The following is a 135087-nucleotide window of genomic DNA, read 5'->3' on the forward strand; positions in this document are numbered from 1 at the left end:
TGCAAAGAGATAGGCATTGGAAAATTCAGGGCTATTACGTGTAGATGAAGCACTAACAGGAGGCTTTACATTTTTCATTCTAGTGTCTTTCGTTTGGGAGAAAAATGCAAAAGTACAATGCAGCTTTTCCTTGCCGATATCTCTCTTTTGCAAAGAGATAGGCATTGGAAAATGCAGCGCTATAACGTGTAGATGAAGCACTAACAGGAGGCTTTAAAATTTTCATTCTAGTGTCTTTCGTTTGGGAGAAAAATGCAAAGTTACAATACAGCTTTTCCTTGCCGATATCTCTCTTTTGCAAAGAGATAGGCATTGGAAAATTCAGGGCTATAACGTGTAGATGAAGCACTAATAGGAGGCTTTAAAATTTTCATTCTAGTGTCCTTCGTTTGGGAGAAAAATGCAAAGGTACAATACAGCTTTTCCTTGCCGATATCTCTCTTTTGCAAAGAGATAGGCATTGGAAAATTCAGGGCTATAACGTGTAGATGAAGCACTAACAGGAGGCTTTAAAATTTTCATTCTAGTGTCTTTCGTTTGGGAGAAAAATGCAAAGGTACAATACAGCTTTTCCTTGCCGATATCTCTCTTTTGCAAAGAGCTAGGCATTGGAAAATTCAGAGCTATAACGTGTAGATGAAGCACTAACAGTAGGCTTTAAAATTTTCATTCTAGTGTCTTTCGTTTGGGAGAAAAATGCAAAGGTACGATACAGCTTTTCCTTGCCAATATCTCTCTTTTGCAAAGAGATAGGCATTGGAAAATGCAGGGCTATAACGTGTAGATGAAGGACTAACAGGAGGCTTTAAAATTTTCATTCTAGTGTCTTTCGTTTGGGAGAAAAATGCAAAGGTACAATACAGCTTTTCCTTGCCGATATCTCTCTTTTGCAAAGAACTAGGCATTGGAAAATTCAGGGCTATAACGTGTAGATGAAGCACTAACAGGAGGCTTTAAAATTTTCATTCTAGTGTCTTTCGTTTGGGAGAAAAATGCAAAGGTACAATACAGCTTTTCCTTGCCGATATCTCTCTTTTGCAAAGAGCTAGGCATTGGAAAATTCAGGGCTATAACGTGTAGATGAAGCACTAACAGTAGGCTTTAAAATTTTCATTCTAGTGTCTTTCGTTTGGGAGAAAAATGCAAAGGTACAATACAGTTTTTCCTTGCCGATATCTCTCTTTTGCAAAGAGATAGGCATTGGAAAATTCAGGGCTATAACGTGTAGATGAAGCACTAACAGGAGGCTTTAAAATTTTCATTCTAGTTTCCTTCGTTTGGGAGAAAAATGCAAAGGTACAATACAGCTTTTCCTTGCCAATATCTCTCTTTTGCAAAGAGCTAGGCATTGGAAAATTCAGGGCTATACCGTGTAGATGAAGCACTAACAGGAGGCTTTTAAATTTTCATTCTAGTGTCCTTCGTTTGGGAGAAAAATGCAAAGGTACAATACAGCTTTTCCTTGCCGATATCTCTCTTTTGCAAAGAGATAGGCATTGGAAAATTCAGGGCTATAACGTGTAGATGAAGCACTAACAGGAGGCTTTAAAATTTTCATTCTAGTGTCTTTCGTTTGGGAGAAAAATGCAAAGGTACAATACAGTTTTTCCTTGCCGATATCTCTCTTTGGCAAAGAGATAGGCATTGGAAAATTCAGGGCTATAACGTGTAGATGAAGCACTAACAGGAGGCTTTAAAATTTTCATTCTAGTGTCTTTCGTTTGGGAGAAAAATGCAAAGGTACAATACAGCTTTTCCTTGCCAATATCTCTCTTTTGCAAAGAGCTAGGAATTGGAAAATTCAGGGCTATAACGTGTAGATGAAGCACTAACAGGAGGCTTTAAAATTTTCATTCTAGTGTCTTTCGTTTGGGAGAAAAATGCAAAAGTACAATGCAGCTTTTCCTTGCCGATATCTCTCTTTTGCAAAGAGATAGGCATTGGAAAATGCAGGGCTATAACGTGTAAATGAAGCACTAACAGGAGGCTTTAAAATTTTCATTCTAGTGTCTTTCGTTTGGGAGAAAAATGCAAAGGTACAATACAGCATTTCCTTGCCGATATCTCTCTTTTGTAAAGAGATAGGCATTGGAAAATTCAGGGCTATTACATGTAGATGAAGCACTAACAGGAGGCTTTAAAATTTTCATTCTAGTGTCTTTCGTTTGGGAGAAAAATGCAAAAGTACAATGCAGCTTTTCCTTGCCGATATCTCTCTTTTGCAAAGAGATAGGCATTGGAAAATGCAGGGCTATAACGTGTAGATGAAGCACTAACAGGAGGCTTTAAAATTTTCATTCTAGTGTCTTTCGTTTGGGAGAAAAATGCAAAAGTACAATGCAGCTTTTCCTTGCCGATATCTCTCTTTTGCAAAGAGATAGGCATTGGAAAATGCAGGGCTATAACGTGTAAATGAAGCACTAACAGGAGGCTTTAAAATTTTCATTCTAGTGTCTTTCGTTTGGGAGAAAAATGCAAAGGTACAATACAGCATTTCCTTGCCGATATCTCTCTTTTGTAAAGAGATAGGCATTGGAAAATTCAGGGCTATTACATGTAGATGAAGCACTAACAGGAGGCTTTAAAATTTTCATTCTAGTGTCTTTCGTTTGGGAGAAAAATGCAAAAGTACAATGCAGCTTTTCCTTGCCGATATCTCTCTTTTGCAAAGAGATAGGCATTGGAAAATGCAGGGCTATAACGTGTAGATGAAGCACTAACAGGAGGCTTTAAAATTTTCATTCTAGTGTCTTTCGTTTGGGAGAAAAATGCAAAAGTACAATGCAGCTTTTCCTTGCCGATATCTCTCTTTTGCAAAGAGATAGGCATTGGAAAATGCAGGGCTATAACGTGTAGATGAAGCACTAACAGGAGGCTTTAAAATTTTCATTCTAGTGTCTTTCGTTTGGGAGAAAAATGCAAAGGTACAATACAGCATTTCCTTGCCGATATCTCTCTTTTGCAAAGAGATAGGCATTGGAAAATTCAGGGCTATAACGTGTAGATTAAGCACTAACAGGAGGCTTTAAAATTTTCATTCTAGTGTCCTTCGTTTGGGAGAAAAATGCAAAGGTACAATACAGCTTTTCCTTGCCGATATCTCTCTTTTGCAAAGAGATAGGCATTGGAAAATTCAGGGCTATAACGTGTAGATGAAGCACTAATAGGAGGCTTTAAAATTTTCATTCTAGTGTCTTTCGTTTGGGAGAAAAAGGCAAAGGTACAATACAGCTTTTCCTTGCCGATATCTCTCTTTTGCAAAGATATAGGCATTGGAAAATTCAGGGCTATAACGTGTAGATGAAGCACTAACAGGAGGCTTTAAAATTTTCATTCTAGTGTCTTTCGTTTGGGAGAAAAATGCAAAAGTACAATGCAGCTTTTCCTTGCCGATATCTCTCTTTTGCAAAGAGATAAGCATTGGAAAATGCAGGGCTATAACGTGTAGATGAAGCACTAACAGGAGGCTTTAAAATTTTCATTCTAGTGTCTTTCGTTTGGGAGAAAAATGCAAAGGTACAATACAGCATTTCCTTGCCGATATCTCTCTTTTGCAAAGAGATAGGCATTGGAAAATTCAGGGCTATTACGTGTAGATGAAGCACTAACAGGAGGCTTTAAAATTTTCATTCTAGTGTCTTTCGTTTGGGAGAAAAATGCAAAAGTACAATGCAGCTTTTCCTTGCCGATATCTCTCTTTTGCAAAGAGATAGGCATTGGAAAATGCAGCGCTATAACGTGTAGATGAAGCACTAACAGGAGGCTTTAAAATTTTCATTCTAGTGTCTTTCGTTTGGGAGAAAAATGCAAAGGTACAATACAGCTTTTCCTTGCCGATATCTCTCTTTTGCAAAGAGATAGGCATTGGAAAATTCAGGGCTATAACGTGTAGATGAAGCACTAATAGGAGGCTTTAAAATTTTCATTCTAGTGTCCTTCGTTTGGGAGAAAAATGCAAAGGTACAATACAGCTTTTCCTTGCCGATATCTCTCTTTTGCAAAGAGATAGGCATTGGAAAATTCAGGGCTATAACGTGTAGATGAAGCACTAACAGGAGGCTTTAAAATTTTCATTCTAGTGTCTTTCGTTTGGGAGAAAAATGCAAAGGTACAATACAGCTTTTCCTTGCCGATATCTCTCTTTTGCAAAGAGCTAGGCATTGGAAAATTCAGAGCTATAACGTGTAGATGAAGCACTAACAGTAGGCTTTAAAATTTTCATTCTAGTGTCTTTCGTTTGGGAGAAAAATGCAAAGGTACAATACAGCTTTTCCTTGCCAATATCTCTCTTTTGCAAAGAGATAGGCATTGGAAAATGCAGGGCTATAACGTGTAGATGAAGCACTAACAGGAGGCTTTAAAATTTTCATTCTAGTGTCTTTCGTTTGGGAGAAAAATGCAAAGGTACAATACAGCTTTTCCTTGCCGATATCTCTCTTTTGCAAAGAGCTAGGCATTGGAAAATTCAGGGCTATAACGTGTAGATGAAGCACTAACAGGAGGCTTTAAAATTTTCATTCTAGTGTCCTTCGTTTGGGAGAAAAATGCAAAGGTACAATACAGTTTTTCCTTGCCGATATCTCTCTTTTGCAAAGAGATAGGCATTGGAAAATTCAGGGCTATAACGTGTAGATGAAGCACTAACAGGAGGCTTTAAAATTTTCATTCTAGTTTCCTTCGTTTGGGAGAAAAATGCAAAGGTACAATACAGCTTTTCCTTGCCAATATCTCTCTTTTGCAAAGAGCTAGGCATTGGAAAATTCAGGGCTATACCGTGTAGATGAAGCACTAACAGGAGGCTTTTAAATTTTCATTCTAGTGTCCTTCGTTTGGGAGAAAAATGCAAAGGTACAATACAGCTTTTCCTTGCCGATATCTCTCTTTTGCAAAGAGATAGGCATTGGAAAATTCAGGGCTATAACGTGTAGATGAAGCACTAACAGGAGGCTTTAAAATTTTCATTCTAGTGTCTTTCGTTTGGGAGAAAAATGCAAAGGTACAATACAGTTTTTCCTTGCCGATATCTCTCTTTGGCAAAGAGATAGGCATTGGAAAATTCAGGGCTATAACGTGTAGATGAAGCACTAACAGGAGGCTTTAAAATTTTCATTCTAGTGTCTTTCGTTTGGGAGAAAAATGCAAAGGTACAATACAGCTTTTCCTTGCCAATATCTCTCTTTTGCAAAGAGCTAGGCATTGGAAAATTCAGGGCTATAACGTGTAGATGAAGCACTAATAGGAGGCTTTAAAATTTTCATTCTAGTGTCCTTCGTTTGGGAGAAAAAGGCAAAGGTACAATACAGCTTTTCCTTGCCGATATCTCTCTTTTGCAAAGAGATAGGCATTGGAAAATTCAGGGCTATAACGTGTAGATTAAGCACTAACAGGAGGCTTTAAAATTTTCATTCTAGTGTCCTTCGTTTGGGAGAAAAATGCAAAGGTACAATACAGCTTTTCCTTGCCGATATCTCTCTTTTGCAAAGAGATAGGCATTGGAAAATTCAGGGCTATAACGTGTAGATGAAGCACTAATAGGAGGCTTTAAAATTTTCATTCTAGTGTCCTTCGTTTGGGAGAAAAAGGCAAAGGTACAATACAGCTTTTCCTTGCCGATATCTCTCTTTTGCAAAGAGATAGGCATTGGAAAATTCAGGGCTATAACGTGTAGATGAAGCACTAACAGGAGGCTTTAAAATTTTCATTCTAGTGTCTTTCGTTTGGGAGAAAAATGCAAAAGTACAATGCAGCTTTTCCTTGCCGATATCTCTCTTTTGCAAAGAGATAGGCATTGGAAAATGCAGGGCTATAACGTGTAGATGAAGCACTAACAGGAGGCTTTAAAATTTTCATTCTAGTGTCTTTCGTTTGGGAGAAAAATGCAAAGGTACAATACAGCATTTCCTTGCCGATATCTCTCTTTTGCAAAGAGATAGGCATTGGAAAATTCAGGGCTATTACGTGTAGATGAAGCACTAACAGGAGGCTTTACATTTTTCATTCTAGTGTCTTTCGTTTGGGAGAAAAATGCAAAAGTACAATGCAGCTTTTCCTTGCCGATATCTCTCTTTTGCAAAGAGATAGGCATTGGAAAATGCAGCGCTATAACGTGTAGATGAAGCACTAACAGGAGGCTTTAAAATTTTCATTCTAGTGTCTTTCGTTTGGGAGAAAAATGCAAAGTTACAATACAGCTTTTCCTTGCCGATATCTCTCTTTTGCAAAGAGATAGGCATTGGAAAATTCAGGGCTATAACGTGTAGATGAATCACTAATAGGAGGCTTTAAAATTTTCATTCTAGTGTCCTTCGTTTGGGAGAAAAATGCAAAGGTACAATACAGCTTTTCCTTGCCGATATCTCTCTTTTGCAAAGAGATAGGCATTGGAAAATTCAGGGCTATAACGTGTAGATGAAGCACTAACAGGAGGCTTTAAAATTTTCATTCTAGTGTCTTTCGTTTGGGAGAAAAATGCAAAGGTACAATACAGCTTTTCCTTGCCGATATCTCTCTTTTGCAAAGAGCTAGGCATTGGAAAATTCAGAGCTATAACGTGTAGATGAAGCACTAACAGTAGGCTTTAAAATTTTCATTCTAGTGTCTTTCGTTTGGGAGAAAAATGCAAAGGTACAATACAGCTTTTCCTTGCCAATATCTCTCTTTTGCAAAGAGATAGGCATTGGAAAATGCAGGGCTATAACGTGTAGATGAAGCACTAACAGGAGGCTTTAAAATTTTCATTCTAGTGTCTTTCGTTTGGGAGAAAAATGCAAAGGTACAATACAGCTTTTCCTTGCCGATATCTCTCTTTTGCAAAGAACTAGGCATTGGAAAATTCAGGGCTATAACGTGTAGATGAAGCACTAACAGGAGGCTTTAAAATTTTCATTCTAGTGTCCTTCGTTTGGGAGAAAAATGCAAAGGTACAATACAGCTTTTCCTTGCCAATATCTCTCTTTTGCAAAGAGCTAGGCATTGGAAAATTCAGGGCTATACCGTGTAGATGAAGCACTAACAGGAGGCTTTTAAATTTTCATTCTAGTGTCCTTCGTTTGGGAGAAAAATGCAAAGGTACAATACAGCTTTTCCTTGCCGATATCTCTCTTTTGCAAAGAGATAGGCATTGGAAAATTCAGGGCTATAACGTGTAGATGAAGCACTAACAGGAGGCTTTAAAATTTTCATTCTAGTGTCTTTCGTTTGGGAGAAAAATGCAAAGGTACAATACAGCTTTTCCTTGCCGATATCTCTCTTTTGCAAAGAGCTAGGCATTGGAAAATTCAGGGCTATAACGTGTAGATGAAGCACTAACAGTAGGCTTTAAAATTTTCATTCTAGTGTCTTTCGTTTGGGAGAAAAATGCAAAGGTACAATACAGTTTTTCCTTGCCGATATCTCTCTTTTGCAAAGAGATAGGCATTGGAAAATTCAGGGCTATAACGTGTAGATGAAGCACTAACAGGAGGCTTTAAAATTTTCATTCTAGTTTCCTTCGTTTGGGAGAAAAATGCAAAGGTACAATACAGCTTTTCCTTGCCAATATCTCTCTTTTGCAAAGAGCTAGGCATTGGAAAATTCAGGGCTATACCGTGTAGATGAAGCACTAACAGGAGGCTTTTAAATTTTCATTCTAGTGTCCTTCGTTTGGGAGAAAAATGCAAAGGTACAATACAGCTTTTCCTTGCCGATATCTCTCTTTTGCAAAGAGATAGGCATTGGAAAATTCAGGGCTATAACGTGTAGATGAAGCACTAACAGGAGGCTTTAAAATTTTCATTCTAGTGTCTTTCGTTTGGGAGAAAAATGCAAAGGTACAATACAGTTTTTCCTTGCCGATATCTCTCTTTGGCAAAGAGATAGGCATTGGAAAATTCAGGGCTATAACGTGTAGATGAAGCACTAACAGGAGGCTTTAAAATTTTCATTCTAGTGTCTTTCGTTTGGGAGAAAAATGCAAAGGTACAATACAGCTTTTCCTTGCCAATATCTCTCTTTTGCAAAGAGCTAGGAATTGGAAAATTCAGGGCTATAACGTGTAGATGAAGCACTAACAGGAGGCTTTAAAATTTTCATTCTAGTGTCTTTCGTTTGGGAGAAACATGCAAAAGTACAATGCAGCTTTTCCTTGCCGATATCTCTCTTTTGCAAAGAGATAGGCATTGGAAAATGCAGGGCTATAACGTGTAAATGAAGCACTAACAGGAGGCTTTAAAATTTTCATTCTAGTGTCTTTCGTTTGGGAGAAAAATGCAAAGGTACAATACAGCATTTCCTTGCCGATATCTCTCTTTTGTAAAGAGATAGGCATTGGAAAATTCAGGGCTATTACATGTAGATGAAGCACTAACAGGAGGCTTTAAAATTTTCATTCTAGTGTCTTTCGTTTGGGAGAAAAATGCAAAAGTACAATGCAGCTTTTCCTTGCCGATATCTCTCTTTTGCAAAGAGGTAGGCATTGGAAAATGCAGGGCTATGACGTGTAGATGAAGCACTAACAGGAGGCTTTAAAATTTTCATTCTAGTGTCTTTCGTTTGGGAGAAAAATGCAAAGGTACAATACAGCATTTCCTTGCCGATATCTCTCTTTTGCAAAGAGATAGGCATTGGAAAATTCAGGGCTATAACGTGTAGATGAAGCACTAACAGGAGGCTTTAAAATTTTCATTCTAGTGTCTTTCGTTTGGGAGAAAAATGCAAAGGTACAATACAGCTTTTCCTTGCCGATATCTCTCTTTTGCAAAGAGATAGGCATTGGAAAATTCAGGGCTATAACGTGTAGATGAAGCACTAACAGGAGGCTTTAAAATTTTAATTCTAGAGTCCTTCGTTTGGGAGAAAAATGCAAAGGTACAATACAGCTTTTCCTTGCCGATATCTCTCTTTTGCAAAGAGATAGGCATTGGAAAATTCAGGGCTATAACGTGTAGATGAAGCACTAATAGGAGGCTTTAAAATTTTCATTCTAGTGTCCTTCGTTTGGGAGAAAAATGCAAAGGTACAATACAGCTTTTCCTTGCCGATATCTCTCTTTTGCAAAGAGATAGGCATTGGAAAATTCAGGGCTATAACGTGTAGATGAAGCACTAACAGGAGGCTTTAAAATTTTCATTCTAGTGTCTTTCGTTTGGGAGAAAAATGCAAAGGTACAATACAGCTTTTCCTTGCCGATATCTCTCTTTTGCAAAGAGCTAGGCATTGGAAAATTCAGGGCTATAACGTGTAGATGAAGCATTAACAGTAGGCTTTAAAATTTTCATTCTAGTGTCTTTCGTTTGGGAGAAAAATGCAAAGGTACAATACAGCTTTTCCTTGCCAATATCTCTCTTTTGCAAAGAGCTAGGCATTGGAAAATTCAGGGCTATAACGTGTAGATGAAGCACTAACAGGAGGCTTTAAAATTTTCATTCTAGTGTCTTTCGTTTAGGAGAAAAATGCAAAGGTACAATACAGTTTTTCCTTGCCAATATATCTCTTTTGCAAAGAGATAGGCATTGGAAAATTCAGGGCTATAACGTGCAGATGAAGCACTAACAGGAGGCTTTAAAATTTTAATTCTAGTGTCCTTCGTTTGGGAGAAAAATGCAAAGGTACAATACAGCTTTTCCTTGCCAATATCTCTCTTTTGCAAAGAGCTAGGCATTGGAAAATTCAGGGCTATACCGTGTAGATGAAGCACTAACAGGAGGCTTTTAATTTTCATTCTAGAGTCCTTCGTTTGGGAGAAAAATGCAAAGGTACAATACAGCTTTTCCTTGCCGATATCTCTCTTTTGCAAAGAGATAGGCATTGGAAAATTCAGGGCTATAACGTGTAGATGAAGCACTAATAGGAGGCTTTAAAATTTTCATTCTAGTGTCCTTCGTTTGGGAGAAAAATGCAAAGGTACAATACAGCTTTTCCTTGCCGATATCTCTCTTTTGCAAAGAGATAGGCATTGGAAAATTCAGGGCTATAACGTGTAGATGAAGCACTAACAGGAGGCTTTAAAATTTTCATTCTAGTGTCTTTCGTTTGGGAGAAAAATGCAAAGGTACAATACAGCTTTTCCTTGCCTATATCTCTCTTTTGCAAAGAGCTAGGCATTGGAAAATTCAGGGCTATAACGTGTAGATGAAGCATTAACAGAAGGCTTTAAAATTTTCATTCTAGTGTCTTTCGTTTGGGAGAAAAATGCAAAGGTACAATACAGCTTTTCCTTGCCAATATCTCTCTTTTGCAAAGAGCTAGGCATTGGAAAATTCAGGGCTATAACGTGTAGATGAAGCACTAACAGGAGGCTTTAAAATTTTCATTCTAGTGTCTTTCGTTTAGGAGAAAAATGCAAAGGTACAATACAGTTTTTCCTTGCCAATATATCTCTTTTGCAAAGAGATAGGCATTGGAAAATTCAGGGCTATAACGTGCAGATGAAGCACTAACAGGAGGCTTTAAAATTTTCATTCTAGTGTCCTTCGTTTGGGAGAAAAATGCAAAGGTACAATACAGCTTTTCCTTGCCAATATCTCTCTTTTGCAAAGAGCTAGGCATTGGAAAATTCAGGGCTATACCGTGTAGATGAAGCACTAACAGGAGGCTTTTAATTTTTCATTCTAGTGTCCTTCGTTTGGGAGAAAAATGCAAAAGTACAATACAGCTTTTCCTTGCCGATATCTCTCTTTTGCAAAGAGATAGGCATTGGAAAATTCAGGGCTATAACGTGTAGATGAAGCCCTAACAGGAGGCTTTAAAATTTTCATTCTAGTGTCTTTCGTTTGGGAGAAAAATGCAAAGGTACAATACAGCTTTTCCTTGCCGATATCTCTCTTTTGCAAAGAGATAGGCATTGGAAAATTCAGGGCTATAACGTGTAGATGAAGCACTAACAGGAGGCTTTAAAATTTTCATTCTAGTGTCCTTCGTTTGGGAGAAAAATGCAAAGGTACAATACAGCTTTTCCTTGCCGATATCTCTCTTTTGCAAAGAGATAGGCATTGGAAAATTCAGGGCTATAACGTGTAGATGAAGCACTAACAGGAGGCTTTAAAATTTTCATTCTAGTGTCTTTCGTTTGGGAGAAAAATGCAAAGGTACAATACAGTTTTTCCTTGCCAATATATCTCTTTTGCAAAGAGATAGGCATTGGAAAATTCAGGGCTATAACGTGCAGATGAAGCACTAACAGGAGGCTTTAAAATTTTCATTCTAGTGTCCTTCGTTTGGGAGAAAAATGCAAAGGTACAATACAGCTTTTCCTTGCCAATATCTCTCTTTTGCAAAGAGCTAGGCATTGGAAAATTCAGGGCTATACCGTGAAGATGAAGCACTAACAGGAGGCTTTTAAATTTTCATTCTAGTGTCCTTCGTTTGGGAGAAAAATGCAAAGGTACAATACAGCTTTTCCTTGCCGATATCTCTCTTTTGCAAAGAGATAGGCATTGGAAAATTCAGGGCTATAACGTGTAGATGAAGCACTAACAGGAGGCTTTAAAATTTTCATTCTAGTGTCTTTCGTTTGGGAGAAAAATGCAAAGGTACAATACAGCTTTTCCTTGCCGATATCTCTCTTTTGCAAAGAGATAGGCATTGGAAAATTCAGGGCTATAACGTGTAGATGAAGCACTAACAGGAGGCTTTAAAATTTTCATTCTAGTGTCCTTCGTTTGGGAGAAAAATGCAAAGGTACAATACAGCTTTTCCTTTCCAATATCTCTCTTTTGCAAAGAGATAGGCATTGGAAAATTCAGGGCTATAACGTGTAGATGAAGCACTAATAGGAGGCTTTAAAATTTTCAATCTAGTGTCCTTCGTTTGGGAGAAAAATGCAAAGGTACAATACAGCTTTTCCTTGCCGATATTTCTCTTTTGCAAAGAGATAGGCATTGGAAAATTCAGGGTTATAACGTGTAGATGAAGCACTAACAGGAGGCTTTAAAATTTTCATTCTAGTGTCTTTCGTTTGGGAGAAAAATGCAAAAGTACAATGCTGCTTTTCCTTGCCGATATCTCTCTTTTGCAAAGAGATAGGCATTGGAAAATGCAGGGCTATAACGTGTAGATGAAGCACTAACAGGAGGCTTTAAAATTTTCATTCTAGTGTCTTTCGTTTGAGAGAAAAATGCAAAGGTACAATACAGCTTTTCCTTGCCAATATCTCTCTTTTGCAAAGAGCTAGGCATTGGAAAATTCAGGGCTATAACGTGCAGATGAAGCACTAACAGGAGGCTTTTAAATTTTCATTCTAGTGTCCTTCGTTTGGGAGAAAAATGCAAAGGTACAATACAGCTTTTCCTTGCCGATATCTCTCTTTTGCAAAGAGATAGGCATTGGAAAATTCAGGGCTATAACGTGTAGATGAAGCACTAACAGGAGGCTTTTAAATTTTTATTCTAGTGTCCTTCGTTTGGGAGAAAAGTGCAAAGGTACAATACAGCTTTTCCTTGCCGATATCTCTCTTTTGCAAAGAGATAGGCATTGGAAAATTCAGGGCTATAACGTGTAGATGAAGCACTAACAGGAGGCTTTAAAATTTTCATTCTAGTGTCTTTCGTTTGGGAGAAAAATGCAAAAGTACAATGCAGCTTTTCCTTGCCGATATCTCTCTTTTGCAAAGAGATAGGCATTGGTAAATGCAGGGCTATAACGTGTAGATGAAGCACTAACAGGAGGCTTTAAAATTTTCATTCTAGTGTCTTTCGTTTGGGAGAAAAATGCAAAAGTACAATGCACCTTTTCCTTGCCGATATCTCTCTTTTGCAAAGAGATAGGCATTGGAAAATGCAGGGCTATAACGTGTAGATGAAGCACTAACAGGAGGCTTTAAAATTTTCATTCTAGTGTCTTTCGTTTGGGAGAAAAATGCAAAGGTACAATACAGCATTTCCTTGCCGATATCTCTCTTTTGCAAAGAGATAGGCATTGGAAAATTCAGGGCTATAACGTGTAGATTAAGCACTAACAGGAGGCTTTAAAATTTTCATTCTAGTGTCCTTCGTTTGGGAGAAAAATGCAAAGGTACAATACAGCTTTTCCTTGCCGATATCTCTCTTTTGCAAAGAGATAGGCATTGGAAAATGCAGGGCTATAACGTGTAGATGAAGCACTAATAGGAGGCTTTCAAATTTTCATTCTAGTGTCCTTCGTTTGGGAGAAAAAGGCAAAGGTACAATACAGCTTTTCCTTGCCGATATCTCTCTTTTGCAAAGAGATAGGCATTGGAAAATTCAGGGCTATAACGTGTAGATGAAGCACTAACAGGAGGCTTTAAAATTTTCATTCTAGTATCTTTCGTTTGGGAGAAAAATGCAAAAGTACTATGCAGCTTTTCCTTGCCGATATCTCTCTTTTGCAAAGAGATAGGCATTGGAAAATGCAGGGCTATAACGTGTAGATGAAGCACTAACAGGAGGCTTTAAAATGTTCATTCTAGTGTCTTTCGTTTGGGAGAAAAATGCAAAGGTACAATACAGCATTTCCTTGCCGATATCTCTCTTTTGCAAAGAGATAGGCATTGGAAAATTCAGGGCTATTACGTGTAGATGAAGCACTAACAGGAGGCTTTAAAATTTTCATTCTAGTGTCTTTCGTTTGGGAGAAAAATGCAAAAGTACAATGCAGCTTTTCCTTGCCGATATCTCTCTTTTGCAAAGAGATAGGCATTGGAAAATGCAGCGCTATAACGTGTAGATGAAGCACTAACAGGAGGCTTTAAAATTTTCATTCTAGTGTCTTTCGTTTGGGAGAAAAATGCAAAGGTACAATACAGCTTTTCCTTGCCGATATCTCTCTTTTGCAAAGAGATAGGCATTGGAAAACTCAGGGCTATAACGTGTAGATGAAGCACTAATAGGAGGCTTTAAAATTTTCATTCTAGTGTCCTTCGTTTGGTAGAAAAATGCAAAGGTACAATACAGCTTTTCCTTGCCGATATCTCTCTTTTGCAAAGAGATAGGCATTGGAAAATTCAGGGCTATAACGTGTAGATGAAGCACTAACAGGAGGCTTTAAAATTTTCATTCTAGTGTCTTTCGTTTGGGAGAAAAATGCAAAGGTACAATACAGCTTTTCCTTGCCGATATCTCTCTTTTGCAAAGAGCTAGGCATTGGAAAATTCAGAGCTATAACGTGTAGATGAAGCACTAACAGGAGGCTTTAAAATTTTCATTCTAGTGTCTTTCGTTTGGGAGAAAAATGCAAAAGTACAATGCAGCTTTTCCTTGCCGATATCTCTCTTTTGCAAAGAGATAGGCATTGGAAAATGCAGGGCTATAACGTGTAGATGAAGCACTAACAGGAGGCTTTAAAATTTTCATTCTAGTGTCTTTCGTTTGGGAGAAAAATGCAAAGGTACAATACAGCTTTTCCTTGCCAATATCTCTCTTTTGCAAAGAGATAGGCATTGGAAAATGCAGGGCTATAACGTGTAGATGAAGCACTAACAGGAGGCTTTAAAATTTTCATTCTAGTGTCTTTCGTTTGGGAGAAAAATGCAAAGGTACAATACAGCTTTTCCTTGCCGATATCTCTCTTTTGCAAAGAGCTAGGCATTGGAAAATTCAGGGCTATAACGTGTAGATGAAGCACTAACAGGAGGCTTTAAAATTTTTATTCTAGTGTCCTTCGTTTGGGAGAAAAATGCAAAGGTACAATACAGCTTTTCCTTGCCAATATCTCTCTTTTGCAAAGAGCTAGGCATTGGAAAATTCAGGGCTATACCGTGTAGATGAAGCACTAACAGGAGGCTTTTAAATTTTCATTCTAGTGTCCTTCGTTTGGGAGAAAAATGCAAAGGTACAATACAGCTTTTCCTTGCCGATATCTCTCTTTTGCAAAGAGATAGGCATTGGAAAATTCAGGGCTATAACGTGTAGATGAAGCACTAACAGGAGGCTTTAAAATTTTCATTCTAGTGTCTTTCGTTTGGGAGAAAAATGCAAAGGTACAATACAGCTTTTCCTTGCCGATATCTCTCTTTTGCAAAGAGCTAGGCATTGGAAAATTCAGGGCTATAACGTGTAGATGAAGCACTAACAGTAGGCTTTAAAATTTTCATTCTAGTGTCTTTCGTTTGGGAGAAAAATGCAAAGGTACAATACAGTTTTTCCTTGCCGATATCTCTCTTTTGCAAAGAGATAGGCATTGGAAAATTCAGGGCTATAACGTGTAGATGAAGCACTAACAGGAGGCTTTAAAATTTTCATTCTAGTGTCCTTCGTTTGGGAGAAAAATGCAAAGGTACAATACAGCTTTTCCTTGCCAATATCTCTCTTTTGCAAAGAGCTAGGCATTGGAAAATTCAGGGCTATACCGTGTAGATGAAGCACTAACAGGAGGCTTTTAAATTTTCATTCTAGTGTCCTTCGTTTGGGAGAAAAATGCAAAGGTACAATACAGCTTTTCCTTGCCGATATCTCTCTTTTGCAAAGAGATAGGCATTGGAAAATTCAGGGCTATAACGTGTAGATGAAGCACTAACAGGAGGCTTTAAAATTTTCATTCTAGTGTCTTTCGTTTGGGAGAAAAATGCAAAGGTACAATACAGCTTTTCCTTGCCAATATCTCTCTTTTGCAAAGAGCTAGGAATTGGAAAATTCAGGGCTATAACGTGTAGATGAAGCACTAACAGGAGGCTTTAAAATTTTCATTCTAGTGTCTTTCGTTTGGGAGAAAAATGCAAAAGTACAATGCAGCTTTTCCTTGCCGATATCTCTCTTTTGCAAAGAGATAGGCATTGGAAAATGCAGGGCTATAACATGTAGATGAAGCACTAACAGGAGGCTTTAAAATTTTCATTCTAGTGTCTTTCGTTTGGGAGAAAAATGCAAAGGTACAATACAGCTTTTCCTTGCCGATATCTCTCTTTTGCAAAGAGATAGGCATTGGAAAATTCAGGGCTATAACGTGTAGATGAAGCACTAACCAGGAGGCTTTAAAATTTTCATTCTAGTGTCTTTCGTTTGGGAGAAAAATGCAAAGGTACAATACAGCTTTTCCTTGCCGATATCTCTCTTTTGCAAAGAGATAGGCATTGGAAAATTCAGGGCTATAACGTGTAGATGAAGCACTAACAGGAGGCTTTTAAATTTTTATTCTAGTGTCCTTCGTTTGGGAGAAAAGTGCAAAGGTACAATACAGCTTTTCCTTGCCGATATCTCTCTTTTGCAAAGAGATAGGCATTGGAAAATTCAGGGCTATAACGTGTAGATGAAGCACTAACAGGAGGCTTTAAAATTTTCATTCTAGTGTCTTTCGTTTGGGAGAAAAATGCAAAAGTACAATGCAGCTTTTCCTTGCCGATATCTCTCTTTTGCAAAGAGATAGGCATTGGTAAATGCAGGGCTATAACGTGTAGATGAAGCACTAACAGGAGGCTTTAAAATTTTCATGGAACGCAATGAATGAACCTAACCCTGGGAGAACAATCTTCATGACCATGGTATCTCCTATGCAAAATAAGTATGATTTGGGATAGGGCTGGGGAGGGCCGCTGCTCAGGCACATCTCTGTCAAGTAAAGGAGATTCAACTGAGGCAGCACAAGGGAACTCTCATCTGGGGACAACAACTGCAGGGAGAACACATATTTTCAGATGAACATGGGAGGGCAGAAGGCTGCCTAATACTGAAGCACCCCCAAACAACAAACCAAATGCAACAACTAGTGCAAGCATTCCTGGGGGAAGGCCTGCCGCAGATGGATTTGCATATGGTGATGTCATCCAAGCAGTGGGTCAAAGTTGGCTTCAACCCTCGTCTGCATATGAAAAGAGAAAAGGGGCATGCAGGGCATGGCGGCCTTTTGCGGCGCTTGGCTGACCCCTAGTTTGCATTAAACACCTCCACCCTCCGTCGGTGTGGGGCTCATGTTGGCTATGCCCCAGCCCCTGAAGCATTCAAGCTGATTTCTTGCTGCAGCTGGGCACTGTAACAGCTCCAGAGCTGCTCTGTAAGGCAAGTAAAAGGGTGTGGGCCCTGCAGCACTACCTGTAGTTTGCATTGTGCGTTGGAAGGCACAAAGTAAGCAGATAGGAGAAGTCTGGAGAGTGCACAAGGGCATAGAAGGCAGCGGCTCAAGAAAAGAGAAGTGGAAACAGACAGCAAACTAGGCTGGAGAGAGACCTGAGACAAAGAGATCTGAATTATACGAGAGCCGACCAGGGGAAACACAAATTATGCAGTCAAGTTTCCCACAGGAGTATATAGGATACGACCCAGTGGTACCTGACGACATAGATACTAACAGCTATTTAATAACATTACGCTAGAAAGTGATTATTTGCAACATATATATCTATATAAACAACCCCGCCAGGGTTGTGCCTTCAAAAATAATCACACACGGACACGCTTTTTAAACCTTTTTTTCACATCTCTTTATTCTTCTTATGCACATGTATGTTAGTTCTGTGATTTTAACCTTTATGTTTCACTGCAGTTTGGGATAATAATATTAATATTTATCCAATTTTAATACATACTTAATAAAGGTTATATTTTATGATTCATTCATTCTGTCCAGTGCGTCAACAGTGCAGATTTCTTCTTGTTTTTTCTCCCAAATTCTATAACAATGACAGTAAATGTTGTTTCTTTTCAAACAGAACTTTCTTGACCATGCTTCTTGCTTGAAAGATCTGGGAGCACATGGAAAACAGTACAAACCATGCAGTATCACAAGAGCCTTTATTTGATATTTCATGAAGATAGAGCAGAATTGAGGACACGTCAACTATTTCTGCCGAAGGTGGTTCATCTTTCCACATGGTGCCTTTGGCCACTGACACCTTCGTTGAGTCAAAGTCTCTGGCTGTGGTCAGAACTTTGAAAATTTATGTCACCAGAACGGTTCAGATTAGGAAAACAGAGGCTCTGTTTGTCCTGTATGCTCCCAACAGGATTGGGTGTCCTGCTTCCATGTAGACAATTATGCGCTGGATCTGTGGTAAGATTCAGCATGCTCATTCCACGGCAGGATTGCCGTTACTGAATTAGGTGAAGACCCATTCTACTAGAAAGGTGGGTTCATCCTGGGCAGCTGGTCGGGGAGTCTCGGCATTGCAACTTTGCCGAGCAGCTATTTAGTAAACACTTTTGCTAAGTTTTACAAGTTTTAGAGTAAAGGAGATTCAACTGAGGCAGCACAAGGGAACTCTCATCTGGGGACAACAACTGCAGTGAGAACACATATTTTCAGATGAACATGGGAGGGCAGAAGGCTGCCTAATACTGAAGCACCCCCAAACAACAAACCAAATGCAACAACTAGTACAAGCATTCCTGGGGGAAGGTCTGCAGAAGACGGATATGCATATAGTGATGTCATCCAAGCAGTGGGCCAAAGTTGGCTGGAACCCTCATCTGCATATGAAAAGAGAAAAGGGGTATGCAGGGCATGGCGGCCTTTTGCGGCGCTTGGATGACCCTTAGTTCGCATTAAACACCCCCACCCTCCTTCGGTGTGGGGCTCATGTTGGCCATGCCCCAGCCCCTGAAGCATTCAAGCTGATTTCTTGCAGCAGCTTGGCACTGTAACAGCTCCAGAGCTGCTCTGTAAGGCAAGTAAAAGGGTGTGGGCCCTGCAGCACTACCTGTAGTTTGCATTGTGCATTGGAAGGCACAAAGTAAGCAGACAGGAGGAGAAGTCAGGATAGTCCACAAGGGTATAGAAGGGAGGGGCTCAAGAAAAAAGAAGTGGAAACAGACAGCAAACTAGGCTGGAGATAGACCTGAGACAAAGAGATCTGAATTATATGAGAGCCGACCAGGGGAAACACAAATTATGCAGTCAAGTTTCCCACATTTGGGGAAATCGCAGGGGCAGCACACCCAGGTGAGATACTATAATCAGGAAGGTGCTTCTATACCCTTGTGCACTATCCTGACTTCTATACCCTTGTGCACTATCCTGACTTCTCCTCCCGTCTGCTTACTTTGTGCCTTCCAATGCACAATGCAAACTACAGGTAGTGCTGCAGGGCCCACACCCTTTTACTTGCCTTACAGAGCAGCTCTGGAGCTGTTACAGTGCCCAGCTGCTGCAAGAAATCAGCTTGAATGCTTCATGGGATGGGGCATGGCCAACATGAGCCCCACACCAAAGGAGGGTGGGGGTGTTTAATGCGATCTAGGGGTCATCCAAGCACCGCAAAAGGCCGCCATGCCCTGCACGCCCCTTTTCTCTTTTCATATGCAGATGAGGGTTGAAGCCAACTTTGACCCACTGCTTGGATAACATCACCATATGCAAATCCATCTGCTGCAGGCCTTCCCCCAGGAATGCTTGCACTAGTTGTTGCATTTGGTTTGTTGTTTGGGGGTGCTTCAGTATTAGGCAGCCTTCTGCCCTCCCATGTTCATCTGAAAATATGTGTTCTCCCTGCAGTTGTTGTCCCCATATGAGAGTTCCCTTGTGCTGCCTCAGTTGAATCTCCTTTACTTGACAGAGATGTGCCTGAGCAGCGGCCCTCCCCAGCCCTATCCCAAATCATACTTATTTTGCATAGGAGACACCATGGTCATGAAAATTGTTCACCCAGGGTGAGGTTCATTCATTGCATTCTGGGTATGCTGACCCCTGTGATTTACCCAAATGTGGGAAACTCGCCTGCATTATTTGTGGTAGTTGGGGACTGTGTTTGTGTTTTCCGCTGGTCAGCTCTGGTAAAAGTCAGATTTCTTTGTCTCAGATCTTCCTCTAGCCTTGTTCTTCTTTCGAGAGTTCCATTGTGCTGCCTCAGTTGGATCTCCTTCACTTGACAGGGGGGTGCCCGAGCAGCGACCCTCCCCAGCTCTAGCCCAACTCCTACTTACCTGCCAGGTGAGATACTATGATCTTGAAGGTGCTTCTCCCAGGGCAAGGCTCAACCATTGCACTCTGGGTGTGCTGCCCCTGCGATTTCCCCAAATATGGGAAACTTGACTGCATAATTTGTGTTTCCCCTGGTCGGCTCTCGTATAATTCAGATCTCTTTGTCTCAGGTCTCTCTCCAGCCTAGTTTGCTGTCTGTTTCCACTTCTCTTTTCTTGAGCCGCTCCCTTCTATGCCCTTGCGCACTATCCTGACTTCTCCCGTCTGCTTACTTTGTGCCTTCCAACGCACAATGCGAACTACAGGTAGTGCTGCAGGGCCCACACCCTTTTATTTGCCTTACAGAGCAGCTCTGGAGCTGTTACAGTGCCCAGCTGCTGCAAGAAATCAGCTTGAATGCTTCAGGGGCTGGGGCATAGCCAACATGAGCCCCACACCGAAGGAGGGTGGAGGTGTTTAATGCGAACTAGGGGTCATCCAAGCGCCGCAAAAGGCCGCCATGCCCTGCATAACCCTTTTCTCTTTTCATATGCAGATGAGGGTTCCAGCCAACTTTGGCCCACTGCTTGGATGACATCACCGTATGCAAATTCGTCTCCTGCAGACCTTCCCCCAGGAATGCTTGTACTAGTTATTGCATATGGTTTGATATTTGATGGTGCTTCAGTATTAGGCAGCCTTCCGCCCTCCCATGTTCATCTGAAAAAATGTGGTCTCCCTGCAGTTGTTGTCCCCAGACGAGAGTTCCCTTGTGCTTCCTCAGTTGAATCTCCTTAACTTGACGGGGGAGGGGCTTGCCCGAGCAGCCACCCTCCCCAGCCCTATCCCAACTCATACTTATTTTGCATATGAGATCTCTATATCATGAAGATTGTTATCACAGGGTGAAGTTCATCCATTATATTTTAAAATAGGAAGGTTCAAATTACATATTTGAATTGCATCTATGTGCTGGATTCAAATGTCCCCCCCCCCTTCCTTTCTCAATTGTGCCCGTCAGCAGCTATTCTAAGGTTGCTGCCAATGGGTGTGACACATTAATTTCTTCTGTGGGGTACACTGGACTCCACAAGGATTCACATTGGGGTGTAGAGTAGGATCTTGATCTGAGGCACCAACCGACTCAAAGCTTTTGACTGTTCCCAAGATGCTCAGCGCATTCTCCTCTATAACCCCGCTTCCATGAACAGGGAGCTCAGTTTGTAGTTGGTGCCTTCAGTAGCAGGCCACTTAACAGGGGCCTGCCTCAGGCAGCCTATTCTTAGCTATTAATTTTGACAAGAAAATAAGAACTTTTTTTATGAGAATCTACAAGGGCTGCAGCAGGCTAGGTCTAATAGACATCTTTACTGTGCAGCTTCATCACTCCCAGCGGCGCTGTATACTCCCGTGCCCTGGTTGCTGGGTCACTGCAGCGGAGGCTCCGGTTTCTTCCTAAGGTCAGTCACACACGCACCGCCCTTCCGGATCACGAGGCCGCTGATGAAGGGGAGCGTGGCCGTAGGGGGTGGACCGTGTGCGCACTGGCGTGGACACTGATTACTGGGCTGCCGCTCCACGAGCCACCAGGTACAGTTAAGGAGCACAGGTCTGGGGTTTTTTCTCCCATATTAAACCAATTTTGTACTGCCCGCAGCGCATTGTGATAGGTAATAGGGCCTGATTCAGGTTGGATTGCAATCACAGTAAGCGATCCAACTGCAAAAATTGCTAAGAGCATACGCATGTGCCTGCATTTTCTGCGGCACCCCGCAGAGAATGCGATCGCCTCTGCCTGTCAATCGGGGCAGGGGGGGAGAGGGGGGTCAGCAACACTCCATTTCCAAGTCAGGGATGGAGCGGTGCGGGGGCAAGGCTTCAAAATGGGGTCTGCAACGGAGGAGACACAGGGGGCGTGGTCACAGCGGCTGTATGACATCACATTCAGCCGCTGTGATCACAAAAATGGTGGCGGCTTCCTGCGCGCACATACAGTCTGCACCAGCAGGAGGCTACACCATTTTTTATGATCACGCTGAACTGCAGTGCGACTGCAATTACAGATTGGTCAAGAAGGGAGGCGTCATGCTGGGTGGCCATGTCCTGTCACTGTGCAGGAGCCAGCACCGCTCACACACTAGTCCCCGGGTGCAGCCCCCAACCCCCGGGACACCCGGAGCAACAAAATGTAGATTCAGGCCACCAGGCCACGCCCCTACCTATGAAACCATGCCTCCTTTTTACCATTGCGCTGCTTATCTGCGCGCACTGCATTACAATCTCCTTCGCCACCTCTCTGGGTGTCACCAGTGATAGTGACACCTCTGCCATGCTTGTAGCAGCTGGTCCTAAGATCTACGCCTCAAGCCCTGAGTGTTTGCCCTTGTGACTTGTTGATCATCATAGCGAAGCAGATGCTTACAGAAAACTGCAGGGGCTTAGATTGAAAATAAAAAAATATATGGGTATAAGGTAGAGAGGAGCGGGTTCGGTTCTCCGAGAACCGAATTCCCCACGAACTCCACGTGGTTTACACTGGTCCGAGGCAGGCTCGGTTGTTCCCGCCTGACTCGGAAAACCTGAACAAGGGAAAATGTCATCATCCCGCTGTCGGATTCTCGCGAGATTCGGATTTCATATAAAGAGCTGCGCGTTGCCGCCATTTTTACTCGTGCATTGAAGAGGGAGCGGAGAGGACGTGGCTATGTTCTCTCAGTGGAAATCTCAATATCAGTGCTCAGTATCAGTGGTTACTTATTGCTGCTCAGTAATACTATTAGTGTGTCTCTCCTGCTCAGTGTCAGTTCTCAGTAGTATCCTCATCAGTGCTCAGTATCACTGCTCATTGTCTTGTGCTGCATTGTGGTGCTCAGCATACTACAGTACATTACTAATAGTCCAGTGCTGCATCTTGCTGCTCAGTGTCAGTTCTAGTATCCTCATCAGTGCTCACTATCACTGCTCATTACATTGTGGTGTTCTGTATACTACAGTAACATAGTAATATAGTAACATATAGTAATATAGTTTTTGAGGTTGAAAAGAGGCAAATTGCCCATCGTGTTCAACCTGTTTTAAGTTGTGATGATTCTACATACTTGCTGAATAATGTTTTATGACTAGTTAACTACTACAACTCATGTTACCCCCGGATTAACCATGTTGATATTTTAAGTATTATAACCTTGGATAGCTTTTTCATTCAGAAATGTATCCATTCCTTTTTTAAATCCAATTACAGAGTCCGCCATTACCACCTTCCCTGGCAGGGAATTCCACATCCTGATTGCCCTAACAGTGAAGATCATAGTATCTCACCTGGCAGGTAAGTAGGAGTTGGGCTAGAGCTGTGGAGGATTGCTGCTTGGGCACCCCCTGTCAAGTGAAGGAGATCCAACTGAGGCAGCACAAGGGAACTCTCGAAAGAAGAACAAGGCTAGAGGAAGATCTGAGACAAAGAAATCTGACTTTTACCAGAGCTGACCAGAGGAAAGCACAAACACAGTCCCCCACTACCACAAATAATGCAGTCGAGTTTCCCACATTTGGGGAAATCACAGGGGTCAGCATACCCAGAATGCAATGAATGAACCTCACCCTGGGAGAACAATCTTCATGACCAAGGTATCTCCTATGCAAAATAAGTATGATTTGGGATAGGGCTGGGGAGGGCCGCTGCTCAGGCACATCTCTGTCAAGTAAAGGAGATTCAACTGAGGCAGCACAAGGGAACTCTCATCTGGGGACAACAACTGCAGGGAGAACACATATTTTCAGATGAACATGGGAGGGCAGAAGGCTGCCTAAAACTGAAGCACCCCCAAACAACGAACCAAATGCAACTACTAGTGCAAGCATTCCTGGGGGAAGGCCTGCAGCAGATGGATTTGCATATGGTGATGTCATCCAAGCAGTGGGTCAAAGTTGGCTTCAACCCTCGTCTGCATATGAAAAGAAAAAAGGGGTGTGCAGGGCATGGCGGCCTTTTGCGGCGCTTGGATGACCCCTAGTTCGCATTAAACACCTCCACCCTCCTTCGGTGTGGGGCTCATGTTGGCTATGCCCCAGCCCCTGAAGCATTCAAGCTGATTTCTTGCAGCAGCTGGGCACTGTAACAGCTCCAGAGCTGCTCTGTAAAGCAAGTAAAAGGGTGTGGGCCCTGCAGCACTACCTGTAGTTTGCATTGTGCGTTGGAAGGCACAAAGCAAGCAGATGGGAGAAGTCAGGATAGTGCACAAGGGTATAGAAGGGAGGGGCTCAAGAAAAAAGAAGTGGAAACAGACAGCAAACTAGGCTGGAGAGAGACCTGAGACAAAGAGATCTGAATTATATGAGAGCCGACCAGGGGAAACACAAATTATGCAGTCAAGTTTCCCACATTTGGGGAAATCGCAGGGGCAGCACACCCAGAGTGCAATGGGTGAGCCTTGCCCTGGGAGAAGCATCTTCATGATCATAGTATCTCACCTGGCAGGTAAGTAGGAGTTGGGCTAGAGCTGGGGAGGGTCGCTGCTCGGGCACCCCCCTGTCAAGTGAAGGAGATCCAACTGAGGCAGCACAAGGGAACTCTCGAAAGAAGAACAAGGCTAGAGGAAGATCTGAGACAAAGAAATCTGACATTTACCAGAGCTGACCAGAGGAAAGCACAAACACAGTCCCCCACTACCACAAATAATGCAGTTGAGTTTCCCACATTTGGGGAAATCACAGGGGTCAGCATACCCAGAATGCAAAGAATGAACCTAACCCTGGGAGAACAATCTTCATGACCATGGTATCTCCTATGCAAAATAAGTATGATTTGGGATAGGGCTGGGGAGGGCCGCTGCTCAGGCACATCTCTGTCAAGTAAAGGAGATTCAACTGAGGCAGCACAAGGGAACTCTCATCTGGGGACAACAACTGCAGGGAGAACACATATTTTCAGATGAACATGGGAGGGCAGAAGGCTGCCTAATACTGAAGCACCCCCAAACAACAAACCAAATGCAACAACTAGTGCAAGCATTCCTGGGGGAAGGCCTGCAGCAGATGGATTTGAATATGGTGATGTCATCCAAGCAGTGGGTCAAAGTTGGCTTCAACCCTCGTCTGCATATGAAAAGAATAAAGGGGTGTGCAGGGCATGGCGGCCTTTTGCGGCGCTTGGATGACCCCTAGTTCGCATTAAACACCTCCACCCTCCTTCGGTGTGGGGCTCATGTTGGCTATGCCCCAGCCCCTGAAGCATTCAAGCTGATTTCTTGCAGCAGCTGGGCACTGTAACAGCTCCAGAGCTGCTCTGTAAAGCAAGTAAAAGGGTGTGGGCCCTGCAGCACTACCTGTAGTTTGTATTGTGCGTTGGAAGGCACAAAGTAAGCAGACGGGAGAAGTCAGGATAGTGCACAAGGGTATAGAAGGGAGGGGCTCAAGAAAAAAGAAGTGGAAACAGACAGCAAACTAGGCTGGAGAGAGACCTGAGACAAAGAGATCTGAATTATATGAGAGCCGACCAGGGGAAACACAAATTATGCAGTCAAGTTTCCCACATTTGGGGAAATCGCAGGGGCAGCACACCCAGAGTGCAATGGGTGAGCCTTGCCCTGGGAGAAGCATCTTCATGATCATAGTATCTCACCTGGCAGGTAAGTAGGAGTTGGGCTAGAGCTGGGGAGGGTCGCTGCTCGGGCACCCCCCTGTCAAGTGAAGGAGATCCAACTGAGGCAGCACAAGGGAACTCTCGAAAGAAGAACAAGGCTAGAGGAAGATCTGAGACAAAGAAATCTGACTTTTACCAGAGCTGACCAGAGGAAAGCACAAACACAGTCCCCCACTACCACAAATAATGCAGTTGAGTTTCCCACATTTGGGGAAATCACAGGGGTCAGCATACCCAGAATGCAATGAATTAACCTAACCCTGGGAGAACAATCTTCATGACCATGGTATCTCCTATGCAAAATAAGTATGATTTGGGATAGGGCTGGGGAGGGCCGCTGCTCAGGCACATCTCTGTCAAGTAAAGGAGATTCAACTGAGGCAGCACAAGGGAACTCTCATCTGGGGACAACAACTGCAGGGAGAACACATATTTTCAGATGAACATGGGAGGGCAGAAGGCTGCCTAATACTGAAGCACCCCCAAACAACAAACCAAATGCAACAACTAGTGCAAGCATTCCTGGGGGAAGGCCTGCCGCAGATGGATTTGCATATGGTGATGTCATCCAAGCAGTGGGTCAAAGTTGGTTCAAACACCTTTGCAAAGTTCTATAAGTTTGATACCCTGGCTGAGGAGGACCTCCTGTTTGCTCAATCGGTGCTGCAAAGTCATCCGCACTCTCCTGCCCGTTTGGGAGCTTTGGTATAATCCCCATGGTCCTTACGGAGTCCCCAGCATCCTCTAGGACGTAAGAGAAAATAAGATTTTAAACCTACCGGTAAATCTTTTTCTCGTAGTCCGTAGAGGATGCTGGGTGCCCGTCCCAAGTGCGGTCTACTTCTGCAAGACTTGTATATAGTTATTGCTTACATAAGGGTTATATGTTAGTTTTCATCGGTCTTGGACTGATGCTATGTTGTTTTCATACTGTTAACTGGGTAGTATATCACAAGTTATACGGTGTGATTGGTGTGGCTGGTATGAATCTTGACCTTGGATTAACAAAAATCCTTTCCTCGTACTGTCCGTCTCCTCTGGGCACAGTTTCTCTAACTGAGGTATGGAGGAGGGGCATAGAGGGAGGAGCCAGTGCACACCCAGATCTAAAGTCTTTCTTAAAGTGCCCATGTCTGCTGCGGGGCCCGTCTATCCCCCATGGTCCTTACGGAGTCCCCATCATCCTCTACGGACTACGAGAGAAAAAAATTACCGGTAGGTTTAAAATGTTATTTTTTTCTCTGCAACCCACTGCTAAATTGTGCTTCCTAGCTGTTTTTTATAAAATCACTTAATTAAATCTAACTCTGATTACGTCAGAGAAGGCCAGGTACCCTACACCATAAGAGGGGGTTTGAAATTTTGACTTGTCTACTTAAAGATCACCAAAATCTGATGACAAGGTCAATTACATCCCTGGGTGGGATTGAACCACCAACCTTTTGGTTAATAGCCCATGTAAGTGCAAGAAATCCTGAAGCACTCACTCATCATGGGAAAGTACCAATGTGTTTCTTACAAAAATTCTCCAGATTATTGACTTTTTAAAGTTTTTCTAGGAAACGTTCTAGATGAATGCTTATTAGCCTTTGTCAGTATTGACTTTCGCAAGGTGTCTCTGTGGCGCAATCGGTTAGCATGTTTGGCTATTAACCAAAAGGTTGGTGGTTCAATCCCACCCAGGGATGTAATTGACCTTGTAATCAGATTTTGGTGATCTTTAAGTAGACAAGTCAAAATTTCAAAAACCCCCCTTATGGTGTAGGGTACCTGGCCTTCTCTGATGTAATCAGAGTTAGATTTGATTAAGTGATTTTATAAAAAAACAGCTAGGAAGCACAATTTAGCAGTGAGTTGCAGAGAAAAAAAATTATGCTGGCAGAAAAGTCCAATTGAGTGATTAAACAGCTCTTCATTTTCTGATTTTATGTTTATGCTAACAAATTTGCTCTCTGAAAAGTGTCCACAAAGCCAAGTCTCTGATTAACACCTTTGTAGGAATGGTTTTTCACCTATTACTGAATTAAACTTGCTTCATTGGAAAGGCATCAAAGATGCATCCTCATTTCAATGTCTACTGAAATAATACAGGTTGACACCAGGAAACGTCACTGCATCCTTGCTGCTTCCTCATGGGGAAGTCTGTTTAATGTGAAAACAAGGTGATATCTAATCAGCACACAGGTAAGGAATTAAGAAAATCTTTCTTTATGGGTGAAGATGTTTCTCACAAATTGTTGTCCCAATGCATCATTGAAATTCAAGATGGAAGATGATTTTCATATATCACTTGTACATTTTGCATTGCTCTTCTGGTGACAATGTAGTTTGTTTTTGTCAATTACCATTTCAGTAATAGGGTAAAGAAAATTAAGTGGATTTTTTAAAGAAAACAATGCTGTCAATATACTATTAAAACAAATTAAAATTATAAAAGTTATTGTACTTTAAGTAAAAATAAAAGTGCCAAAATATCAATCCCAGTTTTTGATTACTTTAATTATAAAAAAAAAAATGCACATAACAGAGGATAGTTTCGATCAATCGACCTCTGGGTTATGGGCCCAGCATGCTTCCATTGCACTACTCTGCTGCTCATGGAAGTGTCAGAGATCCTGAAGACTAAATTGATTAAAGGCCTTAAAGTACTGGACTATAAGGAAAGACTTACTAGGCTGAATATTTATACACTAGAAAAGAGGTGCCTAAGAGGAGATATTATTAATATCTTCAAATATGTAAAGATACATAACAAAGAGTTATCAGAGGAATTATTTATTAAAAGAACACGTGGTCACTCGCTGCGACTGGAGGAAAGTTCAGAACGCAATGGAGGAAAGGTTTCTTCACTGTTAGGGCAATCAGGATGTGGAATTCCCTGCCAGGGAAGGTGGTAATGGCGGACTCTGTAATTGGATTTAAAAAAGGAATGGATACATTTCTGAATGAAAAAGCTATCCAAGGTTATAATACTTAAAATATCAACATGGTTAATCCGGGGGTAACATGAGTTATAGTAGCTAACTAGTCATAAAACATTATTCAGCAAGTATGTAGAATCATCACAACTTAAAACAGGTTGAACACGATGGGCAATTTGCCTCTATTCAACCTCAAAAACTATGTTACTATATTACTATGTTATTGTAGTATACAGAACACCACAATGCAATGAGCAGTGATAGTGAGCACTGATGAGGATACTAGAACTGACACTGAGCAGCAAGATGCAGCACTGGACTATTAGTAATGTACTGTATTATGCTGAGCAACACAATGCAGCACAAGACAATGAACAGTGATACTGAGCACTGATGAGGATACTACTGAGAACTGACACTGAGCAGGAGAGACACACTACTAGTATTACTGAGCAGCAATAAGTAACCACTGATACTGAGCACTGATATTGAGATTTCCACTGAGAGAACATAGCCACGTCCTCTCCGCTCTCTCTTCAATGCACGAGTAAAAATGGCAGCAACGCGCAGCTCTTTATATGGAATCCGAATCTCGCGAGAATCCGACAGCGGGATGATGACATTTTCCCTTGTTCAGGTTTTCCGAGTCAGGCGGGAACAACCGAGCCTGCCTCGGACCAGTGTAAACCAAGTGGAGTTCGTGGGGAATTCGGTTCTCGGAGAACCGAACCCGCTCCTCTCTACCTTATACCCTATCAATTTTTTTATTTTCAATCTAAGCCCCTGCAGTTTTCTGTAAGCATCTGCTTCGCTATGATGATCAACAAGTCACAAGGGCAAACACTCAGGGTTTGAGGCGTAGATCTTAGGACCAGCTGCTACAAGCATGGCAGAGGTGTCACTATCACTGGTGACACCCAGAGAGGTGGCGAGGGAGATTGTAATGCAGTGCGCGCAGATAAGCAGTGCAATGGTAAAAAGGAGGCATGGTTTCATAGGTAGGGGCGTGGCCTGGTGGCCTGAATCTACATTTTGTTGCTCCGGGTGTCCCGGGGGTTGGGGGCTGCACCCGGGGACTAGTGTGTGAGCGGTGCTGGCTCCTGCAAAGTGACAGGGCATGGCCACCCAGCATGACGCCTCCCTTCTTGACCATGCTGTAATTGCAGTCGCACTGCAGTTCAGCGTGATCATAAAAAATGGTGTAGGCTCCTGCTGGTGCAGACTGTATGTGCGCGCAGGAAGCCGCCACCATTTTTGTGATCACAGCGGCTGAATGTGATGTCATACAGTCGCTGTGACCACGCCCCCTGTGTCTCCTCCGTTGCAGACCCCATTTTGAAGCCTTGCCCCCGCACCGCTCCATCCCTGACTTGGAAATGGAGTGTTGCTGACCCACCTCTCCCCCCTTCCCCGCCCCGATTGACAGGCAGAGGCGATCACATTCTCTGCGGGGTGCCGCAGAAAATGCAGGCACATGCGTATGCTCTTAGCAATTTTTGCAGTTGGATCGCTTATTGTGATTGCAATCCAACCTGAATCAGGCCCTATTACCTATCACAATGCGCTGCGGGCAGTACAAAATTGGGTTAATATAGGAGAAAAACCCCCAGACCTGTGCTCCTTAACTGTACCTGGTGGCTAGTGGAGCGGCTGCCCAGTAATCAGTGTCCACCGCAGTGCGCACACGGCCCACCCCCTACGGCCTCGCTCCCCTTCAGCAGCGGCCTCGTGATCCGGAAGGGTGGTGTGTGTGTGACTGACCTTAGGATGAAACCGGAGCCTCCGCTGCAGTGACCCAGCAACCAGGGCACGGGAGTATACAGCGCCGCTGGGAGTGATGAAGCTGCAGTAAAGATGTCTATTAGACCTAGCCTGCTGCAGCCCTTGTAGATTCTCATAAAACAAGTTCTTCTTTTCTTGTCAAAATTAATAGCTAAGAATAGGCTGCCTGAGGCAGGCCCCTGTTAATTGGCCTGCTACTGAAGGCACCAACTACAAACTGAGCTCCCTGTTCATGGAAGCGGGGTTATAGAGGAGAATGCACTGAGCTTCTTGGGAACAGTCAAAAGCTTTGAGCCGGTTGGTGCCTCAGATCAAGATCCTACTCTACACCCCAATGTGAATCCTTGTGGAGTCCAGTGTACCCCACAGAAGAAATTAATGTGTCACACCCATTGGCAGCAACCTTAGAATAGCTGCTGACGGGCACAATTGAGAAAGGAAGGGGGGGGGGACATTTGAATCCAGCACATAGATGCAATTCAAATATGTAATTCGTACCTTCCTATTTTAAAATATAATGGATGAACCTCACCCTGTGAGAACAATCTTCATGATCAAGAGATCTCATATGCAAAATAAATATGAGTTGGGATAGGGCTGGGGAGGGCTGCTCGGGCAGCACCTCCCCCGTCAAGTTAAGGAGATTCAACTGAGGAAGCACAAGGGAACTCTCGTCTGGGGACAACAACTGCAGGGAGACCACATCTTTTCAGATGAACATGGGAGGGCGGAAGGCTGCCTAATACTGAAGCACCATATGCAACAACTAGTACAAGCATTCCTGGGGGAAGGTCTGCAGCAGTCGGATTTGCATACGGTGATGTTATCCAAGCAGTGGGCCAAAGTTGACTGGAACCCTCATCTGCATATGAAAAGAGAAAAGGGGCATGCAGGGCATGGCGGCCTTTTGCAGTGCTTGGATGACCCCTAGTTCACATTAAACACCCCCACCCTCCTTTGGTGTGGGGCTCATGTTGGCCATGCCCCATCCCCTGAAGCATTCAAGCTGATTTCTTGCAGCAGCTGGGCACTGTAACAGCTCCAGAGCTGTTCTGTAAGGCAAGTAAAAGGGTGTGGGCCCTGCAGCACCACCTGTAGTTCGCATTGTGCGTTGGAAGGCACAAAGTAAGCAGACGGGAGGAGAAGTCAGGATAGTGCGCAAGGGCATTCTTTTCTCTTAGTCCGTAGAGGATGCTGGGATCACATTAAGAACCATGGGGTATAGACGGGATCCGCAAGAGACATGGGCACTTTAAGACTTTCAAAGGGTGTGAACTGGCTCCTCCCTCTATGCCCCTCCTCCAGACTCCAGTTATAGGAACTGTGCCCAGGGAGACGGACATTTCGAGGAAAGGATTTATTGTTAAACTAAGGTGAGCATCTTACCAGCTCACACCTTAAACATGCCGCAGAACGTGGCATTCAACAGAACACAAGCCAACGGCATGAACAATTGCAGCAAAAAGCTGACCAGAACCATAACACAACATGTGTATAACCACAAGTAATAACTGCAGACACAGTATGGACTGGGACGGGTGCCCAGCATCCTCTACAGACTAAGAGAAAAGGATTTACCGGTAGGTATTAAAATCCTATTTTCTCATACGACCTAGAGGATGCTGGGGTCACATTAAGAACCATGGGGTTATACCAAAGCCCTTGAACGGGTGGGAGAGTGCGTACGACTCTGCAGCACCGAATGACCCAACTTAAGGTTATCATCAGCCAAGGTATCAAACTTGTAAAACTTAGCAAAAGTGTTTACTAAATAGCTGCTCGGCAAAGTTGCAATGCCGAGACTCCCCGACCAGCTGCCAAGGATGAACCCACCTTTCTAGTAGAATGGGTCTTCACCTACTTCAGTAACGGCAATCCTGCCGTGGAACGAGCATGCTGAATCTTACCACAGATCCAGCGCATAATGGTCTGCATGGAAGCAGGACACCAAATCCTGTTGGGAGCATACAGGACAAACAGAGCCTCTGTTTTCCTAATCTGAACCGTTCTGGTGACATACATTTTCAAAGTTCTGACCACAGCCAGAGACTTTGACTCAACGAAGGTGTCAGTGGCCAAAGGCACCATGTGGAAAGATGAACCACCTTCGGCAGAAATTGTTGACGTGTCCTCAATTCTGCTCTATCTTCATGAAAGATCAAATAAAGGCTCTTGTGATACTGCATGGTTTGTACTGTTTTCCATGTGCTCCCAGACCTTTAAGCAAGTAGCATGGTCAAGAAAGTTCTGTTTGAAAAGAAACAACATTTACTGTCATTGTTATGCAAATAAACTTACATTAAAGCTAACAAGAAAGCACACTCGTTCTGTCTTTAAACTGATAAAAGAAACCCCAATAATATGGGGCATGCAAAAATTGAGATAAAACTCAGTTTTGCTCCTCTCCACGGAAATCTTTAATAAAAGGCGAAATATTTGTTAGTTCTGAAGAGAAACCAGAGCATGACCAAGATTCCACCTGTCGCCTGAGTGCCATGCCAGCAGTTCTCATTCAGCTGAAAGTGAGCACCCAATTTGAATGAAAGAAAGCAGATTTCTCACCAGGCTTCCCCTTGCTATAAACATGGTTTGTACTCTTTTCCATGTGCTCCCAGATCTTTCAAGCAATTAGTGTGGTCAAGAAAGTTCTGTTTGAAAAGAAACAAACATTTACTGTCATTTCTATGCAAATGAGCTTACATTAAAGCACACTCGTTCTATCTTTAAACCGATAAAATAAAACCCCAATAAGATGGGGCATGCAAAAATTGAGATAAAACTCAGTTTTGCTCCTCTCCACGGAAATCTTTAGTAAAAGGCGAAAGATTTGTTCGTTCTGAACAGAAACCAGAACATGACCAAGATTCCACCTGTCGCCTGAGTGCCATGCCAGCAGTCCTCATTCAGCTCAAAGTGAGCACCCAATTTGAAAGAAAGAAAGCAGATTTCTCACCAGGCTTCCCCTTGCTATAAACATGGTTTGTACTCTTTTCCATGTGCTCCCAGATCTTTCAAGCAATTAGTGTGGTCAAGAAAGTTCTGTTTGAAAAGAAACAAACATTTACTGTCATTTCTATGCAAATGAGCTTACATTAAAGCACACTCGTTCTATCTTTAAACCGATAAAAGAAACCCCAATAAGACGGAGCATGCAAAAATTGAGATAAAACTCAGTTTTGCTCCTCTCCACGGAAATCTTTAGTAAAAGGCGAAAGATCTGTTCGTTTTGAAGAGAAACCAGAGCATGACCAAGATTCCACCTGTCGCCTGAGTGCCATGCCAGCAATCCTCATTCAGCTCAAAGTGAGCACCCAATTTGAAAGAAAGAAAGCAGATTTCTCACCAGGCTTCCCCTTGCTATAAACATGGTTTGTACTCTTTTCCATGTGCTCCCAGATCTTTCAAGCAATTAGTGTGGTCAAGAAAGTTCTGTTTGAAAAGAAACAAACATTTACTGTCATTTCTATGCAAATGAGCTTACATTAAAGCACACTCGTTCTATCTTTAAACCGATAAAATAAAATCCCAATAAGATGGGGCATGCAAAAATTGAGATAAAACTCAGTTTTGCTCCTCTCCACGGAAATCTTTAGTAAAAGGCGAAAGATTTGTTCGTTCTGAAGAGAAACCAGAACATGACCAAGATTCCACCTGTCGCCTGAGTGCCATGCCAGCAGTCCTCATTCAGCTCAAAGTGAGCACCCAATTTGAAAGAAAGAAAGCAGATTTCTCACCAGGCTTCCCCTTGCTATAAACATGGTTTGTACTCTTTTCCATGTGCTCCCAGATCTTTCAAGCATTTAGTATAGTCAAGAAAGTTCTGTTTGAAAAGAAACAAACATTTACTGTCATTTCTATGCAAATGAGCTTACATTAAAGCACACTCGTTCTATCTTTAAACCGATAAAAGAAACCCCAATAAGACAGAGCATGCAAAAATTGAGATAAAACTCAGTTTTGCTCCTCTCCACGGAAATCTTTAGTAAAAGGCGAAAGATCTGTTCGTTTTGAAGAGAAACCAGAGTATGACTAAGATTCCACCTGTCGCCTGAGTGCCATGCCAGCAGTCCTCATTCAGCGCAAAGTGAGCACCCAATTTGAAAGAAAGAAAGCAGATTTCTCACCAGGCTTCCCCTTGCTATAAGCATGGTTTGTACTCTTTTCCATGTGCTCCCAGATCTTTCAAGCAATTAGAATGGTCAAGAAAGTTCTGCTTGAAAAGAAACAGACATTTATAGTCATTGTTATGCAAATAAACTTACATTAAAGCTAACAAGAAACTGATAAAAGAAACACCAATAATATGGGGCATGCAAAAATTGAGATAAAACTCAGTTTTGCTCCTCTCCACAGAAATCTTTAATAAAAGGCGAAAGATTTGTTCGTTCTGAAGAGAAACCAGAGCATGACCAAGATTCCACCTGTCGCCTAAATGCTGTGCCAGCAGTCCTCATTCAGATCAAAGTGAGCGCCCAACTTGAAAGTAAGCAGATTTCTCACCTGGCTTCTCCTTGCTATAAGCATGGTTTGTACTGTATTCCATGTGCTCCCAGATCTTTCAAGCAAGTAGCATGGTCAAGAAAGTTCTGTTTGAAAAGAAACAAACATTTACTGTCATTTCTATGCAAATGAGCTTACATTAAAGCACACTCATTCTATCTTTAAACCGATAAAAGAAACCCCAAAAAGATGGGGCATGCAAAAATTGAGATAAAACTCGGTTTTGCTCCTCTCCACGGAAATCTTTAATAAAAGGCGAAAGATTTGTTCGTTCTGAAGAGAAACCAGAGCATGACCAAGATTTTTATCTGAAAATATGTGTTCTCCCTGCAGTTGTTGTCCCCAGATGAGAGTTCCCTTGTGCTGCCTCAGTTGAATCTCCTTTACTTGACAGAGATGTGCCTGAGCAGCGGCCCTCCCCAGCCCTATCCCAAATCATACTTATTTTGCATAGGAGATACCATGGTCATGAAGATTGTTCTCCCAGGGTGAGGTTCATTCATTGCATTCTGGGTATGCTGACCCCTGTGATTTTCCCAAATGTGGGAAACTCGCTTTTATACCCTTGTGCACTATCCTGACTTCTCCTCCTGTCTGCTTACTTTGTGCCTTCCAATGCACAATGCAAACTACAGGTAGTGCTGCAGGGCCCACACCCTTTTACTTGCCTTACAGAGCAGCTCTGGAGCTGATACAGTGCCAAGCTGCTGCAAGAAATCAGCTTGAATGCTTCAGGGGATGGGGCATGGCCAACATGAGCCCCACACCGAAGGAGGGTGGGGGTGTTTAATGCGAACTAAGGGTCATCCAAGCGCCGCAAAAGGCCGCCATGCCCTGCATACCCCTTTTCTCTTTTCATATGCAGATGAGGGTTCCAGCCAACTTTGGCCCACTGCTTGGATGACATCACCGTATGCAAATCCGTCTTCTGCAGAACTTCCCCCAGGAATGCTTGCACTAGTTGTTGCATTTGGTTTGTTGTTTGGGGGTGCTTCAGTATTAGGCAGCCTTCTGCCCTCCCATGTTCATCTGAAAATATGTGTTCTCCCTGCAGTTGTTGTCCCCAGATGAGAGTTCCCTTGTGCTGCCTCAGTTGAATCTCCTTTACTTGACAGAGATGTGCATGAGCAGCGGCCCTCCCCAGCCCTATCCCAAATCATACTTATTTTGCATAGGAGATACCATGGTCATGAAGATTGTTCTCCCAGGGTGAGGTTCATTCATTGCATTTTGGGTATGCTGACCCCTGTGATTTACCCAAATGTGGGAAACTCGACTGCATTATTTGTGGTAGTGGGGGACTGTGTTTGTGCTTTCCTCTGGTCAGCTCTGTTAAAACTCAGATTTCTTTGTCTCAGATTTTCCTCTAGCCTTGTTCTTCTTTCGAGAGTTCCCTTGTGCTGCCTCAGGTGGATCTCCTTCACTTGACAGGGGGGTGCCCGAGCAGCGACCCTCCCCAGCTCTAGCCCAACTCCTACTTACCTGCCAGGTGAGATACTATGATCAGGAAGGTGCTTCACCCAGGGCAAGGCTCACCCATTGCACTCTGGGTGTGCTGCTCCTACGATTTCCCCAAATGTGGGACACTTGACTGCATAATTTGTGTTTCCTCTGGTCGGCTCTCGTATAATTCAGATCTCTTTGTCTCAGGTCTTTCTCCAGCCTAGTTTGCTGTCTGTTTCCACTTCTTTTATCTTGAGCCCCTCCCTTCTATACCCTTGTGCACTATCCTGACTTTTCCTCCCGTCTGCTTACTTTGTGCCTTCCAATGCACAATGCAAACTACAGGTAGTGCTGCAGGGCCCACACAATCTTTTACTTGCCTTAAAGAGCAGCTCTGGAGCTGTTACAGTGCCCAGCTGCTGCAAGAAATCAGCTTGAATGCTTCAGGAGATGGGGCATGGCCAACATGAGCCCCACACCAAAGGTGGGTGGGGGTGTTTAATGCGAACTAGGGGTAATCCAAGCACCGCAAAAGGCCGCCATGCCCTGCACGCCCCTTTTCTCTTTTCATATGCAGATGAGGGTTGAAGCCAACTTTGACCCACTGCTTGGATGACATCACCATATGCAAATCCATCTGCTGCAGGCCTTGCCCCAGGAATGCTTGCACTAGTTGTTGCATTTGGTTTGTTGTTTGGGGGTGCTTCAGTATTAGGCAGCCTTCTGCCCTCCCATGTTCATCTGAAAATATGTGTTCTCCCTGCAGTTGTTGTCCCCAGATGAGAGTTCCCTTGTGCTGCCTCAGTTGAATCTCCTTTACTTGACAGAGATGTGCCTGAGCAGCGGCCCTCCCAGCCCTATCCCAAATCATACTTATTTTGCATAGGAGACACCATGGTCATGAAGATTGTTCACCCAGGGTGAGGTTCATTCATTGCATTCTGGGTATGCTGACCCCTGTGATTTCCCCAAATGTGGGAAACTCGCCTGCATTTTTTGTGGTAGTGGGGGACTGTGTTTGTGTTTTCCTCTGGTCAGCTCTGGTAAAAGTCAGATTTCTTTGTCTCATATATTCCTCTAGCCTTGTTCTTCTTTCGAGAGTTCCCTTGTGCTGCCTCAGTTGGATCTCCTTCACTTGACAGGGGGGTGCCCGAGCAGTGACCCTCCCCAGCTCTAGCCCAACTCCTACTTACCTGCCAGGTGAGATACTATGATCATGAAGGTGCTTCTCCCAGGGCAAGGCTCACCCATTGCACTCTGGGTGTGCTGCTCCTGTGATTTCCCCAAATGTGGGAAACTTGATTGCATAATTTGTGTTTCCCCTGGTCGGCTCTCGTATAATTCAGATCTCTTTGTCTCAGGTCTCTCTCCAGCCTAGTTTGCTGTCTGTTTCCACTTCTCTTTTCTGGAGCCACTCCCTTCTATGCCCTTGCGCACTATCCTGACTTCTCCCGTCTGCTTACTTTGTGCCTTCCAACGCACAATGCGAACTACAGGTAGTGCTGCAGGGCCCACACCCTTTTAGTTGCCTTACAGAGCAGCTCTGGAGCTGTTACAGTGCCCAGCTGCTGCAAGAAATCAGCTTGAATGCTTCAGGGGCTGGGGCATAGCCAACATGAGCCCCACACCAAAGGAGGGTGGGGGTGTTTAATGCGAACTAGGGGTCATCCAAGCACCGCAAAAGGCCGCCATGCCCTGCATGCCCCTTTTCTCTTTTCATATGTAGATGAGGGTTCCAGCCAACTTTGGCCCACTGCTTGGATGACATCACCGTATGCAAATCCGTCTGCTGCAGACCTTCCCCCAGGAATGCTTGTACTAGTTGTTGCATATGGTTTGATATTTGATGGTGCTTCAGTATTAGGCAGCCTTCCGCCCTCCCATGTTCATCTGAAAAGATGTGGTCTCCCTGCAGTTGTTGTCCCCAGACGAGAGTTCCCTTGTGCTTCCTCAGTTGAATCTCCTTAACTTGATGGGGGAGGGGCTGCCCGAGCAGCCACCCTCCCCAGCCCTATCCCAACTCATACTTATTTTGCATATGAGATCTCTTGATCATGAAGATTGTTCTCACAGGGTGAAGTTCATCCATTATATTTTAAAATAGGAAGGTACAAATTACATATTTGAATTGCATCTATGTGCTGGATTCAAATGTCCCCCCCCCCTTCCTTTCTCAATTGTGCCCATCAGCAGCTATTCTAAGGTTGCTGCCAATGGGTGTGACACATTAATTTCTTCTGTGGGGTACACAGGACTCCACAAGGATTCACATTGGGGTGTAGAGTAGGATCTTGATCTGAGGCACCAACCGACTCAAAGCTTTTGACTGTTCCCAAGATGCTCAGCGCATCCTCCTCTATAACCCCGCTTCCATGAACAGGGAGCTCAGTTTGTAGTTGGTGCCTTCAGTAGCAGGCCACTTAACAGGGGCCTGCCTCAGGAAGCCAATTCTTAGCTATTCATTTTGACAAGAAAAGAAGAACTTGTTTTATGAGAATCTACAAGGGCTGCAGCAGGCTAGGTCTAATAGACATCTTTACTGCAGCTTCATCACTCCCAGCGGCGCTGTATACTCCCGTGCCCTGGTTGCTGGGTCACTGCAGCGGAGGCTCCGGTTTCTTCCTAAGGTCAGTCACACACACACCGCCCTTCCGGATCACGAGGCCGCTGATGAAGGGGAGCGTGGCCGTAGGGGGTGGACCGTGTGCGCACTGGCGTGGACACTGATTACTGGGCAGCCGCTCCACTAGCCACCAGGTACAGTTAAGGAGCACAGGTCTGGGGGTTTTTCTCCTATATTAAACCAATTTTGTACTGCCCGCAGCGCATTGTGATAGGTAATAGGGCCTGATTCAGGTTGGATTGCAATCACAATAAGTGATCCAACTGCAAAAATTGCTAAGAGCATACGCATGTGCCTGCATTTTCTGCGGCACCCCGCAGAGAATGCGATCGCCTCTGCCTGTCAATCGGGGCAGGGGGGGAGAGGGGGGTCAGCAACACTCCATTTCCAAGTCAGGGATGGAGCGGTGCGGGGGCAAGGCTTCAAAATGGGGTCTGCAATGGAGGAGACACAGGGGGCGTGGTCACAGCAGCTGTATGACATCACATTCAGCCGCTGTGATCACAAAAATGGTGGCGGCTTCCTGCGCGCACATACAGTCTGCACCAGCAGGAGGCTACACCATTTTTTATGATCACGCTGAACTGCAGTGCGACTGCAATTACAGCATGGTCAAGAAGGGAGGCGTCATGCTGGGTGGCCATAAGAGATGAGCGGGTTCGGTTCCTCGGAATCCGAACCCGCCCGAACTTCACCCTTTTTTGCTCGGGTCCGAGCAGACTCGGATCCTCTCGCCTTGCTCGGTTAACCCGAGCGCGCCCGAACGTCATCATCCCGCTGTCGGATTCTCACGAGACTTGGATTCTATATAAGGAGCCGCGCGTCGCCGCCATTTTCACACGTGCATTGAGATTGATAGGGAGAGGACGTGGCTGGCGTCCTCTCCGTTTAGATTAGAAGATAGAGACGAGTGACATTTGATTTACTACTAATTTGGGGAGCAGTTGAACTTGTCAGGAGTACTCAGTAGTGCAGAGTTTTGCTGATAGTGACCACCAGTTTTATTATTTATAATCCGTTCTCTGCCTGAAAAAAAACGATACACATACCATATCTGTGCTCAGCCTCAGTGTGCTGCATGATATATCATCTATGTATATCTGACTGTGCTGAGTGCTCACTGCTCACACAGCTTAATTGTGGGGGAGACTGGGGAGCAGTTACAGCAGGAGTACAGTGCACACTTTTGCTGCCAGTGTGACCACCAGTATATTGTCTGCCTGAAAAAGTTAAACACTCCTGTGGTGTTTTTTTTTTATTCTATAAATGCATTCTGCTGACAGTGTCCAGCAGGTCCGTCATACATATATTATATAAATATTTACCTGCAGTAGTGTTATATTTTTTTTTCATCTTTATCATCTCTATATTAGCAGACGCAGTACGGTAGTCCACGGCTGTGGCTATCTCTGTGTCGTCAGTGCTCGTCCATAATTGTATACCTACCTACCTGTGGTGGTTTTTTTTTTTTCTATCTTCTTCATACTAGTAGTTTAGGAGTCTACTGACAGTGTCCACCAGGTCCATCATTATATTATATACCTACAGTAGTAATATATTTATTATATTATCTATACTAGCAGACGCAGTACGGTAGTCCACGGCTGTGGCTATCTCTGTGTCGTCAGTGCTCGTCCATAATTGTATACCTACCTACCTGTGGTGGGTTTTTTTTTTTATCTTCTTCATACTAGTAGTTTAGCAGTCTGCTGACAGTGTCCACCAGGTCCGTCATTATATTATATACCTACAGTAGTAATATATTTATTATATTATCTATACTAGCAGATGCAGTACGGTAGTCCACGGCTGTACCTACCTCTGTGTCGTCAGTGCTCGTCCATAATTGTATACCTACCTGTGGTGGGGTTTTTTTTTCTATCTTCTTCATACTAGTAGTTTAGGAGTCTGCTGACAGTGTCCACCAGGTCCGTCATTATATTATATACCTACAGTAGTAATATATTTAGTATATTATCTATACTAGCAGACGCAGTACGGTAGTCCACGGCTGTACCTACCTCTGTGTCGTCACTCGTCCATAATTGTATACCTAACTGTGGTGGGTTTTTTTTTCTATCTTCTTCATACTAGTAGTTTAGCAGTCTGCTGACAGTGTCCACCAGGTCCGTCATTATATTATATATACCTACAGTAGTTATATATATTTTTTTTTTTATATCATTAATTATCATCTCTATACTAGCAGACGCAGTACGGTAGGCCACGGCTGTGGCTATCTCTGTGTCGTCAGTGCTCGTCCATAATTGTATACCTACCTACCTGTGGTGGAAGTTTTTTTCTATCTTCTTCATACTAGTAGTTTAGCAGTCTGCTGACAGTGTCCACCAGGTCCGTCATTATATTATATATACCTACAGTAGTTATATATATATTTTTTTTTATATCATTAATTATCATCTCTATACTAGCAGACGCAGTACGGTAGTCCACGGCTGTAGCTACCTCTGTGTCGTCAGTCACTCGTCATCCATAAGTATACTAGTATCCATCCATCTCCATTGTTTACCTGAGGTGCCTTTTAGTTGTGCCTATTAAAATATGGAGAACAAAAATGTTGAGGTTCCAAAAATAGGGAAAGATCAAGATCCACTTCCACCTCGTGCTGAAGCTGCTGCCACTAGTCATGGCCGAGACGATGAAATTCCATCAACGTCGTCTGCCAAGGCCGATGCCCAATGTCATAGTACAGAGCATGTAAAATCCAAAACACAAAAGATCAGTAAAAAAATGACTCAAAAATCTAAATAAAAATCGTCGGAGGAGAAGCGTAAACTTGCCAATATGCCATTTACCACACGGAGTGGCAAGGAACGGCTGAGGCCCTGGCCTATCTTCATGGCTAGTGGTTCAGCTTCACATGAGGATGGAAGCACTCAGCCTCTCGCTAGAAAAATGAAAAGACTTAAGCTGGCAAAAGCACAGCAAAGAACTGTGCGTTCTTCAAAATCACAAATCCACAAGGAGAGTCCAATTGTGTCGGTTGCGATGCCTGACCTTCCCAACACTGGACGTGAAGAGCATGCACCTTCCACCATTTGCACGCCCCCTGCAAGTGCTGGAAGGAGCACCCGCAGTCCAGTTCCTGATAGTCAGATTGAAGATGTCAGTGTTGAAGTACACCAGGATGAGGAGAATATGGGTGTTGCTGGCGCTGGGGAGGAAATTGACAAGGAGGATTCTGATGGTGAGGTGGTTTGTTTAAGTCAGGCACCCGGCGAGACACCTGTTGTCCGTGGGAGGAATATGGCCATTGACATGCCTGGTGAAAATACCAAAAAAATCAGCTCTTCGGTGTGGAAGTATTTCAACAGAAATGCGGACAACAGGTGTCAAGCCGTGTGTTGCCTTTGTCAAGCTGTAATAAGTAGGGGTAAGGACGTTAACCACCTCGGAACATCCTCCCTTATACGTCACCTGCAGCGCATTCATCATAAGTCAGTGACAAGTTCAAAAACTTTGGGCGACAGCGGAAGCAGTCCACTGACCAGTAAATCCCTTCCTCTTGTAACCAAGCTCACGCAAACCACCCCACCAACTCCCTCAGTGTCAATTTCCTCCTTCCCCAGGAATGCCAATAGTCCTGCAGGCCATGTCACTGGCAATTCTGACGAGTTCTCTCCTGCCTGGGATTCCTCCGATGCATCCTTGAGTGTAACGCCTACTGCTGCTGGCGCTGCTGTTGTTGCTGCTGGGAGTCGATGGTCATCCCAGAGGGGAAGTCGTAAGACCACTTTTACTACTTCCACCAAGCAATTGACTGTCCAACAGTCCTTTGCGAGGAAGATGAAATATCACAGCAGTCATCCTGCTGCAAAGCGGATAACTGAGGCCTTGGCATCCTGGGCAGTGAGAAACGTGGTTCCGGTATCCATCATTACTTCAGAGCCAACTATAGACTTGATTGAGGTACTGTGTCCCCGGTACCAAATACTATCTAGGTTCCATTTCTCTAGGCAGGCGATACCGAAAATGTACACAGACCTCAGAAAAAGACTCACCAGTGTCCTAAAAAATGCAGTTGTACCCAATGTCCACTTAACCACGGACATGTGGACAAGTGGAGCTGGGCAGACTCAGGACTATATGACTGTGACAGCCCACTGGGTAGATGTATTGACTCCCGCCGCAAGAACAGCAGCGGCGGCACCAGTAGCAGCATCTCGCAAACGCCAACTCTTTCCTAGGCAGGCTACGCTTTGTATCACCGCTTTCCAGAATACGCACACAGATGAAAACCTCTTACGGCAACTGAGGAAGATCATCACAGAATGGCTTACCCCAATTGGACTCTCCTGTGGATTTGTGGCATCGGACAACGCCAGCAATATTGTGCGTGCATTATATCTGGGCAAATTCCAGCACGTCCCATGTTTTGCACATACCTTGAATTTGGTGGTGCAGAATTATTTAAAAAACGACAGGGGCGTGCAAGAGATGCTGTCGGTGGCCACAAGAATTGCGGGACACTTTCGGCGTACAGGCACCACGTACAGAAGACTGGAGCAACACCAAAAACGCCTGAACCTGCCCTGCCATCATCTGAAGCAAGAAGTGGAAACGAGGTGGAATTCAACCCTCTATATGCTTCAGAGGATGGAGGAGCAGCAAAAGGCCATTCAAGCCTATACATCTGACCACGATATAGGAGGTGGAATGCACCTGTCTCAAGCGCAGTGGAGAATGATTTCAACGTTGTGCAAGGTTCTGCAACCTTTTGAACTTGCCACACGTGAAGTCAGTTCAGACACTGCCAGCCTGAGTCAGGTCATTCCCGTCATCAGGCTTTTGCAGAAGAAGCTGGAGACATTGAAGGAGGAGCTAAGACAGAGCGATTCCGCTAGGCATGTGGGACTTGTGGATGGAGCCCTTCATTCGCTTAACCAGGATTCACGGGTGGTCAATCTGTTGAAATCAGAGCACTACATTTTGGCCACCGTGCTCGATCCTAGATTTAAAACCTACGTTGTATCTCTCTTTCCGGCAGACACAAGTCTGCAGGGGTTCAAAGACCTGCTGGTGAGAAAATTATCAAGTCAAGCGGAACTTGATCGGTCAACAGCTCCTCCTTCACAGTCTCCCGCAATTGGGGGTGCGAGGAAAAGGCTCAGAATTCCGAGCCCACCCGCTGGCGGTGATGCAGGGCAGTCTGGAGCGACTGCTGATGCTGACATCTGGTCCGGACTGAAGGACCTGCCAACGATTACGGACATGTCGTCTACTGTCACTGCATATGATTCTCTCACCATTGAAAGAATGGTGGAGGATTATATGAGTGACCGCATCCAAGTAGGCACGTCAGACAGTCCGTACGTATACTGGCAGGAAAAAGAGGCAATTTGGAGGCCCTTGCACAAACTGGCTTTATTCTACCTAAGTTGCCCTCCCACAAGTGTGTACTCCGAAAGAGTGTTTAGTGCCGCCGCTCACCTTGTCAGCAATCGGCGTACGAGGTTACTTCCAGAAAATGTGGAGAAGATGATGTTCATTAAAATGAATTATAATCAATTGCTCCGTGGAGACATTGACCAGCAGCAATTGCCTCCACAAAGTATACAGGGAGCTGAGATGGTGGATTCCAGTGGGGACGAATTGATAATCTGTGAGGAGGGGGATGTACACGGTGATGAATCGGAGGATGATGATGAGGTGGACATCTTGCCTCTATAGAGCCAGTTTGTGCAAGGAGAGATTTATTGCTTCTTTTTTGGTGGGGGTCCAAACCAACCCGTCATTTCAGTCACAGTCGTGTGGCAGACCCTGTCACTGAAATGATGGGTTGGTTAAAGTGTGCATGTCCTGTTTATACAACATAAGGGTGGGTGGGAGGGCCCAAGGCAATTCCACCTTGCACCTCTTTTTTCTTTTATTTTTCTTTGCGTCATGTGCTGTTTGGGGAGTGTTTTTTGGAAGGGCCATCCTGCGTGACACTGCAGTGCCACTCCTAGATGGGCCAGGTGTTTGTGTCGGCCACTTGGGTCGCTGAGCTTAGTCACACAGCTACCTCATTGCGCCTCTTTTTTTCTTTGCGTCATGTGCTGTTTGGGGAGTGTTTTTTGGAAGGGCCATCCTGCGTGACACTGCAGTGACACTCCTAGATGGGCCAGGTGTTTGTGTCGTCCACTTGGGTCGCTGAGCTTAGTCACACAGCTACCTCATTGCGCCACTTTTTTTCTTTGCGTCATGTGCTGTTTGGGGAGTGTTTTTTGGAAGGGCCATCCTGCGTGACACTGCAGTGCCACTCCTAGATGGGCCAGGTGTTTGTGTCGGCCACTTGGGTCGCTGAGCTTAGTCACACAGCTACCTCATTGCGCCTCTTTTTTTCTTTGCGTCATGTGCTGTTTGGGGAGTGTTTTTGGAAGGGCCATCCTGCGTGACACTGCAGTGCCACTCCTAGATGGGCCAGGTGTTTGTGTCGGCCACTTGGGTCGCTGAGCTTAGTCACACAGCTACCTCATTGCGCCTCTTTTTTTCTTTGCGTCATGTGCTGTTTGGGGAGTGTTTTTTGGAAGGGCCATCCTGCGTGACACTGCAGTGCCACTCCTAGATGGGCCAGGTGTTTGTGTCGGCCACTTGGGTCGCTGAGCTTAGTCACACAGCTACCTCATTGCGCCTCTTTTTTTCTTTGCGTCATGTGCTGTTTGGGGAGTGTTTTTTGGAAGGGCCATCATGCGTGACACTGCAGTGCCACTCCTAGATGGGCCAGGTGTTTGTGTCGGCCACTTGGGTCACTGAGCTTAGTCATCCAGCGACCTCGGTGCAAATTTTAGGACTAAAAATAATATTGTGAGGTGTGAGGTGTTAAGAATAGACTGAAAATTAGTGGAAATTATGGTTATTGAGGTTAATAATACTTTGGGATCAAAATGACTCCCAAATTCTATGATTTAAGCTGTTTTTTAGGGTTTTTTGAAAAAAACACCCGAATCCAAAACACACCCGAATCCGACAAAAAAAATTCGGTGAGGTTTAGCCAAAACGCGTTCGAACCCAAAACACGGCCGCGGAACCGAACCCAAAACCAAAACACAAAACCCGAAAAATTTCCGGTGCACATCTCTAGTGGCCATGCCATGTCACTGTGCAGGAGCCAGCACCACTCACACACTAGTCCCCGGTGCAGCCCCCAACCCCCGGGACACCCGGAGCAACAAAATGTAGATTCAGGCCACCAGGCCACGCCCCTACCTATGAAACCATGCCTCCTTTTTACCATTGCGCTGCTTATCTGCGCGCACTGCATTACAATCTCCCTCGCCACCTCTCTGGGTGTCACCAGTGATAGTGACACCTCTGCCATGCTTGTAGCAGCTGGTCCTAAGATCTACACCTCAAGCCCTGAGTGTTTGCCCTTGTGACTTGTTGATCATCATAGCAAAGCAGATGCTTACAGAAAACTGCAGGGGCTTAGATTGAAAATAAAAAAAATTGATGGGTATAAGGTAGAGAGGAGCGGGTTCGGTTCTCCGAGAACCGAATTCCCCACGAACCCCACGAACTCCTCCTCCGAGGCAGGCTCGGTTGTTCCCGCCTGACTCGGAAAACCTGAACAAGGGAAAATGTCATCATCCCGCTGTCGGATTCTCGCGAGATTCGGATTCCATATAAAGAGCTGCGCGTTGCCGCCATTTTTACTCGTGCATTGAAGAGAGAGCGGAGAGGACGTGGCTATGTTCTCTCAGTGGAAATCTCAATATCAGTGCTCAGTATCAGTGGATACTTATTGCTGCTCAGTAATACTAGTAGTGTGTCTCTCCTGCTCAGTGTCAGTTCTCAGTAGTATCCTCATCAGTGCTCAGTATCACTGCTCATTGTCTTGTGCTGCATTGTTGTGCTCAGCATACTACAGTACATTACTAATAGTCCAGTGCTGCATCTTGCTGCTCAGTGTCAGTTCTAGTATCCTCATCAGTGCTCACTATCACTGCTCATTGCATTGTGGTGTTCTGTATACTACAGTAACATAGTAATATAGTAACATATAGTAACATAGTTTTTGAGGTTGAATAGAGGCAAATTGCCCATCGTGTTCAACCTGTTTTAAGTTGTGATGATTCTACATACTTGCTGAATAATGTTTTATGACTAGTTAGCTACTACAACTCATGTTACCCCCGGATTAACCATGTTGATATTTTAAGTATTATAACCTTGGATAGCTTTTTCATTCAGAAATGTATCCATTCCTTTTTTAAATCCAATTACAGAGTCCGCCATTACCACCTTCCCTGGCAGGGAATTCCACATCCTGATTGCCCTAACAGTGAAGATCATAGTATCTCACCTGGCAGGTAAGTAGGAGTTGGGCCAGAGCTGTGGAGGATTGCTGCTCGGGCACCCCCTGTCAAATGAAGGAGATCCAACTGAGGCAGCACAAGGGAACTCTCGAAAGAAGAACAAGGCTAGAGGAAGATCTGAGACAAAGAAATCTGACTTTTACCAGAGCTGACCAGAGGAAAGCACAAACACAGTCCCCCACTACCACAAATAATGCAGTCGAGTTTCCCACATTTGGGGAAATCACAGGGGTCAGCATACCCAGAATGCAATGAATGAACCTCACCCTGGGAGAACAATCTTCATGACCATGGTATCGCCTATGCAAAATAAGTATGATTTGGGATAGGGCTGGGGAGGGCCGCTGCTCAGGCACATCTCTGTCAAGTAAAGGAGATTCAACTGAGGCAGCACAAGGGAACTCTCATCTGGGGACAACAACTGCAGGGAGAACACATATTTTCAGATGAACATGGGAGGGCAGAAGGCTGCCTAATACTGAAGCACCCCCAAACAACAAACCAAATGCAACAACTAGTACAAGCATTCCTGGGGGAAGTTCTGCAGAAGACGGATTTGCATACGGTGATGTCATCCAAGCAGTGGGCCAAAGTTGGCTGGATCCCTCATCTGCATATGAAAAGAGAAAAGGGGTATGCAGGGCATGGCGGCCTTTTGCGGCGCTTGGATGACCCTTAGTTCGCATTAAACACCCCCACCCTCCTTCGGTGTGGGGCTCATGTTGACAATGCCCCAGCCCCTGAAGCATTCAAGCTGATTTCTTACAGCAGCTTGGCACTGTAACAGCTCCAGAGCTGCTCTGTAAGGCAAGTAAAAGGGTGTGTAGTTTGCATTGTGCATTGGAAGGCACAAAGTAAGCAGACAGGAGGAGAAGTCAGGATAGTGCACAAGGGTATAAAAGGGAGGGGCTCAAGAAAAAAGAAGTGGAAACAGACAGCAAACTAGGCTGTAGAGAGACCTGAGACAAAGAGATCTGAATTATACGAGAGCCGACCAGGGGAAACACAAATTCTGCAGTCAAGTTTCCCACATTTGGGGAAATCGCAGGGGCAGCACACCCAGAGTGCAATGGGTGAGCCTTGCCCTGGGAGAAGCACCTTCATGATCATAGTATCTCACCTGGCAGGTAAGTAGGAGTTGGGCTAGAGCTGGGGAGGGTCGCTGCTCGGGCACCCCCCTGTCAAGTGAAGGAGATCCAACTGAGGCAGCACAAGGGAACTCTCGAAAGAAGAACAAGGCTAGAGGAAGATCTGAGACAAAGAAATCTGACTTTTACCAGAGCTGACCAGAGGAAAACACAAACACAGTCCCCCACTACAACAAATAATGCAGTCGAGTTTCCCACATTTGGGGAAATCACAGGGGTCAGCATACCCAGAATGCAATGAATGAACCTCACCCTGGGAGAACAATCTTCATGACCATGGTATCTCCTATGCAAAATAAGTATGATTTGGGATAGGGCTGGGGAGGGCCGCTGCTCAGGCACATCTCTGTCAAGTAAAGGAGATTCAACTGAGGCAGCACAAGGGAACTCTCATCTGGGGACAACAACTGCAGGGAGAACACATATTTTCAGATGAACATGGGAGGGCAGAAGGCTGCCTAATACTGAAGCACCCCCAAACAACAAACCAAATGCAACAACTAGTGCAAGCATTCCTGGGGGAAGGCCTGCAGCAGATGGATTTGCATATGGTGATGTCATCCAAGCAGTGGGTCAAAGTTGGCTTCAACCCTCGTCTGCATATGAAAAGAGAAAAGGGGCGTGCAGGGCATGGCGGCCTTTTGCGGCGCTTGGATGACCCCTAGTTCGCATTAAACACCTCCACCCTCCTTCGGTGTGGGGCTCATGTTGGCTATGCCACAGCCCCTGAAGCATACAAGCTGATTTCTTGCAGCAGCTGGGCACTGTAACAGCTCCAGAGCTGCTCTGTACGGCAAGTAAAAGGGTGTGGGCCCTGCAGCACTACCTGTAGTTTGGAAGGCACAAAGTAAGCAGACGGGAGAAGTCAGGATAGTGCGCAAGGGCATAGAAGGGAGCAGCTCAAGAAAAGAGAAGTGGAAACAGACAGCAAACTAGGCTGGAGAGAGACCTGAGACAAAGAGATCTGAATTATACGAGAGCCGACCAGGGGAAACACAAATTATGCAGTCAAGTTTCCCACATTTGGGGAAATCGCAGGAGCAGCACACCCAGAGTGCAATGGGTGAGCCTTGCCCTGGGAGAAGCACCTTCATGATCATAGTATCTCACCTGGCAGGTAAGTAGGATTTGGGCTAGAGCTGTGGAGGGTCGCTGCTCGGGTACCCCCCTGTCAAGTGAAGGAGATCCAACTGAGGCAGCACAAGGGAACTCTCGAAAGAAGAACAAGGCTAGAGGAAGATCTGAGACAAAGAAATCTGACTTTTACCAGAGCTGACCAGAGGAAAGCACAAACACAGTCCCCCACTACCACAAATAATGCAGTCGAGTTTCCCACATTTGGGGAAATCACAGGGGTCAGCATACCCAGAATGCAATGAATGAACCTCACCCTGGGAAAACAATCTTCATGACCATGGTATCGCCTATGCAAAATAAGTATGATTTGGGATAGGGCTGGGGAGGGCCGCTGCTCAGGCACATCTCTGTCAAGTAAAGGAGATTCAACTGAGGCAGCACAAGGGAACTCTCATCTGGGGACAACAACTGCAGGGAGAACACATATTTTCAGATGAACATGGGAGGGCAGAAGGCTGCCTAATACTGAAGCACCCCCAAACAACAAACCAAATGCAACAACTAGTACAAGCATTCCTGGGGGAAGTTCTGCAGAAGACGGATTTGCATACGGTGATGTCATCCAAGCAGTGGGCCAAAGTTGGCTGGATCCCTCATCTGCATATGAAAAGAGAAAAGGGGTATGCAGGGCATGGCGGCCTTTTGCGGCGCTTGGATGACCCTTAGTTCGCATTAAACACCCCCACCCTCCTTCGGTGTGGGGCTCATGTTGACAATGCCCCAGCCCCTGAAGCATTCAAGCTGATTTCTTACAGCAGCTTGGCACTGTAACAGCTCCAGAGCTGCTCTGTAAGGCAAGTAAAAGGGTGTGTAGTTTGCATTGTGCATTGGAAGGCACAAAGTAAGCAGACAGGAGGAGAAATCAGGATAGTGCACAAGGGTATAAAAGGGAGGGGCTCAAGAAAAAAGAAGTGGAAACAGACAGCAAACTAGGCTGGAGAGAGACCTGAGACAAAGAGATCTGAATTATACGAGAGCCGACCAGGGGAAACACAAATTATGCAGTCAAGTTTCCCACATTTGGGGAAATCGCAGGGGCAGCACACCCAGAGTGCAATGGGTGAGCCTTGCCCTGGAAGATGCACCTTCATGATCATAGTATCTCACCTGGCAGGTAAGTAGGAGTTGGGCTTGAGCTGGGGAAGGTCGCTGCTCGGGCACCCCCCTGTCAAGTGAAGGAGATCCAACTGAGGCAGCACAAGGGAACTCTCGAAAGAAGAACAAGGCTAGAGGAAGATCTGAAACAAAGAAATCTGACTTTTACCAGAGCTGACCAGAGGAAAACACAAACACAGTCCCCCACTACCACAAATAATGCAGTCGAGTTACCCACATTTGGGGAAATCACAGGGGTCAGCATACCCAGAATGCAATGAATGAACCTCACCCTGGGAGAATAATCTTCATGACCATGGTATCTCATATGCAAAATAAGTATGATTTGGGATAGGGCTGGGGAGGGCCGCTGCTCAGGCACATCTCTGTCAAGTAAAGGAGATTCAACTGAGGCAGCACAAGGGAACTCTCATCTGGGGACAACAACTGCAGGGAGAACACATATTTTCAGATGAACATGGGAGGGCAGAAGGCTGCCTAATACTGAAGCACCCCCAAACAACAAACCAAATGCAACAACTAGTGCAAGCATTCCTGGGGGAAGGCCTGCCGCAGATGGATTTGCATATGGTGATGTCATCCAAGCAGTGGGTCAAAGTTGGCTTCAACCCTCGTCTGCATATGAAAAGAGAAAAGGGGCGTGCAGGGCATGGCGGCCTTTTGCGGTGCTTGGATGACCCTTAGTTTGCATGAAACACCCCCACCCTCCTTCGGTGTGGGTCTCATGTTGGCCATGCCCCAGCCCCTGAAGCATTCAAGCTGATTTCTTGCAGCAGCTTGGCACTGTAACAGCTCCAGAGCTGCTCTGTAAGGCAAGTAAAAGGGTGTGGGCCCTGCAGCACTACCTGTAGTTTGCATTGTGCATTGGAAGGCACAAAGTAAGCAGACAGGAGGAGAAGTCAGGATAGTGCACAAGGGTATAAAAGGGAGGGGCTCAAGAAAAAAGAAGTGGAAACAGACAGCAAACTAGGCTGTAGAGAGACCTGAGACAAAGAGATCTGAATTATACGAGAGCCGACCAGGGGAAACACAAATTCTGCAGTCAAGTTTCCCACATTTGGGGAAATCGCAGGGGCAGCACACCCAGAGTGCAATGGGTGAGCCTTGCCCTGGGAGAAGCACCTTCATGATCATAGTATCTCACCTGGCAGGTAAGTAGGAGTTGGGCTAGAGCTGGGGAGGGTCGCTGCTCGGGCACCCCCCTGTCAAGTGAAGGAGATCCAACTGAGGCAGCACAAGGGAACTCTCGAAAGAAGAACAAGGCTAGAGGAAGATCTGAGACAAAGAAATCTGACTTTTACCAGAGCTGACCAGAGGAAAACACAAACACAGTCCCCCACTACAACAAATAATGCAGTCGAGTTTCCCACATTTGGGGAAATCACAGGGGTCAGCATACCCAGAATGCAATGAATGAACCTCACCCTGGGAAAACAATCTTCATGACCATGGTATCGCCTATGCAAAATAAGTATGATTTGGGATAGGGCTGGGGAGGGCCGCTGCTCAGGCACATCTCTGTCAAGTAAAGGAGATTCAACTGAGGCAGCACAAGGGAATCGTTCTAGATGAATGCTTATTAGCCTTTGTCAGTATGTACTTTTGCAAAGTGTCGCTGTGGCGCAATCAGTTAGTGTGTAAGGCTATTAACCAAAAGGTTGGTGGTTCAATCCCACCCAGGGACTTAATTGACCTTGTTATCAGATTTTGGTGATCTTTAAGTAGACAAGTCAAAATTTCAAACCCCCTGTTATGGTGTAGGGTACCTGGCCTTCTCTGATGTAATCAGAGTTAGATTTGATTCAGTGATTTTATAAAAACAGCTAGGAAGCACAATTTAGCAGTTGGTTGCAGAGAAAAAGAAATATGCTGGCAGAAAAATCCAATTGAGTGATTAAACAGCTCTTCATTTTCTGGCTTTATTTTTATGCTAACTAATTTGTTCTCTGAAAAGTGTCCACAAAGCCAAGTATCTGATTAACATATTTGTAGGGATGGTTTTTCACCTATTACTAAATTAAACTTGCTTCATTGGAAAGGCAGCAAGATGCATCCTCATTTCAATATCTACTGAAATAATACAGGTTGACACCAGGAAACATTAACGCCACTGCATCCTTGCTGCTTTCTCATGTGGAAGTCTGTTTAATGTGAAAACAAGGTGATATCTAATTAGCACACAGGTAAGGAATTAAGAAAATCTTTATTTAAGGGTGAAGATGTTTCTCACAAAATCGTTGCCCCAATGCATCATTGAAATTCAAGCTGGAAAGATGATTTTAATATATCACTTGTACATTTTGTATTGCTCTTCTGGTGACAATGTAGTTTGTTTTTGTCAATTACCATTTTAATAATAGGGTAAAGAAAATTAAGTGGATTTTTGAAAGAAAACAATACTGTCAATATACTATTAAAACAAATTAAAATGGTAAAAGTTATTGTACTTTAAGTAAAAATAAAAGCTAAAATATCAATCCCAGTTTTGGATTACTTTAATGAACAAAAAAAAAATGCATATAGCAAAGGATAGTTTCAATCTGCCTACCTCTGGGTTATGGGCCCAGCATGCTTCCATTGCAGTACTCTGCTGCACATGTAAGTGCAAGAGATCCTGAAGCACTCACTCATCATGCGAAAGTACCAATGTGTTTCTTCATTGGTTGCTGGAAGAAACATCTTACAAAAACTCTCCAGATTATTGACTTTTTAAAGTTTTTCTAGGAAACGTTCTAGATGAATGCTTATTAGTCTTTGTCAGTATGGACTTTTTGCAAAGTGTCTCTGTGGCGCAATCGGTTAGTGTGTTCAGCTATTAGTCAAAAGGTTGGTGGTTCAATCCCACCCAGGGACGTAATTGACCTTGTGATCAGATTTTGGTGATATTTAAGTAGACAAGTCAAAATTGCAAACCCCCTCTTATGGTGTAGGGTACCTGGCCTTCTCTGATGTAATCAGAGTTAGATTTGATTAAGTGATTTTATAAAAAATCAGCTAGGAAGCACAATTTAGCAGTGGGTTGCAGAGAAAAAGAAAAATGCTGGCAGAAAAATCCAATTGAGTGATTAAACAGCTCTTCATTTTCTGGCTTTATTTTTATGATAACAAATTTGTTCTCTGAAAAGTGTCCACAAAGCCAAGTATCTGATTAACATCTTTGTAGGGATGGTTTTTCACCTATTACTAAATTAAACTTGCTTCATTGGAAAGGCAGCAAGATGCATCCTCATTTCAATATCTACGGAAATAATACAGGTTGACACCAGGAAACATTAACGCCACTGCATCTTTGCTGTTTTCTCATGTGGAAGTCTGTTTAATGTGAAAACAAGGTGATATCTAATTAGCACACAGGTAAGGAATTAAGAAAATCTTTATTTAAGGGTGAAGATGTTTCTCACAAAATCGTTGCCCCAATGCATCATTGAAATTCAAGCTGGAAAGATGATTTTAATATATCACTTGTACATTTTGTATTGCTCTTCTGGTGACAATGTAGTTTGTTTTTGTCAATTACCATTTTAATAATCGGGTAAAGAAAATTAATTGGATTTTTGAAAGAAAACAATACTGTCAATATACTATTAAAACAAATTAAAATGGTAAAAGTTATTGTACTTTAAGTAAAAATAAAAGAGCAAAAATATCAATCCCAGTTTTGGATTACTTTAATTAACAAAAAAAATGCATATAGCAGAGGATAGTTTCAATCTGCCTACCTCTGGGTTATGGACCCAGCATGCTTCCATTACAGTACTCTGCTGCACATGTAAGTGCAAGAGATCCTGAAGCACTCACTCATCATGGGAAAGTACCAATGTGTTTCTTCATTGGTTGATGGAAGAAACATCTTACAAAAACTCTCCACATTATTGACTTTTTAAAATGTTTCTAGGAATCGTTCTAGATGAATGCTTATTAGCCTTTGTCAGTATATAGTTTTGCAAAGTGTCGCTGTGGCGCAATCAGTTAGTGTGTAAGGCTATTAACCAAAAGGTTGGTGGGTTCAATCCCACCCAGGGACTTAATTGACCTTGTGATCAGATTTTGGTGATCTTTAAGTAGACAAGTCAAAATTTCAAACCCCCTGTTATGGTGTAGGGTACCTGGCCTTCTCTGATGTAATCAGAGTTAGATTTGATTCAGTGATTTTATAAAAACAGCTAGGAAGCACAATTTAGCAGTGGGTTGCAGAGAAAAAGAAATATGCTGGCAGAAAAATCCAATTGAGTGATTAAACAGCTCTTCATTTTCTGGCTTTATTTTTATGCTAACTAATTTGTTCTCTGAAAAGTGTCCACAAAGCCAAGTATCTGATTAACATATTTGTAGTGATGGTTTTTCACCTATTACTAAATTAAACTTGCTTCATTGGAAAGGCAGCAAGATGCATCCTCATTTCAATATCTACTGAAATAATACAGGTTGACACCAGGAAACATTAACGCCACTGCATCCTTGCTGCTTTCTCATGTGGAAGTCTGTTTAATGTGAAAACAAGGTGATATCTAATTAGCACACAGGTAAGGAATTAAGAAAATCTTTATTTAAGGGTGAAGATGTTTCTCACAAAATCGTTGCCCCAATGCATCATTGAAATTCAAGCTGGAAAGATGATTTTAATATATCACTTGTACATTTTGTATTGCTCTTCTGGTGACAATGTAGTTTGTTTTTGTCAATTACCATTTTAATAATCGGGTAAAGAAAATTAATTGGATTTTTGAAAGAAAACAATACTGTCAATATACTATTAAAACAAATTAAAATGGTAAAAGTTATTGTACTTTAAGTAAAAATAAAAGCTAAAATATCAATCCCAGTTTTGGATTACTTTAATGAACAAAAAAAAATGCATATAGCAAAGGATAGTTTCAATCTGCCTACCTCTGGGTTATGGGCCCAGCATGCTTCCAGTGCAGTACTCTGCTGCACATGTAAGTGCAAGAGATCCTGAAGCACTCACTCATCATGCGAAAGTACCAATGTGTTTCTTCATTGGTTGCTGGAAGAAACATCTTACAAAAACTCTCCAGATTATTGACTTTTTAAAGTTTTTCTAGGAAACGTTCTAGATGAATGCTTATTAGTCTTTGTCAGTATGAACTTTTTGCAAAGTGTCTCTGTGGCGCAATCGGTTAGTGTGTTCAGCTATTAATCAAAAGGTTGGTGGTTCAATCCCACCCAGGGACGTAATTGACCTTGTGATCAGATTTTGGTGATATTTAAGTAGACAAGTCAAAATTTCGAAAACCCCTGTTATGGTGTAGGGTACCTGGCCTTCTCTGATGTAATCAGAGTTAGATTTGATTCAGTGATTTTATAAAAACAGCTAGGAAGCACAATTTAGCAGTGGGTTGCAGAGAAAAAGAAATATGCTGGCAAAAAAATCCAATTGACTGATTAAACAGCTCTTCATTTTCTGGCTTTATTTTTATGCTAACAAATTTGTTCTCTGAAAAGTGTCCACAAAGCCAAGTATCTGATTAACATCTTTGTAGGGATGGTTTTTCACCTATTACTAAATTAAACTTGCTTCATTGGAAAGGCAGCAAGATGCATCCTCATTTCAATTTCTACTGAAATAATACAGGTTGACACCAGGAAACATTAACGCCACTGCATCCTTGCTGCTTTCTCATGTGGAAGTCGGTTTAATGTGAAAACAAGGTGATATCTAATTAGCACACAGGTAAGGAATTAAGAAAATCTTTATTTAAGGGTGAAGATGTTTCTCACAAAATCGTTGCCCCAATGCATCATTGAAATTCAAGCTGGAAAGATGATTTTAATATATCACTTGTACATTTTGTATTGCTCTTCTGGTGACAATGTAGTTTGCTTTTGTCAATTACCATTTTAATAATCGGGTAAAGAAAATTAATTGGATTTTTGAAAGAAAACAATACTGTCAATATACTATTAAAACAAATTAAAATGGTAAAAGTTATTGTACTTTAAGTAAAAATAAAAGAGCAAAAATATCAATCCCAGTTTTGGATTACTTTAATTAACAAAAAAAAAATGCATATAGCAGAGGATAGTTTCAATCTGCCTACCTCTGGGTTATGGACCCAGCATGCTTCCATTACAGTACTCTGCTGCACATGTAAGTGCAAGAGATCCTGAAGCACTCACTCATCATGGGAAAGTACCAATGTGTTTCTTCATTGGTTGATGGAAGAAACATCATACAAAAACTCTCCACATTATTGACTTTTTAAAATGTTTCTAGGAATCGTTCTAGATGAATGCTTATTAGCCTTTGTCAGTATGTACTTTTGCAAAGTGTCGCGGTGGCGCAATCAGTTAGTGTGTAAGGCTATTAACCAAAAGGTTGGTGGTTCAATCCCACCCAGGGACTTAATTGACCTTGTTATCAGATTTTGGTGATCTTTAAGTAGACAAGTCAAAATTTCAAACCCCCTGTTATGGTGTAGGGTACCTGGCCTTCTCTGATGTAATCAGAGTTAGATTTGATTCAGTGATTTTATAAAAACAGCTAGGAAGCACAATTTAGCAGTGGGTTGCAGAGAAAAAGAAAAATGCTGGCAGAAAAATCCAATTGAGTGATTAAACAGCTCTTCATTTTCTGGCTTTATTTTTATGCTAACTAATTTGTTCTCTGAAAAGTGTCCACAAAGCCAAGTATCTGATTAACATATTTGTAGGGATGGTTTTTCACCTATTACTAAATTAAACTTGCTTCATTGGAAAGGCAGCAAGATGCATCCTCATTTCAATATCTACTGAAATAATACAGGTTGACACCAGGAAACATTAACGCCACTGCATCCTTGCTGCTTTCTCATGTGGAAGTCTGTTTAATGTGAAAACAAGGTGATATCTAATTAGCACACAGGTAAGGAATTAAGAAAATCTTTATTTAAGGGTGAAGATGTTTCTCACAAAATCGTTGCCCCAATGCATCATTGAAATTCAAGCTGGAAAGATGATTTTAATATATCACTTGTACATTTTGTATTGCTCTTCTGGTGACAATGTAGTTTGTTTTTGTCAATTACCATTTTAATAATAGGGTAAAGAAAATTAAGTGGATTTTTGAAAGAAAACAATACTGTCAATATACTATTAAAACAAATTAAAATGGTAAAAGTTATTGTACTTTAAGTAAAAATAAAAGCTAAAATATCAATCCCAGTTTTGGATTACTTTAATGAACAAAAAAAAATGCATATAGCAAAGGATAGTTTCAATCTGCCTACCTCTGGGTTATGGACCCAGCATGCTTCCATTGCAGTACTCTGCTGCACATGTAAGTGCAAGAGATCCTGAAGCACTCACTCATCATGCGAAAGTACCAATGTGTTTCTTCATTGGTTGCTGGAAGAAACATCTTACAAACACTCTCCAGATTATTGACTTTTTAAAGTTTTTCTAGGAAACGTTCTAGATGAATGCTTATTAGTCTTTGTCAGTATATACTTTTTGCAAAGTGTATCTGTGGCGCTATCGGTTAGTGTGTTCAGCTATTAATCAAAAGGTTGGTGGTTCAATCCCACCCAGGGACGTAATTGACCTTGTGATCAGATTTTGGTGATATTTAAGTAGACAAGTCAAAATTGCAAACCCCCTCTTATGGTGTAGGGTACCTGGCCTTCTCTGATGTAATCAGAGTTAGATTTGATTCAGTGATTTTATAAAAACAGCTAGGAAGCACAATTTAGCAGTGGGTTGCAGAGAAAAAGAAATATGCTGGCAGAAAAATCCAATTGAGTGATTAAACAGCTCTTCATTTTCTGGCTTTATTTTTATGCTAACTAATTTGTTCTCTGAAAAGTGTCCACAAAGCCAAGTATCTGATTAACATATTTGTAGTGATGGTTTTTCACCTATTACTAAATTAAACTTGCTTCATTGGAAAGGCAGCAAGATGCATCCTCATTTCAATATCTACTGAAATAATACAGGTTGACACCAGGAAACATTAACGCCACTGCATCCTTGCTGCTTTCTCATGTGGAAGTCTGTTTAATGTGAAAACAAGGTGATATCTAATTAGCACACAGGTAAGGAATTAAGAAAATCTTTATTTAAGGGTGAAGATGTTTCTCACAAAATCGTTGCCCCAATGCATCATTGAAATTCAAGCTGGAAAGATGATTTTAATATATCACTTGTACATTTTGTATTGCTCTTCTGGTGACAATGTAGTTTGCTTTTGTCAATTACCATTTTAATAATCGGGTAAAGAAAATTAATTGGATTTTTGAAAGAAAACAATACTGTCAATATACTATTAAAACAAATTAAAATGGTAAAAGTTATTGTACTTTAAGTAAAAATAAAAGAGCAAAAATATCAATCCCAGTTTTGGATTACTTTAATTAACAAAAAAAAAATGCATATAGCAGAGGATAGTTTCAATCTGCCTACCTCTGGGTTATGGACCCAGCATGCTTCCATTACAGTACTCTGCTGCACATGTAAGTGCAAGAGATCCTGAAGCACTCACTCATCATGGGAAAGTACCAATGTGTTTCTTCATTGGTTGCTGGAAGAAACATCTTACAAAAACTCTCCAGATTATTGACTTTTTAAAGTTTTTCTAGGAAACGTTCTAGATGAATGCTTATTAGTCTTTGTCAGTATGGACTTTTTGCAAAGTGTCTCTGTGGCGCAATCGGTTAGTGTGTTCAGCTATTAGTCAAAAGGTTGGTGGTTCAATCCCACCCAGGGACGTAATTGACCTTGTGATCAGATTTTGGTGATATTTAAGTAGACAAGTCAAAATTGCAAACCCCCTCTTATGGTGTAGGGTACCTGGCCTTCTCTGATGTAATCAGAGTTAGATTTGATTAAGTGATTTTATAAAAAATCAGCTAGGAAGCACAATTTAGCAGTGGGTTGCAGAGAAAAAGAAAAATGCTGGCAGAAAAATCCAATTGAGTGATTAAACAGCTCTTCATTTTCTGGCTTTATTTTTATGATAACAAATTTGTTCTCTGAAAAGTGTCCACAAAGCCAAGTATCTGATTAACATCTTTGTAGGGATGGTTTTTCACCTATTACTAAATTAAACTTGCTTCATTGGAAAGGCAGCAAGATGCATCCTCATTTCAATATCTACGGAAATAATACAGGTTGACACCAGGAAACATTAACGCCACTGCATCTTTGCTGTTTTCTCATGTGGAAGTCTGTTTAATGTGAAAACAAGGTGATATCTAATTAGCACACAGGTAAGGAATTAAGAAAATCTTTATTTAAGGGTGAAGATGTTTCTCACAAAATCGTTGCCCCAATGCATCATTGAAATTCAAGCTGGAAAGATGATTTTAATATATCACTTGTACATTTTGTATTGCTCTTCTGGTGACAATGTAGTTTGTTTTTGTCAATTACCATTTTAATAATCGGGTAAAGAAAATTAATTGGATTTTTGAAAGAAAACAATACTGTCAATATACTATTAAAACAAATTAAAATGGTAAAAGTTATTGTACTTTAAGTAAAAATAAAAGAGCAAAAATATCAATCCCAGTTTTGGATTACTTTAATTAACAAAAAAAATGCATATAGCAGAGGATAGTTTCAATCTGCCTACCTCTGGGTTATGGACCCAGCATGCTTCCATTACAGTACTCTGCTGCACATGTAAGTGCAAGAGATCCTGAAGCACTCACTCATCATGGGAAAGTACCAATGTGTTTCTTCATTGGTTGATGGAAGAAACATCTTACAAAAACTCTCCACATTATTGACTTTTTAAAATGTTTCTAGGAATCGTTCTAGATGAATGCTTATTAGCCTTTGTCAGTATATAGTTTTGCAAAGTGTCGCTGTGGCGCAATCAGTTAGTGTGTAAGGCTATTAACCAAAAGGTTGGTGGTTCAATCCCACCCAGGGACTTAATTGACCTTGTTATCAGATTTTGGTGATCTTTAAGTAGACAAGTCAAAATTTCAAACCCCCTGTTATGGTGTAGGGTACCTGGCCTTCTCTGATGTAATCAGAGTTAGATTTGATTCAGTGATTTTATAAAAACAGCTAGGAAGCACAATTTAGCAGTGGGTTGCAGAGAAAAAGAAATATGCTGGCAGAAAAATCCAATTGAGTGATTAAACAGCTCTTCATTTTCTGGCTTTATTTTTATGCTAACTAATTTGTTCTCTGAAAAGTGTCCACAAAGCCAAGTATCTGATTAACATATTTGTAGTGATGGTTTTTCACCTATTACTAAATTAAACTTGCTTCATTGGAAAGGCAGCAAGATGCATCCTCATTTCAATATCTACTGAAATAATACAGGTTGACACCAGGAAACATTAACGCCACTGCATCCTTGCTGCTTTCTCATGTGGAAGTCTGTTTAATGTGAAAACAAGGTGATATCTAATTAGCACACAGGTAAGGAATTAAGAAAATCTTTATTTAAGGGTGAAGATGTTTCTCACAAAATCGTTGCCCCAATGCATCATTGAAATTCAAGCTGGAAAGATGATTTTAATATATCACTTGTACATTTTGTATTGCTCTTCTGGTGACAATGTAGTTTGCTTTTGTCAATTACCATTTTAATAATCGGGTAAAGAAAATTAATTGGATTTTTGAAAGAAAACAATACTGTCAATATACTATTAAAACAAATTAAAATGGTAAAAGTTATTGTACTTTAAGTAAAAATAAAAGAGCAAAAATATCAATCCCAGTTTTGGATTACTTTAATTAACAAAAAAAAAATGCATATAGCAGAGGATAGTTTCAATCTGCCTACCTCTGGGTTATGGACCCAGCATGCTTCCATTACAGTACTCTGCTGCACATGTAAGTGCAAGAGATCCTGAAGCACTCACTCATCATGGGAAAGTACCAATGTGTTTCTTCATTGGTTGCTGGAAGAAACATCTTACAAAAACTCTCCAGATTATTGACTTTTTAAAGTTTTTCTAGGAAACGTTCTAGATGAATGCTTATTAGTCTTTGTCAGTATGGACTTTTTGCAAAGTGTCTCTGTGGCGCAATCGGTTAGTGTGTTCAGCTATTAGTCAAAAGGTTGGTGGTTCAATCCCACCCAGGGACGTAATTGACCTTGTGATCAGATTTTGGTGATATTTAAGTAGACAAGTCAAAATTGCAAACCCCCTCTTATGGTGTAGGGTACCTGGCCTTCTCTGATGTAATCAGAGTTAGATTTGATTAAGTGATTTTATAAAAAATCAGCTAGGAAGCACAATTTAGCAGTGGGTTGCAGAGAAAAAGAAAAATGCTGGCAGAAAAATCCAATTGAGTGATTAAACAGCTCTTCATTTTCTGGCTTTATTTTTATGATAACAAATTTGTTCTCTGAAAAGTGTCCACAAAGCCAAGTATCTGATTAACATCTTTGTAGGGATGGTTTTTCACCTATTACTAAATTAAACTTGCTTCATTGGAAAGGCAGCAAGATGCATCCTCATTTCAATATCTACGGAAATAATACAGGTTGACACCAGGAAACATTAACGCCACTGCATCTTTGCTGTTTTCTCATGTGGAAGTCTGTTTAATGTGAAAACAAGGTGATATCTAATTAGCACACAGGTAAGGAATTAAGAAAATCTTTATTTAAGGGTGAAGATGTTTCTCACAAAATCGTTGCCCCAATGCATCATTGAAATTCAAGCTGGAAAGATGATTTTAATATATCACTTGTACATTTTGTATTGCTCTTCTGGTGACAATGTAGTTTGTTTTTGTCAATTACCATTTTAATAATCGGGTAAAGAAAATTAATTGGATTTTTGAAAGAAAACAATACTGTCAATATACTATTAAAACAAATTAAAATGGTAAAAGTTATTGTACTTTAAGTAAAAATAAAAGAGCAAAAATATCAATCCCAGTTTTGGATTACTTTAATTAACAAAAAAAATGCATATAGCAGAGGATAGTTTCAATCTGCCTACCTCTGGGTTATGGACCCAGCATGCTTCCATTACAGTACTCTGCTGCACATGTAAGTGCAAGAGATCCTGAAGCACTCACTCATCATGGGAAAGTACCAATGTGTTTCTTCATTGGTTGATGGAAGAAACATCTTACAAAAACTCTCCACATTATTGACTTTTTAAAATGTTTCTAGGAATCGTTCTAGATGAATGCTTATTAGCCTTTGTCAGTATATAGTTATGCAAAGTGTCGCTGTGGCGCAATCAGTTAGTGTGTAAGGCTATTAACCAAAAGGTTGGTGGTTCAATCCCACCCAGGGACTTAATTGACCTTGTTATCAGATTTTGGTGATCTTTAAGTAGACAAGTCAAAATTTCAAACCCCCTGTTATGGTGTAGGGTACCTGGCCTTCTCTGATGTAATCAGAGTTAGATTTGATTCAGTGATTTTATAAAAACAGCTAGGAAGCACAATTTAGCAGTGGGTTGCAGAGAAAAAGAAATATGCTGGCAGAAAAATCCAATTGAGTGATTAAACAGCTCTTCATTTTCTGGCTTTATTTTTATGCTAACTAATTTGTTCTCTGAAAAGTGTCCACAAAGCCAAGTATCTGATTAACATATTTGTAGTGATGGTTTTTCACCTATTACTAAATTAAACTTGCTTCATTGGAAAGGCAGCAAGATGCATCCTCATTTCAATATCTACTGAAATAATACAGGTTGACACCAGGAAACATTAACGCCACTGCATCCTTGCTGCTTTCTCATGTGGAAGTCTGTTTAATGTGAAAACAAGGTGATATCTAATTAGCACACAGGTAAGGAATTAAGAAAATCTTTATTTAAGGGTGAAGATGTTTCTCACAAAATCGTTGCCCCAATGCATCATTGAAATTCAAGCTGGAAAGATGATTTAAATATATCACTTGTACATTTTGTATTGCTCTTCTGGTGACAATGTAGTTTGTTTTTGTCAATTACCATTTTAATAATCGGGTAAAGAAAATTAATTGGATTTTTGAAAGAAAACAATACTGTCAATATACTATTAAAACAAATTAAAATGGTAAAAGTTATTGTACTTTAAGTAAAAATAAAAGCTAAAATATCAATCCCAGTTTTGGATTACTTTAATGAACAAAAAAAAAATGCATATAGCAAAGGATAGTTTCAATCTGCCTACCTCTGGGTTATGGGCCCAGCATGCTTCCAGTGCAGTACTCTGCTGCACATGTAAGTGCAAGAGATCCTGAAGCACTCACTCATCATGCGAAAGTACCAATGTGTTTCTTCATTGGTTGCTGGAAGAAACATCTTACAAAAACTCTCCAGATTATTGACTTTTTAAAGTTTTTCTAGGAAACGTTCTAGATGAATGCTTATTAGTCTTTGTCAGTATGTACTTTTTGCAAAGTGTCTCTGTGGCGCAATTGGTTAGTGTGTTCAGCTATTAATCAAAAGGTTGGTGGTTCAATCCCACCCAGGGACGTAATTGACCTTGTGATCAGATTTTGGTGATATTTAAGTAGACAAGTCAAAATTTCGAAAACCCCTGTTATGGTGTAGGGTACCTGGCCTTCTCTGATGTAATCAGAGTTAGATTTGATTCAGTGATTTTATAAAAACAGCTAGGAAGCACAATTTAGCAGTGGGTTGCAGAGAAAAAGAAATATGCTGGCAAAAAAATCCAATTGACTGATTAAACAGCTCTTCATTTTCTGGCTTTATTTTTATGCTAACAAATTTGTTCTCTGAAAAGTGTCCACAAAGCCAAGTATCTGATTAACATCTTTGTAGGGATGGTTTTTCACCTATTACTAAATTAAACTTGCTTCATTGGAAAGGCAGCAAGATGCATTCTCATTTCAATATCTACTGAAATAATACAGGTTGACACCAGGAAACATTAACGCCACTGCATCCTTGCTGCTTTCTCATGTGGAAGTCTGTTTAATGTGAAAACAAGGTGATATCTAATTAGCACACAGGTAAGGAATTAAGAAAATCTTTATTTAAGGGTGAAGATGTTTCTCACAAAATCGTTGCCCCAATGCATCATTGAAATTCAAGCTGGAAAGATGATTTTAATATATCACTTGTACATTTTGTATTGCTCTTCTGGTGACAATGTAGTTTGCTTTTGTCAATTACCATTTTAATAATCGGGTAAAGAAAATTAATTGGATTTTTGAAAGAAAACAATACTGTCAATATACTATTAAAACAAATTAAAATGGTAAAAGTTATTGTACTTTAAGTAAAAATAAAAGAGCAAAAATATCAATCCCAGTTTTGGATTACTTTAATTAACAAAAAAAAAATGCATATAGCAGAGGATAGTTTCAATCTGCCTACCTCTGGGTTATGGACCCAGCATGCTTCCATTACAGTACTCTGCTGCACATGTAAGTGCAAGAGATCCTGAAGCACTCACTCATCATGGGAAAGTACCAATGTGTTTCTTCATTGGTTGCTGGAAGAAACATCTTACAAAAACTCTCCAGATTATTGACTTTTTAAAGTTTTTCTAGGAAACGTTCTAGATGAATGCTTATTAGTCTTTGTCAGTATGGACTTTTTGCAAAGTGTCTCTGTGGCGCAATCGGTTAGTGTGTTCAGCTATTAGTCAAAAGGTTGGTGGTTCAATCCCACCCAGGGACGTAATTGACCTTGTGATCAGATTTTGGTGATATTTAAGTAGACAAGTCAAAATTGCAAACCCCCTCTTATGGTGTAGGGTACCTGGCCTTCTCTGATGTAATCAGAGTTAGATTTGATTAAGTGATTTTATAAAAAATCAGCTAGGAAGCACAATTTAGCAGTGGGTTGCAGAGAAAAAGAAAAATGCTGGCAGAAAAATCCAATTGAGTGATTAAACAGCTCTTCATTTTCTGGCTTTATTTTTATGATAACAAATTTGTTCTCTGAAAAGTGTCCACAAAGCCAAGTATCTGATTAACATCTTTGTAGGGATGGTTTTTCACCTATTACTAAATTAAACTTGCTTCATTGGAAAGGCAGCAAGATGCATCCTCATTTCAATATCTACGGAAATAATACAGGTTGACACCAGGAAACATTAACGCCACTGCATCTTTGCTGTTTTCTCATGTGGAAGTCTGTTTAATGTGAAAACAAGGTGATATCTAATTAGCACACAGGTAAGGAATTAAGAAAATCTTTATTTAAGGGTGAAGATGTTTCTCACAAAATCGTTGCCCCAATGCATCATTGAAATTCAAGCTGGAAAGATGATTTTAATATATCACTTGTACATTTTGTATTGCTCTTCTGGTGACAATGTAGTTTGTTTTTGTCAATTACCATTTTAATAATCGGGTAAAGAAAATTAATTGGATTTTTGAAAGAAAACAATACTGTCAATATACTATTAAAACAAATTAAAATGGTAAAAGTTATTGTACTTTAAGTAAAAATAAAAGAGCAAAAATATCAATCCCAGTTTTGGATTACTTTAATTAACAAAAAAAATGCATATAGCAGAGGATAGTTTCAATCTGCCTACCTCTGGGTTATGGACCCAGCATGCTTCCATTACAGTACTCTGCTGCACATGTAAGTGCAAGAGATCCTGAAGCACTCACTCATCATGGGAAAGTACCAATGTGTTTCTTCATTGGTTGATGGAAGAAACATCTTACAAAAACTCTCCACATTATTGACTTTTTAAAATGTTTCTAGGAATCGTTCTAGATGAATGCTTATTAGCCTTTGTCAGTATATAGTTTTGCAAAGTGTCGCTGTGGCGCAATCAGTTAGTGTGTAAGGCTATTAACCAAAAGGTTGGTGGTTCAATCCCACCCAGGGACTTAATTGACCTTGTTATCAGATTTTGGTGATCTTTAAGTAGACAAGTCAAAATTTCAAACCCCCTGTTATGGTGTAGGGTACCTGGCCTTCTCTGATGTAATCAGAGTTAGATTTGATTCAGTGATTTTATAAAAACAGCTAGGAAGCACAATTTAGCAGTGGGTTGCAGAGAAAAAGAAATATGCTGGCAGAAAAATCCAATTGAGTGATTAAACAGCTCTTCATTTTCTGGCTTTATTTTTATGCTAACTAATTTGTTCTCTGAAAAGTGTCCACAAAGCCAAGTATCTGATTAACATATTTGTAGTGATGGTTTTTCACCTATTACTAAATTAAACTTGCTTCATTGGAAAGGCAGCAAGATGCATCCTCATTTCAATATCTACTGAAATAATACAGGTTGACACCAGGAAACATTAACGCCACTGCATCCTTGCTGCTTTCTCATGTGGAAGTCTGTTTAATGTGAAAACAAGGTGATATCTAATTAGCACACAGGTAAGGAATTAAGAAAATCTTTATTTAAGGGTGAAGATGTTTCTCACAAAATCGTTGCCCCAATGCATCATTGAAATTCAAGCTGGAAAGATGATTTTAATATATCACTTGTACATTTTGTATTGCTCTTCTGGTGACAATGTAGTTTGTTTTTGTCAATTACCATTTTAATAATCGGGTAAAGAAAATTAATTGGATTTTTGAAAGAAAACAATACTGTCAATATACTATTAAAACAAATTAAAATGGTAAAAGTTATTGTACTTTAAGTAAAAATAAAAGCTAAAATATCAATCCCAGTTTTGGATTACTTTAATGAACAAAAAAAAAATGCATATAGCAAAGGATAGTTTCAATCTGCCTACCTCTGGGTTATGGGCCCAGCATGCTTCCAGTGCAGTACTCTGCTGCACATGTAAGTGCAAGAGATCCTGAAGCACTCACTCATCATGCGAAAGTACCAATGTGTTTCTTCATTGGTTGCTGGAAGAAACATCTTACAAAAACTCTCCAGATTATTGACTTTTTAAAGTTTTTCTAGGAAACGTTCTAGATGAATGCTTATTAGTCTTTGTCAGTATGTACTTTTTGCAAAGTGTCTCTGTGGCGCAATCGGTTAGTGTGTTCAGCTATTAATCAAAAGGTTGGTGGTTCAATCCCACCCAGGGACGTAATTGACCTTGTGATCAGATTTTGGTGATATTTAAGTAGACAAGTCAAAATTTCGAAAACCCCTGTTATGGTGTAGGGTACCTGGCCTTCTCTGATGTAATCAGAGTTAGATTTGATTCAGTGATTTTATAAAAACAGCTAGGAAGCACAATTTAGCAGTGGGTTGCAGAGAAAAAGAAATATGCTGGCAAAAAAATCCAATTGACTGATTAAACAGCTCTTCATTTTCTGGCTTTATTTTTATGCTAACAAATTTGTTCTCTGAAAAGTGTCCACAAAGCCAAGTATCTGATTAACATCTTTGTAGGGATGGTTTTTCACCTATTACTAAATTAAACTTGCTTCATTGGAAAGGCAGCAAGATGCATCCTCATTTCAATATCTACTGAAATAATACAGGTTGACACCAGGAAACATTAACGCCACTGCATCCTTGCTGCTTTCTCATGTGGAAGTCTGTTTAATGTGAAAACAAGGTGATATCTAATTAGCACACAGGTAAGGAATTAAGAAAATCTTTATTTAAGGGTGAAGATGTTTCTCACAAAATCGTTGCCCCAATGCATCATTGAAATTCAAGCTGGAAAGATGATTTTAATATATCACTTGTACATTTTGTATTGCTCTTCTGGTGACAATGTAGTTTGTTTTTGTCAATTACCATTTTAATAATCGGGTAAAGAAAATTAATTGGATTTTTGAAAGAAAACAATACTGTCAATATACTATTAAAACAAATTAAAATGGTAAAAGTTATTGTACTTTAAGTAAAAATAAAAGAGCAAAAATATCAATCCCAGTTTTGGATTACTTTAATTAACAAAAAAAAAATGCATATAGCAGAGGTTAGTTTCAATCTGCCTACCTCTGGGTTATGGACCCAGCATGCTTCCATTACAGTACTCTGCTGCACATGTAAGTGCAAGAGATCCTGAAGCACTCACTCATCATGGGAAAGTACCAATGTGTTTCTTCATTGGTTGATGGAAGAAACATCATACAAAAACTCTCCACATTATTGACTTTTTAAAATGTTTCTAGGAATCGTTCTAGATGAATGCTTATTAGCCTTTGTCAGTATGTACTTTTGCAAAGTGTCGCGGTGGCGCAATCAGTTAGTGTGTAAGGCTATTAACCAAAAGGTTGGTGGTTCAATCCCACCCAGGGACGTAATTGACCTTGTGATCAGATTTTGGTGATGTTTAAGTAGACAAGTCAAAATTGCAAACCCCCTCTTATGGTGTAGGGTACCTGGCCTTCTCTGATGTAATCAGAGTTAGATTTGATTCAGTGATTTTATAAAAACAGCTAGGAAGCACAATTTAGCAGTGGGTTGCAGAGAAAAAGAAATATGCTGGCAGAAAAATCCAATTGAGTGATTAAACAGCTCTTCATTTTCTGGCTTTATTTTTATGCTAACTAATTTGTTCTCTGAAAAGTGTCCACAAAGCCAAGTATCTGATTAACATATTTGTAGTGATGGTTTTTCACCTATTACTAAATTAAACTTGCTTCATTGGAAAGGCAGCAAGATGCATCCTCATTTCAATATCTACTGAAATAATACAGGTTGACACCAGGAAACATTAACGCCACTGCATCCTTGTTGCTTTCTCATGTGGAAGTCTGTTTAATGTGAAAACAAGGTGATATCTAATTAGCACACAGGTAAGGAATTAAGAAAATCTTTATTTAAGGGTGAAGATGTTTCTCACAAATTCGTTGCCCCAATGCATCATTGAAATTCAAGCTGGAAAGATGATTTTAATATATCACTTGTACATTTTGTATTGCTCTTCTGGTGACAATGTAGTTTGTTTTTGTCAATTACCATTTTAATAATCGGGTAAAGAAAATTAATTGGATTTTTGAAAGAAAACAATACTGTCAATATACTATTAAAAAAAATTAAAATGGTAAAAGTTATTGTACTTTAAGTAAAAATAAAAGCTAAAATATCAATCCCAGTTTTGGATTACTTTAATGAACAAAAAAAAATGCATATAGCAAAGGATAGTTTCAATCTGCCTACCTCTGGGTTATGGGCCCAGCATGCTTCCAGTGCAGTACTCTGCTGCACATGTAAGTGCAAGAGATCCTGAAGCACTCACTCATCATGCGAAAGTACCAATGTGTTTCTTCATTGGTTGCTGGAAGAAACATCTTACAAAAACTCTCCAGATTATTGACTTTTTAAAGTTTTTCTAGGAAACGTTCTAGATGAATGCTTATTAGTCTTTGTCAGTATGTACTTTTTGCAAAGTGTCTCTGTGGCGCAATCGGTTAGTGTGTTCAGCTATTAATCAAAAGGTTGGTGGTTCAATCCCACCCAGGGACGTAATTGACCTTGTGATCAGATTTTGGTGATATTTAAGTAGACAAGTCAAAATTTCGAAAACCCCTGTTATGGTGTAGGGTACCTGGCCTTCTCTGATGTAATCAGAGTTAGATTTGATTCAGTGATTTTATAAAAACAGCTAGGAAGCACAATTTAGCAGTGGGTTGCAGAGAAAAAGAAATATGCTGGCAAAAAAATCCAATTGACTGATTAAACAGCTCTTCATTTTCTGGCTTTATTTTTATGCTAACAAATTTGTTCTCTGAAAAGTGTCCACAAAGCCAAGTATCTGATTAACATCTTTGTAGGGATGGTTTTTCACCTATTACTAAATTAAACTTGCTTCATTGGAAAGGCAGCAAGATGCATCCTCATTTCAATATCTACTGAAATAATACAGGTTGACACCAGGAAACATTAACGCCACTGCATCCTTGCTGCTTTCTCATGTGGAAGTCTGTTTAATGTGAAAACAAGGTGATATCTAATTAGCACACAGGTAAGGAATTAAGAAAATCTTTATTTAAGGGTGAAGATGTTTCTCACAAAATCGTTGCCCCAATGCATCATTGAAATTCAAGCTGGAAAGATGATTTTAATATATCACTTGTACATTTTGTATTGCTCTTCTGGTGACAATGTAGTTTGCTTTTGTCAATTACCATTTTAATAATCGGGTAAAGAAAATTAATTGGATTTTTGAAAGAAAACAATACTGTCAATATACTATTAAAACAAATTAAAATGGTAAAAGTTATTGTACTTTAAGTAAAAATAAAAGAGCAAAAATATCAATCCCAGTTTTGGATTACTTTAATTAACAAAAAAAAAATGCATATAGCAGAGGATAGTTTCAATCTGCCTACCTCTGGGTTATGGACCCAGCATGCTTCCATTACAGTACTCTGCTGCACATGTAAGTGCAAGAGATCCTGAAGCACTCACTCATCATGGGAAAGTACCAATGTGTTTCTTCATTGGTTGCTGGAAGAAACATCTTACAAAAACTCTCCAGATTAATGACTTTTTAAAGTTTTTCTAGGAAACGTTCTAGATGAATGCTTATTAGTCTTTGTCAGTATGGACTTTTTGCAAAGTGTCTCTGTGGCGCAATCGGTTAGTGTGTTCAGCTATTAGTCAAAAGGTTGGTGGTTCAATCCCACCCAGGGACGTAATTGACCTTGTGATCAGATTTTGGTGATATTTAAGTAGACAAGTCAAAATTGCAAACCCCCTCTTATGGTGTAGGGTACCTGGCCTTCTCTGATGTAATCAGAGTTAGATTTGATTAAGTGATTTTATAAAAAATCAGCTAGGAAGCACAATTTAGCAGTGGGTTGCAGAGAAAAAGAAAAATGCTGGTAGAAAAATCCAATTGAGTGATTAAACAGCTCTTCATTTTCTGGCTTTATTTTTATGATAACAAATTTGTTCTCTGAAAAGTGTCCACAAAGCCAAGTATCTGATTAACATCTTTGTAGGGATGGTTTTTCACCTATTACTAAATTAAACTTGCTTCATTGGAAAGGCAGCAAGATGCATCCTCATTTCAATATCTACGGAAATAATACAGGTTGACACCAGGAAACATTAACGCCACTGCATCTTTGCTGTTTTCTCATGTGGAAGTCTGTTTAATGTGAAAACAAGGTGATATCTAATTAGCACACAGGTAAGGAATTAAGAAAATCTTTATTTAAGGGTGAAGATGTTTCTCACAAAATCGTTGCCCCAATGCATCATTGAAATTCAAGCTGGAAAGATGATTTTAATATATCACTTGTACATTTTGTATTGCTCTTCTGGTGACAATGTAGTTTGTTTTTGTCAATTACCATTTTAATAATCGGGTAAAGAAAATTAATTGGATTTTTGAAAGAAAACAATACTGTCAATATACTATTAAAACAAATTAAAATGGTAAAAGTTATTGTACTTTAAGTAAAAATAAAAGAGCAAAAATATCAATCCCAGTTTTGGATTACTTTAATTAACAAAAAAAATGCATATAGCAGAGGATAGTTTCAATCTGCCTACCTCTGGGTTATGGACCCAGCATGCTTCCATTACAGTACTCTGCTGCACATGTAAGTGCAAGAGATCCTGAAGCACTCACTCATCATGGGAAAGTACCAATGTGTTTCTTCATTGGTTGATGGAAGAAACATCTTACAAAAACTCTCCACATTATTGACTTTTTAAAATGTTTCTAGGAATCGTTCTAGATGAATGCTTATTAGCCTTTGTCAGTATATAGTTTTGCAAAGTGTCGCTGTGGCGCAATCAGTTAGTGTGTAAGGCTATTAACCAAAAGGTTGGTGGTTCAATCCCACCCAGGGACTTAATTGACCTTGTTATCAGATTTTGGTGATCTTTAAGTAGACAAGTCAAAATTTCAAACCCCCTGTTATGGTGTAGGGTACCTGGCCTTCTCTGATGTAATCAGAGTTAGATTTGATTCAGTGATTTTATAAAAACAGCTAGGAAGCACAATTTAGCAGTGGGTTGCAGAGAAAAAGAAATATGCTGGCAGAAAAATCCAATTGAGTGATTAAACAGCTCTTCATTTTCTGGCTTTATTTTTATGCTAACTAATTTGTTCTCTGAAAAGTGTCCACAAAGCCAAGTATCTGATTAACATATTTGTAGTGATGGTTTTTCACCTATTACTAAATTAAACTTGCTTCATTGGAAAGGCAGCAAGATGCATCCTCATTTCAATATCTACTGAAATAATACAGGTTGACACCAGGAAACATTAACGCCACTGCATCCTTGCTGCTTTCTCATGTGGAAGTCTGTTTAATGTGAAAACAAGGTGATATCTAATTAGCACACAGGTAAGGAATTAAGAAAATCTTTATTTAAGGGTGAAGATGTTTCTCACAAAATCGTTGCCCCAATGCATCATTGAAATTCAAGCTGGAAAGATGATTTTAATATATCACTTGTACATTTTGTATTGCTCTTCTGGTGACAATGTAGTTTGTTTTTGTCAATTACCATTTTAATAATCGGGTAAAGAAAATTAATTGGATTTTTGAAAGAAAACAATACTGTCAATATACTATTAAAACAAATTAAAATGGTAAAAGTTATTGTACTTTAAGTAAAAATAAAAGCTAAAATATCAATCCCAGTTTTGGATTACTTTAATGAACAAAAAAAAAATGCATATAGCAAAGGATAGTTTCAATCTGCCTACCTCTGGGTTATGGGCCCAGCATGCTTCCAGTGCAGTACTCTGCTGCACATGTAAGTGCAAGAGATCCTGAAGCACTCACTCATCATGCGAAAGTACCAATGTGTTTCTTCATTGGTTGCTGGAAGAAACATCTTACAAAAACTCTCCAGATTATTGACTTTTTAAAGTTTTTCTAGGAAACGTTCTAGATGAATGCTTATTAGTCTTTGTCAGTATGTACTTTTTGCAAAGTGTCTCTGTGGCGCAATCGGTTAGTGTGTTCAGCTATTAATCAAAAGGTTGGTGGTTCAATCCCACCCAGGGACGTAATTGACCTTGTGATCAGATTTTGGTGATATTTAAGTAGACAAGTCAAAATTTCAAAAACCCCTGTTATGGTGTAGGGTACCTGGCCTTCTCTGATGTAATCAGAGTTAGATTTGATTCAGTGATTTTATAAAAACAGCTAGGAAGCACAATTTAGCAGTGGGTTGCAGAGAAAAAGAAATATGCTGGCAAAAAAATCCAATTGACTGATTAAACAGCTCTTCATTTTCTGGCTTTATTTTTATGCTAACAAATTTGTTCTCTGAAAAGTGTCCACAAAGCCAAGTATCTGATTAACATCTTTGTAGGGATGGTTTTTCACCTATTACTAAATTAAACTTGCTTCATTGGAAAGGCAGCAAGATGCATCCTCATTTCAATATCTACTGAAATAATACAGGTTGACACCAGGAAACATTAACGCCACTGCATCCTTGCTGCTTTCTCATGTGGAAGTCTGTTTAATGTGAAAACAAGGTGATATCTAATTAGCACACAGGTAAGGAATTAAGAAAATCTTTATTTAAGGGTGAAGATGTTTCTCACAAAATCGTTGCCCCAATGCATCATTGAAATTCAAGCTGGAAAGATGATTTTAATATATCACTTGTACATTTTGTATTGCTCTTCTGGTGACAATGTAGTTTGCTTTTGTCAATAACCATTTTAATAATCGGGTAAAGAATATTAATTGGATTTTTGAAAGAAAACAATACTGTCAATATACTATTAAAACAAATTAAAATGGTAAAAGTTATTGTACTTTAAGTAAAAATAAAAGAGCAAAAATATCAATCCCAGTTTTGGATTACTTTAATTAACAAAAAAAAAATGCATATAGCAGAGGATAGTTTCAATCTGCCTACCTCTGGGTTATGGACCCAGCATGCTTCCATTACAGTACTCTGCTGCACATGTAAGTGCAAGAGATCCTGAAGCACTCACTCATCATGGGAAAGTACCAATGTGTTTCTTCATTGGTTGATGGAAGAAACATCATACAAAAACTCTCCACATTATTGACTTTTTAAAATGTTTCTAGGAATCGTTCTAGATGAATGCTTATTAGCCTTTGTCAGTATGTACTTTTGCAAAGTGTCGCGGTGGCGCAATCAGTTAGTGTGTAAGGCTATTAACCAAAAGGTTGGTGGTTCAATCCCACCCAGGGACTTAATTGACCTTGTTATCAGATTTTGGTGATCTTTAAGTAGACAAGTCAAAATTTCAAACCCCCTGTTATGGTGTAGGGTACCTGGCCTTCTCTGATGTAATCAGAGTTAGATTTGATTCAGTGATTTTATAAAAACAGCTAGGAAGCACAATTTAGCAGTGGGTTGCAGAGAAAAAGAAAAATGCTGGCAGAAAAATCCAATTGAGTGATTAAACAGCTCTTCATTTTCTGGCTTTATTTTTATGCTAACTAATTTGTTCTCTGAAAAGTGTCCACAAAGCCAAGTATCTGATTAACATATTTGTAGGGATGGTTTTTCACCTATTACTAAATTAAACTTGCTTCATTGGAAAGGCAGCAAGATGCATCCTCATTTCAATATCTACTGAAATAATACAGGTTGACACCAGGAAACATTAACGCCACTGCATCCTTGCTGCTTTCTCATGTGGAAGTCTGTTTAATGTGAAAACAAGGTGATATCTAATTAGCACACAGGTAAGGAATTAAGAAAATCTTTATTTAAGGGTGAAGATGTTTCTCACAAAATCGTTGCCCCAATGCATCATTGAAATTCAAGCTGGAAAGATGATTTTAATATATCACTTGTACATTTTGTATTGCTCTTCTGGTGACAATGTAGTTTGTTTTTGTCAATTACCATTTTAATAATAGGGTAAAGAAAATTAAGTGGATTTTTGAAAGAAAACAATACTGTCAATATACTATTAAAACAAATTAAAATGGTAAAAGTTATTGTACTTTAAGTAAAAATAAAAGCTAAAATATCAATCCCAGTTTTGGATTACTTTAATGACAAAAAAAAATGCATATAGCAAAGGATAGTTTCAATCTGCCTACCTCTGGGTTATGGACCCAGCATGCTTCCATTGCAGTGCTCTGCTGCACATGTAAGTGCAAGAGATCCTGAAGCACTCACTCATCATGCGAAAGTACCAATGTGTTTCTTCATTGGTTGCTGGAAGAAACATCTTACAAACACTCTCCAGATTATTGACTTTTTAAAGTTTTTCTAGGAAACGTTCTAGATGAATGCTTATTAGTCTTTGTCAGTATATACTTTTCGCAAAGTGTCTCTGTGGCGCAATCGGTTAGTGTGTGCAGCTATTAATCAAAAGGTTGGTGGTTCAATCCCACCCAGGGACGTAATTGACCTTGTGATCAGATTTTGGTGATATTTAAGTAGACAAGTCAAAATTGCAAACCCCCTCTTATGGTGTAGGGTACCTGGCCTTCTCTGATGTAATCAGAGTTAGATTTGATTCAGTGATGTTATAAAAACAGCTAGGAAGCACAATTTAGCAGTGGGTTGCAGAGAAAAAGAAATATGCTGGCAGAAAAATCCAATTGAATGATTAAACAGCTCTTCATTTTCTGGCTTTATTTTTATGCTAACTAATTTGTTCTCTGAAAAGTGTCCACAAAGCCAAGTATCTGATTAACATATTTGTAGTGATGGTTTTTCACCTATTACTAAATTAAACTTGCTTCATTGGAAAGGCAGCAAGATGCATCCTCATTTCAATATCTACTGAAATAATACAGGTTGACACCAGGAAACATTAACGCCACTGCATCCTTGCTGCTTTCTCATGTGGAAGTCTGTTTAATGTGAAAACAAGGTGATATCTAATTAGCACACAGGTAAGGAATTAAGAAAATCTTTATTTAAGGGTGAAGATGTTTCTCACAAAATCGTTGCCCCAATGCATCATTGAAATTCAAGCTGAAAAGATGATTTTAATATATCACTTGTACATTTTGTATTGCTCTTCTGGTGACAATGTAGTTTGTTTTTGTCAATTACCATTTCAATAATCGGGTAAAGAAAATTAATTGGATTTTTGAAAGAAAACAATACTGTCAATATACTATTAAAAAAAATTAAAATGGTAAAAGTTATTGTACTTTAAGTAAAAATAAAAGCTAAAATATCAATCCCAGTTTTGGATTACTTTAATGAACAAAAAAAAAATGCATATAGCAAAGGATAGTTTCAATCTGCCTACCTCTGGGTTATGGGCCCAGCATGCTTCCAGTGCAGTACTCTGCTGCACATGTAAGTGCAAGAGATCCTGAAGCACTCACTCATCATGCGAAAGTACCAATGTGTTTCTTCATTGGTTGCTGGAAGAAACATCTTACAAAAACTCTCCAGATTATTGACTTTTTAAAGTTTTTCTAGGAAACGTTCTAGATGAATGCTTATTAGTCTTTGTCAGTATGTACTTTTTGCAAAGTGTCTCTGTGGCGCAATCGGTTAGTGTGTTCAGCTATTAATCAAAAGGTTGGTGGTTCAATCCCACCCAGGGACGTAATTGACCTTGTGATCAGATTTTGGTGATATTTAAGTAGACAAGTCAAAATTTCGAAAACCCCTGTTATGGTGTAGGGTACCTGGCCTTCTCTGATGTAATCAGAGTTAGATTTGATTCAGTGATTTTATAAAAACAGCTAGGAAGCACAATTTAGCAGTGGGTTGCAGAGAAAAAAGAAATATGCTTGCAAAAAAATCCAATTGACTGATTAAACAGCTCTTCATTTTCTGGCTTTATTTTTATGCTAACATGAAGGTGCTTCTCCCAGGGCAAGGCTCACCCATTGCACTCTGGGTGTGCTGCCCCTGCGATTTCCCCAAATGTGGGAAACTTGACTGCATAATTTGTGTTTCCCCTGGTCGGCTCTCGTATAATTCAGATCTCTTTGTCTCAGGTCTCTCTCCAGCCTAGTTTGCTGTCTGTTTCCACTTCTCTTTTCTTCAGCCGCTCCCTTCTATACCCTTGTGCACTATCCTGACTTCTCCTCCAGTCTGCTTACTTTGTGCCTTCCAATGCACAATGCAAACTACAGGAAGTGCTGCAGGGCCCACACCATTTTACTTGCCTTACAGAGCAGCTCTGGAGCTGTTACAGTGCCCAGCTGCTGCAAGAAATCAGCTTGAATGCTTCAGGGGATGGGGCATGGCCAACATGAGCCCCACACCAAAGGAGGGTGGAGGTGTTTAATGCGAACTAGGGGTCATCCAAGCACCGCAAAAGGCCGCCATGCCCTGCACGCCCATTTTCTCTTTTCATATGCAGATGAGGGTTGAAGCCAACTTTGACCCACTGCTTGGATGACATCACCGTATGCAAATCCGTCTTCTGCAGAACTTCCCCCAGGAATGCTTGCACTAGTTGTTGCATTTGGTTTGTTGTTTGGGGGTGCTTCAGTATTAGGCAGCCTTCTGCCCTCCCATGTTCATCTGAAAATATGTGTTCTCCCTGCAGTTGTTGTCCCCAGATGAGAGTTCCCTTGTGCTGCCTCAGTTGAATCTCCTTTACTTGACAGAGATGTGCATGAGCAGCGGCCCTCCCCAGCCCTATTCCAAATCATACTTATTTTGCATAGGAGATACCATGGTCATGAAGATTGTTCTCCCAGGGTGAGGTTCATTCATTGCATTTTGGGTATGCTGACCCCTGTGATTTCCCCAAATGTGGGAAACTTGTCTGCATTATTTGTGGTAGTGGGGGACTGTGTTTGTGCTTTCCTCTGGTCAGCTCTGGTAAAAGTCAGATTTCTTTGTCTCAGATTTTCCTCTAGCCTTGTTCTTCTTTCGAGAGTTCCCTTGTGCTGCCTCAGTTGGATCTCCTTCACTTTACAGGGGGGTACCCGAGCAGCGACCCTCCCCAGCTCTAGCCCAACTTCTACTTACCTGCCAGGTGAGATACTATGATCATGAAGGTGCTTCTCCCAGGGCAAGGCTCACCCATTGCACTCTGGGTGTGCTGCCCCTGCGATTTCCCCAAATGTGGGAAACTTGACTGCATAATTTGTGTTTCCCTTGGTCGGCTCTCGTATAATTCAGATCTCTTTGTCTCAGGTCTCTCTCCAGCCTAGTTTGCTGTCTGTTTCCACTTCTCTTTTCTTCAGCCGCTCCCTTCTATACCCTTGTGCACTATCCTGACTTCTCCTCCCGTCTGCTTACTTTGTGCCTTCCAATGCACAATGCAAACTACAGGTAGTGCTTCAGGGCCCACACCCTTTTACTTGCCTTACAGAGCAGCTCTGGAGCTGTTACAGTGCCCAGCTGCTGCAAGAAATCAGCTTGAATGCTTCAGGGGATGGGGCATGGCCAACATGAGCCCCACACCAAAGGAGGGTGGGGGTGTTTAATGCGAACTAGGGGTCATCCAAGCACTGCAAAAGGCCGCCATGCCCTGCATGCCCCTTTTCTCTTTTCATATGCAGATGAGGGTTCCAGTCAACTTTGGCCCACTGCTTGGATAACATCACCATATGCAAATCCGTCTGCTGCAGACCTTCCCCCAGGAGTGCTTGTACTAGTTGTTGCATATGGTTTGATATTTGATGGTGCTTCAGTATTAGGCAGCCTTCCGCCCTCCCATGTTCATCTGAAAAGATGTGGTCTCCCTGCAGTTGTTGTCCCCAGATGAGAGTTCCCTTGTGCTGCCTCAGTTGAATCTCCTTTGCTTGACAGAGATGTGCCTGAGCAGCGGCCCTCACCAGCCCTATCCCAAATCATACTTATTTTGCATAGGAGATACCATGGTCATGAAGATTGTTCTCCCAGGGTGAGGTTCATTCATTGCATTCTGGGTATGCTGACCCCTGTGATTTTCCCAAATGTGGGAAACTCGACTGCATTATTTGTGGTAGTGGGGGACTGTGTTTGTGCTTTCCTCTGGTCAGCTCTGGTAAAAGTCAGATTTCTTTGTCTCAGATCTTCCTCTAGCCTTGTTCTTCTTTCGAGAGTTCCCTGGTGCTGCCTCAGTTGGATCTCCTTCACTTCACAGGGGGGAACCCGAGCAGCGACCCTCCCCAGCTCTAGCCCAACTCCTACTTACCTGCCAGGTGAGATACTATGATCATGAAGGTGCTTCTCCCAGGGCAAGGCTCACCCATTGCACTCTGGGTGTGCTGCCCCTGCGATTTCCCCAAATGTGGGAAACTTGACTGCATAATTTGTGTTTCCCCTGGTCGGCTCTCGTATAATTCAGATCTCTTTGTCTCAGGTCTCTCTCCAGCCTAGTTTGCTGTCTGTTTCCACTTCTCTTTTCTTCAGCCGCTCCCTTCTATACCCTTGTGCACTATCCTGACTTCTCCTCCCGTCTGCTTACTTTGTGCCTTCCAATGCACAATGCGAACTACAGGTAGTGCTGCAGGGCCCACACCCTTTTACTTGCCTTACAGAGCAGCTCTGGAGCTGTTACAGTGCCCAGCTGCTGCAAGAAATCAGCTTGAATGCTTCAGGGGCTGGGGCATAGCCAACATGAGCCCCACACCAAAGGAGGGTGGAGGTGTTTAATGCAAACTAGGGGTCAGCCAAGCGCCGCAAAAGGCCACCATGCCATGCACGCCCCTTTTCTCTTTTCATATGCAGACGAGGGTTGAAGCCAACTTTGACCCACTGCTTGGATGACATCACCATATGCAAATCCATCTGCGGCAGGCCTTCCCCCAGGAATGCTTGCACTAGTTGTTGCATTTGGTTTGTTGTTTGGGGGTGCTTCAGTATTAGGCAGCCTTCTGCCCTCCCATGTTCATCTGAAAATATATGTTCTCCCTGCAGTTGTTGTCCCAAGATGAGAGTTCCCTTGTGCTGCCTCAGTTGAATCTCCTTTACTTGACAGAGATGTGCATGAGCAGCGGCCCTCCCCAGCCCTATTCCAAATCATACTTATTTTGCATAGGAGATACCATGGTCATGAAGATTTTTCTCCCAGGGTGAGGTTCATTCATTGCATTTTGGGTATGCTGACCCCTGTGATTTCCCCAAATGTCGGAAACTTGACTGCATTATTTGTGGTAGTGGGAGACTGTGTTTGTGCTTTCCTCTGGTCAGCTCTGGTAAAAGTCAGATTTCTTTGTCTCAGATTTTCCTTTAGCCTTGTTCTTCTTTCGAGAGTTCCCTTGTGCTGCCTCAGTTGGATCTCCTTCACTTTACAGGGGGGTACCCGAGCAGCGACCCTCCCCAGCTCTAGCCCAACTCCTACTTACCTGCCAGGTGAGATACTATGATCATGAAGGTGCTTCTCCCAGGGCAAGGCTCACCCATTGTACTCTGGGTGTGATGCTCCTGCGATTTCCCCAAATGTGGGAATCTTGACTGCATAATTTGTGTTTCCCCTGGTCGGCTCACGTATAATTCAGATCTCTTTGTCTCAGGTCTCTCTCCAGCCTAGTTTGCTGTCTGTTTCCACTTCTCTTTTCTTCAGCCGCTCCCTTCTATACCCTTGTGCACTATCCTGACTTCTCCTCCCATCTGCTTACTTTGTGCCTTCCAATGCACAATGCAAACTACAGGTAGTGCTGCAGGGCCCACACCCTTTTACTTGCCTTACAGAGCAGCTCTGGAGCTGTTACAGTGCCCAGCTGCTGCAAGAAATCAGCTTGAATGCTTCAGGGGCTGGGGCATAGCCAACATGAGCCCCACACCGAAGGAGGGTGGAGGTGTTTAATGCGAACTAGGGGTCATCCAAGCACCGCAAAAGGCCGCCATGCCCTGCACGCCCCTTTTCTCTTTTCATATGCAGATGAGGGTTGAAGCCAACTTTGACCCACTGCTTGGATGACATCACCGTATGCAAATCCATCTTCTGCAGAACTTCCCCCAGGAATGCTTGCACTAGTTGTTGCATTTGGTTTGTTGTTTGGGGGTGCTTCAGTATTAGGCAGCCTTCTGCCCTCCCATGTTCATCTGAAAATATGTGTTCTCCCTGCAGTTGTTGTCCCCAGATGAGAGTTCCCTTGTGCTGCCTCAGTTGAATCTCCTTTACTTGACAGAGATGTGCATGAGCAGCGGCCCTTCCCAGCCCTATTCCAAATCATACTTATTTTGCATAGGAGATACCATGGTCATGAAGATTGTTCTCCCAGGGTGAGGTTCATTCATTGCATTTTGGGTATGCTGACCTCTGTGATTTCCCCAAATGTGGGAAACTTGACTGCATTATTTGTGGTAGTGGGGGACTGTGTTTGTGCTTTCCTCTGGTCAGCTCTGGTAAAAGTCAGATTTCTTTGTCTCAGATCTTCCTCTAGCCTTGTTCTTCTTTCGAGAGTTCCCTTGTGCTGCCTCAGTTGGATCTCCTTCACTTTACAGGGGGGTACCCGAGCAGCGACCCTCCCCAGCTCTAGCCCAACTCCTACTTACCTGCCAGGTGAGATACTATGATCATGAAGGTGCTTCTCCCAGGGCAAGGCTCACCCATTGCACTCTGGGTGTGCTGCTCCTGCGATTTCCCCAAATGTGGGAAACTTGACTGCATAATTTGTGTTTCCCCTGGTCGGCTCTCGTATAATTCAGATCTCTTTGTCTCAGGTCTCTCTCCAGCCTAGTTTGCTGTCTGTTTCCACTTCTCTTTTCTTGAGCCGCTCCCTTCTATGCCCTTGCGCACTATCCTGACTTCTCCTCCTGTCTGCTTACTTTGTGCCTTCCAACGCACAATGCGAACTACAGGTAGTGCTGCAGGGCCCACACCCTTTTACTTGCCTTACAGAGCAGCTCTGGAGCTGTTACAGTGCCCAGCTGCTGCAAGAATTCAGCTTGAATGCTTCAGGGGCTGGGGCATAGCCAACATGAGCCCCACACCAAAGGAGGGTGGAGGTGTTTTATGCAAACTAGGGGTCAGCCAAGCGCCGCAAAAGGCCACCATGCCCTGCACGCCCCTTTTCTCTTTTCATATGCAGACGAGGGTTGAAGCCAACTTTGACCAACTGCTTGGATGACATCACCATATGCAAATCCATCTGCGGCAGGCCTTCCCCCAGGAATGCTTGCACTAGTTGTTGCATTTGGTTTGTTGTTTGGGGGTGCTTCAGTATTAGGCAGCCTTCTGCCCTCCCATGTTCATCTGAAAATATATGTTCTCCCTGCAGTTGTTGTCCCAAGATGAGAGTTCCCTTGTGCTGCCTCAGTTGAATCTCCTTTACTTGACAGAGATGTGCATGAGCAGCGGCCCTCCCCAGCCCTCTTCCAAATCATACTTATTTTGCATAGGAGATACCATGGTCATGAAGATTTTTCTCCCAGGGTGAGGTTCATTCATTGCATTTTGGGTATGCTGACCCCTGTGATTTCCCCAAATGTGGGAAACTCGACTGCATTATTTGTGGTAGTGGGAGGCTGTGTTTGTGATTTCTTCTGGTCAGCTCTGGTAAAAGTCAGATTTCTTTGTTTCAGATTTTCCTTTAGCCTTGTTCTTCTTTCGAGAGTTCCCTTGTGCTGCCTCAGTTGGATCTCCTTCACTTAACAGGGGGGTGCCCGAGCAGCGACCCTCCCTAGCTCTAGCCCAACTCCTACTTACCTGCCAGGTGAGATACTATGATCATGAAGGTGCTTCTCCCAGGGCAAGGCTCACCCATTGCACTCTGGGTGTGCTGCCCCTGCGATTTCCCCAAATGTGGGAAACTTGACTGCATAATTTGTGTTTCCCCTGGTCGGCTCTCGTATAATTCAGATCTCTTTGTCTCAGATCTCTCTCCAGCCTAGTTTGCTGTCTGTTTCCACTTCTCTTTTCTTCAGCCGCTCCCTTCTATACCCTTGTGCACTATCCTGACTTCTCCTCCCGTCTGCTTACTTTGTGCCTTCCAATGCACAATGCAAACTACAGGTAGTGCTGCAGGGCCCACACCCTTTTACTTGCCTTACAGAGCGTCTCTGGAGCTGTTACAGTGCCCAGCTGCTGCAAGAAATCTGCTTGAATGCTTCAGGGGATGGGACATGGCCAACATGAGCCCCACACCAAAGGAGGGTGGAGCAGAAGGCTGCCTAATACTGAAGCACCCCCAAACAACAAACCAAATGCAACAACTAGTGCAAGCATTCCTGGGGGAAGGCCTGCCGCAGATGGATTTGCATATGGTGATGTCATCCAAGCAGTGGGTCAAAGGTGGCTTCAACCCTCGTCTGCATATAAAAACAGAAAAGGGGCGTGCAGGGCATGGTGGCCTTTTGCGGCGCTTGACTGACCCCTAGTTTGCATTAAACACCTCCACCCTCCTTCGGTGTGGGGCTCATGTTGGCTATGCCCCAGCCCCTGAAGCATTCAAGCTGATTTCTTGCAGCAGCTGGCCACTGTAACAGCTCCAGAGCTGCTCTGTAAGGCAAGTAAAAGGGTGTGGGCCCTGCAGCACTACCTGTAGTTTGCATTGTGCATTGGAAGGCACAAAGTAAGCAGACGGGAGAAGTCAGGATAGTGCACAAGGGTATAGAAGGGAGCGGCTGAAGAAAAGAGAAGTGGAAACAGACAGCAAACTAGGCTGGAGAGAGACCTGAGACAAAGAGATCTGAATTATACGAGAGCCGACCAGGGGAAACACAAATTATGCAGTCAAGTTTCCCACATTTGGGGAAATCGCAGGAGCAGCACACCCAGAGTACAATGGGTGAGCCTTGCCCTGGGAGAAGCACCTTCATGATCATAGTATCTCACCTGGCAGGTAAGTAGGAGTTGGGCTAGAGCTGGGGAGGGGCGCTGCTCGGGTACCCCCCTGTAAAGTGAAGGAGATCCAACTGAGGCAGCACAAGGGAACTCTCGAAAGAAGAACAAGGCTAAAGGAAAATCTGAGACAAAGAAATCTGACTTTTACCAGAGCTGACCAGAAGAAATCACAAACACAGCCTCCCACTACCACAAATAATGCAGTCAAGTTTCCCACATTTGGGGAAATCACAGGGGTCAGCATACCCAAAATGCAATGAATAAACCTCACCCTGGGAGAAAAATCTTCATGACCATGGTATCTCCTATGCAAAATAAGTATGATTTGGAATAGGGCTGGGGAGGGCCGCTGCTCATGCACATCTCTGTCAAGTAAAGGAGATTTAACTGAGGCAACACAAGGGAACTCTCATCTGGGGACAACAACTGCAGGGAGAACATATATTTTCAGATGAACATGGGAGGGCAGAAGGCTGCCTAATACTGAAGCACCCCCAAACAACAAACCAAATGCAACAACTAGTGCAAGCATTCCTGGGGGAAGGCCTGCCGCAGATGGATTTGCATATGGTGATGTCATCCAAGCAGTGGGTCAAAGTTGGCTTCAACCCTCGTCTGCATATGAAAAGAGAAAAGGGGCGTGCAGGGCATGGCGGCCTTTTGCGGTGCTTGGATGACCCCTAGTTCGCATTAAACACCTCCACCCTCTTTTGGTGTGGGGCTCATGTTGGCCATGCCCCATCCCCTGAAGCATTCAAGCAGATTTCTTGCAGCAGCTGGGCACTGTAACAGCTCCAGAGCTGCTCTGTAAGGCAAGTAAAAGGGTGTGGGCCCTGCAGCACTACCTGTAGTTTGCATTGTGCATTGGAAGGCACAAAGTAAGCAGACGGGAGGAGAAGTCAGGATAGTGCACAAGGTTATAGAAGGGAGCGGCTGAAGAAAAGAGAAGTGGAAACAGACAGCAAACTAGGCTGGAGAGAGACCTGAGACAAAGAGATCTGAATTATACGAGAGCCGACCAGGGGAAACACAAATTATGCAGTCAAGTTTCCCACATTTGGGGAAATCGCAGGGGCAGCACACCCAGAGTGCAATGGGTGAGCCTTGCCCTGGGAGAAGCACCATCATGATCATAGTATCTCACCTGGCAGGTAAGTAGGAGTTGGGCTAGAGCTGGGGAGGGTCTCTGCTCGGGCACCCCCCTGTCAAGTGAAGGAGATCCAACTGAGGCAGCACAAGGGAACTCTCAAAAGAAGAACAGGGCTAGAGGAAGATCTGAAACAAAGAAATCTGACTTTTACCAGAGCTGACCAGAGGAAAACACAAACACAGTCCCCCACTACCACAAATAAAGCAGTCGAGTTTCCCACATTTGGGGAAATCACAGGGGTCAGCATACCCAGAATGCAATGAATGAACCTCACCCTGGGAGAATAATCTTCATGACCATGGTATGTCCTATGCAAAATAAGTATGATTTGGGATAGAGCTGGGGTGGGCCGCTGCTCAGGCACATCTCTGTCAAGTTAAGGAGATTCAACTGAGGCAGCACAAGGGAACTCTCATCTGGGGACAACAACTGCAGGGAGACCACATCTTTTCAGATGAACATGGGAGGGCAGAAGGCTGCCTAATACTGAAGCACCCCCAAACAACAAACCAAATGCAACAACTAGTGCAAGCATTCCTGGGGGAAGTTCTGCAGAAGACGGATTTGCATACGGTGATGTCCTCCAAGCAGTGGGTCAAAGTTGGCTTCAACCCTCATCTGCATATGAAAAGAGAAAAGGGGCGTGCAGGGCATGGCGGCTTTTTGCGGTGCTTGGATGACCCCTAGTTCGCATTAAACACCTCCACCTTCCTTTGGTGTGGGGCTCATGTTGGCCATGCCCCATCCCCTGAAGCATTCAAGCTGATTTCTTGCAGCAGCTGGGCACTGTAACAGCTCCAGAGCTGCTCTGTAAGGCAAGTAAAAGGGTGTGGGCCCTGCAGCACTACCTGTAGTTTGCATTGTGCATTGGAAGGCACAAAGTAAGCAGACGGGAGGAGAAGTCAGGATAGTGCACAAGGGTATAGAAGGGAGCGGCTGAAGAAAAGAGAAGTGGAAACAGACAGCAAACTAGGCTGGAGAGAGACCTGAGACAAAGAGATCTGAATTATACGAGAGCCGACCAGGGGAAACACAAATTATGCAGTCAAGTTTCCCACATTTGGGGAAATCGCAGGAGCAGCACACCCAGAGTACAATGGGTGAGCCTTGCCCTGGGAGAAGCACCTTCATGATCATAGTATCTCACCTGGCAGGTAAGTAGGAGTTGGGCTAGAGCTGGGGAGGGTCGCTGCTCGGGTACCCCCCTGTAAAGTGAAGGAGATCCAACTGAGGCAGCACAAGGGAACTCTCGAAAGAAGAACAAGGCTAAAGGAAAATCTGAGACAAAGAAATCTGACTTTTACCAGAGCTGACCAGAGGAAAGCACAAACACAGTCTCCCACTACCACAAATAATGCAGTCAAGTTTCCCACATTTGGGGAAATCACAGGGGTCAGCATACCCAAAATGCAATGAATGAACCTCACCCTGGGAGAAAAATCTTCATGACCATGGTATCTCCTATGCAAAATAAGTATGATTTGGAATAGGGCTGGGGAGGGCCGCTGCTCATGCACATCTCTGTCAAGTAAAGGAGATTCAACTGAGGCAGCACAAGGGAACTCTCATCTTGGGACAACAACTGCAGGGAGAACACATATTTTCAGATGAACATGGGAGGGCAGAAGGCTGCCTAATACTGAAGCACCTCCAAACAACAAACCAAATGCAACAACTAGTGCAAGCATTCCTGGGGGAAGGCCTGCCGCAGATGGATTTGCATATGGTGATGTCATCCAAGCAGTGGGTCAAAGTTGGCTTCAACCCTCGTCTGCATATGAAAACAGAAAAGGGGCGTGCAGGGCATGGTGGCCTTTTGCGGCGCTTGTCTGACCCCTAGTTTGCATTAAACACCTCCACCCTCCTTCGGTGTGGGGCTCATGTTGGCTATGCCCCAGCCCCTGAAGCATTCAAGCTGATTTCTTGCAGCAGCTGGGCACTGTAACAGCTCCAGAGCTGCTCTGTAAGGCAAGTAAAAGGGTGTGGGCCCTGCAGCACTACCTGTAGTTTGCATTGTGCATTGGAAGGCACAAAGTAAGCAGACGGGAGGAGAAGTCAGGATAGTGCACAAGGGTATAGAAGGGAGCGGCTGAAGAAAAGAGAAGTGGAAACAGACAGCAAACTAGGCTGGAGAGAGACCTGAGACAAAGAGATCTGAATTATACGAGAGCCGACCAGGGGAAACACAAATTATGCAGTCAAGTTTCCCACATTTGGGGAAATCGCAGGAGCAGCACACCCAGAGTACAATGGGTGAGCCTTGCCCTGGGAGAAGCACCTTCATGATCATAGTATCTCACCTGGCAGGTAAGTAGGAGTTGGGCTAGAGCTGGGGAGGGTCGCTGCTCGGGTACCCCCCTGTAAAGTGAAGGAGATCCAACTGAGGCAGCACAAGGGAACTCTCGAAAGAAGAACAAGGCTAAAGGAAAATCTGAGACAAAGAAATCTGACTTTTACCAGAGCTGACCAGAGGAAAGCACAAACACAGTCTCCCACTACCACAAATAATGCAGTCAAGTTTCCCACATTTGGGGAAATCACAGGGGTCAGCATACCCAAAATGCAATGAATGAACCTCACCCTGGGAGAAAAATCTTCATGACCATGGTATCTCCTATGCAAAATAAGTATGATTTGGAATAGGGCTGGGGAGGGCCGCTGCTCATGCACATCTCTGTCAAGTAAAGGAGATTCAACTGAGGCAGCACAAGGGAACTCTCATCTTGGGACAACAACTGCAGGGAGAACACATATTTTCAGATGAACATGGGAGGGCAGAAGGCTGCCTAATACTGAAGCACCTCCAAACAACAAACCAAATGCAACAACTAGTGCAAGCATTCCTGGGGGAAGGCCTGCCGCAGATGGATTTGCATATGGTGATGTCATCCAAGCAGTGGGTCAAAGTTGGCTTCAACCCTCGTCTGCATATGAAAACAGAAAAGGGGCGTGCAGGGCATGGTGGCCTTTTGCGGCGCTTGTCTGACCCCTAGTTTGCATTAAACACCTCCACCCTCCTTCGGTGTGGGGCTCATGTTGGCTATGCCCCAGCCCCTGAAGCATTCAAGCTGATTTCTTGCAGCAGCTGGGCACTGTAACAGCTCCAGAGCTGCTCTGTAAGGCAAGTAAAAGGGTGTGGGCCCTGCAGCACTACCTGTAGTTTGCATTGTGCATTGGAAGGCACAAAGTAAGCAGACGGGAGGAGAAGTCAGGATAGTGCACAAGGGTATAGAAGGGAGCGGCTGAAGAAAAGAGAAGTGGAAACAGACAGCAAACTAGGCTGGAGAGAGACCTGAGACAAAGAGATCTGAATTATACGAGAGCCGACCAGGGGAAACACAAATTATGCAGTCAAGTTTCCCACATTTGGGGAAATCGCAGGAGCAGCACACCCAGAGTACAATGGGTGAGCCTTGCCCTGGGAGAAGCACCTTCATGATCATAGTATCTCACCTGGCAGGTAAGTAGGAGTTGGGCTAGAGCTGGGGAGGGTCGCTGCTCGGGTACCCCCCTGTAAAGTGAAGGAGATCCAACTGAGGCAGCACAAGGGAACTCTCGAAAGAAGAACAAGGCTAAAGGAAAATCTGAGACAAAGAAATCTGACTTTTACCAGAGCTGACCAGAGGAAAGCACAAACACAGTCTCCCACTACCACAAATAATGCAGTCAAGTTTCCCACATTTGGGGAAATCACAGGGGTCAGCATACCCAAAATGCAATGAATGAACCTCACCCTGGGAGAAAAATCTTCATGACCATGGTATCTCCTATGCAAAATAAGTATGATTTGGAATAGGGCTGGGGAGGGCCGCTGCTCATGCACATCTCTGTCAAGTAAAGGAGATTCAACTGAGGCAGCACAAGGGAACTCTCATCTTGGGACAACAACTGCAGGGAGAACACATATTTTCAGATGAACATGGGAGGGCAAAAGGCTGCCTAATACTGAAGCACCCCCAAACAACAAACCAAATGCAACAACTAGTGCAAGCATTCCTGGGGGAAGTTCTGCAGAAGACGGATTTGCATACGGTGATGTCATCCAAGCAGTGGGTCAAAGTTGGCTTCAACCCTCATCTGCATATGAAAAGAGAAAAGGGGCGTGCAGGGCATGGCGGCCTTTTGCGGTGCTTGGATGACCCCTAGTTCGCATTAAACACCTCCACCCTCCTTTGGTGTGGGGCTCATGTTGGCCATGCCCCATCCCCTGAAGCATTCAAGCTGATTTCTTGCAGCAGCTGGGCACTGTAACAGCTCCAGAGCTGCTCTGTAAGGCAAGTAAAAGGGTGTGGGCCCTGCAGCACTACATGTAGTGTGCATTGTGCATTGGAAGGCACAAAGTAAGCAGACGGGAGGAGAAGTCAGGATAGTGCACAAGGGTATAGAAGGGAGCGGCTGAAGAAAAGAGAAGTGGAAACAGACAGCAAACTAGGCTGGAGAGAGACCTGAGACAAAGAGATCTGAATTATACGAGAGCCGACCAGGGGAAACACAAATTATGCAGTCAAGTTTCCCACATTTGGGGAAATCGCAGGGGCAGCACACTCAGAGTGCAATGGGTGAGCCTTGCCCTGGGAGAAGCACCTTCATGATCATAGTATCTCACCTGGCAGGTAAGTAGGAGTTGGGCTAGAGCTGGGGAAAGTCGCTGTTCGGGCACCCCCCTGTCAAGTGAAAGAGATCCAACTGAGGCAGCACAAGGGAACTCTCGAAAGAAGAACAAGGCTAGAGGAAGATCTGAGACAAAGAAATCTGACTTTTTCCAGAGCTGACCAGAGGAAAGCACAAACACAGTCCCCCACTACCACAAATAATGCAGTCGAGTTTCCCACATTTGGGGAAATCACAGGGGTCAGCATACCCAAAATGCAATGAATGAACCTCACCCTGGGAGAACAATCTTCATGACCATGGTATCTCCTATGCAAAATAAGTATGATTTGGGATAGGGCTGGGGAGGGCCGCTGCTCATGCACATCTCTGTCAAGTAAAGGAGATTCAACTGAGGCAGCACAAGGAAACTCTCATCTGGGGACAACAACTGCAGGGAGAACACATATTTTCAGATGAACATGGGAGGGCAGAAGGCTGCCTAATACTGAAGCACCCCCAAACAACAAACCAAATGCAACAACTAGTACAAGCATTCCTGGGGGAAGTTCTGCAGAAGACGGAATTGCATACGGTGATGTCATCCAAGCAGTGGGCCAAAGTTGGCTGGAACCCTCATCTGCATATGAAAAGAGAAAAGGGGTATGCAGGGCATGGCGGCCTTTTGCGGCGCTTGGATGACCCTTAGTTCGCATTAAACACCTCCACCCTCCTTCGGTGTGGGGCTCATGTTGGCCATGCCCCATCCCCTGAAGCATTCAAGCTGATTTCTTGCAGCAGCTTGGCACTGTAACAGCTCCAGAGCTGTTCAGTAAGGCAAGTAAAAGGGTGTGGGCCCTGCAGCACTACCTGTAGTTTGCATTGCGCATTGGAAGGCACAAAGTAAGCAGACAGGAGGAGAAGTCAGGATAGTGCACAAGGGTATAAAAGGGAGCGGCTCAAGAAAAGAGAAGTTGAAACAGACAGCAAACTAGGCTGGAGAGAGACCTGAGACAAAGAGATCTGAATTATACGAGACCTGACCAGGGGAAACACAAATTATGCAGTCAAGTTTCCCACATTTGGGGAAATCGCAGGGGCAGCACACCCAGAGTGCAATGGGTGAGCCTTGCCCTGGGAGAAGCACCTTCATGATCATAGTATCTCACCTGGCAGGTAAGTAGGAGTTGGGCTAGAGCTGGGGAGGGTCGCTGCTCGGGCACCCCCCTGTCAAGTGAAGGAGATCCAACTGAGGCAGCACAAGGAAACTCTCGAAAGAAGAACAAGGCTAGAGGAAGATCTGAAACAAAGAAATTTGACTTTTACCAGAGCTGACCAGAGGAAAACACAAACACAGTCCCCCACTACCAACAAATAAAGCAGTCGCGTTTCCCACATTTGGGGAAATCACAGGGGTCAGCATACCCAGAATGCAATGAATGAACCTCACCCTGGGAGAGTAATCTTCATGACCATGGTATCTCCTATGCAAAATAAGTATGATTTGGGATAGGGCTGGGGAGGGCCGCTGCTCATGCACATCTCTGTGAAGTAAAGGAGATTCAACTGAGGCAGCACAAGGGAACTCTCATCTGGGGACAACAACTGCAGGGAGAACACATATTTTCAGATGAACATGGGAGGGCAGAAGGCTGCCTAATACTGAAGCACCCCCAAACAACAAACCAAATGCAACAACTAGTGCAAGCATTCCTGGGGGAAGTTCTGCAGAAGACGGATTTGCATACGGTGATGTCATCCAAGCAGTGGGTCAAAGTTGGCTTCAACCCTCATCTGCATATGAAAAGAGAAAAGGGGCGTGCAGGGCATGGCGGCCTTTTGCGGTGCTTGGATGACCCCTAGTTCGCATTAAACACCCCCACCCTCCTTTGGTGTGGGGCTCATGTTTGCCATGCCCCATCCCCTGAAGCATTCAAGCTGATTTATTGCAGCAGCTGGGCACTGTAACAGCTCCAGAGCTGCTCTGAACGGCAAGTAAAAGGGTGTGGGCCCTGCAGCACTACCTGTAGTTTGCATTGTGCATTGGAAGGCACAAAGTAAGCAGACGGGAGAAGTCAGGATAGTGCGCAAGGGCATAGAAGGGAGCGGCTCAAGAAAAGAGAAGTTGAAACAGACAGCAAACTAGGCTGGAGAGAGACCTGAGACAAAGAGATCTGAATTATACGAGAGCCGACCAGGGGAAACACAAATTATGCAGTCAAGTTTCCCACATTTGGGGAAATCGCAGGAGCAGCACACCCAGAGTGCAATGGGTGAGCCTTGCCCTGGGAGATGCACCTTCCTGATTATAGTATCTCACCTGGCAGGTAAGTAGGAGTTGGGCTAGAGCTTGGGAGGGTCGCTGCTCGGGCACCCCCCTGTCAAGTGAAGGAGATCCAACTGAGGCAGCACAAGGAAACTCTCGAAAGAAGAACAAGGCTAGAGGAAGATCTGAGACAAAGAAATCTGACTTTTACCAGAGCTGACCAGAGGAAAGCACAAACACAGTCCCCCACTACCACAAATAATGCAGTCGAGTTTCCCCAAATTTGGGAAAATCACAGGGGTCAGCATACCCAGAATGCAATGAATGAACCTCACCCTGGGAGAACAATCTTCATGACCATGGTATCTCCTATGCAAAATAAGTATGATTTAGGATAGGGCTGAGGAGGGCCGCTGCTCAGGCACATCTCTGTCAAGTAAAGGAGATTCAACTGAGGCAGCACAAGGGAACTCTCATCTGGGGACAACAACTGCAGGGAGAACACATATTTTCAGATGAACATGGGAGGGCAGAAGGCTGCCTAATACTGAAGCACCCCCAAACAACAAACCAAATGCAACAACTAGTGCAAGCATTCCTGGGGGAAGGCCTGCAGCAGATGGATTTGCATACGGTGATGTCATCCAAGCAGTGGGTCAAAGTTGGCTTCAACCCTCGTCTGCATATGAAAAGAGAAAAGGGGCGTGCAGGGCATGGCGGCCTTTTGCGGCGCTTGGATGACCCCTAGTTCGCATTAAACACCTCCACCCTCCTTCGGTGTGGAGCTCATGTTGGCTATGCCCCAGCCCCTGAAGCATTCAAGCTGATTTCTTGCAGCAGCTGGGCACTGTAACAGCTCCAGAGCTGCTCTGTACGGCAAGTAAAAGGGTGTGGGCCCTGCAGCACTACCTGTAGTTTGCATTGTGCATTGGAAGGCACAAAGTAAGCAGACAGGAGGAGAAGTCAGGATAGTGCACAAGGGTATAAAAGGGAGGGGCTCATGAAAAAAGAAGTGGAAACAGACAGCAAACTAGGCTAGAGAGAGACCTGAGACAAAGAGATCTGAATTATACGAGAGCCGACCAGGGGAAACACAAATTATGCAGTCAAGCTTCCCACATTTGGGGAAATCAGAGTGCAATGGGTGAGCCTTGCCCTGGGAGAAGCACCTTTATGATCATAGTATCTCACCTGGCAGGTAAGTAGGAGTTGGGCTAGAGCTGGGGAGGGTCGCTGCTCGGGCACCCCCCTGTCAAGTGAAAGAGATCCAACTGAGGCAGCACAAGGGAACTCTCGAAAGAAGAACAAGGCTAGAGGAAGATCTGAGACAAATAAATCTGACTTTTACCAGAGCTGACCAGAGGAAAGCACAAACACAGTCCCCCACTACCACAAATAATGCAGTCGAGTTTCCCACATTTGGGGAAATCACAGGGGTCAGCATACCCAGAATACAATGAATGAACCTCACCCTGGGAGAACAATCTTCATGACCATGGTATCTCCTATGCAAAATAAGTATGATTTGGGATAGGGCTGGGGAGGGCCGCTGCTCAGGCACATCTCTGTCAAGTAAAGGAGATTCAACTGAGGCAGCACAAGGGAACTCTCATCTGGGGACAACAACTGCAGGGAGAACACATATTTTCAGATGAACATGGGAGGGCAGAAGGCTGCCTAATACTGAAGCACCCCCAAACAACAAACCAAATGCAACAACTAGTGCAAGCATTCCTGGGGGAAGGCCTGCAGCAGATGAATTTTAAAGCCTCCTGTTAGTGCTTCATCTACACGTTATAGCCCTGAATTTTCCAATGCCTATCTCTTTGCAAAAGAGAGATATCGGCAAGGAATAGCTGTATTGTACCTTTGCATTTTTCTCCCAAACGAAAGACACTAGAATGAAAATTTTAAAGCCTCCTGTTAGTGCTTCATCTACACGTTATAGCCCTGAATTTTCCAATGCCTATCTCTGTGCAAAAGAGAGATATCGGCAAGGAAATGCTGTATTGTACCTTTGCATTTTTCTCCCAAACGAAAGACACTAGAATGAAAATTTTAAAGCCTCCTGTTAGTGCTTCATCTACACGTTATAGCCCTGCATTTTCCAATGCCTATCTCTTTGCAAAAGAGAGATATCGGCAAGGAAAAGCTGCATTGTACCTTTGCATTTTTCTCCCAAACGAAAGACACTAGAATGAAAATTGTAAAGCCTCCTGTTAGTGCTTCATCTACACGTTATAGCCCTGCATTTTCCAATGCCTAGCTCTTTGCAAAAGAGAGATATTGGCAAGGAAAAGCTGTATTGTACCTTTGCATTTTTCTCCCAAACGAAGGACACTAGGTTGAAAATTTTAAAGCCTCCTATTAGTGCTTCATCTACACGTTATAGCCCTGAATTTTCCAATGCCTATCTCTTTGCAAAAGAGAGATATCGGCAAGGAAAAGCTGCATTGTACTTTTGCATTTTTCTCCCAAACGAAAGACACTAGAATGAAAATTTTAAAGCCTCCTTTTAGTGCTTCATCTACACGTAATAGTCCTGAATTTTCCAATGCCTATCTCTTTGCAAAAGAGAGATATCGGCAAGGAAATGCTGTATTGTACCTTTGCATTTTTCTCCCAAACGAAAGACACTAGAATGAAAATTTTAAAGCCTCCTGTTAGTGCTTCATCTACACGTTATAGCCCTGCATTTTCCTATGCCTATCTCTTTGCAAAAGAGAGATATCGGCAAGGAAAAGCTGTATTGTACCTTTGCATTTTTCTCCCAAACGAAAGACACTAGAATGAAAATTGTAAAGCCTCCTGTTAGTGCTTCATCTACACGTTATAGCCCTGAATTTTCCAATGCCTATCTCTTTGCAAAAGAGAGATATCGGCAAGGAAAAACTGTATTGTACCTTTGCATTTTTCTCCCAAACGAAAGACACTAGAATGAAAATTTTAAAGCCTCCTGTTAGTGCTTCATCTACACGTTATAGCCCTGAATTTTCCAATGCCTAGCTCTTTGCAAAAGAGAGATATTGGCAAGGAAAAGCTGTATTGTACCTTTGCATTTTTCTCCCAAACGAAGGACACTAGATTGAAAATTTTAAAGCCTCCTATTAGTGCTTCATCTACACGTTATAGCCCTGAATTTTCCAATGCCTATCTCTTTGCAAAAGAGAGATATCGGCAAGGAAAAGCTGCATTGTACTTTTGCATTTTTCTCCCAAACGAAAGACACTAGAATGAAAATTTTAAAGCCTCCTTTTAGTGCTTCATCTACACGTTATAGCCCTGCATTTTCCAATGCCTATCTCTTTGCAAAAGAGAGATATCGGCAAGGAAAAGCTGTATTGTACCTTTGCATTTTTCTCCCAAACGAAAGACACTAGAATGAAAATTGTAAAGCCTCCTGTTAGTGCTTCATCTACACGTTATAGCCCTGAATTTTCCAATGCCTATCTCTTTGCAAAAGAGAGATATCGGCAAGGAAAAACTGTATTGTACCTTTGCATTTTTCTCCCAAACGAAAGACACTAGAATGAAAATTTTAAAGCCTCCTGTTAGTGCTTCATCTACACGTTATAGCCCTGAATTTTCCAATGCCTAGCTCTTTGCAAAAGAGAGATATCGGCAAGGAAAAGCTGTATTGTACCTTTGCATTTTTCTCCCAAACGAAGGACACTAGAATGAAAATTTTAAAGCCTCCTGTTAGTGCTTCATCTACACGTTATAGCCCTGAATTTTCCAATGCCTATCTCTTTGCAAAAGAGAGATATCGGCAAGGAAAAGCTGTATTGTACCTTTGCATTTTTCTCCCAAACGAAAGACACTAGAATGAAAATTTTAAAGCCTCCTGTTAGTGCTTCATCTACACGTTATAGCCCTGAATTTTCCAATGCCTATCTCTGTGCAAAAGAGAGATATCGGCAAGGAAATGCTGTATTGTACCTTTGCATTTTTCTCCCAAACGAAAGACACTAGAATGAAAATTTTAAAGCCTCCTGTTAGTGCTTCATCTACACGTTATAGCCCTGCATTTTCCAATGCCTATCTCTTTGCAAAAGAGAGATATCGGCAAGGAAATGCTGCATTGTACCTTTGCATTTTTCTCCCAAACGAAAGACACTAGAATGAAAATTGTAAAGCCTCCTGTTAGTGCTTCATCTACACGTTATAGCCCTGCATTTTCCAATGCCTAGCTCTTTGCAAAAGAGAGATATTGGCAAGGAAAAGCTGTATTGTACCTTTGCATTTTTCTCCCAAACGAAGGACACTAGATTGAAAATTTTAAAGCCTCCTATTAGTGCTTCATCTACACGTTATAGCCCTGAATTTTCCAATGCCTATCTCTTTGCAAAAGAGAGATATCGGCAAGGAAAAGCTGCATTGTACTTTTGCATTTTTCTCCCAAACGAAAGACACTAGAATGAAAATTTTAAAGCCTCCTTTTAGTGCTTCATCTACACGTAATAGTCCTGAATTTTCCAATGCCTATCTCTTTGCAAAAGAGAGATATCGGCAAGGAAATGCTGTATTGTACCTTTGCATTTTTCTCCCAAACGAAAGACACTAGAATGAAAATTTTAAAGCCTCCTATTAGTGCTTCATCTACACGTTATAGCCCTGCATTTTCCAATGCCTATCTCTTTGCAAAAGAGAGATATCGGCAAGGAAAAGCTGTATTGTACCTTTGCATTTTTCTCCCAAACGAAAGACACTAGAATGAAAATTGTAAAGCCTCCTGTTAGTGCTTCATCTACACGTTATAGCCCTGAATTTTCCAATGCCTATCTCTTTGCAAAAGAGAGATATCGGCAAGGAAAAACTGTATTGTACCTTTGCATTTTTCTCCCAAACGAAAGACACTAGAATGAAAATTGTAAAGCCTCCTGTTAGTGCTTCATCTACACGTTATAGCCCTGCATTTTCCAATGCCTAGCTCTTTGCAAAAGAGAGATATTGGCAAGGAAAAGCTGTATTGTACCTTTGCATTTTTCTCCCAAACGAAGGACACTAGATTGAAAATTTTAAAGCCTCCTATTAGTGCTTCATCTACACGTTATAGCCCTGAATTTTCCAATGCCTATCTCTTTGCAAAAGAGAGATATCGGCAAGGAAAAGCTGCATTGTACTTTTGCATTTTTCTCCCAAACGAAAGACACTAGAATGAAAATTTTAAAGCCTCCTTTTAGTGCTTCATCTACACGTTATAGCCCTGCATTTTCCAATGCCTATCTCTTTGCAAAAGAGAGATATCGGCAAGGAAAAGCTGTATTGTACCTTTGCATTTTTCTCCCAAACGAAAGACACTAGAATGAAAATTGTAAAGCCTCCTGTTAGTGCTTCATCTACACGTTATAGCCCTGCATTTTCCAATGCCTATCTCTTTGCAAAAGAGAGATATCGGCAAGGAAAAACTGTATTGTACCTTTGCATTTTTCTCCCAAACGAAAGACACTAGAATGAAAATTTTAAAGCCTCCTGTTAGTGCTTCATCTACACGTTATAGCCCTGAATTTTCCAATGCCTAGCTCTTTGCAAAAGAGAGATATCGGCAAGGAAAAGCTGCATTGTACTTTTGCATTTTTCTCCCAAACGAAAGACACTAGAATGAAAATTTTAAAGCCTCCTTTTAGTGCTTCATCTACACGTAATAGTCCTGAATTTTCCAATGCCTATCTCTTTGCAAAAGAGAGATATCGGCAAGGAAAAGCTGTATTGTACCTTTGCATTTTTCTCCCAAACGAAAGACACTAGAATGAAAATTGTAAAGCCTCCTGTTAGTGCTTCATCTACACGTTATAGCCCTGCATTTTCCAATGCCTATCTCTTTGCAAAAGAGAGATATCGGCAAGGAAAAACTGTATTGTACCTTTGCATTTTTCTCCCAAACGAAAGACACTAGAATGAAAATTTTAAAGCCTCCTGTTAGTGCTTCATCTACACGTTATAGCCCTGAATTTTCCAATGCCTAGCTCTTTGCAAAAGAGAGATATCGGCAAGGAAAAGCTGCATTGTACTTTTGCATTTTTCTCCCAAACGAAAGACACTAGAATGAAAATTTTAAAGCCTCCTTTTAGTGCTTCATCTACACGTAATAGTCCTGAATTTTCCAATGCCTATCTCTTTGCAAAAGAGAGATATCGGCAAGGAAATGCTGTATTGTACCTTTGCATTTTTCTCCCAAACGAAAGACACTAGAATGAAAATTTTAAAGCCTCCTGTTAGTGCTTCATCTACACGTTATAGCCCTGCATTTTCCAATGCCTATCTCTTTGCAAAAGAGAGATATCGGCAAGGAAAAGCTGTATTGTACCTTTGCATTTTTCTCCCAAACGAAAGACACTAGAATGAAAATTGTAAAGCCTCCTGTTAGTGCTTCATCTACACGTTATAGCCCTGAATTTTCCAATGCCTATCTCTTTGCAAAAGAGAGATATCGGCAAGGAAAAACTGTATTGTACCTTTGCATTTTTCTCCCAAACGAAAGACACTAGAATGAAAATTGTAAAGCCTCCTGTTAGTGCTTCATCTACACGTTATAGCCCTGCATTTTCCAATGCCTAGCTCTTTGCAAAAGAGAGATATTGGCAAGGAAAAGCTGTATTGTACCTTTGCATTTTTCTCCCAAACGAAGGACACTAGATTGAAAATTTTAAAGCCTCCTATTAGTGCTTCATCTACACGTTATAGCCCTGCATTTTCCAATGCCTATCTCTTTGCAAAAGAGAGATATCGGCAAGGAAAAGCTGCAATGTACTTTTGCATTTTTCTCCCAAACGAAAGACACTAGAATGAAAATTTTAAAGCCTCCTTTTAGTGCTTCATCTACACGTAATAGTCCTGAATTTTCCAATGCCTATCTCTTTGCAAAAGAGAGATATCGTCAAGGAAATGCTGTATTGTACCTTTGCATTTTTCTCCCAAACGAAAGACACTAGAATGAAAATTTTAAAGCCTCCTGTTAGTGCTTCATCTACACGTTATAGCCCTGCATTTTCCAATGCCTATCTCTTTGCAAAAGAGAGATATCGGCAAGGAAAAGCTGTATTGTACCTTTGCATTTTTCTCCCAAACGAAAGACACTAGAATGAAAATTGTAAAGCCTCCTGTTAGTGCTTCATCTACACGTTATAGCCCTGAATTTTCCAATGCCTATCTCTTTGCAAAAGAGAGATATCGGCAAGGAAAAACTGTATTGTACCTTTGCATTTTTCTCCCAAACGAAAGACACTAGAATGAAAATTTTAAAGCCTCCTGTTAGTGCTTCATCTACACGTTATAGCCCTGAATTTTCCAATGCCTAGCTCTTTGCAAAAGAGAGATATTGGCAAGGAAAAGCTGTATTGTACCTTTGCATTTTTCTCCCAAACGAAGGACACTAGATTGAAAATTTTAAAGCTTCCTATTAGTGCTTCATCTACACGTTATAGCCCTGAATTTTCCAATGCCTATCTCTTTGCAAAAGAGAGATATCGGCAAGGAAAAGCTGTATTGTACCTTTGCATTTTTCTCCCAAACGAAGGACACTAGAATGAAAATTTTAAAGCCTCCTGTTAGTGCTTCATCTACACGTTATAGCCCTGAATTTTCCAATGCCTATCTCTTTGCAAAAGAGAGATATCGGCAAGGAAAAGCTGTATTGTACCTTTGCATTTTTCTCCCAAACGAAAGACACTAGAATGAAAATTTTAAAGCCTCCTGTTAGTGCTTCATCTACACGTTATAGCCCTGCATTTTCCAATGCCTATCTCTTTACAAAAGAGAGATATCGGCAAGGAAAAGCTGCATTGTACCTTTGCATTTTTCTCCCAAACGAAAGACACTAGAATGAAAATTGTAAAGCCTCCTGTTAGTGCTTCATCTACACGTTATAGCCCTGCATTTTCCAATGCCTAGCTCTTTGCAAAAGAGAGATATTGGCAAGGAAAAGCTGTATTGTACCTTTGCATTTTTCTCCCAAACGAAGGACACTAGATTGAAAATTTTAAAGCCTCCTATTAGTGCTTCATCTACACGTTATAGCCCTGAATTTTCCAATGCCTAGCTCTTTGCAAAAGAGAGATATTGGCAAGGAAAAGCTGTATTGTACCTTTGCATTTTTCTCCCAAACGAAGGACACTAGATTGAAAATTTTAAAGCCTCCTATTAGTGCTTCATCTACACGTTATAGCCCTGAATTTTCCAATGCCTATCTCTTTGCAAAAGAGAGATATCGGCAAGGAAAAGCTGCATTGTACTTTTGCATTTTTCTCCCAAACGAAAGACACTAGAATGAAAATTTTAAAGCCTCCTTTTAGTGCTTCATCTACACGTAATAGTCCTGAATTTTCCAATACCTATCTCTTTGCAAAAGAGAGATATCGGCAAGGAAATGCTGTATTGTACCTTTGCATTTTTCTCCCAAACGAAAGACACTAGAATGAAAATTTTAAAGCCTCCTGTTAGTGCTTCATCTACACGTTATAGCCCTGCATTTTCCAATGCCTATCTCTTTGCAAAAGAGAGATATCGGCAAGGAAAAGCTGTATTGTACCTTTGCATTTTTCTCCCAAACGAAAGACACTAGAATGAAAATTGTAAAGCCTCCTGTTAGTGCTTCATCTACACGTTATAGCCCTGAATTTTCCAATGCCTATCTCTTTGCAAAAGAGAGATATCGGCAAGGAAAAACTGTATTGTACCTTTGCATTTTTCTCCCAAACGAAAGACACTAGAATGAAAATTTTAAAGCCTCCTGTTAGTGCTTCATCTACACGTTATAGCCCTGAATTTTCCAATGTCTAGCTCTTTGCAAAAGAGAGATATCGGCAAGGAAAAGCTGCATTGTACTTTTGCATTTTTCTCCCAAACGAAAGACACTAGAATGAAAATTTTAAAGCCTCCTTTTAGTGCTTCATCTACACGTAATAGTCCTGAATTTTCCAATGCCTATCTCTTTGCAAAAGAGAGATATCGGCAAGGAAATGCTGTATTGTACCTTTGCATTTTTCTCCCAAACGAAAGACACTAGAATGAAAATTTTAAAGCCTCCTGTTAGTGCTTCATCTACACGTTATAGCCCTGCATTTTCCAATGCCTATCTCTTTGCAAAAGAGAGATATCGGCAAGGAAAAGCTGTATTGTACCTTTGCATTTTTCTCCCAAACGAAAGACACTAGAATGAAAATTGTAAAGCCTCCTGTTAGTGCTTCATCTACACGTTATAGCCCTGAATTTTCCAATGCCTATCTCTTTGCAAAAGAGAGATATCGGCAAGGAAAAACTGTATTGTACCTTTGCATTTTTCTCCCAAACGAAAGACACTAGAATGAAAATTGTAAAGCCTCCTGTTAGTGCTTCATCTACACGTTATAGCCCTGCATTTTCCAATGCCTAGCTCTTTGCAAAAGAGAGATATTGGCAAGGAAAAGCTGTATTGTACCTTTGCATTTTTCTCCCAAACGAAGGACACTAGATTGAAAATTTTAAAGCCTCCTATTAGTGCTTCATCTACACGTTATAGCCCTGCATTTTCCAATGCCTATCTCTTTGCAAAAGAGAGATATCGGCAAGGAAAAGCTGCAATGTACTTTTGCATTTTTCTCCCAAACGAAAGACACTAGAATGAAAATTTTAAAGCCTCCTTTTAGTGCTTCATCTACACGTAATAGTCCTGAATTTTCCAATGCCTATCTCTTTGCAAAAGAGAGATATCGTCAAGGAAATGCTGTATTGTACCTTTGCATTTTTCTCCCAAACGAAAGACACTAGAATGAAAATTTTAAAGCCTCCTGTTAGTGCTTCATCTACACGTTATAGCCCTGCATTTTCCAATGCCTATCTCTTTGCAAAAGAGAGATATCGGCAAGGAAAAGCTGTATTGTACCTTTGCATTTTTCTCCCAAACGAAAGACACTAGAATGAAAATTGTAAAGCCTCCTGTTAGTGCTTCATCTACACGTTATAGCCCTGAATTTTCCAATGCCTATCTCTTTGCAAAAGAGAGATATCGGCAAGGAAAAACTGTATTGTACCTTTGCATTTTTCTCCCAAACGAAAGACACTAGAATGAAAATTTTAAAGCCTCCTGTTAGTGCTTCATCTACACGTTATAGCCCTGAATTTTCCAATGCCTAGCTCTTTGCAAAAGAGAGATATTGGCAAGGAAAAGCTGTATTGTACCTTTGCATTTTTCTCCCAAACGAAGGACACTAGATTGAAAATTTTAAAGCTTCCTATTAGTGCTTCATCTACACGTTATAGCCCTGAATTTTCCAATGCCTATCTCTTTGCAAAAGAGAGATATCGGCAAGGAAAAGCTGTATTGTACCTTTGCATTTTTCTCCCAAACGAAGGACACTAGAATGAAAATTTTAAAGCCTCCTGTTAGTGCTTCATCTACACGTTATAGCCCTGAATTTTCCAATGCCTATCTCTTTGCAAAAGAGAGATATCGGCAAGGAAAAGCTGTATTGTACCTTTGCATTTTTCTCCCAAACGAAAGACACTAGAATGAAAATTTTAAAGCCTCCTGTTAGTGCTTCATCTACACGTTATAGCCCTGCATTTTCCAATGCCTATCTCTTTACAAAAGAGAGATATCGGCAAGGAAAAGCTGCATTGTACCTTTGCATTTTTCTCCCAAACGAAAGACACTAGAATGAAAATTGTAAAGCCTCCTGTTAGTGCTTCATCTACACGTTATAGCCCTGCATTTTCCAATGCCTAGCTCTTTGCAAAAGAGAGATATTGGCAAGGAAAAGCTGTATTGTACCTTTGCATTTTTCTCCCAAACGAAGGACACTAGATTGAAAATTTTAAAGCCTCCTATTAGTGCTTCATCTACACGTTATAGCCCTGAATTTTCCAATGATTAGCTCTTTGCAAAAGAGAGATATTGGCAAGGAAAAGCTGTATTGTACCTTTGCATTTTTCTCCCAAACGAAGGACACTAGATTGAAAATTTTAAAGCCTCCTATTAGTGCTTCATCTACACGTTATAGCCCTGAATTTTCCAATGCCTATCTCTTTGCAAAAGAGAGATATCGGCAAGGAAAAGCTGCAATGTACTTTTGCATTTTTCTCCCAAACGAAAGACACTAGAATGAAAATTTTAAAGCCTCCTTTTAGTGCTTCATCTACACGTAATAGTCCTGAATTTTCCAATGCCTATCTCTTTGCAAAAGAGAGATATCGGCAAGGAAATGCTGTATTGTACCTTTGCATTTTTCTCCCAAACGAAAGACACTAGAATGAAAATTTTAAAGCCTCCTGTTAGTGCTTCATCTACACGTTATAGCCCTGCATTTTCCAATGCCTATCTCTTTACAAAAGAGAGATATCGGCAAGGAAAAGCTGCATTGTACCTTTGCATTTTTCTCCCAAACGAAAGACACTAGAATGAAAATTGTAAAGCCTCCTGTTAGTGCTTCATCTACACGTTATAGCCCTGCATTTTCCAATGCCTAGCTCTTTGCAAAAGAGAGATATTGGCAAGGAAAAGCTGTATTGTACCTTTGCATTTTTCTCCCAAACGAAGGACACTAGATTGAAAATTTTAAAGCCTCCTATTAGTGCTTCATCTACACGTTATAGCCCTGAATTTTCCAATGCCTAGCTCTTTGCAAAAGAGAGATATTGGCAAGGAAAAGCTGTATTGTACCTTTGCATTTTTCTCCCAAACGAAGGACACTAGATTGAAAATTTTAAAGCCTCCTATTAGTGCTTCATCTACACGTTATAGCCCTGAATTTTCCAAAGCCTATCTCTTTGCAAAAGAGAGATATCGGCAAGGAAAAGCTGCATTGTACTTTTGCATTTTTCTCCCAAACGAAAGACACTAGAATGAAAATTTTAAAGCCTCCTTTTAGTGCTTCATCTACACGTAATAGTCCTGAATTTTCCAATACCTATCTCTTTGCAAAAGAGAGATATCGGCAAGGAAATGCTGTATTGTACCTTTGCATTTTTCTCCCAAACGAAAGACACTAGAATGAAAATTTTAAAGCCTCCTGTTAGTGCTTCATCTACACGTTATAGCCCTGCATTTTCCAATGCCTATCTCTTTGCAAAAGAGAGATATCGGCAAGGAAAAGCTGTATTGTACCTTTGCATTTTTCTCCCAAACGAAAGACACTAGAATGAAAATTGTAAAGCCTCCTGTTAGTGCTTCATCTACACGTTATAGCCCTGAATTTTCCAATGCCTATCTCTTTGCAAAAGAGAGATATCGGCAAGGAAAAACTGTATTGTACCTTTGCATTTTTCTCCCAAACGAAAGACACTAGAATGAAAATTTGAAAGCCTCCTGTTAGTGCTTCATCTACACGTTACAGCCCTGAATTTTCCAATGCCTAGCTCTTTGCAAAAGAGAGATATTGGCAAGGAAAAGCTGTATTGTACCTTTGCATTTTTCTCCCAAACGAAGGACACTAGATTGAAAATTTTAAAGCCTCCTATTAGTGCTTCATCTACACGTTATAGCCCTGAATTTTCCAATGCCTATCTCTTTGCAAAAGAGAGATATCGGCAAGGAAAAACTGTATTGTACCTTTGCATTTTTCTCCAAACGAAAGACACTAGAATGAAAATTGTAAAGCCTCCTGTTAGTGCTTCATCTACACGTTATAGCCCTGCATTTTCCAATGCCTAGCTCTTTGCAAAAGAGAGATATTGGCAAGGAAAAGCTGTATTGTACCTTTGCATTTTTCTCCCAAACGAAGGACACTAGATTGAAAATTTTAAAGCCTCCTATTAGTGCTTCATCTACACGTTATAGCCCTGAATTTTCCAATGCCTAGCTCTTTGCAAAAGAGAGATATTGGCAAGGAAAAGCTGTATTGTACCTTTGCATTTTTCTCCCAAACGAAGGACACTAGATTGAAAATTTTAAAGCCTCCTATTAGTGCTTCATCTACACGTTATAGCCCTGAATTTTCCAATGCCTATCTCTTTGCAAAAGAGAGATATCGGCAAGGAAAAGCTGCATTGTACTTTTGCATTTTTCTCCCAAACGAAAGACACTAGAATGAAAATTTTAAAGCCTCCTTTTAGTGCTTCATCTACACGTAATAGTCCTGAATTTTCCAATGCCTATCTCTTTGCAAAAGAGAGATATCGGCAAGGAAATGCTGTATTGTACCTTTGCATTTTTCTCCCAAACGAAAGACACTAGAATGAAAATTTTAAAGCCTCCTGTTAGTGCTTCATCTACACGTTATAGCCCTGAATTTTCCAATGCCTAGCTCTTTGCAAAAGAGAGATATTGGCAAGGAAAAGCTGTATTGTACCTTTGCATTTTTCTCCCAAACGAAGGACACTAGATTGAAAATTTTAAAGCCTCCTATTAGTGCTTCATCTACACGTTATAGCCCTGAATTTTCCAATGCCTATCTCTTTGCAAAAGAGAGATATCGGCAAGGAAAAACTGTATTGTACCTTTGCATTTTTCTCCAAACGAAAGACACTAGAATGAAAATTGTAAAGCCTCCTGTTAGTGCTTCATCTACACGTTATAGCCCTGCATTTTCCAATGCCTAGCTCTTTGCAAAAGAGAGATATTGGCAAGGAAAAGCTGTATTGTACCTTTGCATTTTTCTCCCAAACGAAGGACACTAGATTGAAAATTTTAAAGCCTCCTATTAGTGCTTCATCTACACGTTATAGCCCTGAATTTTCCAATGCCTATCTCTTTGCAAAAGAGAGATATCGGCAAGGAAAAGCTGCAATGTACTTTTGCATTTTTCTCCCAAACGAAAGACACTAGAATGAAAATTTTAAAGCCTCCTTTTAGTGCTTCATCTACACGTAATAGTCCTGAATTTTCCAATGCCTATCTCTTTGCAAAAGAGAGATATCGGCAAGGAAAAGCTGTATTGTACCTTTGCATTTTTCTCCCAAACGAAAGACACTAGAATGAAAATTGTAAAGCCTCCTGTTAGTGCTTCATCTACACGTTATAGCCCTGAATTTTCCAATGCCTATCTCTTTGCAAAAGAGAGATATCGGCAAGGAAAAACTGTATTGTACCTTTGCATTTTTCTCCCAAACGAAAGACACTAGAATGAAAATTTTAAAGCCTCCTGTTAGTGCTTCATCTACACGTTATAGCCCTGAATTTTCCAATGCCTAGCTCTTTGCAAAAGAGAGATATTGGCAAGGAAAAGCTGTATTGTACCTTTGCATTTTTCTCCCAAACGAAAGACACTAGAATGAAAATTTTAAAGCCTCCTGTTAGTGCTTCATCTACACGTTATAGCCCTGCATTTTCCAATGCCTATCTCTTTGCAAAAGAGAGATATCGGCAAGGAAAAGCTGTATTGTACCTTTGCATTTTTCTCCCAAACGAAAGACACTAGAATGAAAATTGTAAAGCCTCCTGTTAGTGCTTCATCTACACGTTATAGCCCTGAATTTTCCAATGCCTATCTCTTTGCAAAAGAGAGATATCGGCAAGGAAAAACTGTATTGTACCTTTGCATTTTTCTCCCAAACGAAAGACACTAGAATGAAAATTTTAAAGCCTCCTGTTAGTGCTTCATCTACACGTTATAGCCCTGAATTTTCCAATGTCTAGCTCTTTGCAAAAGAGAGATATCGGCAAGGAAAAGCTGCATTGTACTTTTGCATTTTTCTCCCAAACGAAAGACACTAGAATGAAAATTTTAAAGCCTCCTTTTAGTGCTTCATCTACACGTAATAGTCCTGAATTTTCCAATGCCTATCTCTTTGCAAAAGAGAGATATCGGCAAGGAAATGCTGTATTGTACCTTTGCATTTTTCTCCCAAACGAAAGACACTAGAATGAAAATTTTAAAGCCTCCTGTTAGTGCTTCATCTACACGTTATAGCCCTGCATTTTCCAATGCCTATCTCTTTGCAAAAGAGAGATATCGGCAAGGAAAAGCTGTATTGTACCTTTGCATTTTTCTCCCAAACGAAAGACACTAGAATGAAAATTGTAAAGCCTCCTGTTAGTGCTTCATCTACACGTTATAGCCCTGAATTTTCCAATGCCTATCTCTTTGCAAAAGAGAGATATCGGCAAGGAAAAACTGTATTGTACCTTTGCATTTTTCTCCCAAACGAAAGACACTAGAATGAAAATTGTAAAGCCTCCTGTTAGTGCTTCATCTACACGTTATAGCCCTGCATTTTCCAATGCCTAGCTCTTTGCAAAAGAGAGATATTGGCAAGGAAAAGCTGTATTGTACCTTTGCATTTTTCTCCCAAACGAAGGACACTAGATTGAAAATTTTAAAGCCTCCTATTAGTGCTTCATCTACACGTTATAGCCCTGCATTTTCCAATGCCTATCTCTTTGCAAAAGAGAGATATCGGCAAGGAAAAGCTGCAATGTACTTTTGCATTTTTCTCCCAAACGAAAGACACTAGAATGAAAATTTTAAAGCCTCCTTTTAGTGCTTCATCTACACGTAATAGTCCTGAATTTTCCAATGCCTATCTCTTTGCAAAAGAGAGATATCGTCAAGGAAATGCTGTATTGTACCTTTGCATTTTTCTCCCAAACGAAAGACACTAGAATGAAAATTTTAAAGCCTCCTGTTAGTGCTTCATCTACACGTTATAGCCCTGCATTTTCCAATGCCTATCTCTTTGCAAAAGAGAGATATCGGCAAGGAAAAGCTGTATTGTACCTTTGCATTTTTCTCCCAAACGAAAGACACTAGAATGAAAATTGTAAAGCCTCCTGTTAGTGCTTCATCTACACGTTATAGCCCTGAATTTTCCAATGCCTATCTCTTTGCAAAAGAGAGATATCGGCAAGGAAAAACTGTATTGTACCTTTGCATTTTTCTCCCAAACGAAAGACACTAGAATGAAAATTTTAAAGCCTCCTGTTAGTGCTTCATCTACACGTTATAGCCCTGAATTTTCCAATGCCTAGCTCTTTGCAAAAGAGAGATATTGGCAAGGAAAAGCTGTATTGTACCTTTGCATTTTTCTCCCAAACGAAGGACACTAGATTGAAAATTTTAAAGCTTCCTATTAGTGCTTCATCTACACGTTATAGCCCTGAATTTTCCAATGCCTATCTCTTTGCAAAAGAGAGATATCGGCAAGGAAAAGCTGTATTGTACCTTTGCATTTTTCTCCCAAACGAAGGACACTAGAATGAAAATTTTAAAGCCTCCTGTTAGTGCTTCATCTACACGTTATAGCCCTGAATTTTCCAATGCCTATCTCTTTGCAAAAGAGAGATATCGGCAAGGAAAAGCTGTATTGTACCTTTGCATTTTTCTCCCAAACGAAAGACACTAGAATGAAAATTTTAAAGCCTCCTGTTAGTGCTTCATCTACACGTTATAGCCCTGCATTTTCCAATGCCTATCTCTTTACAAAAGAGAGATATCGGCAAGGAAAAGCTGCATTGTACCTTTGCATTTTTCTCCCAAACGAAAGACACTAGAATGAAAATTGTAAAGCCTCCTGTTAGTGCTTCATCTACACGTTATAGCCCTGCATTTTCCAATGCCTAGCTCTTTGCAAAAGAGAGATATTGGCAAGGAAAAGCTGTATTGTACCTTTGCATTTTTCTCCCAAACGAAGGACACTAGATTGAAAATTTTAAAGCCTCCTATTAGTGCTTCATCTACACGTTATAGCCCTGAATTTTCCAATGATTAGCTCTTTGCAAAAGAGAGATATTGGCAAGGAAAAGCTGTATTGTACCTTTGCATTTTTCTCCCAAACGAAGGACACTAGATTGAAAATTTTAAAGCCTCCTATTAGTGCTTCATCTACACGTTATAGCCCTGAATTTTCCAATGCCTATCTCTTTGCAAAAGAGAGATATCGGCAAGGAAAAGCTGCAATGTACTTTTGCATTTTTCTCCCAAACGAAAGACACTAGAATGAAAATTTTAAAGCCTCCTTTTAGTGCTTCATCTACACGTAATAGTCCTGAATTTTCCAATGCCTATCTCTTTGCAAAAGAGAGATATCGGCAAGGAAATGCTGTATTGTACCTTTGCATTTTTCTCCCAAACGAAAGACACTAGAATGAAAATTTTAAAGCCTCCTGTTAGTGCTTCATCTACACGTTATAGCCCTGCATTTTCCAATGCCTATCTCTTTACAAAAGAGAGATATCGGCAAGGAAAAGCTGCATTGTACCTTTGCATTTTTCTCCCAAACGAAAGACACTAGAATGAAAATTGTAAAGCCTCCTGTTAGTGCTTCATCTACACGTTATAGCCCTGCATTTTCCAATGCCTAGCTCTTTGCAAAAGAGAGATATTGGCAAGGAAAAGCTGTATTGTACCTTTGCATTTTTCTCCCAAACGAAGGACACTAGATTGAAAATTTTAAAGCCTCCTATTAGTGCTTCATCTACACGTTATAGCCCTGAATTTTCCAATGCCTAGCTCTTTGCAAAAGAGAGATATTGGCAAGGAAAAGCTGTATTGTACCTTTGCATTTTTCTCCCAAACGAAGGACACTAGATTGAAAATTTTAAAGCCTCCTATTAGTGCTTCATCTACACGTTATAGCCCTGAATTTTCCAATGCCTATCTCTTTGCAAAAGAGAGATATCGGCAAGGAAAAGCTGCATTGTACTTTTGCATTTTTCTCCCAAACGAAAGACACTAGAATGAAAATTTTAAAGCCTCCTTTTAGTGCTTCATCTACACGTAATAGTCCTGAATTTTCCAATACCTATCTCTTTGCAAAAGAGAGATATCGGCAAGGAAATGCTGTATTGTACCTTTGCATTTTTCTCCCAAACGAAAGACACTAGAATGAAAATTTTAAAGCCTCCTGTTAGTGCTTCATCTACACGTTATAGCCCTGCATTTTCCAATGCCTATCTCTTTGCAAAAGAGAGATATCGGCAAGGAAAAGCTGTATTGTACCTTTGCATTTTTCTCCCAAACGAAAGACACTAGAATGAAAATTGTAAAGCCTCCTGTTAGTGCTTCATCTACACGTTATAGCCCTGAATTTTCCAATGCCTATCTCTTTGCAAAAGAGAGATATCGGCAAGGAAAAACTGTATTGTACCTTTGCATTTTTCTCCCAAACGAAAGACACTAGAATGAAAATTTGAAAGCCTCCTGTTAGTGCTTCATCTACACGTTATAGCCCTGAATTTTCCAATGCCTAGCTCTTTGCAAAAGAGAGATATTGGCAAGGAAAAGCTGTATTGTACCTTTGCATTTTTCTCCCAAACGAAGGACACTAGATTGAAAATTTTAAAGCCTCCTATTAGTGCTTCATCTACACGTTATAGCCCTGAATTTTCCAATGCCTATCTCTTTGCAAAAGAGAGATATCGGCAAGGAAAAACTGTATTGTACCTTTGCATTTTTCTCCAAACGAAAGACACTAGAATGAAAATTGTAAAGCCTCCTGTTAGTGCTTCATCTACACGTTATAGCCCTGCATTTTCCAATGCCTAGCTCTTTGCAAAAGAGAGATATTGGCAAGGAAAAGCTGTATTGTACCTTTGCATTTTTCTCCCAAACGAAGGACACTAGATTGAAAATTTTAAAGCCTCCTATTAGTGCTTCATCTACACGTTATAGCCCTGAATTTTCCAATGCCTAGCTCTTTGCAAAAGAGAGATATTGGCAAGGAAAAGCTGTATTGTACCTTTGCATTTTTCTCCCAAACGAAGGACACTAGATTGAAAATTTTAAAGCCTCCTATTAGTGCTTCATCTACACGTTATAGCCCTGAATTTTCCAATGCCTATCTCTTTGCAAAAGAGAGATATCGGCAAGGAAAAGCTGCATTGTACTTTTGCATTTTTCTCCCAAACGAAAGACACTAGAATGAAAATTTTAAAGCCTCCTTTTAGTGCTTCATCTACACGTAATAGTCCTGAATTTTCCAATGCCTATCTCTTTGCAAAAGAGAGATATCGGCAAGGAAATGCTGTATTGTACCTTTGCATTTTTCTCCCAAACGAAAGACACTAGAATTAAAATTTTAAAGCCTCCTGTTAGTGCTTCATCTACACGTTATAGCCCTGAATTTTCCAATGCCTAGCTCTTTGCAAAAGAGAGATATTGGCAAGGAAAAGCTGTATTGTACCTTTGCATTTTTCTCCCAAACGAAGGACACTAGATTGAAAATTTTAAAGCCTCCTATTAGTGCTTCATCTACACGTTATAGCCCTGAATTTTCCAATGCCTATCTCTTTGCAAAAGAGAGATATCGGCAAGGAAAAACTGTATTGTACCTTTGCATTTTTCTCCAAACGAAAGACACTAGAATGAAAATTGTAAAGCCTCCTGTTAGTGCTTCATCTACACGTTATAGCCCTGCATTTTCCAATGCCTAGCTCTTTGCAAAAGAGAGATATTGGCAAGGAAAAGCTGTATTGTACCTTTGCATTTTTCTCCCAAACGAAGGACACTAGATTGAAAATTTTAAAGCCTCCTATTAGTGCTTCATCTACACGTTATAGCCCTGAATTTTCCAATGCCTATCTCTTTGCAAAAGAGAGATATCGGCAAGGAAAAGCTGCAATGTACTTTTGCATTTTTCTCCCAAACGAAAGACACTAGAATGAAAATTTTAAAGCCTCCTTTTAGTGCTTCATCTACACGTAATAGTCCTGAATTTTCCAATGCCTATCTCTTTGCAAAAGAGAGATATCGGCAAGGAAAAGCTGTATTGTACCTTTGCATTTTTCTCCCAAACGAAAGACACTAGAATGAAAATTGTAAAGCCTCCTGTTAGTGCTTCATCTACACGTTATAGCCCTGAATTTTCCAATGCCTATCTCTTTGCAAAAGAGAGATATCGGCAAGGAAAAACTGTATTGTACCTTTGCATTTTTCTCCCAAACGAAAGACACTAGAATGAAAATTTTAAAGCCTCCTGTTAGTGCTTCATCTACACGTTATAGCCCTGAATTTTCCAATGCCTAGCTCTTTGCAAAAGAGAGATATTGGCAAGGAAAAGCTGTATTGTACCTTTGCATTTTTCTCCCAAACGAAGGACACTAGATTGAAAATTTTAAAGCCTCCTATTAGTGCTTCATCTACACGTTATAGCCCTGAATTTTCCAATGCCTATCTCTTTGCAAAAGAGAGATATCGGCAAGGAAAAGCTGTATTGTACCTTTGCATTTTTCTCCCAAACGAAGGACACTAGAATGAAAATTTTAAAGCCTCCTGTTAGTGCTTCATCTACACGTTATAGCCCTGAATTTTCCAATGCCTATCTCTTTGCAAAAGAGAGATATCGGCAAGGAAAAGCTGTATTGTACCTTTGCATTTTTCTCCCAAACGAAAGACACTAGAATGAAAATTTTAAAGCCTCCTGTTAGTGCTTCATCTACACGTTATAGCCCTGCATTTTCCAATGCCTATCTCTTTGCAAAAGAGAGATATCGGCAAGGAAAAGCTGCATTGTACCTTTGCATTTTTCTCCCAAACGAAAGACACTAGAATGAAAATTGTAAAGCCTCCTGTTAGTGCTTCATCTACACGTTATAGCCCTGCATTTTCCAATGCCTAGCTCTTTGCAAAAGAGAGATATTGGCAAGGAAAAGCTGTATTGTACCTTTGCATTTTTCTCCCAAACGAAGGACACTAGATTGAAAATTTTAAAGCCTCCTATTAGTGCTTCATCTACACGTTATAGCCCTGAATTTTCCAATGCCTAGCTCTTTGCAAAAGAGAGATATTGGCAAGGAAAAGCTGTATTGTACCTTTGCATTTTTCTCCCAAACGAAGGACACTAGATTGAAAATTTTAAAGCCTCCTATTAGTGCTTCATCTACACGTTATAGCCCTGAATTTTCCAATGCCTATCTCTTTGCAAAAGAGAGATATCGGCAAGGAAAAGCTGCATTGTACTTTTGCATTTTTCTCCCAAACGAAAGACACTAGAATGAAAATTTTAAAGCCTCCTTTTAGTGCTTCATCTACACGTAATAGTCCTGAATTTTCCAATGCCTATCTCTTTGCAAAAGAGAGATATCGGCAAGGAAATGCTGTATTGTACCTTTGCATTTTTCTCCCAAACGAAAGACACTAGAATGAAAATTTTAAAGCCTCCTGTTAGTGCTTCATCTACACGTTATAGCCCTGCATTTTCCAATGCCTATCTCTTTGCATAAGAGAGATATCGGCAAGGAAAAGCTGTATTGTACCTTTGCATTTTTCTCCCAAACGAAAGACACTAGAATGAAAATTGTAAAGCCTCCTGTTAGTGCTTCATCTACACGTTATAGCCCTGAATTTTCCAATGCCTATCTCTTTGCAAAAGAGAGATATCGGCAAGGAAAAACTGTATTGTACCTTTGCATTTTTCTCCCAAACGAAAGACACTAGAATGAAAATTTTAAAGCCTCCTGTTAGTGCTTCATCTACACGTTATAGCCCTGAATTTTCCAATGCCTAGCTCTTTGCAAAAGAGAGATATTGGCAAGGAAAAGCTGTATTGTACCTTTGCATTTTTCTCCCAAACGAAGGACACTAGATTGAAAATTTTAAAGCCTCCTATTAGTGCTTCATCTACACGTTATAGCCCTGAATTTTCCAATGCCTATCTCTTTGCAAAAGAGAGATATCGGCAAGGAAAAGCTGTATTGTACCTTTGCATTTTTCTCCCAAACGAAGGACACTAGAATGAAAATTTTAAAGCCTCCTGTTAGTGCTTCATCTACACGTTATAGCCCTGAATTTTCCAATGCCTATCTCTTTGCAAAAGAGAGATATCGGCAAGGAAAAGCTGTATTGTACCTTTGCATTTTTCTCCCAAACGAAAGACACTAGAATGAAAATTTTAAAGCCTCCTGTTAGTGCTTCATCTACACGTTATAGCCCTGAATTTTCCAATGCCTATCTCTGTGCAAAAGAGAGATATCGGCAAGGAAATGCTGTATTGTACCTTTGCATTTTTCTCCCAAACGAAAGACACTAGAATGAAAATTTTAAAGCCTCCTGTTAGTGCTTCATCTACACGTTATAGCCCTGCATTTTCCAATGCCTATCTCTTTGCAAAAGAGAGATATCGGCAAGGAAAAGCTGCATTGTACCTTTGCATTTTTCTCCCAAACGAAAGACACTAGAATGAAAATTGTAAAGCCTCCTGTTAGTGCTTCATCTACACGTTATAGCCCTGCATTTTCCAATGCCTATCTCTTTGCAAAAGAGAGATATCGGCAAGGAAAAGCTGTATTGTACCTTTGCATTTTTCTCCCAAACGAAAGACACTAGAATGAAAATTTTAAAGCCTCCTGTTAGTGCTTCATCTACACGTTATAGCCCTGAATTTTCCAATGCCTATCTCTGTGCAAAAGAGAGATATCGGCAAGGAAATGCTGTATTGTACCTTTGCATTTTTCTCCCAAACGAAAGACACTAGAATGAAAATTTTAAAGCCTCCTGTTAGTGCTTCATCTACACGTTATAGCCCTGCATTTTCCAATGCCTATCTCTTTGCAAAAGAGAGATATCGGCAAGGAAAAGCTGCATTGTACCTTTGCATTTTTCTCCCAAACGAAAGACACTAGAATGAAAATTGTAAAGCCTCCTGTTAGTGCTTCATCTACACGTTATAGCCCTGCATTTTCCAATGCCTAGCTCTTTGCAAAAGAGAGATATTGGCAAGGAAAAGCTGTATTGTACCTTTGCATTTTTCTCCCAAACGAAGGACACTACATTGAAAATTTTAAAGCCTCCTATTAGTGCTTCATCTACACGTTATAGCCCTGAATTTTCCAATGCCTATCTCTTTGCAAAAGAGAGATATCGGTAAGGAAAAGCTGTATTGTACCTTTGCATTTTTCTCCCAAACGAAAGACACTAGAATGAAAATTTTAAAGCCTCATGTTAGTGCTTCATCTACACGTTATAGCCCTGAATTTTCCAATGCCTATCTCTGTGCAAAAGAGAGATATCGGCAAGGAAATGCTGTATTGTACCTTTGCATTTTTCTCCCAAACGAAAGACACTAGAATGAAAATTTTAAAGCCTCCTGTTAGTGCTTCATCTACACGTTATAGCCCTGCATTTTCCAATGCCTATCTCTTTGCAAAAGAGAGATATCGGCAAGGAAAAGCTGTATTGTACCTTTGCATTTTTCTCCCAAACGAAAGACACTAGAATGAAAATTGTAAAGCCTCCTGTTAGTGCTTCATCTACACGTTATAGCCCTGAATTTTCCAATGCCTATCTCTTTGCAAAAGAGAGATATCGGCAAGGAAAAACTGTATTGTACCTTTGCATTTTTCTCCCAAACGAAAGACACTAGAATGAAAATTTTAAAGCCTCCTGTTAGTGCTTCATCTACACGTTATAGGCCTGAATTTTCCAATGCCTAGCTCTTTGCAAAAGAGAGATATTGGCAAGGAAAAGCTGTATTGTACCTTTGCATTTTTCTCCCAAACGAAGGACACTAGATTGAAAATTTTAAAGCCTCCTATTAGTGCTTCATCTACACGTTATAGCCCTGAATTTTCCAATGCCTATCTCTTTGCAAAAGAGAGATATCGGCAAGGAAAAACTGTATTGTACCTTTGCATTTTTCTCCCAAACGAAAGACACTAGAATGAAAATTGTAAAGCCTCCTGTTAGTGCTTCATCTACACGTTATAGCCCTGCATTTTCCAATGCCTAGCTCTTTGCAAAAGAGAGATATTGGCAAGGAAAAGCTGCATTGTACCTTTGCATTTTTCTCCCAAACGAAGGACACTAGATTGAAAATTTTAAAGCCTCCTATTAGTGCTTCATCTACACGTTATAGCCCTGAATTTTCCAATGCCTATCTCTTTGCAAAAGAGAGATATCGGCAAGGAAAAGCTGTATTGTACCTTTGCATTTTTCTCCCAAACGAAGGACACTAGAATTAAAATTTTAAAGCCTCCTGTTAGTGCTTCATGTACACGTTATAGCCCTGAATTTTCCAATGCCTATCTCTTTGCAAAAGAGAGATATCGGCAAGGAAAAGCTGTATTGTACCTTTGCATTTTTCTCCCAAACGAAAGACACTAGAATGAAAATTTTAAAGCCTCCTGTTAGTGCTTCATCTACACGTTATAGCCCTGAATTTTCCAATGCCTATCTCTGTGCAAAAGAGAGATATCGGCAAGGAAATGCTGTATTGTACCTTTGCATTTTTCTCCCAAACGAAAGACACTAGAATGAAAATTTTAAAGCCTCCTGTTAGTGCTTCATCTGCACGTTATAGCCCTGAATTTTCCAATGCCTAGCTCTTTGCAAAAGAGAGATATTGGCAAGGAAAAGCTGTATTGTACCTTTGCATTTTTCTCCCAAACGAAGGACACTAGATTGAAAATTTTAAAGCCTCCTATTAGTGCTTCATCTACACGTTATAGCCCTGAATTTTCCAATGCCTATCTCTTTGCAAAAGAGAGATATCGGCAAGGAAAAGCTGTATTGTACCTTTGCATTTTTCTCCCAAACGAAGGACACTAGAATGAAAATTTTAAAGCCTCCTGTTAGTGCTTCATCTACACGTTATAGCCCTGAATTTTCCAATGCCTATCTCTTTGCAAAAGACAGATATCGGCAAGGAAAAGCTGTATTGTACCTTTGCATTTTTCTCCCAAACGAAAGACACTAGAATGAAAATTTTAAAGCCTCCTGTTAGTGCTTCATCTACACGTTATAGCCCTGAATTTTCCAATGCCTAAAGAGAGATATCGGCAAGGAAATGCTGTATTGTACCTTTGCATTTTTCTCCCAAACGAAAGACACTAGAATGAAAATTTTAAAGCCTCCTGTTAGTGCTTCATCTACACGTTATAGCCCTGCATTTTCCAATGCCTATCTCTTTGCAAAAGAGAGATATCGGCAAGGAAAAGCTGCATTGTACCTTTGCATTTTTCTCCCAAACGAAAGACACTAGAATGAAAATTGTAAAGCCTCCTGTTAGTGCTTCATCTACACGTTATAGCCCTGCATTTTCCAATGCCTAGCTCTTTGCAAAAGAGAGATATTGGCAAGGAAAAGCTGTTTTGTACCTTTGCATTTTTCACCCAAACGAAGGACACTAGATTGAAAATTTTAAAGCCTCCTATTAGTGCTTCATCTACACGTTATAGCCCTGAATTTTCCAATGCCTATCTCTTTGCAAAAGAGAGATATCGGCAAGGAAAAACTGTATTGTACCTTTGCATTTTTCTCCCAAACGAAAGACACTAGAATGAAAATTGTAAAGCCTCCTGTTAGTGCTTCATCTACACGTTATAGCCCTGCATTTTCCAATGCCTAGCTCTTTGCAAAAGAGAGATATTGGCAAGGAAAAGCTGCATTGTACCTTTGCATTTTTCTCCCAAACGAAGGACACTAGATTGAAAATTTTAAAGCCTCCTATTAGTGCTTCATCTACACGTTATAGCCCTGAATTTTCCAATGCCTATCTCTTTGCAAAAGAGAGATATCGGCAAGGATTAGCTGTATTGTACCTTTGCATTTTTCTCCCAAACGAAGGACACTAGAATGAAAATTTTAAAGCCTCCTGTTAGTGCTTCATCTACACGTTATAGCCTTGAATTTTCCAATGCCTATCTCTTTGCAAAAGAGAGATATCGGCAAGGAAAAGCTGTATTGTACCTTTGCATTTTTCTCCCAAACGAAAGACACTAGAATGAAAATTTTAAAGCCTCCTGTTAGTGCTTCATCTACACGTTATAGCCCTGAATTTTCCAATGCCTATCTCTGTGCAAAAGAGAGATATCGGCAAGGAAATGCTGTATTGTACCTTTGCATTTTTCTCCCAAACGAAAGACACTAGAATGAAAATTTTAAAGCCTCCTGTTAGTGCTTCATCTACACGTTATAGCCCTGCATTTTCCAATGCCTATCTCTTTGCAAAAGAGAGATATCGGCAAGGAAAAGCTGCATTGTACCTTTGCATTTTTCTCCCAAACGAAAGACACTAGAATGAAAATTGTAAAGCCTCCTGTTAGTGCTTCATCTACACGTTATAGCCCTGCATTTTCCAATGCCTAGCTCTTTGCAAAAGAGAGATATTGGCAAGGAAAAGCTGTATTGTACCTTTGCATTTTTCTCCCAAACGAGGGACACTAGATTGAAAATTTTAAAGCCTCCTATTAGTGCTTCATCTACACGTTATAGCCCTGAATTTTCCAATGCCTATCTCTTTGCAAAAGAGAGATATCGGCAAGGAAAAGCTGCATTGTACCTTTGCATTTTTCTCCCAAACGAAAGACACTAGAATGAAAATTGTAAAGCCTCCTGTTAGTGCTTCATCTACACGTTATAGCCCTGCATTTTCCAATGCCTAGCTCTTTGCAAAAGAGAGATATTGGCAAGGAAAAGCTGTATTGTACCTTTGCATTTTTCTCCCAAACGAAGGACACTAGATTGAAAATTTTAAAGCCTCCTATTAGTGCTTCATCTACACGTTATAGCCCTGAATTTTCCAATGCCTATCTCTTTGCAAAAGAGAGATATCGGCAAGGAAAAGCTGCATTGTACTTTTGCATTTTTCTCCCAAACGAAAGACACTAGAATGAAAATTTTAAAGCCTCCTTTTAGTGCTTCATCTACACGTTATAGCCCTGAATTTTCCAATGCCTATCTCTGTGCAAAAGAGAGATATCGGCAAGGAAATGCTGTATTGTACCTTTGCATTTTTCTCCCAAACGAAAGACACTAGAATGAAAATTTTAAAGCCTCCTGTTAGTGCTTCATCTACACGTTATAGCCCTGCATTTTCCAATGCCTATCTCTTTGCAAAAGAGAGATATCGGCAAGGAAAAGCTGTATTGTACCTTTGCATTTTTCTCCCAAACGAAAGACACTAGAATGAAAATTGTAAAGCCTCCTGTTAGTGCTTCATCTACACGTTATAGCCCTGAATTTTCCAATGCCTATCTCTTTGCAAAAGAGAGATATCGGCAAGGAAAAACTGTATTGTACCTTTGCATTTTTCTCCCAAACGAAAGACACTAGAATGAAAATTTTAAAGCCTCCTGTTAGTGCTTCATCTACACGTTATAGGCCTGAATTTTCCAATGCCTAGCTCTTTGCAAAAGAGAGATATTGGCAAGGAAAAGCTGTATTGTACCTTTGCATTTTTCTCCCAAACGAAGGACACTAGATTGAAAATTTTAAAGCCTCCTATTAGTGCTTCATCTACACGTTATAGCCCTGAATTTTCCAATGCCTATCTCTTTGCAAAAGAGAGATATCGGCAAGGAAAAACTGTATTGTACCTTTGCATTTTTCTCCCAAACGAAAGACACTAGAATGAAAATTGTAAAGCCTCCTGTTAGTGCTTCATCTACACGTTATAGCCCTGCATTTTCCAATGCCTAGCTCTTTGCAAAAGAGAGATATTGGCAAGGAAAAGCTGCATTGTACCTTTGCATTTTTCTCCCAAACGAAGGACACTAGATTGAAAATTTTAAAGCCTCCTATTAGTGCTTCATCTACACGTTATAGCCCTGAATTTTCCAATGCCTATCTCTTTGCAAAAGAGAGATATCGGCAAGGAAAAGCTGTATGTACCTTTGCATTTTTCTCCCAAACGAAGGACACTAGAATGAACATTTTAAAGCCTCCTGTTAGTGCTTCATGTACACGTTATAGCCCTGAATTTTCCAATGCCTATCTCTTTGCAAAAGAGAGATATCGGCAAGGAAAAGCTGTATTGTACCTTTGCATTTTTCTCCCAAACGAAAGACACTAGAATGAAAATTTTAAAGCCTCCTGTTAGTGCTTCATCTACACGTTATAGCCCTGAATTTTCCAATGCCTATCTCTGTGCAAAAGAGAGATATCGGCAAGGAAATGCTGTATTGTACCTTTGCATTTTTCTCCCAAACGAAAGACACTAGAATGAAAATTTTAAAGCCTCCTGTTAGTGCTTCATCTACACGTTATAGCCCTGCATTTTCCAATGCCTATCTCTTTGCAAAAGAGAGATATCGGCAAGGAAAAGCTGCATTGTACCTTTGCATTTTTCTCCCAAACGAAAGACACTAGAATGAAAATTGTAAAGCCTCCTGTTAGTGCTTCATCTACACGTTATAGCCCTGCATTTTCCAATGCCTAGCTCTTTGCAAAAGAGAGATATTGGCAAGGAAAAGCTGTATTGTACCTTTGCATTTTTCTCCCAAACGAAGGACACTAGATTGAAAATTTTAAAGCCTCCTTTTAGTGCTTCATCTACACGTTATAGCCCTGAATTTTCCAATGCCTATCTCTTTGCAAAAGAGAGATATCGGCAAGGAAAAGCTGCATTGTACTTTTGCATTTTTCTCCCAAACGAAAGACACTAGAATGAAAATTTTAAAGCCTCCTTTTAGTGCTTCATCTACACGTAATAGCCCTGAATTTTCCAATGCCTATCTCTTTGCAAAAGAGAGATATCGGCAAGGAAATGCTGTATTGTACCTTTGCATTTTTCTCCCAAACGAAAGACACTAGAGGTTGTGGGGCTCATGTTGGCTATGCCCCAGCCCCTGAAGCATTCAAGCTGATTTCTTGCAGCATCTGGGCACTGTAACAGCTCCAGAGCTGCTCTGTAAGGCAAGTAAAAGGGTGTGGGCCCTGCAGCACTACCTGTAGTTCGCATTGTGCTTTGGAAGGCACAAAGTAAGCAGAGAGGAGGAGAAGTCAGGATAGTGCGCAAGGGCATAGAAGAGAGCGGCTCAAGAAAAGAGAAGTGGAAACAGACAGCAAACTAGGCTGGAGAGAGACCTGAGACAAAGAGATCTGAATTATACGAGAGCCGACCAGGGGAAACACAAATTATGCAGTCAAGTTTCCCACATTTGGGGAAATCGCAGGAGCAGCACACCCAGAGTGCAATGGGTGAGCCTTGCCCTGGGAGAAGCACCTTCATGATCATAGTATCTCACCTGGCAGGTAAGTAGGATTTGGGCTAGAGCTGGGGAGGGTCGCTGCTCGGGTACCCCCCTGTCAAGTGAAGGAGATCCAACTGAGGCAGCACAAGGGAACTCTCGAAAGAAGAACAAGGCTAGAGTAAAATATGAGACAAAGAAATCTGACTTTTACCAGAGCTGACCAGAGGAAAGCACAAACACAGTCCCCCACTACCACAAATAATGCAGTCAAGTTTCCCACATTTGGGGAAATCACAGGGGTCAGCATACCCAAAATGCAATGAATGAACCTCACCCTGAGAGAACAATCTTCATGACCATGGTATCTCCTATGCAAAATAAGTATGATTTGGAATAGGGCTGGGGAGGGCCGCTGCTCATGCACATCTCTGTCAAGTAAAGGAGATTCAACTGAGGCAGCACAAGGGAACTCTCATCTGGGGACAACAACTGCAGGGAGAACACATATTTTTAGATGAACATGGGAGGGCAGAAGGCTGCCTAATACTGAAGCACCCCCAAACAACAAACCAAATGCAACAACTAGTGCAAGCATTCCTGGGGGAAGTTCTGCAGAAGACGGATTTGCATACGGTGATGTCATCCAAGCAGTTGGTCAAAGTTGGCTTCAACCCTCATCTGCATATGAAAAGAGAAAAGGGGCGTGCAGGGCATGGCGGCCTTTTGCGGTGCTTGGATGACCCCTAGTTTGCATTAAACACCTCCACCCTCCTTTGGTGTGGGGCTCATGTTGGCCATGCCCCATCCCCTGAAGCATTCAAGCAGATTTCTTGCAGCAGCTGGGCACTGTAACAGCTCCAGAGCTGCTCTGTAAGGCAAGTAAAAGGGTGTGGGCCCTGCAGTACTACCTGTAGTTTGCATTGTGCATTGGAAGGCACAAAGTAAGCAGACGGGAGGAGAAGTCAGGATAGTGCACAAGGGTATAGAAGGGAGCGGCTGAAGAAAAGAGAAGTGGAAACAGACAGCAAACTAGGCTGTAGAGAGATCTGAGACAAAGAGATCTGAATTATACGAGAGCCGACCAGGGGAAACACAAATTATGCAGTCAAGTTTCCCACATTTGGGGAAATCGCAGGGGCAGCACACCGAGAGTGCAATGGGTGAGCCTTGCCCTGGGAGAAGCACCTTCATGATCATAGTATCTCACCTGGCAGGTAAGTAGGAGTTGGGCTAGAGCTGGGGAGGGTCGCTGCTCGGGCACCCCCCTGTTAAGTGAAGGAGATCCAACTGAGGCAGCACAAGGGAACTCTCGAAAGAAGAACAAGGCTAAAGGAAAATCTGAAACAAAGAAATCTGACTTTTACCAGAGCTGACCAGAGGAAAACACAAACACAGTCCCCCACTACCACAAATAAAGCAGTCAAGTTTCCCACATTTGGGGAAATCACAGGGGTCAGCATACCCAGAATGCAATGAATGAACCTCACCCTGGGAGAATAATCTTCATGACCATGGTATCTCCTATGCAAAATAAGTATGATTTGGGATAGAGCTGGGGAGGGCCGCTGCTCAGGCACATCTCTGTCAAGTTAAGGAGATTCAACTGAGGCAGCACAAGGGAACTCTCATCTGGGGACAACAACTGCAGGGAGAACACATATTTTCAGATGAACATGGGAGGGCAGAAGGCTGCCTAATACTGAAGCACCCCCAAACAACAAACCAAATGCAACAACTAGTGCAAGCATTCCTGGGGGAAGGCCTGCCGCAGATGGATTTGCATATGGTGATGTCATCCAAGCAGTGGGTCAAAGTTGGCTTCAACCCTCGTCTGCATATGAAAAGAGAAAAGGGGCGTGCAGGGCATGGTGGCCTTTTGCGGCGCTTGGCTGACCCCTAGTTTGCATTAAACACCTCCACCCTCCTTTGGTGTGGGGCTCATGTTGGCTATGCCCCAGCCCCTGAAGCATTCAAGCTGATTTCTTGCAGCAGCTGGGCACTGTAACAGCTCCAGAGCTGCTCTGTAAGGCAAGTAAAAGGGTGTGGGCCCTGCAGCACTACCTGTAGTTCGCATTGTGCGTTGGAAGGCACAAAGTAAGCAGACAGGAGGAGAAGTCAGGATAGTGCGCAAGGGCATAGAAGGGAGCGGCTCAAGAAAAGAGAAGTGGAAACAGACAGCAAACTAGGCTGGAGAGAGACCTGAGACAAAGAGATCTGAATTATACGAGAGCCGACCAGGGGAAACACAAATTATGCAGTCAAGTTTCCCACATTTGGGGAAATCGCAGGGGCAGCACACCCAGAGTGCAATGGGTGAGCCTTGCCCTGGGAGAAGCACCTTCATGATCATAGTATCTCACCTGGCAGGTAAGTAGGAGTTGGGCTAGAGCTGGGGAGGGTCTCTGCTCGGGCACCCCCCTGTCAAGTGAAGGAGATCCAACTGAGGCAGCACAAGGGAACTCTCGAAAGAAGAACAAGGCTAGAGGAAGATCTGAAACAAAGAAATCTGACTTTTACCAGAGCTGACCAAAGGAAAACACAAACACAGTCCCCCACTACCACAAATAAAGCAGTCAAGTTTCCCACATTTGGGGAAATCACAGGGGTCAGCATACCCAGAATGCAATGAATGAACCTCACCCTGGGAGAATAATCTTCATGACCATGGTATCTCCTATGCAAAATAAGTATGATTTGGGATAGAGCTGGGGAGGGCCGCTGCTCAGGCACATCTCTGTCAAGTTAAGGAGATTCAACTGAGGCAGCACAAGGGAACTCTCATCTGGGGACAACAACTGCAGGGAGAACACATATTTTCAGATGAACATGGGAGGGCAGAAGGCTGCCTAATACTGAAGCACCCCCAAACAACAAACCAAATGCAACAACTAGTGCAAGCATTCCTGGGGGAAGGCCTGCCGCAGATGGATTTGCATATGGTGATGTCATCCAAGCAGTGGGTCAAAGTTGGCTTCAACCCTCGTCTGCATATGAAAACAGAAAAGGGGCGTGCAGGGCATGGTGGCCTTTTGCGGCGCTTGTCTGACCCCTAGTTTGCATTAAACACCTCCACCCTCCTTCGGTGTGGGGCTCATGTTGGCTATGCCCCAGCCCCTGAAGCATTCAAGCTGATTTCTTGCAGCAGCTGGGCACTGTAACAGCTCCAGAGCTGCTCTGTAAGGCAAGTAAAAGGGTGTGGGCCCTGCAGCACTACCTGTAGTTTGCATTGTGCATTGGAAGGCACAAAGTAAGCAGACGGGAGGAGAAGTCAGGATAGTGCACAAGGGTATAGAAGGGAGCGGCTGAAGAAAAGAGAAGTGGAAACAGACAGCAAACTAGGCTGGAGAGAGACCTGAGACAAAGAGATCTGAATTATACGAGAGCCGACCAGGGGAAACACAAATTATGCAGTCAAGTTTCCCACATTTGGGGAAATCGCAGGAGCAGCACACCCAGAGTACAATGGGTGAGCCTTGCCCTGGGAGAAGCACCTTCATGATCATAGTATCTCACCTGGCAGGTAAGTAGGAGTTGGGCTAGAGCTGGGGAGGGTCGCTGTTCAGGCACCCCCCTGCCAAGTGAAGGAGATCCAACTGAGGCAGCACAAGGAAACTCTCGAAAAAAGAACAAGGCTAGAGGAAGATCTGAGACAAAGAAATCTGACTTTTACCAGAGCTGACCAGAGGAAAGCACAAACACAGTCCCCCACTACCACAAATAATGCAGTCGAGTTTCCCACATTTGGTGGAAATCACAGGGGTCAGCATACCCAGAATGCAATGAATGAACCTCACCCTGGGAGAACAATCTTCATGATAATGGTATCTCCTATGCAAAATAAGTATGATTTGGGATAGGGCTGGGGAGGGCCGCTGCTCAGGCACATCTCTGTCAAGTAAAGGAGATTCAACTGAGGCAGCACAAGGGAACTCTCATCTGGGGACAACAACTGCAGGGAGAACACATATTTTCAGATGAAAATGGGAGAGCAGAAGGCTGCCTAATACTGAAGCACACCCAAACAACAAAACAAATGCAACAACTAGTACAAGCATTCCTGGGAAAAGGTCTGCAGAAGACGGATTTGCATACGGTGATGTCATCCAAGCAGTGGGCCAAAGTTGGCTGGAACCCTCATCTGCATATGAAAAGAGAAAAGGGTTATGCAGGGCATGGCGGCCTTTTGCGGTGCTTGGATGACCCTTAGTTCGCATTAAACACCTCCACCCTCCGTCGGTGTGGGGCTCATGTTGGCTATGCCCCAGCCCCTGAAGCATTCAAGCTGATTTCTTGCAGCAGCTGGGCACTGTAACAGCTCCAGAGCTGCTCTGTAAGGCAAGTAAAAGGGTGTTGGCCCTGCAGCACTACCTGTAGTTTGCATTGTGCGTTGGAAGGCACAAAGTAAGCAGACAGGAGAAGTCAGGAGAGTGCACAAGGGCATAGAAGGCAGGGGCTCAAGAAAAGAGAAGTGGAAACAGACAGCAAACTAGGCTAAAGAGAGACCTGAGACAAAGAGATCTGAATTATACGAGTAGCCGACCAGAGGAAACACAAATTATGCAATCAAGTGTCCCACATTTGGGGAAATCGTAGGAGCAGCACACCCAGAGTGCAATGGGTGAGCCTTGCCCTGGGAGAAGCACCTTCCTGATCATAGTATCTCACCTGGCAGGTAAGTAGGAGTTGGGCTTGAGCTGGGGAGGGTCGCTGCTCGGGCACCCCCCTGTCAAGTGAAGGAGATCCAACTGAGGCAGCACAAGGAAACTCTCAAAAAAAGAACAAGGCTAGAGGAAGATCTGAGACAAAGAAATCTGACTTTTACCAGAGCTGACCAGAGGAAAGCACAAACACAGTCCCCCACTACCACAAATAATGCAGTCGAGTTTCCCACATTTGGGGAAATCACAGGGGTCAGCATACCCAGAATGCAATGAATGAACCTCACCCTGGGAGAACAATCTTCATGACCATGGTATCTCCTATGCAAAATAAGTATGATTTGGGATAGGGCTGGGGAGGGCCGCTGCTCAGGCACATCTCTGTCAAGTAAAGGAGATTCAACTGAGGCAGCACAAGGGAACTCTCATCTGGGGACAACAACTGCAGGGAGAACACATATTTTCAGATAACCATGGGAGAGCAGAAGGCTGCCTAATACTGAAGCACCCCAAACAACAAACCAAATGCAACAACTAGTACAAGCATTCCTGGGGGAAGGTCTGCAGAAGACGGATTTGCATACGGTGATGTCATCCAAGCAGTGGGCCAAAGTTGGCTGGAACCCTCATCTGCATATGAAAAGAGAAAAGGGGTATGCAGGGCATGGTGGCCTTTTGCGGCGCTTGGATGACCCTTAGTTCGCATTAAACACCTCCACCCTCCGTCGGTGTGGGGCTCATGTTGGCTATGCCCCAGCCCCTGAAGCATTCAAGCTGATTTCTTGCAGCAGCTGGGCACTGTAACAGCTCCAGAGCTGCTCTGAAAGGCATGTAAAAGGGTGTGGGCCCTGCAGCACTACCTGTAGTTTGCATTGTGCGTTGGAAGGCACAAAGTAAGCAGACAGGAGGAGAAGTCATTAGAGTCCACAAGGGTATAGAAGGGAGGGGCTCAAGAAAAAAGAAGTGGAAACAGACAGCAAACTAGGCTGGAGAGAGACCTGAGACAAAGAGATCTGAATTATACGAGAGCCGACCAGGGGAAACACAAATTATGCAGTCAAGTTTCCCACATTTGGGGAAATCGCAGGAGCAGCACACCCAGAGTGCAATGGGTGAGCCTTGCCCTGGGAGAAGCACCTACGTGATCATAGTATCTCACCTGGCAGGTAAGTAGGAGTTGGGCTAGAGCTGGGGAGGGTCGCTGCTCGGGTACCCCCCTGTCAAGTGAAGGAGATCCAACTGAGGCAGCACAAGGGAATTCTCGAAAGAAGAACAAGGCTAGAGGAAGATCTGAAACAAAGAAATCTGACTTTTACCAGAGCTGACCAGAGGAAAACACAAACACAGTCCCCCACTACCACAAATAATGCTGTCGAGTTTCCCACATTTGGGGAAATCACAGGGGTCAGCATACCCAGAATGCAATAAATGAACCTCACACTGGGAGAATAATCTTCATGACCATGGTCTCTCCTATGCAAAATAAGTATGATTTGGGATAGGGCTGGGGAGGGCCGCTGCTCAGGCACATCTCTTTCAAGTAAAGGAGATTCAACTGAGGCAGCACAAGGGAACTCTCATCTGGGGACAACAACTGCAGGGAGAACACATATTTTCAGATGAACATGGGAGGGCAGAAGGCTGCCTAATACTGAAGCACCCCCAAACAACAAACCAAATGCAACAACTAGTGCAAGCATTCCTGGGGGAAGGCCTGCAGCAGATGGATTTGCATATGGTGATGCCATCCAAGCAGTGGGTCAAAGTTGGCTTCAACCCTCGTCTGCATATGAAAAGAGAAAAGGGGCGTGCAGGGCATGGCGGCCTTTTGCGGCGCTTGGATGACCCCTAGTTCGCATTACACACCTCCACCCTCCTTCGGTGTGGGGCTCATGTTGGCTATGCCCCAGCCCCTGAAGCATTCAAGCTGATTTCTTGCAGCAGCTGGGCACTGTAACTGCTCCAGAGCTGCTCTGTAAGGCAAGTAAAAGGGTGTGGGCCCTGCAGCACTACCTGTAGTTTGCATTGTGCGTTGGAAGGCACGAAGTAAGCAGACGGGAGAAGTCAGGATAGTGCGCAAGGGCATAGAAGGGAGCGGCTCAAGAAAAGAGAAGTGGAAACAGACAGCAAACTAGGCTGGAGAGAGACCTGAGACAAAGAGATCTGAATTATACGAGAGATGACCAAGGGAAACACAAATTATGCAGTCAAGTTTCCCACATTTGGGGAAATCGCAGGGACAGCACAACCAGAGTGCAATGGGTGAGCCTTGCCCTGGGAGAAGCACCTTCATGATCATAGTATCTCACCTGGCAGGTAAGTAGGAGTTGGGCTAGAGCTGGGGAGGGTCGCTGCTCGGGCACCCCCCTCTCAAGTGAAAGAGATCCAACTGAGGCAGCACAAGGGAACTCTCGAAAGAAGAACAAGGCTAGAGGAAGATCTGATATAAAGAAATCTGATTTTTACCAGAGCTGACCAGAGGAAAGCACAAACACAGTCCCCCACTACCACAAATAATGCAGTCGAGTTTCCCACATTTGGGGAAATCACAGGGGTCAGCATACCCAGAATGCAATGAATGAACCTCACCCTGGGAGAACAATCTTCATGACCATGGTATCGCCTATGCAAAATAAGTATGATTTGGGATAGGGCTGGGGAGGGCCGCTGCTCAGGCACATCTCTGTCAAGTAAAGGAGATTCAACTGAGGCAGCACAAGGGAACTCTCATCTGGGGACAACAACTGCAGGGAGAACACATATTTTCAGATGAACATGGGAGGGCAGAAGGCTGCCTAATACTGAAGCACCCCCAAACAACAAACCAAATGCAACAACTAGTGCAAGCATTCCTGGGGGAAGGCCTGCAGTAGATGGATTTGCATATGGTGATGTCATCCAAACAGTGGGTCAAAGTTGGCTTCAACCCTCGTCTGCATATGAAAAGAGACAAGGGGCGTGCAGGGCATGGCGGCCTTTTGCGGCGCTTGGATGACCCCTAGTTCGCATTACACACCTCCACCCTCCTTCGGTGTGGGGCTCATGTTGGCTATGCCCCAGCCCCTGAAGCATTCAAGCTGATTTCTTGCAGCAGCTGGGCACTGTAACTGCTCCAGAGACGCTCTGTAAGGCAAGTAAAAGGGTGTGGGCCCTGCAGCACTACCTGTAGTTTGCATTGTGCGTTGGAAGGCACGAAGTAAGCAGACGGGAGAAGTCAGGATAGTGCGCAAGGGCATAGAAGGGAGCGGCTCAAGAAAAGAGAAGTGGAAACAGACAGCAAACTAGGCTGGAGAGAGACCTGAGACAAAGAGATCTGAATTATACGAGAGCCGACCAGGGGAAACACAAATTATGCAGTCAAGTTTCCCACATTTGGGGAAAACGCAGAAGCAGCACACCCAGAGTGCAATGGGTGAGCCTTGCCCTGGGAGAAGCACCTTCATGATCATAGTATCTCACCTGGCAGGTAAGTAGGAGTTGGGCTAGAGCTGGGGAGGGTCGCTGCTCGAGCATCCCCCTGTCAAGTAAAGGAGATTCAACTGAGGCAGCACAAGGGAACTCTCATCTGGGGACAACAACTGCAGGGAGAACACATATTTTCAGATAAAAATCTTGGTCATGCTCTGGTTTCTCTTCAGAACGAACAAATCTTTCGCCTTTTACTAAAGATTTCCGTGGAGAGGAGCAAAACCGAGTTTTATCTCAATTTTTGCATGCCTCATCTTTTTGGGGTTTCTTTTATCGGTTTAAAGATAGAATGAGTGTGCTTTAATGTAAGCTCATTTGCATAGAAATGACAGTAAATGTTTGTTTCTTTTCAAACAGAACTTTCTTGACCATGCTACTTGCTTGAAAGATCTGGGAGCACATGGAATACAGTACAAACCATGCTTATAGCAAGGAGAAGACAGGTGAGAAATCTGCTTTCTTTCAAATTGGGCGCTCACTTTGATCTGAATGAGGACTGCTGGCACGGCACTCAGGCGACAGGTGGAATCTTGGTCATGCTCTGGTTTCTCTGCAGAACGAACAAATCTTTCGCCTTTTACTAAAGATTTCCGTGGAGAGGAGCAAAACTGAGTTTTATCTCAATTTTTGCATGCCCCATATTATTGGGGTTTCTTTTATCGGATTAAAGACAGAACGAGTGTGCTTTCTTGTTAGCTTTAATGTAAGTTTATTTGCATAACAATGACAATAAATGTTTGTTTCTTTTCAAGCAGAACTTTCTTGACCATACTAATTGCTTGAAAGATCTGGGAGCACATGGAAAAGAGTACAAACCATGCTTATAGCAAGGGGAAGCCTGGAGAGAAATCTGCTTTCTTTCTTTCAAATTGGGTGCTCACTTTGAGCTGAATGAGGACTGCTGGCATGGCACTCAGGCAACAGGTGGAATCTTGGTCATGCTCTGGTTTCTCTTCAGAACGAACAAATCTTTCGCCTTTTACTAAAGATTTCCGTGGAGAGGAGCAAAACTGAGTTTTATCTCAATTTTTGCATGCCCCGTCTTATTGGGGTTTCTTTTATCAGTTTAAAGATAGAACGAGTGTGCTTTAATGTAAGCTCATTTGCATAGAAATGACAGTAAATGTTTGTTTCTTTTCAAACAGAACTTTCTTGACTATACTAATTGCTTGAAAGATCTGGGAGCACATGGAAAAGAGTACAAACCATGTTTATAGCAAGGGGAAGCCTGGTGAGAAATCTGCTTTCTTTCTTTCAAATTGGGTGCTCACTTTGAGCTGAATGAGGACTGCTGGCATGGCACTCAGGCGACAGGTAGAATCTTGGTCATGCTGTGGTTTCTCTTCAGAACGAACAAATCTTTCGCCTTTTACTAAAGATTTCCGTGGAGAGGAGCAAAACTGAGTTTTATCTCAATTTTTGCATGCCCCATCTTATTGGGGTTTTATTTTATCGGTTTAAAGATAGAACGAGTGTTCTTTAATGTAAGCTCATTTGCATAGAAATGACAGTAAATGTTTGTTTCTTTTCAAACAGAACTAATTGTTTGAAAGATCTGGGAGCACATGGAAAAGAGTACAAACCATGTTTATAGCAAGGGGAAGCCTGGTGAGAAATCTGCTTTCTTTCATTCAAATTGGGTGCTCACTTTGAGCTGAATGAGAACTGCTGGCATGGCACTCAGGCGACAGGTGGAATCTTGGTCATGCTCTGGTTTCTCTTCAGAACTAACAAATATTTCGCCTTTTATTAAAGATTTCCGTGGAGAGGAGCAAAACTGAGTTTTATCTCAATTTTTGCATGCCCCATATTATTGGGGTTTCTTTTATCAGTTTAAAGACAGAACGAGTGGGCTTTCTTGTTAGCTTTAATGTAAGTTTATTTGCATAACAATGACAGTAAATGTTTGTTTCTTTTCAAACAGAACTTTCTTGACCATGCTACTTGCTTGAAAGATCTGGGAGCACATGGAAAACAGTACAAACCATGCAGTATCACAAGAGCCTTTATTTGATCTTTCATGAAGATAGAGCAGAATTGAGGACACGTCAACAATTTCTGCCAAAGGTGGTTCATCTTTCCACATGGTGCCTTTGGCCACTGACACCTTCGTTGAGTCAAAGTCTCTGGCTGTGGTCAGAACTTTAAAAATTTATGTCACCAGAACGGTTCAGATTAGGAAAACAGAGGCTCTGTTTGTCTTGTATGCTCCCAACAGGATTGGGTGTCCTGCTTCCATGCAGACCATTATGCGCTGAATCTGTGGTAAGATTCAGCATGCTCATTCCACGGCAGGATTGCCGTTACTGAATTAGGTGAAGACCCATTCTACTAGAAAGGTGGGTTCATCCTGGGCAGCTGGTCGGGGAGTCTCAGCATTGCAACTTTGCCGAGCAGCTATTTAGTAAACACTTTTGCTAAGTTTTACAAGTTTGATACCTTGGCTGATGATAACCTCAAGTTGGGTCATTCGGTGCTGCAGAGTCGTACGCACTCTCCCACCCGTTCAAGAGCTTTGGTATAACCCCATGGTTCTTAATGTGACCCCAGCATCCTCTAGGTCGTATGAGAAAATAGGATTTTAATACCTACCGGTAAATCCTTTTCTCTTAGTACGTAGAGGATGCTGGGCACCCGTCCCAGTCCATACTGTGTCTGCAGTTATTACTTGTGGTTATACACATGTTGTGTTACGGTTCTGGTCAGCTTTTTGCTGCAATTGTTCATGCCGTTGGCTTGTGTTCTGTTGAATGCCACGTTCTGTGGCATGCTTAAGGTGTGAGCTGGTAAGATGCTCACCTTAGTTTAACAATAAATCCTTTCCTCGAAATGTCCGTCTCCCTGGGCACAGTTCCTATAACTGGAGTCTGGAGGAGGGGCATAGAGGGAGGAGCCAGTTCACACCCTTTGAAAGTCTTAAAGTGCCCATGTCTCTTGCGGATCCCGTCTATACCCCATGGTTCTTAATGTGACCCCAGCATCCTTTACGGACTAAGAGAAAAGGATGCCCTTGTGTACTATCCTGACTTCTCCTCCCGTCTGCTTACTTTGTGCCTTCCAACGCACAATGCGAACTACAGGTGGTGCTGCAGGGCCCACACCCTTTTACTTGCCTTACAGAGCAGCTCTGGAGCTGTTACAGTGCCCAGCTGCTGCAAGAAATCAGCATGAATGCTTCAGGGGATGGGGCATGGCCAACATGAGCCCCACACCAAAGGAGGGTGGGGGTGTTTAATGCGAACTAGGGGTCATCCAAGCACTGCAAAAGGCCGCCATGCCCTGCATGCCCCTTTTCTCTTTTTATATGCAGATGAGGGTTCCAGCCAACTTTGGCCCACTGCTTGGATGACATCACCGTATGCAAATCCGTCTGCTGCAGACCTTCCCCCAGGAATGCTTGTACTAGTTGTTGGATATGGTTTGATATTTGATGGTGCTTCAGTATTAGGCAGCCTTCCGCCCTCCCATGTTCATCTGAAAAGATGTGGTCTCCCTGCAGTTGTTGTCCCCAGACGAGAGTTCCCTTGTGCTTCCTCAGTTGAATCTCCTTAACTTGACGGGGGAGGTGCTGCCCGAGCAGCCCTCCCCAGCCCTATCCCAACTCATACTTATTTTACATATTAGATCTCTTGATCATGAAGATTGTTCTCACAGGGTGAGGTTCATCCATTATATTTTAAAATAGGAAGGTACAAATTACATATTTGAATTGCATCTATTTGCTGGATTCAAATGCCCCCCCCCCCCCTTCCTTTCTCAATTGTGCCCGTCAGCAGCTATTCTAAGGTTGCTGCCAATGGGTGTGACACATTAATTTCTTCTGTGGGGTACACTGGACTCCACAAGGATTCACATTGGGGTGTAGAGTAGGATCTTGATCTGAGGCACCAACCGGCTCAAAGCTTTTGACTGTTCCCAAGATGCTCAGCGCATCCTCCTCTATAACCCCGCTTCCATGAACAGGGAGCTCAGTTTGTAGTTGGTGCCTTCAGTAGCAGGCCACTTAACAGGGGCCTGCCTCAGGCAGCCTATTCTTAGCTATTAATTTTGACAAGAAAAGAAGAACTTGTTTTATGAGAATCTACAAGGGCTGCAGCAGGCTAGGTCTAATAGACATCTTTACTGCAGCTTCATCACTCCCAGCGGCGCTGTATACTCCCGTGCCCTGGTTGCTGGGTCACTGCAGCGGAGGCTCCGGTTTCTTCCTAAGGTCAGTCACACACACACCGCCCTTCCGGATCACGAGGCCGCTGATTAAGGGGAGCGTGGCCGTAGGGGGTGGGCCGTGTGCGCACTGGGGTGGACACTGATTACTGGGCAGCCGCTCCACTAGCCACCAGGTACAGTTAAGGAGCACAGGTCTGGGGGTTTTTCTCCTATATTAACCCAATTTTGTACTGCCCGCAGCGCATTGTGATAGGTAATAGGGCCTGATTCAGGTTGGATTGCAATCACAATAAGCGATCCAACTGCAAAAATTGCTAAGAGCATACGCATGTGCCTGCATGCGATCGCCTCTGCCTGTCAATCGGGGCAGGGGGGGAGAGTGGGGTCAGCAACACTCCATTTCCAAGTCAGGGATGGAGCAGTGCGGGGGCAAGGCTTCAAAATGGGGTCTGCAATGGAGGAGACACAGGGGGCGTGGTCACAGCGGCTGTATGACATCACATTCAGCCGCTGTGATCACAAAAATGGTGGCGGCTTCCTGCGCGCACATACAGTCTGCACCAGCAGGAGGCTACACCATTGTTTATGATCACGCTGAACTGCAGTGCGACTGCAATTACAGCATGGTAAAAAAGGGAGGTGTCATACTGGGTGGCCATGCCCTGTCACTGTGCAGGAGCCAGCACCGCTTACACACTAGTCCCCGGGTGCAGCCCCCAACCCCCGGGGCACCCGGAGCAACAAAATGTAGATTCAGGCCACCAGGCCACGCCCCTACCTATGAAATCATGCCTCCTTTTTACCATTGCGCTGCTTATTTGCACGCACTGCATTACAATCTCCCTCGCCACCTCTCTGGGTGTCACCAGTGATAGTGACACCTCTGCCATGCTTGTAGCAGCTGGTCCAAAGATCTATGCCTCAAGCCCTGAGTGTTTGCCCTTGTGACTTGTTGATCATCATAGCGAAGCAGATGCTTACAGAAAACTGCAGGGGCTTAGATTGAAAATAAAAAAAATTGATGGGTATAAGGTAGAGAGGAGCGGGTTCGGTTCTCCGAGAACCGAATTCCCCACGAACTCCACGTGGTTTACACTGGTCTGAGGCAGGCTCGGTTGTTCCCGCCTGACTCGGAAAACCTGAACAAGGGAAAATGTCATCATCCCGCTGTCGGATTCTCGCGAGATTCGGATATTATATATAGAGCTGCGCGTTGCCGCCATTTTTACTCGTGCATTGAAGAGAGAGCGGAGAGGACGTGGCTATGTTCTCTCAGTGGAAATCTCAATATCAGTGCTCAGTATCAGTGGTTACTTATTGCTGCTCAGTAATACTAGTAGTGTGTCTCTCCTGCTCAGTGTCAGTTCTCAGTAGTATCCTCATCAGTGCTCAGTATCACTGCTCATTGTCTTGTGCTGCATTGTGGTGCTCAGCATACTACAGTACATTACTAATAGTCCAGTGCTGCATCTTGCTGCTCAGTGTCAGTTCTAGTATCCTCATCAGTGCTCACTATCACTGCTCATTGCATTGTGGTGTTCTGTATACTACAGTAATATAGTAACATATAGTAACATAGTTTTTGAGGTTGAATAGAGGCAAATTGCCCATCGTGTTCAACCTGTTTTAAGTTGTGATGATTCTACATACTTGCTGAATAATGTTTTATGACTAGTTAGCTACTATAACTCATGTTACCCCCGGATTAACCATGTTGATATTTTAAGTATTATAACCTTGGATAGCTTTTTCATTCAGAAATGTATCCATTCCTTTTTTAAATCCAATTACAGAGTCCGCCATTACCACCTTCCCTGGCAGGGAATTCCACATCCTGATTGCCCTAACAGTGAAGAACCCTTTCCTCCATTGCATTCTGAACTTTCCTCCAGTCGCAGCGAGTGACCACGTGTTCTTTTAATAAATAATTCCTCTGATAACTCTTTGTTATGTATCTTTACATATTTGAAGATATTAATAATATCTCCTCTTAGGCACCTCTTTTCTAGTGTATACATATTCAGCCTAGTAAGTCTTTCCTTATAGTCCAGTACTTTTAGGCCTTTAATCAATTTAGTCTTCAGGATCTCTCGGACTTCCATGAGCAGCAGAGTAGTGCAATGGAAGGATGCTGGGCCCATAACCCAGAGGTCGATTAATCGAAACTATCCTCTGCTATGTGCATTTTTTTTTTATAATTAAAGTAATCAAAAACTGGGATTGATATTTTGGCTCTTTTATTTTTACTTAAAGTACAATAACTTTT

The 135087-nt window shown here is 42.4% G+C and overlaps 71 non-coding genes and 4 pseudogenes across 71 annotated transcripts; 22 read left to right on the top strand and 53 right to left on the bottom strand.

Moving 5' to 3' along the window:
- The first annotated feature begins 19457 nt into the window (after window positions 1-19457).
- On the top strand, window positions 19458-19621 carry LOC135026706 (U1 spliceosomal RNA). Its single transcript, XR_010223294.1, has one exon. It is a non-coding gene; the product is annotated as a U1 spliceosomal RNA (small nuclear RNA).
- A 152-nt stretch (window positions 19622-19773) lies between these two features.
- LOC135026768 (U1 spliceosomal RNA) lies at window positions 19774-19936 on the top strand. Its single transcript, XR_010223352.1, has one exon. It is a non-coding gene; the product is annotated as a U1 spliceosomal RNA (small nuclear RNA).
- Window positions 19937-23242: 3306 nt separating this feature from the next.
- On the bottom strand, window positions 23243-23406 carry LOC135026816 (U1 spliceosomal RNA). The gene has a single exon (XR_010223392.1). It is a non-coding gene; the product is annotated as a U1 spliceosomal RNA (small nuclear RNA).
- A 692-nt stretch (window positions 23407-24098) lies between these two features.
- Window positions 24099-24240, bottom strand: LOC135026733 (U1 spliceosomal RNA; annotated as a pseudogene).
- A 152-nt stretch (window positions 24241-24392) lies between these two features.
- LOC135026815 (U1 spliceosomal RNA) lies at window positions 24393-24556 on the bottom strand. Its single transcript, XR_010223391.1, has one exon. It is a non-coding gene; the product is annotated as a U1 spliceosomal RNA (small nuclear RNA).
- A 692-nt stretch (window positions 24557-25248) lies between these two features.
- On the bottom strand, window positions 25249-25390 carry LOC135026734 (U1 spliceosomal RNA; annotated as a pseudogene).
- A 152-nt stretch (window positions 25391-25542) lies between these two features.
- On the bottom strand, window positions 25543-25706 carry LOC135026751 (U1 spliceosomal RNA). The gene has a single exon (XR_010223337.1). It is a non-coding gene; the product is annotated as a U1 spliceosomal RNA (small nuclear RNA).
- Window positions 25707-32448: 6742 nt separating this feature from the next.
- On the bottom strand, window positions 32449-32564 carry LOC135026806 (U5 spliceosomal RNA). The gene has a single exon (XR_010223382.1). It is a non-coding gene; the product is annotated as a U5 spliceosomal RNA (small nuclear RNA).
- A 275-nt stretch (window positions 32565-32839) lies between these two features.
- LOC135026799 (U5 spliceosomal RNA) lies at window positions 32840-32955 on the bottom strand. Its single transcript, XR_010223376.1, has one exon. It is a non-coding gene; the product is annotated as a U5 spliceosomal RNA (small nuclear RNA).
- Window positions 32956-33229: 274 nt separating this feature from the next.
- Window positions 33230-33345, bottom strand: LOC135026798 (U5 spliceosomal RNA). Its single transcript, XR_010223375.1, has one exon. It is a non-coding gene; the product is annotated as a U5 spliceosomal RNA (small nuclear RNA).
- Window positions 33346-33620: 275 nt separating this feature from the next.
- On the bottom strand, window positions 33621-33736 carry LOC135026792 (U5 spliceosomal RNA). The gene has a single exon (XR_010223369.1). It is a non-coding gene; the product is annotated as a U5 spliceosomal RNA (small nuclear RNA).
- A 274-nt stretch (window positions 33737-34010) lies between these two features.
- On the bottom strand, window positions 34011-34126 carry LOC135026793 (U5 spliceosomal RNA). The gene has a single exon (XR_010223370.1). It is a non-coding gene; the product is annotated as a U5 spliceosomal RNA (small nuclear RNA).
- Window positions 34127-34390: 264 nt separating this feature from the next.
- LOC135026804 (U5 spliceosomal RNA) lies at window positions 34391-34506 on the bottom strand. The gene has a single exon (XR_010223380.1). It is a non-coding gene; the product is annotated as a U5 spliceosomal RNA (small nuclear RNA).
- A 270-nt stretch (window positions 34507-34776) lies between these two features.
- On the bottom strand, window positions 34777-34892 carry LOC135026796 (U5 spliceosomal RNA). The gene has a single exon (XR_010223373.1). It is a non-coding gene; the product is annotated as a U5 spliceosomal RNA (small nuclear RNA).
- Window positions 34893-35036: 144 nt separating this feature from the next.
- Window positions 35037-35164, top strand: LOC135026781 (U1 spliceosomal RNA; annotated as a pseudogene).
- A 593-nt stretch (window positions 35165-35757) lies between these two features.
- On the top strand, window positions 35758-35921 carry LOC135026823 (U1 spliceosomal RNA). Its single transcript, XR_010223399.1, has one exon. It is a non-coding gene; the product is annotated as a U1 spliceosomal RNA (small nuclear RNA).
- A 152-nt stretch (window positions 35922-36073) lies between these two features.
- On the top strand, window positions 36074-36236 carry LOC135026756 (U1 spliceosomal RNA). Its single transcript, XR_010223341.1, has one exon. It is a non-coding gene; the product is annotated as a U1 spliceosomal RNA (small nuclear RNA).
- A 675-nt stretch (window positions 36237-36911) lies between these two features.
- Window positions 36912-37075, top strand: LOC135026848 (U1 spliceosomal RNA). The gene has a single exon (XR_010223424.1). It is a non-coding gene; the product is annotated as a U1 spliceosomal RNA (small nuclear RNA).
- Window positions 37076-37227: 152 nt separating this feature from the next.
- LOC135026759 (U1 spliceosomal RNA) lies at window positions 37228-37390 on the top strand. The gene has a single exon (XR_010223344.1). It is a non-coding gene; the product is annotated as a U1 spliceosomal RNA (small nuclear RNA).
- Window positions 37391-47136: 9746 nt separating this feature from the next.
- Window positions 47137-47300, bottom strand: LOC135026820 (U1 spliceosomal RNA). The gene has a single exon (XR_010223396.1). It is a non-coding gene; the product is annotated as a U1 spliceosomal RNA (small nuclear RNA).
- A 655-nt stretch (window positions 47301-47955) lies between these two features.
- LOC135026744 (U1 spliceosomal RNA) lies at window positions 47956-48118 on the bottom strand. The gene has a single exon (XR_010223330.1). It is a non-coding gene; the product is annotated as a U1 spliceosomal RNA (small nuclear RNA).
- A 152-nt stretch (window positions 48119-48270) lies between these two features.
- LOC135026829 (U1 spliceosomal RNA) lies at window positions 48271-48434 on the bottom strand. Its single transcript, XR_010223405.1, has one exon. It is a non-coding gene; the product is annotated as a U1 spliceosomal RNA (small nuclear RNA).
- Window positions 48435-49093: 659 nt separating this feature from the next.
- Window positions 49094-49256, bottom strand: LOC135026724 (U1 spliceosomal RNA). Its single transcript, XR_010223312.1, has one exon. It is a non-coding gene; the product is annotated as a U1 spliceosomal RNA (small nuclear RNA).
- A 152-nt stretch (window positions 49257-49408) lies between these two features.
- LOC135026828 (U1 spliceosomal RNA) lies at window positions 49409-49572 on the bottom strand. Its single transcript, XR_010223404.1, has one exon. It is a non-coding gene; the product is annotated as a U1 spliceosomal RNA (small nuclear RNA).
- Window positions 49573-50227: 655 nt separating this feature from the next.
- LOC135026758 (U1 spliceosomal RNA) lies at window positions 50228-50390 on the bottom strand. Its single transcript, XR_010223343.1, has one exon. It is a non-coding gene; the product is annotated as a U1 spliceosomal RNA (small nuclear RNA).
- Window positions 50391-50542: 152 nt separating this feature from the next.
- LOC135026704 (U1 spliceosomal RNA) lies at window positions 50543-50706 on the bottom strand. Its single transcript, XR_010223292.1, has one exon. It is a non-coding gene; the product is annotated as a U1 spliceosomal RNA (small nuclear RNA).
- A 674-nt stretch (window positions 50707-51380) lies between these two features.
- Window positions 51381-51543, bottom strand: LOC135026745 (U1 spliceosomal RNA). Its single transcript, XR_010223331.1, has one exon. It is a non-coding gene; the product is annotated as a U1 spliceosomal RNA (small nuclear RNA).
- A 152-nt stretch (window positions 51544-51695) lies between these two features.
- Window positions 51696-51859, bottom strand: LOC135026839 (U1 spliceosomal RNA). The gene has a single exon (XR_010223415.1). It is a non-coding gene; the product is annotated as a U1 spliceosomal RNA (small nuclear RNA).
- Window positions 51860-77693: 25834 nt separating this feature from the next.
- LOC135026824 (U1 spliceosomal RNA) lies at window positions 77694-77857 on the top strand. Its single transcript, XR_010223400.1, has one exon. It is a non-coding gene; the product is annotated as a U1 spliceosomal RNA (small nuclear RNA).
- A 152-nt stretch (window positions 77858-78009) lies between these two features.
- On the top strand, window positions 78010-78172 carry LOC135026730 (U1 spliceosomal RNA). The gene has a single exon (XR_010223318.1). It is a non-coding gene; the product is annotated as a U1 spliceosomal RNA (small nuclear RNA).
- Window positions 78173-78846: 674 nt separating this feature from the next.
- On the top strand, window positions 78847-79010 carry LOC135026740 (U1 spliceosomal RNA). Its single transcript, XR_010223326.1, has one exon. It is a non-coding gene; the product is annotated as a U1 spliceosomal RNA (small nuclear RNA).
- A 152-nt stretch (window positions 79011-79162) lies between these two features.
- Window positions 79163-79325, top strand: LOC135026716 (U1 spliceosomal RNA). Its single transcript, XR_010223304.1, has one exon. It is a non-coding gene; the product is annotated as a U1 spliceosomal RNA (small nuclear RNA).
- Window positions 79326-79999: 674 nt separating this feature from the next.
- LOC135026705 (U1 spliceosomal RNA) lies at window positions 80000-80163 on the top strand. The gene has a single exon (XR_010223293.1). It is a non-coding gene; the product is annotated as a U1 spliceosomal RNA (small nuclear RNA).
- Window positions 80164-80315: 152 nt separating this feature from the next.
- On the top strand, window positions 80316-80467 carry LOC135026773 (U1 spliceosomal RNA; annotated as a pseudogene).
- Window positions 80468-81152: 685 nt separating this feature from the next.
- Window positions 81153-81316, top strand: LOC135026826 (U1 spliceosomal RNA). The gene has a single exon (XR_010223402.1). It is a non-coding gene; the product is annotated as a U1 spliceosomal RNA (small nuclear RNA).
- Window positions 81317-81468: 152 nt separating this feature from the next.
- LOC135026725 (U1 spliceosomal RNA) lies at window positions 81469-81631 on the top strand. Its single transcript, XR_010223313.1, has one exon. It is a non-coding gene; the product is annotated as a U1 spliceosomal RNA (small nuclear RNA).
- Window positions 81632-82305: 674 nt separating this feature from the next.
- LOC135026847 (U1 spliceosomal RNA) lies at window positions 82306-82469 on the top strand. The gene has a single exon (XR_010223423.1). It is a non-coding gene; the product is annotated as a U1 spliceosomal RNA (small nuclear RNA).
- A 152-nt stretch (window positions 82470-82621) lies between these two features.
- Window positions 82622-82784, top strand: LOC135026717 (U1 spliceosomal RNA). Its single transcript, XR_010223305.1, has one exon. It is a non-coding gene; the product is annotated as a U1 spliceosomal RNA (small nuclear RNA).
- An 825-nt stretch (window positions 82785-83609) lies between these two features.
- Window positions 83610-83772, bottom strand: LOC135026735 (U1 spliceosomal RNA). Its single transcript, XR_010223321.1, has one exon. It is a non-coding gene; the product is annotated as a U1 spliceosomal RNA (small nuclear RNA).
- Window positions 83773-83924: 152 nt separating this feature from the next.
- LOC135026844 (U1 spliceosomal RNA) lies at window positions 83925-84088 on the bottom strand. Its single transcript, XR_010223420.1, has one exon. It is a non-coding gene; the product is annotated as a U1 spliceosomal RNA (small nuclear RNA).
- Window positions 84089-84762: 674 nt separating this feature from the next.
- Window positions 84763-84925, bottom strand: LOC135026732 (U1 spliceosomal RNA). The gene has a single exon (XR_010223320.1). It is a non-coding gene; the product is annotated as a U1 spliceosomal RNA (small nuclear RNA).
- Window positions 84926-85077: 152 nt separating this feature from the next.
- On the bottom strand, window positions 85078-85241 carry LOC135026849 (U1 spliceosomal RNA). The gene has a single exon (XR_010223425.1). It is a non-coding gene; the product is annotated as a U1 spliceosomal RNA (small nuclear RNA).
- Window positions 85242-85915: 674 nt separating this feature from the next.
- On the bottom strand, window positions 85916-86078 carry LOC135026736 (U1 spliceosomal RNA). The gene has a single exon (XR_010223322.1). It is a non-coding gene; the product is annotated as a U1 spliceosomal RNA (small nuclear RNA).
- Window positions 86079-86230: 152 nt separating this feature from the next.
- LOC135026840 (U1 spliceosomal RNA) lies at window positions 86231-86394 on the bottom strand. Its single transcript, XR_010223416.1, has one exon. It is a non-coding gene; the product is annotated as a U1 spliceosomal RNA (small nuclear RNA).
- A 674-nt stretch (window positions 86395-87068) lies between these two features.
- On the bottom strand, window positions 87069-87231 carry LOC135026737 (U1 spliceosomal RNA). The gene has a single exon (XR_010223323.1). It is a non-coding gene; the product is annotated as a U1 spliceosomal RNA (small nuclear RNA).
- Window positions 87232-87383: 152 nt separating this feature from the next.
- LOC135026841 (U1 spliceosomal RNA) lies at window positions 87384-87547 on the bottom strand. Its single transcript, XR_010223417.1, has one exon. It is a non-coding gene; the product is annotated as a U1 spliceosomal RNA (small nuclear RNA).
- A 674-nt stretch (window positions 87548-88221) lies between these two features.
- On the bottom strand, window positions 88222-88384 carry LOC135026738 (U1 spliceosomal RNA). Its single transcript, XR_010223324.1, has one exon. It is a non-coding gene; the product is annotated as a U1 spliceosomal RNA (small nuclear RNA).
- Window positions 88385-88536: 152 nt separating this feature from the next.
- Window positions 88537-88700, bottom strand: LOC135026842 (U1 spliceosomal RNA). Its single transcript, XR_010223418.1, has one exon. It is a non-coding gene; the product is annotated as a U1 spliceosomal RNA (small nuclear RNA).
- A 674-nt stretch (window positions 88701-89374) lies between these two features.
- Window positions 89375-89537, bottom strand: LOC135026753 (U1 spliceosomal RNA). The gene has a single exon (XR_010223338.1). It is a non-coding gene; the product is annotated as a U1 spliceosomal RNA (small nuclear RNA).
- A 152-nt stretch (window positions 89538-89689) lies between these two features.
- Window positions 89690-89853, bottom strand: LOC135026812 (U1 spliceosomal RNA). The gene has a single exon (XR_010223388.1). It is a non-coding gene; the product is annotated as a U1 spliceosomal RNA (small nuclear RNA).
- Window positions 89854-90527: 674 nt separating this feature from the next.
- LOC135026722 (U1 spliceosomal RNA) lies at window positions 90528-90690 on the bottom strand. The gene has a single exon (XR_010223310.1). It is a non-coding gene; the product is annotated as a U1 spliceosomal RNA (small nuclear RNA).
- A 152-nt stretch (window positions 90691-90842) lies between these two features.
- LOC135026728 (U1 spliceosomal RNA) lies at window positions 90843-91007 on the bottom strand. Its single transcript, XR_010223316.1, has one exon. It is a non-coding gene; the product is annotated as a U1 spliceosomal RNA (small nuclear RNA).
- A 671-nt stretch (window positions 91008-91678) lies between these two features.
- LOC135026765 (U1 spliceosomal RNA) lies at window positions 91679-91841 on the bottom strand. The gene has a single exon (XR_010223349.1). It is a non-coding gene; the product is annotated as a U1 spliceosomal RNA (small nuclear RNA).
- A 152-nt stretch (window positions 91842-91993) lies between these two features.
- LOC135026774 (U1 spliceosomal RNA) lies at window positions 91994-92158 on the bottom strand. Its single transcript, XR_010223356.1, has one exon. It is a non-coding gene; the product is annotated as a U1 spliceosomal RNA (small nuclear RNA).
- A 972-nt stretch (window positions 92159-93130) lies between these two features.
- Window positions 93131-93294, bottom strand: LOC135026797 (U1 spliceosomal RNA). The gene has a single exon (XR_010223374.1). It is a non-coding gene; the product is annotated as a U1 spliceosomal RNA (small nuclear RNA).
- Window positions 93295-120434: 27140 nt separating this feature from the next.
- LOC135026726 (U1 spliceosomal RNA) lies at window positions 120435-120597 on the bottom strand. Its single transcript, XR_010223314.1, has one exon. It is a non-coding gene; the product is annotated as a U1 spliceosomal RNA (small nuclear RNA).
- A 152-nt stretch (window positions 120598-120749) lies between these two features.
- Window positions 120750-120913, bottom strand: LOC135026825 (U1 spliceosomal RNA). Its single transcript, XR_010223401.1, has one exon. It is a non-coding gene; the product is annotated as a U1 spliceosomal RNA (small nuclear RNA).
- Window positions 120914-121587: 674 nt separating this feature from the next.
- Window positions 121588-121750, bottom strand: LOC135026767 (U1 spliceosomal RNA). Its single transcript, XR_010223351.1, has one exon. It is a non-coding gene; the product is annotated as a U1 spliceosomal RNA (small nuclear RNA).
- A 152-nt stretch (window positions 121751-121902) lies between these two features.
- On the bottom strand, window positions 121903-122066 carry LOC135026846 (U1 spliceosomal RNA). Its single transcript, XR_010223422.1, has one exon. It is a non-coding gene; the product is annotated as a U1 spliceosomal RNA (small nuclear RNA).
- Window positions 122067-122740: 674 nt separating this feature from the next.
- On the bottom strand, window positions 122741-122903 carry LOC135026719 (U1 spliceosomal RNA). Its single transcript, XR_010223307.1, has one exon. It is a non-coding gene; the product is annotated as a U1 spliceosomal RNA (small nuclear RNA).
- A 152-nt stretch (window positions 122904-123055) lies between these two features.
- LOC135026850 (U1 spliceosomal RNA) lies at window positions 123056-123219 on the bottom strand. Its single transcript, XR_010223426.1, has one exon. It is a non-coding gene; the product is annotated as a U1 spliceosomal RNA (small nuclear RNA).
- A 674-nt stretch (window positions 123220-123893) lies between these two features.
- On the bottom strand, window positions 123894-124056 carry LOC135026739 (U1 spliceosomal RNA). The gene has a single exon (XR_010223325.1). It is a non-coding gene; the product is annotated as a U1 spliceosomal RNA (small nuclear RNA).
- Window positions 124057-124208: 152 nt separating this feature from the next.
- LOC135026830 (U1 spliceosomal RNA) lies at window positions 124209-124373 on the bottom strand. The gene has a single exon (XR_010223406.1). It is a non-coding gene; the product is annotated as a U1 spliceosomal RNA (small nuclear RNA).
- Window positions 124374-125044: 671 nt separating this feature from the next.
- LOC135026743 (U1 spliceosomal RNA) lies at window positions 125045-125208 on the bottom strand. Its single transcript, XR_010223329.1, has one exon. It is a non-coding gene; the product is annotated as a U1 spliceosomal RNA (small nuclear RNA).
- Window positions 125209-125360: 152 nt separating this feature from the next.
- LOC135026729 (U1 spliceosomal RNA) lies at window positions 125361-125524 on the bottom strand. The gene has a single exon (XR_010223317.1). It is a non-coding gene; the product is annotated as a U1 spliceosomal RNA (small nuclear RNA).
- A 673-nt stretch (window positions 125525-126197) lies between these two features.
- LOC135026747 (U1 spliceosomal RNA) lies at window positions 126198-126360 on the bottom strand. Its single transcript, XR_010223333.1, has one exon. It is a non-coding gene; the product is annotated as a U1 spliceosomal RNA (small nuclear RNA).
- Window positions 126361-126512: 152 nt separating this feature from the next.
- LOC135026711 (U1 spliceosomal RNA) lies at window positions 126513-126676 on the bottom strand. Its single transcript, XR_010223299.1, has one exon. It is a non-coding gene; the product is annotated as a U1 spliceosomal RNA (small nuclear RNA).
- Window positions 126677-127347: 671 nt separating this feature from the next.
- LOC135026741 (U1 spliceosomal RNA) lies at window positions 127348-127510 on the bottom strand. Its single transcript, XR_010223327.1, has one exon. It is a non-coding gene; the product is annotated as a U1 spliceosomal RNA (small nuclear RNA).
- A 152-nt stretch (window positions 127511-127662) lies between these two features.
- On the bottom strand, window positions 127663-127826 carry LOC135026821 (U1 spliceosomal RNA). Its single transcript, XR_010223397.1, has one exon. It is a non-coding gene; the product is annotated as a U1 spliceosomal RNA (small nuclear RNA).
- Window positions 127827-128497: 671 nt separating this feature from the next.
- On the bottom strand, window positions 128498-128660 carry LOC135026766 (U1 spliceosomal RNA). Its single transcript, XR_010223350.1, has one exon. It is a non-coding gene; the product is annotated as a U1 spliceosomal RNA (small nuclear RNA).
- Window positions 128661-128804: 144 nt separating this feature from the next.
- LOC135026789 (U5 spliceosomal RNA) lies at window positions 128805-128920 on the top strand. Its single transcript, XR_010223366.1, has one exon. It is a non-coding gene; the product is annotated as a U5 spliceosomal RNA (small nuclear RNA).
- A 270-nt stretch (window positions 128921-129190) lies between these two features.
- LOC135026791 (U5 spliceosomal RNA) lies at window positions 129191-129306 on the top strand. Its single transcript, XR_010223368.1, has one exon. It is a non-coding gene; the product is annotated as a U5 spliceosomal RNA (small nuclear RNA).
- Window positions 129307-129592: 286 nt separating this feature from the next.
- On the top strand, window positions 129593-129708 carry LOC135026786 (U5 spliceosomal RNA). Its single transcript, XR_010223364.1, has one exon. It is a non-coding gene; the product is annotated as a U5 spliceosomal RNA (small nuclear RNA).
- A 274-nt stretch (window positions 129709-129982) lies between these two features.
- Window positions 129983-130098, top strand: LOC135026795 (U5 spliceosomal RNA). Its single transcript, XR_010223372.1, has one exon. It is a non-coding gene; the product is annotated as a U5 spliceosomal RNA (small nuclear RNA).
- A 261-nt stretch (window positions 130099-130359) lies between these two features.
- On the top strand, window positions 130360-130475 carry LOC135026807 (U5 spliceosomal RNA). The gene has a single exon (XR_010223383.1). It is a non-coding gene; the product is annotated as a U5 spliceosomal RNA (small nuclear RNA).
- Window positions 130476-135087: the final 4612 nt, after the last annotated feature.

The sequence above is a fragment of the Pseudophryne corroboree genome, unplaced genomic scaffold (genome assembly GCF_028390025.1).
Source record: "Pseudophryne corroboree isolate aPseCor3 unplaced genomic scaffold, aPseCor3.hap2 scaffold_449, whole genome shotgun sequence".
Lineage (NCBI taxonomy): Eukaryota > Metazoa > Chordata > Amphibia > Anura > Myobatrachidae > Pseudophryne > Pseudophryne corroboree.